Source organism: Amphibalanus amphitrite, unplaced genomic scaffold, assembly GCF_019059575.1.
Source record: "Amphibalanus amphitrite isolate SeventyFive unplaced genomic scaffold, NRLGWU_Aamphi_draft 000694F_arrow, whole genome shotgun sequence".
In the NCBI taxonomy this organism is placed as follows: domain Eukaryota; kingdom Metazoa; phylum Arthropoda; class Thecostraca; order Balanomorpha; family Balanidae; genus Amphibalanus; species Amphibalanus amphitrite.
This window is the reverse complement of record NW_024882188.1, coordinates 26,801-166,464: the sequence shown is the minus strand read 5'-3', so window position 1 is coordinate 166,464 and position 139,664 is coordinate 26,801. Positions and strand designations below refer to the sequence as shown.

Below are 139,664 nucleotides of genomic sequence, written 5' to 3'. Positions count from 1 at the left end.
TAAGGAGCCAATTCAGTTTGGGATTCGGCTGCGACTGCGAGTCCAGTTGCGCCTTTTGAAACATGTACATTGTGTGTGCGAGATTACTGCAAGCTCCTTTCTTTACCCGTAGCCAGTAACTTATCATCCTTTTAACAACCGTGCCTTCATGACTGTATCTCCCGAGTTCGCCATACAACATGCAGTTTGCTGTAGACCTTGGTAGTTTCAGAAGCTGTTTCATAAATCTCCGATGAAAAAGTTCAATCCGGTCAATCATTTTAGTACCCCAGACTTCACACCCGTACATCAGTATAGGTAGAATCATGCGGTCATAAAGTTCGCATTGTGTGTCAATTGACAGGTTGAGAGAGGACGCAATTGTTCGGATTTTAAACAAAGCGCGGTTTGCCTGTGCTATCTGCTTTTCTACGGCGGCCTTCATGGAACCGTTTGATGAGAATGTGGTCCCCAGATACACATATTCATTGACTACTTCTAACTCGTCTCCTCCGAAATTGAGGCTTGGTTTGTTGCGGATTCTGCCCTTTGAAAAGATCATAACTTTAGTTTTTGTGCTGTTAACTGAAAGTCCCCAGTGTTTACAATAGTCATGGGCTGCATCAAGGGCCTTCTGTAGCTGGGTTGCAGATTCTGCTAGAATAACTGTATCATCTGCATAGAGCAGGGTAAAAATTCTGACAAAGTATTCAACGTCATCATCGCTCAGGGTTTCTGCTGCTAGTGACATCTAGCGTGATAATTTTTAACAATGAAACCTTCATGTTTGTGAAGGTTTTCCTCTGCTGTAGCAAAATTACTTTACGTTTTTCTGCAAAATTTGAGACGCCACAAATTGCTGCCAAATCTGCAACCCTTGAGAGCTCTAATAAATATTTGGTTTTGGCGGTTGCCCATGAAAATGTCAAGTGTCCCCGACGGGGAAGATTTGATAAAAGACTCAGTGGTATGTTTTTCGATGATGTCCTGTTGCTTTTATCAAGTGCTTCATATAAAGGCGTGGTATTTCATGCGCCATTATTGTATTTTTGTTGTTTATTTTTATTTCATATTTAAATTATTGACACTTAAAACAAATTTATTTGATTTAATTTGCTAAGTTGATCTACCTAATTGATGTTAATCCAACAATATCTTCTCTTACCTTATCTGATATTTAAGCTGAAAGCTGCATTTGGCATGCAAGATTCCCATCTCGTCAAGCCTTTTTGCAGTGTGATAGTCATATCCTGGACTGGAATGTGGCAGGAGACTAAGAAGGGAGAGCTGACTGGATTGAAATTGGTTACCTTACCTTAGCTTTGTGGTGATCGGGATTAAAAAGGCCACTTGGCCTGGGGATTCCGCTTTCATTGAGCCCATATCGGGATACTGGCTTAAGCTCTCAGGGATAAGGGGTGTCGTACATGATTTCACCCCAATGCTCGTCCAGCCTGGCCTTAAACTGGTTGACAGACTGTGCCATGACCACTGCACTCTGCAGGGAGTTCCAGTTGTTTACCACCCTGTGAAGCTGAATGCTTTTCTGTAGAATCAACCTGTAGGAGATCCTTGTAGGTGATTGTTAGAAGCAGAGTTTGGATATATTGGCAGACAAAAGTTATAAATTTAACTCCTGCTATCAACCCTTGATCAGCTCATATTGCCAAAGCTGCAGGGCACTTTAGCATGTAGCTGGCAACTCTGATATACCTACTTTTTGTCATATGCATCTTTCTGCAAGATAGCTGCACTCTATTGTGAATTTGAACTTTGAAATGCTATGCTTGAATAAAGATATGGGTATTTTAAGTATGTCATTAGATAACCTCTCTTTTGCATTAACAAAGCAGCTGAACAGAAGAAGGGAGTTTGAAATTCAACTGGAAATTCAGGCTCTAGAAAAAGCCTCATTATGCAGTCAGTAGGTTTGGGCACTAACAACATCATTTGTTTATAGTAGGAAACTCACTACCTACCTACTTGGCTATTTAAGATGACCATATTTTCGCAACTTAGAGATTTCACCACCAATTTGTTTCCAGGCATCTGTGGTGGAAGGATGTCAACTACCAGTTCATATGCTGAAGACAGATGAATGGCGTAAGTAGTTTGCTGAACAATCAACTGTCACACTGCTTTGTTGTTGTGTCATGCCATTGAGATATCAACTGAGCTATGCTCATGATCCTCTCCTGTCTCATGGTCCCTCTCATGGTCTTCCTGGCTCATTGTGGGCTCTTTGCGTCTGTTTTTCTATGCCCACTGACTGAATGCTGCCCTTGCCACAGCTCTGGCTGAGATTGTCAGTATCAAGGAGGAAGATGATGGACGACTCATCTTCTATGTCCACTATATTGACTGTGAGTATGGTTAGGTGGGATAGAAGCTGACCACTTCATTGAGTACACTTGCAGATGGCCAGCAACTGTCAGGATGTTACCACCACTGTCACTTTAGAGTTGTTGTGTGAAGGTTGCTTCATAATAATTGACAAATACATGTATTTTTGTGTTAGCAACAATGCTACATTTCTAACTGGCCTAAATTAAGCTTGAATGACGAGTGTCACTTTTAATCAGTTGTTTTGCACAAGCTTGGGATCTTTCCCTAATGGCATGTACATGTTTCAAGTTACTGATGCTTATCAATCAAACCTCAAACTAAGTGTCTGCTGTCTTGTCATTCGATCCGCAGTCCTGTCTCCCGTACCGACCAGCCCCCCCACTCGACACTGCCGGAGTCATATTCCCCGACATCTCTCCGCAGACAACAAACGGCTGGATGAGTGGGTGGGCGAGGAGAGGCTGGACCTGCGGCGCATCCAGTTCCCGCGCAAGGACAAGGATGCGCCCACCACCACCACCCAGTGCACCACGACCGGCCTCAACACGCCGAAAAAGGTGACAGAACGACGACCGGGCGGATCGGTTGACTGTAGAAACGACTGCCCTGTAGGCTTTTTGTTTTGTCATGTTTATAATTTGGAGTAAGTTTCACTGAGTGTGTTTGTGTGGGTTGGGTTCACTAGCTCAGTCTCTGTTCATTTCGTCATTCTCGACTAGGCAGTCTTATACCAACCAATCCACGAACAATGGCGTGCTCCTTTGCGATGGTGCTGGTAATGACATGCTCCCTATGGTTTACCACATCGCCTCCACATCCACGACTGACGCTGATCCTCGCCACCCGTCGGTGAGACCAGCCGCTGACCAGCGTTTCCCGTTACGACCACCAGAAGGAGCCACAGAGCACCAAGCCGTCTCGCTCCGGGTCTCCGATCAACTCACCGGACCCGCTGGCCGCACCGAACGTGCTCTCTGCCGCTCTGCTGCGGAAAAAGACCACGCAGAAACGCAAGATGTCGTCCACCGAGGAGGTAGGTAGATCAGCCGTAGAGATTGCGTGTAAGAGTGTTTTGCTGGGGTCTGGTGGGCATGATTTGAAGGGTAATGGAGGGAGCCGGGTTCTGTCTGTGATTAATTTATTTGATTTGTACCACCCTTGTCGCGCAGTTGGCAAGTGCGCTCACGTTTGGTGTGGAAGGTCCTTGGATCAAAGCTGGCCTCTGGCAGCATTTTCCTCGGCCGGCTCCTACCCAGGAGATGGCAGTAACTGGGGAGTGTTCGCTCGGTCGTGGGGATTATCGCTGTGCCAGCCAGCGCCCCCGGCCGCAGCACACTGGGCCGATCGCCAGGTCTAGCACGACATGGGTAAAAAAATCGAACTTTGTGGATGTGCAATGAAACCAGGGATGCGGAGCCGTGGAAATTTCAGACGGCTCCGGCTCCGGCTCCGGCTCCGGAGAAAAAAATCGGCTCCGGCTCCGGCTCCGGGTGAAATGTCATGGCGGCTCCGGCTCCGGCTCCGGCTCCGAGTAAAATGATCCGGCTCCGGCGGCTCCGGCTCCGGCTCCGGCTTCTACTCAGTACATCCCCTATGCGATCAATTAAATACGGGTGGAAGAAAAAAGGCGATGGGATTGGTACACGTTGCTTCTGTATTTGTATAACAAGGCTATTTTGAATACCACATTTTTTTACGCCTTGTACTGTCAAACCGAACTAGGTAAATAATTGTTTCCTCTTGAGAAAAGGAGCCGGAGTCGCCCCCTTTTTTGACGGCTCCGGCTCCGGCTCCGGCTCCGGGCTATATTGTTTCACGGCTCCGGCTCCGGCTCCGGCTCCGGGCAAAATATGCCGGCTCCGGCGGCTCCGGCTCCGGCTCCGGCTCTGGCTCCGCATCCCTGAATGAAACCTATACAAATTTGTTCAAAAATGATCATACTACATTGCTGTGGTCTTTGTTTTCCAACACAATTGCTATTTCATGGTGAAAACTCAGCTTAAACACGAACTTCGGAATCGTTTGGACCGAACTCGTCCCCCGCACTCTTCGACAACGTATCTTTGATCCACGAAAACAATCACAATTTGAGGAGGAATTCCACATTTATATACATCAAAGGATAGCTCCGGGTCTGCAGAACACACATAACCACATGAAAATGGCGAACTCTTACTTGGTTATGATGTATTGGCACCGCAAAGATTTAAAGACGAAAATATAATTTCACATAATTGATGTCACACACAAATAGACTTTTAAAAAAAGTACCGCAGAGTACCGCTTCGAAAATCTCGCTACATGTCAATGATTCATTGCACTACAAGATCCAACAGTCATTTTTTGCGACTTTTTGCGACTTTGGATGTAGCAGCCAAACATCAACCCGCGCCGGACCGGTGCTCGGCGTCAAACGCGCCGGGCCGGGAGGTGTTGACTGAACACTCCCCTTCTAACTCGGCTCTTGGGCCACATAGCGACACGTAGTAAGTGGCATTCGAAAGAGCGCCCGAAATTCCAGATGGAGTAATTAGTCATTTCTAGTCAGGTCAAAGGTCACGTCACCAGAGGTCATCAAAGGTAAAATGTTGCATATATCAACATTTCTCGAAAACCGGCCCTTACCTCGGGGACCAATAGAGCTACCTACATCGTCGCGGAAAAGTGCATTCAATTGCTCTTTTAGCGGTCTTTCTGAAATAAGCCTTCAGATTTGGCTTAACCCTCGCCCCGTTGGGGGGGGGGGCCATTTTGGCCCCCCCCCCCCTGTGGTTTTTCCTGAATAGCAAGAAAACGGCGGCGCGCAGCGCCGCCAAATTTTCAGTACCTTCCCGGGCATCAATTTGACACCTTCACACCAAATTTCAAGTCTCAGGTCACCTTAGGTCAGGAGTTATTGAGGTCAAACTGAGGTCATGTTCGAGCAAAAATGAGCAAAAAACATGCAATCTTGAAACGCTCACCAAATCTACAGTTATCAAGCAATTTCAAAGTTCTTTATATGGTCTAGTAGACAAAAAGCGGCGCTACAAAACTGCTATCTCGGATTTTCAAAATTTTTGGTTTTTGACCAAAAAAAATTCAAAAAATTGAAATTTTTAGAAAAACTTTGAAAAAATCCAAAAATTTTCCGAATTTCGAAAAAACCGGAATATATGTGATAGTTCCAGCGCTCTTCTATATACATACCAAATTTCAGATCGATATCTCGTTTTTTGGCCAAGTTATAGCGAAAAAACTGTTCAAAAATGATGACGTCAAATTTTTGAACTCAATTTTTAGCAATTCTTGACCACCTACGGCAAAACAAAGACCACCATTGAACTCCCCGTGACGAGCTGCATCGATTCGATACCCATTTTATGCAAAAATATTAACTTTGAAATTTGACCTAATTTGACCTGACCTTGACCTGACCTTGACCTGACCTTGACCAAAACGTGATCTAAGCTGGCCCCAAAGGCTGCCTGACCCATATAATCGCATTTGTCATGTAAAATGGACCATAAAACATGTATCACACGACACTTTCATATTGTGACCCCCCGTGACCTGACCTCTGTGACCTGACCTGGTATCAGTGACCTCAAATAGCAAAGTATGTGTTTGAAGAACATTTCCCCATCGATGATTTTCAATGAAATGCATTTTACTCGATTTTACAAAGCATTTCTTGAAGTGCCTGTAAACGGTGAAAATTGGACCTTTGACCTGACCTGTGACGTCATCGGTTTGACCTAGGTCAATAAAATTGGGTCACAAGGTAGTTCCCCGTTGGGGCTATCCAACGCCGTTTACCGCTTGTCGCTATGTTGCGTGGTTCTCGAGATCTTAGGGGGGGGGGGGCCAAAATGGCCCCCCCCCAACCGGGCGCGTTGCTCGGCAGAGCCCAACGGGGCGCGGGTTAACCCTCGCCCCTAGTGGTGTTTTTCCAGCCGCGAACGTATAGAAGGGGTCCGTTGGACCCCCCGCCGTTTCGCCCCTGATCGAGCTAGAGCTTCGCGGAAAAGACGAGAGTGTTGCCCGTGACAAGAGGAAGCTGATGATGCCCAATTGTAAGGTCCTAGGTCATCGGTTGACCTTCCAGGTCAGTTCAATGACCCAAAAGTCGGGAAAATCGGGTCCTGTTAGATTTTAGAACGTCGTAAAGGGTGGCTGCTATGTTTTTTTTTTTTTTTTTGGTGCTGATCACGAATATAATGTTATTTACGATCATAGATGATGTCTTCATACATTTAGGCCAGGTCAGGTCAGGTCAGGTCAGGTCAACCAGTAAGGGTTTGCCGGGTATTTGCAGTAGGTGGCAACCGCCTCTGACAGCTTTGTAACATGCTATGAAGGCACCAAAGCTACATAGTAAATGTTCAAATGGTAGCTAGATTCGAATTCAGCTCCAAAAACTAGCCGAGAAACATGTAAAACTCGAAAAAGTGAACCAAGGTCATCAAAGGTCAATGACCTTACCTGACCTTCTGGTGACCTTGACACCCACCCTAATGCATGGGAGCAACATAATATCCCATGTTTGAACGCTTTAAACCAAGAAAAGACCGAAAACCCGCGGCTAATGCGAGCCGACATACCCTGAATCGCGATTCCGGCCAAACATGGTCTCGAAAGAAGGTCACAGGTCAAAGATCATTAAGGTCAGGGTCATGAAATTTTCAGGTTAGCTGTAAAAGCAGTTATCGCGAGGGTACTGAAAGTTTGACCTGTCCATCAGAGTGTTTGCGTTTTTTGCGGTGTTTGCGTTTTGTGGCGGACGCGCGTTTTTGCGGCGTTTTTTTTGCGGTTTTCGGCGGACGGGCGATTTTTTTTGCGAAGTTTGCATTTGCGTTTTATGTAGTATGTATTATCAGCGTTTTTTTAAACCGTCAAACAGCCCGCCAAGCTTATGGGTCCCGGTGGACCGTTCACCTACAGCTACCCGCCGCTGACGAGCACCTTCTACGGCGACTTTCCTGCGCTGGAGGTGGGCGGCCTGCTGCCGCCGCCGCTGGACCCGCTGTACTTCATGCCACCCGTCTGCGCGCTGGGGCTCTTCCCGCCGCCCATGGAGTCCGTCCAGCCGCCGGCGGAGCGATACGGCGGGGTGCTGGTGCCTCCGCCGCCGCCGCCGCCGCCGCAGACGGCGCCGTTAACGGTGTACATGCCGACCAGCGCTGACCTCCGTGCCAGCCAGGCGCGGATCCAGGGGGGGGGGGGGGCGGCGGAGGCGGCCGCCCCCCCCCCCATCCGAAAAAGGCGCCCATATCCCGCGGCAGAGAGGGCGCCCCGAGCAGAAGACGGGCGGCACAGCAAAGGTTCAGCAGAAATAGGGCGCCTCCAGCAGAAGTTGGGCTCACCAAGCAGGAGAGCGACGCCCAATTGGCCATTCCCAGCAGATGGGAGTCGTCCCAGCAGCAGATGGGCGCCCCCAGCAAGAGGGGCGTCTCATTACAAGAATGAAAATACCTTCTGTGCCAGAGGGGCGGCCCTGGCAGCGGAAGGGCACTCCCAGCAGGAGAGGTGTCCCTCTGAAGAGGAGCGTCGCCCCAGCAAAAGGAGAGAGAATTCCGAGAAGAAGAGGGGCGCCCTGACAGCAGATGGGCGCCCCCAGCAAAAAAGAGGAGCTCCATAAGAAGAAAATGGGTGCCACTGGCAGAAGAGGGGCGCCCCCGGCAGCAGAAGGGGTCCAGCAGAAGAAAGGGCCTCCAGCGGGAGAGGGGCGCCCCAGCAAAGTCGAGGGGCGCCCCAGCAGAAGAGAGGGGCCTCCAGCAGGAGAGGGGCGCTCCCAGCAGAAGAGGGGCGCCCCAGCAGAAGAGGGGCGCCCAGCAGAAGAGAGGCACCACAGCAAAAGTTAATCAGAAATTAAGGGAGCTCCCAGCAGAGGTTGGGCTCGCCAAGCAGGATAGGGGCGCCCCATTGACAATATCCGGCAGAAGATAGTTGCTCCGGCAGCAGATGGGCGCCCCAGCAGACAGCAGTCGTCGGGTGCCCCTAGTAGAAGAGGGGCGCCCCATTACAAGAAGAAAATGAGTACATTCTACACAAGAGGGGCGCCCCTGACAGCGGAAGGACAACCCCAGCAGAGGGGCGGTGCCCCAGTAAAAGGAGAGGGGTGCCCCGCTACGAGAAGAGGGTCGCCCCAACAACAACAACAACAAAAAAGGAGCCCCATAAGAAGAAAAGGGGTGCCTCTGGCAGAAGAGAGACGTCCCCCGTAGTGGAAGGCGGTGGAAGAGCGCCCCCCAGAAGAGTGGCGTCTCCAGCAAAAGAGGTGTGCCCCCTGCAGGAGAGGGGCACCTCATCAAAAGTTGGGAAGAAGTGGGGCGCCTCCAGCAGAACTTGGCAACGCTGTGAAGATGACTTCAACGTGGGGAATGCGGACGATCATCGAGCTCTGGGCGTCGTGTGGAAGCCCAGCTCTGACATGCTGACCTGGTATGTAGTATGTATTATCAGCATTTTTATTATATAGTATGTATTATTATTATATAGTATGTATTATCAGCTTTTTTTCCAAAGTTTCAGATTTGTGGCGCCCTCGCCACCACCTCGAGAAGTTGCGTGATTGCAAGTAAGCATCACAATAAATTCTAGAACCTTGGCAAACAAGTTGAGTCACGTCACGATTTTTAATTACAGAATGATAACACTTCCTGTTTCTGTCCGATTTTGCGAGAATCCGTGGTTCTAGGGCTCCCAGTGCGTTTTGGTTGTTTTGGGAATATCAATATCAAGACTTTTGAAAGGAGAGCTGCGCCTCTCCTCGGCACTGAACCAGCTGCGCAGCTCACCACTGCTGAATGCCGTGCTGAGACCGGCCAACTGTCGGGCCGTGTTCGCCCCGCCGCCCGCCGAACAGCCGCGTACCGCCCTGCTGCGCTCACTGAACCGTCAGCAGTGGGAGGTGGCGTGCAGTGTGTCAGCGATCGTGCGGAGTGAGTCCAAGTCTCCAAGATGTTTTGACTGGCGCCGCCGGTAGAGAAACTGTGAAATACAGATTCCTCTTGTTTTCGCCACAAAATCGAGACATATATAGTTTGACATACGAACTTAGTTATCTAGTATTGCACACATGTTGGCGAGAACATCGAATGTAATAAACGAATACATATGGTTTTTTAATATACACATAGCCAATGCAATTGTCCAAACAATACAGCAATTTAAGCGAACGGAACATTAAAAGGGGGGGCGCACAATTTAATCGAAGCCTTTAGCAATTTAGAGACTGGTAAAAGCGACACCTATAAGCAAAACTGTAACTAGCTGTTCACAGCATCTAGCGGTGACCGGCAGAAGCAACGGCCGGCAGAAGCACATGGGCCCGGCAGAAGCACATGGGCTCAGGGCTACAGTGTGTGTCATCCACGGTATCCGCGCCTGGCTGACCTCCGTGCCAGCCAGGCGCGGATCCAGGAGGGGGGGGGGCGGCGGGGGCGGCAGCCCCCCATCCGAAAAAGGCGCCCATATCCCGCGGCAGAGAGGGCGCCCCGAGCAGAAGACGGGCGGCACAGCAAAGGTTCAACAGAAATAGGGCGCCTCCAGCAGAAGTTGGGCTCACCAAGCAGGAGAGCGACGCCCAATTGCCCATTCCCAGCAGATGAGAGTCGTCCCAGCAGCAGATGGGCGCCCCCAGCAAGAGGGGCGTCTCATTACAAGAATGAAAATACCTTCTGTGCCAGAGGGGCGCCCCTGGCAGCGGAAGGGCACCCCCAGCAGGAGAGGTGTCCCTCTGAAGAGGAGCGTCGCCCCAGCAAAAGGAGAGAGGCGCCCCATTCCGAGAAGAAGAGGGGCGCCCTGACAGGGCGCCCCTGACAGCGCCCTGACAGGGGCGCCCTGAAAAAACCAAGGGTTCCGTTCGAAGATTCAGGCCCTGTCGCGCTAGAACGGCATATCGGCCCACTGTGCGCAGGTACACGGGCCTAATCCGCCTTTAAAGGGACCCTCCCACCTTAACATTAGTTTTGAGTTGAGATAGCCAAGTTTGCGGCCAGGCTCAGAAACCACCATTTATCCTGGTCGCAACCCCCGCAGCTTTATGGTGTTCAAGAAATTTCTTCCCTTTACTTGCAGGGTGGGACCAGCGTGGTCCCTATCTCTTAAAGGAAATAGTTCACTTTTTAACATGGGTTTTGAACTGGAATAGCAGTTCCGTAGCCTGGGCTGAGACGAGCATAAATCAGGAGCTTTTACAGCCCAACGATCACCCTAGGCAAAGATATTCTATTTCTCGTCCCGAAAAAGGTGTCTTGCGTTGAGGATGTGTGCCTTGCATATATTCGCATCCAGTATGAAAAGAGCATGGGTACCGAAAATTCTTCAGAAACTAGAGAAATTATCTACGAGAACTCTAGAGAAATTCTCGTACTGATCAATAAGGACATTCAGCAGCAGCAGATCACCCAAATGCCGGTGGCCGCGATCATTTCTCTAGTTTCTGAAGAATTTTCGGGACCCATGCTCTTTTCATACTGGATCGCCTGTGCCTTACAGAAACTGAAAAGTCCTTCCTATATCAAAATATAGAAAATAATCTTTTGTTATAAATAGGTTTTATTTTCTTTGCTGATCATTTTGAACATAAAAAATCATAAATCCATTGCAAAAAAAATAATTTCGTGAAAGTGAACTATTTCCTTTAACCATTACGGGAATCTGATGACGTCATCAGGCTTTCGAACGTCAGTTAAATGTTTGACTAAAACGTTTTGTAGCACGCGGTGGTATATGCCGCTTTGAGCGCAACAAATGCCGCACTTTCAAATAAAGTCGCTAGGAACAGCGGAGATCCCAAAAAGTAAACAAAAGTAAAAGTCTAATATCTTGAAAACCGGTGAATATTTTTCGATGAAATTTGGTAGATATTCGTTTTTGCTCTTTCTGAACCGAGCGACATCACTTTCATGCCAATTCATTAACTTTTTTGAAGGTGGGAGGGTCCCTTTAAACAGATCATTCGGTCCGGTGACATGTCCCGAGGGCACGGCCCCGCTTCATGTCCCGGAGCAGCCCTCTGACCTGCCTGGCCCGAGAAATCGGGATAGCCCCAGCGTGCGCACCAGTGCGGTGCCACCTGGGGTGCGTGACAGGAAGCGTGCGGTCAAGTCTGTCCCGCGTAGCGGGTGCCGAAAACGATTCGTACCACTGCCGTGTAGGGGAGAGTGGGGCAAAGCGGCCACCCTAACGTTTCTAACGATGCCGACGCTTGATTTTTAAACTTGGAAAGATTCTTTCTATACCAATGTGATCCCTATTAAATTGTCTTTTATTCCAACTGCGTTTCATTTCCAAAGGCGTTCACATATGGGAGATATTGGCAAAACTTTAAACCTATAGCATATTGGCCACTTTGCCCCATCCCTGAGGCAAAGCGGCCACTGGCGACTTCTCAAGTCCCGATATGAGAAACAGAATAGTTGCCTCATGCAAGGGTATTTGATGGTGACAAGGTTAAAGGGAAGATGGATGTTTACTTTGTTATCTTCCCACCTATTGCTAAACAAAGAAAGAATTTTCTTGGAAAAACATTTAATTGCATAATTTGGTAACTCATGTAACCGAAAAGTGGCCAAGATGAATGCATGACGACACATTCGAATATAAATAATGTTTTTATCCAGATGGAAACAACTTATGGCCAATTGGGGGCTGGGCACTTTGCCCCGGCCGCTTTGCCCCGCGCATACCGTCCGAGACAAAAATATTCCAGCTCAGCTATTAGTGGGGTAAAAAGCATTAAAATTGGTAGAAGGCATGTACGATAACCACGCAATGCATGGACAAAAACGCTTATAAAAATTCCAAACGGTTATGGAATAAAATAACATTTAAAAATTGTAAACATAATTGGTAACCTGGCTAGAAATGCTTTTCCGTGTTTCACAGAACAATGGCGATGGGCCTGAAACCCCGGTCTGGCTCATTCGAACGACCGCAAAGAGAAGTATAATTGGAAATAATAAATTGGAACTGACGCCAGCTGTGGAGGGCTAAAACGATGGATGGCCGCTTTGCCCCGGGTGGCCGCTTTGCCCCACTCTCCCCTATATGTTGCAGGCACTTTAGAAAATCAGTCATTTTGTAAAATGCCTAGGCATTTTACAAAAAGACGGCTGTTTGAAAAATGACTGAACGCAACCAGGCTTTTTTCAAAATGGCTAGCCATTTTACAAAATGACTAGGCATTTTGCAAAATGCCTGACCAGCATGGAACGTAGATCCCACTACAGATACTATGGCCAACAGTTTTATATAATACTGAACGAGGCCGGTGTAAATAAATTTTCAAGACCGAGGTCCTTACTGGATTTTTGAACGAGGCCGAAGGCCGAGTTCAAAAATCAGTAAGGACTGAGGTCTTGAAAATTTATCACCGGCCGAGTTTGGTATGCATTTTACTGTATGCCAACGATAAATTTATTTTCTGGACCGAAGCTCTTAGCCGACTTAGGAACGAGACCATCCCAAAATGTTGGCTTTAGTGCATTCTGGTAATGCATTTTTGACCGTGGTCAATTTGCTTACACCAGTTATTACCACACCCCTCTGGCTAATGTATTTGAATAGGCCAGGCATACAGTAATTGGACGTCTTCCTATACCCTATAGGTACGTGTTCAGCTTGTAGCTGATCGATTTGAAGCTCTGTGATGACGACAATGCTGAGTAACGACCAGGTTGAGTTGCAGACTCGGCTGTAGCATAAAGCATTGTTTAGTTAACGCTGTAAAAACTCCCAAGTACATCAACGCCGTTCATGTTCTGCCTGAACTAGACCTAACAAAACCAGCCGGAGACCGGCCCTAGTCAATAGGCAGGCCCGGTTGATGTACAATTACATGTAAACGAATGAGTGTAGTCTTTGTTTGACAGCTTTGAGTACCTACTTGCATGGTCCCAGTTAAAAATATCAAGCTCCACATCGGGAGAATCATCAGGTCGCTTGGCGTAGGACGAGAGCGTTGGTTTCAGAAGACACTAACGCCTAAGTGTGTGGGATCGAATCCTCGCGACCTCTAATGGTTTTACAGATACAGGTCGGCATAGGGCCAGTCGTTTGTTGACGCTCCAGATCGATCATTTTAAATCCAGCAGCGTCGCTGACGTGGGGGTTGGAAATGTCGCGGGCCTGCACTTCTCAAAATAGAGAGATCAGAGAGGTAGGTATGGACTTCCCACTGCTGGACTCCTCTGGTCATAATGCTGGACTCCTCGGTCCGCCTACACGCTACCAAAACGTATATAATTAGGTACTCGTATCTATACAACACGCTGCTCAGTCATTTTGTAAAATGGCTAGGTATTTTGTAAAATGCCTGGGCATTTTGCAAAATGACTGGAGAGTCAGTCATTTTGTAAAATGCCTAGGCTTTTTGCAAAAAGCCTGGAAAATCAGGCATTTTGCAAAATGCCTAGGCATTTTACAAAATGACTGATTTTCTAAAGTGCCTGCAACATATATAGTGTACTAACCCTGTATGAATGTGTGCTACTAACGACAAAAGCCCGGGTCGGCACCAAAAATATAAAAAAAAGATTATTTGATTTGCGGTAAGTAGTTATGATAGTATGCTCTTTCCACCCGTGTCCTCTGTTCAAACAAGTGTACCCATTCCGAGCCTGTGTTTCCTGCCCGAACCAGAGCGTTCTTTGTCCGCCACCAGCGCGGGCTGTAAGCTCAGCCCCAATGTCTGAGCCTTTGTGTCCTCTCCACCGACAGCTCACCCAGCTGGTGATCAAGTCGAAGTGAGCGCTGTCCGCTGCCAGTGCAGACTGTGAGCTTGATCCCGGTGTCTGAGCCTTTGTTTTCCCTCTCCGCCAGCTGACGCAGCCGGTGGTCAAGTCGGAGCGGCGAGAGAGCACGGCAGCCGCCTCAGACGCCGGCGTCCCCGAGCCCGGAGAGCCGGGGTCCGTGGTGCCTCGCACCGGCAGCATGGCCGTCCACCAGGACGACGTGGTAACGCGCGTCAAAAACGTCCAGATGATCGAGCTGGGCAAGCACCGCATCAAGCCCTGGTACTTCGCGCCCTACCCTCAGGTGGGTCACAGACGCAGGTACGCCGCACGTATTGTGTAATGAAAGCTCTGTGTAGTAGAATGTGCACATTGTTTGATGTTTAAATTTGATGCTTGGTTGTGATCGTGCATTTGTGTCGTTTCAGGAAATGACCAAAATGGGATGTATCTACCTCTGTGAATTCTGCCTCGCGTACAGGAAAAGCTCAAAATGTTTAGAAAGGCACATCGTAAGTACAATGTTTATGGTATTTTGTGGAAGCTTGGATGAACATTGAATTAACGAATTGACGGCTAGACAGTTGGAATGGTTGTCATTTACTTTTTGCTACAACCTTTCTAAGTCTCATGCTTAATTAAATGTTAAATCGTTTGCCCCGCTGAGTCAGCCTCCATTTCCCAATTCCCCTCGCTCACTGGAAAGCTAGACGACCAAATTTTCTTTTTCAACTGTGCTTTCATTAATTCCCTAACTTCGTTCTTCAGAAAAAGTGCAAGCTAAAACATCCACCGGGCGACGAGATCTACCGGAAGAACACCATCTCGTTTTTCGAGGTGGACGGCCGCAAGAACAAAGTGTACGCCCAGAACCTGTGCCTGCTCGCAAAGCTATTTCTCGACCACAAGACACTGTACTACGACACGGACCCGTTCCTGTTCTATGTGATGACCGAGTGCGACAGCAGGGGGAACCACATCGTGGGCTACTTCAGCAAGGAGAAGGAGTCGACAGAGGACTACAACGTGGCCTGCATCCTGGCGCTGCCGCCCTACCAGCGCAAGGGCTACGGCCGGCTGCTCATCGAGTTCAGTGAGTCAGGACCGGAGCTGACAGAGGCGACGAAAAACTGCAACTTGGTGACCACATATGCTTAGCATTTATCAGCCACGTTGATGGAACTGCGAACCGATACATCCTACTAAGTGATACATGGTGATCGTTTCCTTTGTGGCCTCGGCATGACATTCTTGCTCATAGTATTCGGTGTATTTAGCATCGGGCCAACCTGTGAGGTTAATCACGACGAAGCAATTGGTTCCCTCGACGCGTGAATTTGGAATGAAATCATGCCAATCGATGAGCTATGTTCCTGTTTGGGCCCCTCCTTACGCTAACCGCTCACACCCCCGCCAGGTTACGCGCTGTCCAAGTTTGAGGGCAAGACGGGCTCGCCGGAGAAGCCTCTCTCGGACCTGGGTCTTCTGTCGTACCGCAGCTACTGGTCCCAGGCGATTCTCGACCTGCTCATCAACACAAAGCCGCTCGAGGGTCAGGAGACGCCGCAGATCACAATCAGGTGCGGGCGGGATGGAGTGGTGGATGGGCGGGCTGCACGTGCCGTGTGCTGAGAGGGGATGCGATTTGGGTCACATCCCTGAAATACTTGAAATACATGTTCAGTTTTAGGACGAGAAAATATGGCTAGGATCAGCTTTTGATATTCCCGGAATCTCGTATTTTCTTAACTCCAGCTGTTTTGTTCTGAGTTTACGCCCCCCCCCCCTCCCTCACGCTCAGTGTGCTGGATGCTGGATATCTCTGCGCACGACAAATCTGCCGCAAAATGACTCGTATCCTCAATATATCCCTGACGCGCCTGCACGTTTTCCCGACAGCGAGATCTCGGAGCTGACCAGCATCAAGAAGGACGACGTGATCTCAACACTACAGTGGCTGAACCTTATCCACTACTACAAGGGACAGTACATCATCACACTCAACAAAGAACTCATCAAGACACACCTGCGCAGCATGAGCAAACGCTCGCGCACCATCGACGCCAAGGGCCTGCACTGGACGCCGCGAGACTGGTCCAAGCGCGGCAAATGGTGACGCCGGCCGGCGGCGGCGGCGCACGCTGCCGCCCACGCCGCCGCCGCCGCCGCCGCCGCCACTGAGGATGACGATGACGATGATACGGGCGACTGACGACCGATGACGGAGGCGCTCGGAGTGTGCAGGACGTCCGGAGGCTCAGTGATGGGGTGTGAAGGCCCGAGGCTGGACGGCTCAAAGACCAGCGGGCGTGCCAAGTGGTCTGTTTCCTAAAATGGAGTGTACCGAGCGGTGGCGAAGTCGGAGAGCGGTGGGGTATTTGAGGGGGTCACAGGGAGGTGCGTGGGGGCTGGTGAGTGCCAGGCGCCGAGCAAGCAGAGGTCTGTCGACTAACTTACGGCGTTGCCGAGCCCTGGACTGCCGCGTCACAGAGTCTGAGTAACCGCCGCGGACTTGTGACTGCATGTGACGTCAGACATTACTGTAACGTGACGAGACCGACTGGAATCCGACATACGGATTGTGATATCAGACGAGAATTGCTCCGCACGGCGTCGTCGGAGCGACATCTTTGCTGCCAACACTGTGTGATGCTGCGCTGCCGACGTTATTTTCAATACAGCTTTCGCAAGCGTCACTGTAACGTGTCAGGAGGCGTGTGTTGAGTGTCTTCGAGGGAGACAAGTGGCGACTGGTGACCGGGTACGCAGGGAAGCTTCGTGCGAGCTTGAATCATGTTGTCTCTTCCTTTCTCTGTCGTCCTCGTTCCTTACAGATCATGTGTGGGCTCGAATGATAGCGGAAGACAGGATCGCCAAGTCATAATTGTCGTCTACTGGATGGGACAACATTTGCCCAGCAAGTGAATATGACGTGCACGCATCTTTGCGACACGAATCGACAGACTGATATTTCTAAGTCTGGTCCACATAACAAGCATCCGTTAGCGCTCAAGGAACTTGTCCGGAGCGGAAATTGATCCGGTCCAGTTCGATCGTACCGTCTAACTTCTTCCCAAAGTCGATTGATTTCCGACTCCCGGTGCAGTGGCGAGAGCCCTGGCTCGATCCACGCAGGCGCTCCATACTCGACCACTGACTGGGGAAGTCGATGGGTGACTCGGGATCAGTCTCAGCCAAGCTGTGCCAGGGAGTCGAATGACCAGCATACGGCTAGGAGAGAAATTTTAACTTTGTCTTCTGTGTAATAATTGGGACGCGAGAGATTGTTCTCTTCCTATCAGAAATAGGAATCGAAACTATTCGAAGCGGTCAAAAAGCACCCTGGCGCCTCTTATCCTACATGATTCCGCGTTTCATCACCGTCAAAGGCCAGTGTCCCACGACGTCATGGTTTATTGTCAGAGAAGGTGCACAAAAGGTGCATAGATTCCAGTTGTGGCACAAATTGAGACAACGCTTACAAACACACTGCGTACATACTCTGAGAATAAACCAAAATTGAGCGTCTCCAGTAAGGTACGGATAAAATTCGGGTCTAAAAACGACTAACAACACGGACAACGCCTAGCTCGAAATATGCGCCCATAAATTGACGTGGCAACAAAATAATATAGCGAAGTATGCAGGGTGCTCCCGTGTCGGTAAGACGACCTGCTGTATGAGCGCTGTACCGACCGACGGTATCAAAACCTCTCAAAACAAAGGTCCCAAGACGGGCGGTTCCCGTTCCCTGCCCAAAAGAAGCCGCAATTTTACTTGAGCAGAGTAGTAACAAGACAACAATGTGTGGTACCAATACGCGCTAGTGAAATTCTGAAAATAGCTGACGCTCTAAGAGCGGCTAGGGTGCGTACAAACGTTAAACGGCCAGTCAGATGGCGGGTGCGGGCGCAGAAAAGTCACTCGTTGCCTGAAAAAGACAGCACACACAGCCCTTCTCGTGTTTCTCCAGCAGTCATTTTCAACTGGCCAGCCTGGTCGCTGAGTGACCCAACCCGTTTAGCCAGCCCATCTGACATAAAGGTCAGATAGGCTCCATTTTGCACATGGCCGAAATAATATCATAGGACATGGCTGCAGCGACGCTCCGCGGAGCAGATGTTACTCCTACGATGCCGCGCTGTGGTACTGGCCAGTAGATAACTTGGCCACTCACTGGGTAGCTCCCGACGTCTTGGCTCGCTCCTCCTCTCCAGCCATGATGAAGCTGAGAAGGTCGATCTGAGTGACGATTCCGATGATCACCTGTTTGGTCTCCATGCTGTTCTTGCCCACGTCTGTTGGATAGGGACAGAGAGGGAGTCAGCGGATAACGCGGTGGTGTGTAAGGGATCGCCTGCGTTCGCCGGAGCAGTTTGGCCTAGGGAAAAGCTCCTTGCCTCTACATAGATGTAACCATCTGGGCTCACGGAGTTGCCAACGCTTACTTAAATAGAAAGTATTGATAAGACATCCTGACGGCTCAGGCGACTGGAGTTTGGTGGATATGGGACAAGGTGACGGTAATATACTCACATAGCTTCTGGTCGTGCACAATCAGCGCGAAATGGTCCTTCTGCAGAATTCGGGACAGTGTGCCCAGTGTCTTGTCCAGAGGCACCTTATGGAACTGGCTGTACAGCACCTAAAAGTCGAAATACGGGTTTCAAGGACAAGTAGTACCGAGTAACGCTGCTGGTAAACGTATGCATGGAATACCCATGGAACAAGATAGTAGATACCCACCAGGGAAAATTATACTTGGCCATCTGAAAGTTGGTAGAAATTGGTGCAAAACGCATCTGGTAGAATGACAGCAAAGTGAAAATTCATTACATACTAGAGATAACGCTTTGGCACGTTTAGCTATTTGGTTTCGAACATAGTTAAAAGAAAGCCGGCAAGTTGCTGCGACAGATTCGTCTTCTGTGTATTACCTGATCGACGGTGGATGACGGCTCGACGCGCCGACTGACGATATTCGCCATCAGAGATCCCAGTGTCACCATGCCACGCACTTCTCTGTCGGAACACACATCAGATACGTCACTATTATCAGTTCTGACGCTACATCAGTGACGTCGTTACAGAGGCACCCCACCGACTACCGAGACCTCACGATGAACTGACACGGCACATCAATATAAGACACATAAATCAAGTCAGAAGGCTACCTGACGTTCCTATACAGCATTCGACAGGGCAATCCAATATATGAGATCATATCGGCGCAACCTATGTTTACTCCTGACTTAAGAACAGCGGGTAACCGATGGCAGCAGGCAAACACGGGCGCACACCCACCCAACAAGTCTATCACGCTGCCTTGCCCAACGGCCGGTCGAACAAGCGATTTGTCATGCCAGCGCTCGTTGGCAACTTCGAAATAGCGAGGCCCGTCAAGACGACGCAACTTACCCGGCCTGATCCACGACGGGCAGCTGATCGAATCCCTCTCCGTTCATTATGTCGATGGCGTCCTGGCAGCTGACGCTGGGCAGAACCGTCATCGGCGCCGCCACGTCGAGCAGAGAGACCTTCAGGTTCGACCACCTGGCGGGGGTCGGAGGCGGACGTTAGCGGTCAGGGATTGGGGTCGGTGGTTGGCGGTGGGAGGTCAACCATTGGTGACCCGTCGGTGGTGGACTATGGCTCGGGCGCGACCTAGCAATCGGACCACGATCCGGCACAGCCAACAGATCGTAGGCGAGCCGAGGAACGAGTCTTAGAGTAGAGAGAGTAGTCGACACGCCACTTTTGTTTGGTAGGGGCGACGCCACGACTTCGTGTGAAAAGGCCATAGCCAGATTCTTCCGTAAATCGGTAAATGTAGAGTGTAGACGGAAATTACCATGTAGAAAAATCTTTAAACAAAAATGTATATACAAACAAAATAAAAAGCATATATGTATAATAAAAGCATATAACACTATGCAACAGGCATTTTGTTCCTGAGTAACGACTGATTTTTTTGGACTCATTGGGTCCCATTATAACCGAAATGGGCATTTGTTTTGATCTGAAAATGCTTTTCCGGTTTTCAGAGACGATTTTCTATTTTTGGCCCCGAAATTCGGTTTTTGGCCCACTGTGTCCGGTGTAATTCAGTAATCGACTCGCGGTAACTTTCATCGCCCTTCCTATGCCACAAGCTTTCGAATGATATCCGGTTTTGCATATTTGCGTGTAAAAATAACGTCATAAATCTATGTTAAAGTAAGAAAATATTGAAATTTTGTAAAAATTTGTCATTTTTTCGATTACATTTCAAAATAGAGAAAAAACTAAAGGCCCTATCCAAATTTTGAGCCCAGTTCCTTGAAGAGCATTCAATTTCCGTTCGGAAGGTACTATTTTAGTGCATTTTATCGGTTTACTGTGGCGTCCAGATTGAGTCACTTGAAAAACGGGCCCCCAGCCATTTCCATGACAATATGTGTTCAGTGCATGAAGAATCATTCTAACAAATGGAGGTACAGATCAAGATTCTGAGCGAGAGGACTGCTCAAAAGTAAGTTCCTGCGTGTGACCCGAGGTCACAAGGGGTCAACAACATGACCTCAGTTGACCCCTCGTTGATCCTATGGCGTTAACATACGTTATCAGGTTAATGCTATGTGATATGACTTAGGATATGTGTTTAGGTTAACTCAATCTGGACGCCACAGGAATCCGATAAAATGCACTAAAAAGGTACCTTCCGAACGGAAATTGAATGCTCTTCAAGGAACTGGGCTCAGAATTTGGATAGGGCCTTTAGTTTTTCCTCTATTTTGAAATGAAATCGAAAAAAATGTCAAATTTTTACAAAATTTCAACATTTTCTTACTTTAACATAGATTTATGACGTTATTTTTGCAAGCAAATATGCAAAACCAGATATCATTCGAAAGCTTGTGGCATAGGAAAGGCGATGAAAGTTACCGCGAGTCGATTACTCAATTACATCGGACACGGTGGGCCAAAAACCGAATTTTGGAGCCAAAAATTGAAAATCGTCTCTGAAAACCGGAAAAGCATTTTCAGATCAAAACTAATGCCCATTTCGGTTATAATAGGACCCAATGAATAAGAAAAATTCGGTCGCTTTCCAGGAACAGAAAATGTTTCATTTTTTGTTGCATAGTGTAATAAGATAAAGTAAAAGGATTTGGGAGGCATAATCCGTTTCATGAGGCACAGTCCCCAAATAATTTAAACTACAAAAATAAGAAGCATGCGTAGACAACACCGATATGTATTACACACAAAATCCCTAATCTCAGGACTAATCCATGTGCCCTTCCATAATTTATTACATCATTCTCCCAAATTATTACAGCCTGTAAGCCGTGTTCGGGTTGCTATTCACAGCCAGTCTGCTAAGCAGTGCGCTATGCAGCCAGTCTGCCGAGCGTGCATTAATCAAAGCCCCGCTATGTATGTTCGCGCCACCCGGTGGCCGGTATGTGCAAATAAGCCATGGCTGCGGCTGGCAGCGTGGTAACTAGAGGTGCTCAAGGGTGCCCCAAGTCATGACTAGCAGAGCGAAATAAAACTGGCCAAGCTGCGGACAGGCGGGTTGGCGGTGCGACCCAGACTGGCTTACCAGCTAACTCCGCAGCAGGGCGCGGCCGGGCAGACGGGTACGTCAGAGTACAGCACGAACACACTGGGTCAGATGGGGCAAAACGCGGTTCGAGGGTGCAACGCCACATGCTAGTATATTAGATGCAACATCCCGTGAACAGGCGTGGGATAACAGCTGAGATGAAAAGTAAAACGCACGGAAATTGGCGTCGAATGGACTTCATCAAAAAGGCACAAAGTACCATTACAGTACAATTAACGATGATAATACGCCTCTGGTCTGGTTTCATAGCTTTCATAACCCGGCAGGCGGTGGGCCTACCAGCCACCTTCCACGCGGTGGGGGGGGGGGGGCACTTTTTTGCCCCCCCCCCCCCGTATCTCCGAAACTACTGGACGGATCCGGAAAATTCAAACGGCGTTCGATAGCCCTGTCAAATTTGTCGAAGGAAACCAAATTTCATTGACCTCGGGGTCACCGATGACGTCACAGGTCAGGTCAAAGATAAAATGTTTCAACGTTCACAGGGCTTCTAGGGAAAGCGCTATAACACCGAGTAAAACGCATTTTGTCGAAAATCAGCGATAAGGCGTCAGTTGTCTAGTACATATGTTGCTATTAGAGGTCACTGGTCATACCAGTTCAGGTCACAGGTCAGGTCACCAAAGGTCACCAAGGGTCACCACATGAGCCCAACTTTACTAAGGTGATGTGATGCATGTTTTATGGCCAGTTTTTCATTTCCAACTCAATGGTGTTGGTTATAACTGCAGGGCTGCGGAGTCGGAGTCGGAGTCGGAGTCGGAGTCGGTCGGAGTCGACAGTTATGGCCGGAGTCGGAGTCGGAGTCGGAGTCGATTTTAGAAACCCGAGCCGGAGTCGGAGTCGGAGTCACCGAAAATCTGTCGACTCCGCAGCCCTGCTAGGTCTGCGGAGTCGGAGTCGGGAGTTGGAGTCGGTCGGAGTCGGCAATTCTGCCCGGAGTCGGAGTCGGAGTCGGAGCTGGTTTTTGAAAGCCGGAGTCGGAGTCGGAGTCGGAGTCGCCGAAAATCCATCGACTCCGCAGCCCTGGTTATAAGACCATCAGGTACGGTTTAGGTCACTTTCTGGTGGAGGTCAGGTCAAGGTCAGGTCAAAAAAAGGTCAAATTTCAAAGTTGATATTTTTGCATAAAATGGGTATCGATTCGATGCAGCTCGTCACGGGGAGTCTAATGGTGGTCTTTGTTTTGCGCTACGAGGTCTAGAATTGCTAAAAATTGAGTTTGAAAATTTGACGTCATCAATTTTGAACAGTTTTTTCGCTATAACTTGGCCAAAAAACGAGGTATCGATCTCAAATTTGGTATGTAGATAGAAGGCGGTAGGGACTATCACATATATTCCGGTTTTTTCGAAATTCAAAAAACTTTTTGGATTTTTTGGCTATTATATTCAAAAAATCTATTTTTTGATTTTTGGGGTCAAAATCCAAAAAATTCGAAAAACCGAAATAGCAGTTTTGTAGCCCTTTTGATTCCACACCTTTTATGTCTAAAACATTTTTCTGTATCTCTAAAGCTGTAGGCCTGACAGCTCTTCCCGCGAAACCTTTTTTTGGGTCGAAAATGGCAAAAATGACGTCACTCTTACGTCATTAGCGGCCAACCTATCATAGCCTTTGGAAAAATTTTTGGTCACCATGTGCGCTAGCTGCTCCCGGGAGGGTACTGAAAGTTTGGTGACGATCGGCGCAGCGGTTCTCGAGATATATCGAAAAAAGTAAAGGGGGGCAAAAAAATGCCCCCCCCCCACCGCCTGGAAGGATAAGGATGTAGAACTTTAACAAAGGGAAGTAAAAAAAAGAAGACAAAACAACGGAAAAACTGGAGTTGTCAGCTCATTCGAAATAAAAATATGATATTGTCACAAAATGTGATAATTAAGACAATTCAGAGAGACGTATAATTTAGAATGGTCGGGCTTGTGCACGCGTGCGTTTTCGTCACACCAGCAGATGCGTATTGCGTAAACGTACGGTGATACGCTAAACCCGCTCTTTGTTTGAAAGGGTCCCTAAAATGACTTTTTTAGTGAGATACGTGTATGTAGTCAATGTCAAATGCAACAAACACGATTTTACCAGCATTAGCCTACGCGCAGTATCTTACGCTGAAATTATGCGTAATATTGTAGCTCAAAGCTTTCTGACATTTGGAGGCGGATTTGGAACAGACGTTCAATACAAAATCCGTTTGTAATGTGGTTGTTCAGTCATGCACCTGTGACCATTTTCCTCGCATCTGACCGAAATCATTCCGCACTCAAAACAGATTAATCGCATGCCAGCCGTGCTTTATAGAACCAAATCTTACTTAGACATACTTGATTGTCACCCAAATTTAGTGTTAAGTAGTAAATCAGGCGTATCGTCGTTAATATCACCATACTCATTACATAAAAAACTGCATCAAGTTCGGCATAGCGTTTAATATATTTTATTCTTGTTAGACACCTCACGGCTCACACCAATAAAGACCTCCCGGTTAGGTACCACAGAAACGAATGTTAACCACACCACTTTTGTCTCGCCCATTCTCTAGACATACATTAGTCCAGCTAATCCAGCATTCAACCACACTTGACCTAGCAGCCCGAGCCTTCCTTCCCCGCCACCTTTGAGACACCCACAGCGACCCACGCTCTCTCTCTCTCTCTCTCTCTCTCTCTCTCTCTCTCTCTCTCTCTCTCTCTCTCTCTCTCTCTCTCCCTCTCTCTCGCTCCCCCGCTCTCTCACCAGGTATCCTTGTCGGTACTGACTGTGCCGTCAGTGAACTGGCGCTCCGCCATCCAGTCGTCGTCGACGAACTTTGTCATGTAGTTCCGCACGCTGTCGGGTAGAATGACCACCACGCGCGCCGAGGCCGGCAGGTCCTTGGCCAGCTACGTGGGAGGGAGAAATGGTGGGAACTCAGTATCGCTTGAATGGGCAAAACTACAGTGACGGGTGATAGCACACGATACATCAAAGACCAACGAGGAAGAGAAACGTGCATAAAGACTTGCCAGTGATGGTAATGATTCTCCCTCGGTTCGAGCAGAGGTCCCTTGCCTACCTTATAATGAACAGTATATCATGACGCCACAAACCAGCGGTTTGTCCAGATATTGGTTTACCGAGTAGAGTAAATACGCTACTTCACCGCCTCGTCTAGCCTGGTAGTACTGACACCCAAGATTACTTTACTACTCTGACATCCACATTACCCTAGACGGGAATTACGAAAAGGAGAGGGAATGAGGGACCATCCAGTCAGGTACCTGCATTGCTGACCAGACGGCCGAGCCGCTGCTGCCGCCGCACAGCAGCCCCTCCTCCCGGATCAGACGGCGGCACATCAGCAGAGATTCCTTGTCGCCGCACTTGATCCACTTGTCTATCACGGACTTGTCTGAAAAAAAAAAACAGCGGCGATCAGTGGACGGGTGTCGGAAACAAAGCATACTATAGATTCACCGAGTTAAACAGCGAAATAGAAATCCAATGTCAGGATCCGACAAAGTAAAGGAAATATATTATTGCTCCAGTTTCTTAGCCTTGACCCTAAAAGCTGAAATCCTTCCGAAGCAAACGTTAAAGCCAAATACAAAAGACCTTTCACAAAAAGCAAGACATGGTTCAGCGATATCCATCCATGCTTCAAAAACATTGAACCCTGCTTATTACTGAACGATTACTGAGTCAATGAAAGCAAAACCATACTAAATGCCTGCCAGCACTATCATCATAACATCTCCAGAATAGCGTACGGACCTTGACATATCCCTCCCCCCCCCCCCCCCTCAAGTACCTCACTCACCGAGCACCGTTGGGTAGAAGTCGTATCCGATGCCCTCCACCTCGTAGAACTGTCCCTCGACCACCTCGTCCGGCTCGTGCGCCAGGATCGAGCCGTGCGGGTCGACCCCGACCACTGTGCAGTTGACGCCGGCGTCGCGCATCTTACGGCCCACCCCGGATACGGTGCCGCAGGTACCCGCGCCTGGGAATGATACACAGGAGTGTCAGTGGTGCGAGTGTCAGTAGTAGGAGCACGCGAGTACCCCACTTGACAAAAATGGCCAATGGTCGATTGCCGTGTGGAATGAGGAATCCTACAAAAATCGTAAGTTTCTGACAAAGTTGAGGCGAGTCAGCAAAAGAGTAACACAGAGCAATAACTTCGGGAATGCACTTGAACACCAGTATCAGTCTGACAACATATAGCTAATCGCGCCAAGGCGATCAGCGTCCAACGCATGTGGCCTCATTACCAACAAATCTCTCGCCCCCTCCTTACCGAGCACCACCATATCGACACGTCCATCGCACTGGTGCAGAATCTCCTCCGCGGTGGTATCGTAGTGAGCCAGCGGGTTGCCCGGGTTACGGTACTGATCCAGAATAATGGCGTCCGGTATTTCCTTCTGCAGTCGCTGTGCCACCGAGATGTGGCTCTCAGGAGCGTCCCACGAGGCGGATGTGGGCGTGCGCACAATCTCGGCTCCCAGCGCGCGCAGCACTGCCACCTTCTCGTTGGACATCTTCTCCGGCATCACGATGATGGCGCGGTAGCCCTTGACGGCGGCGGCCAGCGCCAGACCGATTCCTGGGGGCGGGGAGGGGTTAAACGTGAAATAAAGCCGTGAGCAGGCAGCTCCGGACAGCTGCGGGTAAAATATCGCATTATGTTGCAAAACTGATTTAAATGGACGGGCATTCTAAACTCTCATTCCGATCAGTTTCGACGCTTGACAGGTGCAAATGACATATATAAAATGAATAATACAGATAAAATGGTAGCAATAAAGCATTGAAGCATTCCGGTACGTTTATTTTATGCTATCCCCTCTAAAACAATCCATAAAATAAGCATATTTCATAAAATCATTACGTTCCATATACAGCAACACTACCAGTTCAAGACTCATCGGTATCACTAAACAGACAGGACAGCGCACACCTGGGCGTACTGCTTGTCAGTCCTGCCGTCATATCCTTTATAGTACCCGTCACGGCAGCTGTCACCGTAGTCCCACGCGCCCACAACCGCCCCCCCCCCTCCCCCGCCCGCACCTGTGTTGCCCGAGGTGGGCTCGATGAGTGTCGAGCCGGCCTTGATGAGGCCGTCCCTCTCGGCATCCTCGACCATTCTCAGGGCGATACGATCCTTGACACTGCCACCGGCGTTGAAGAACTCGCATTTGACCACTGTCGCAATGTGGGATGGAAAAAAGGCCGGGTTACTTTCCGGGGAACGTGCAAGGGATAATACGCAGACGGACGGAAACAAACTACACGGTTTCATCACTCGCTGGGCCAGTCTAGTTGCTGAATACATATTTGGCCTGAAGCGTCAATTACGCTACGGAAAATCCAGCAGCGTTGATATAAGTGTATCTTGAGAAAAGAGCAGAGTGCTCGGTATTAATGCCAACATAAGGCGGCTAAAAATGCAGCCTTTACATAAGAGTTTCTAGCAAAAATCCAGCAAAGCGGCACCATATGTTCTACAATGATAGAACACGACTAAAATGCCACTAAAATCTAAAATCAAGCAGATAACTCACAGACTTCGCACTTGATACCGAGGCTCTGCGGGATTTTGTTCAGCCGCACCATTGGTGTTCGGCCGATCTGGTGTAAGATGTTCGGCATGATCTTAACCTCATCTCGGCTGAAAAACAGATGGTATTCCACATGAATAGAAAGTGACACATCATACGAGTGGTGGGATAAGCTCGGGGCCGTTATCAAAACATGTAAGCGTCAGAGTTACATATTGTTTATGAAGGAGCGTTAACAAATGAACATACTAGCGATTCCAATAAATACCGCTGTCCTACACTGCTCCAACATTTAAACTGCTCAGCAGTGAAAGGTGAGACATTGAGGAAGTCTGGTTTATATTGTATACATTGTGAGTTAGGCAATGACAACCAGCGTATGTGACGTAACGGGGCTTCACGGTGTTGTCGGTGCCAAGTGGTACATTTCCACTGCCAATTGGTCTGGATATGAAAGTAGTTTTCCACTTGGAAAAACCATTACCGATCGGCTGTCCATCGAAAAATAAGCAAATTATATGACAGTATGGCTAGGTCGGCCCAGAAAAGCATAAGTAAATTTCGAAAACTAAGTCAAATTTATGCATGTCTTGGGAACAAAGCGCCCGATAAGTGCGAAAATCCACAACTGAGACCTGTTAAGGATGATGCCAGTGCCACATATTACAATTGGGTCAGTTCTGTATGTATGTACAGCTGCGACTCTACTATCTCGACTGTATAGCACTCAGCTCACGAAACAGCCCCCCCCCCTCCCCCGGGCGCACATTGTACTCACACGGGGCACTTGCTGTGCGGGCTGTCAGAGACGGGCGCTCCCGGCTTCCATTTGCACTTGGACGGCAGGTCGGGACGCACAAAGTCGGCCGGATCCAGCGAGTGGCTCGACAGGGTGCGGCTGCGCCGTCGCAGTCCATTCGGCTCCGACGGCGGCACTGTCGGCGTCGGCGGCATCGGCGCCATCCTCTCTGTAACGGCAGGGGCACAAGAGGCTGCTGAGAGTGGTAGAGGTGGTGGAAGCAGGGGAAGTGGACGGGTGCTCGGCTGTCAGTCAGCTACTGCGGGGAAGACTGCTTTATGATTTCGTAACTGAAGAGGAAGTCAATGGATGGAATTTCATCCATTTCTCTTTGCACAAATGACAAAGTTCATTCTAAACAGTCTCAAAATCGCTTTAGTAGTCACTAGTCGTTATTGGCTACCTGGTTGGAAATTGGGACATTCGAAATCTCCGCACACATTTGAGGCAATGCGACGTCTAACTTCATGAACGTCCAGAAACCGTTTACTGCCCAAACATTTAATAAGGCCTTTCTAAAGACATGATCTTAACTGTCGTGTTTTCATCTGAATATGAGTGATAAATCAACTGACGTTCAGTTCATTATTAAACTCTTCGGTCAGGTAGTCACCTTGATCTAATGTGAAATTTTCGAGATTACCTTTACCTTTAGAGTCGGCAATAAACTCAGCGGCTTACGAGCGTGCCTGCCGAGACCAACAAAATGCTACCTCGCCTGACTTTAGGCACGCCAACGGTACATCCGAGCTAGAATCGGAGCACTAAGGCCCACGGAGTCTGGAATTCAATCACTGCCCGCGGCATTACGGCGCTATGTTATACCCGACTGTACACATGCACGGCCATTGTAAACAGGAGCACCCAGTCTGGAAACCGGACCCTCGGAGTCGATCGGAGCACGGCGGTCCTTACCAACGATGCCTCCCAGCGCGAGCAGAGCCGGCGACTGTCACCGACGACCGCGTGGTGAGCGACTGAGCCGGCGAGCAGAGCCAGAGGCCGCTATCCAAACACAGGCCACTGCACTCAGGGGGCGTGGATACCGTCCAGGAGATAGCCGAACTTTGGTCCGGGACTCAATGGAGGTGCAAAATACAGAGCGTAGGTCGCCATACGAAAACGGCCTATTTATCATTTCACTGACCAAATCAAAATCTTTACTAGGCAAAGGGCAGGAGGAAAAAAGACAGACGACTCAAATGGCCAATTGGTTGGCTCGAGCCTCGAGGATCAGGATTGCCTATGAACAATACTTATTTTGTTCAACGAACAAAAGTTTTCCTCATCGAAGCAAGCCGCCAAAATGCTCATAGCGGAGAGGATGACTATAACGTCCTGTATCTGTCAATTCATTGAGCAGCCATTACTCCATGTGCGGGACATGAGGGAATTACACGTCAGAAGCCGTCACCATGACATCAGAAACCGTAAGCATGACATATGCAAACCTGTAAACACTAGACTCAGCATTCTGAGAACGGTCTCCGACCGCCCCCGACGTCTCGCTAGTCAGCACCTCTGCCTGTGTTTACGATATGCTCGCGAGGAGCCATTCGTCAAGCGGACACGCCTCCCACAGCTGTTCGCATCACGCCACATCCTCTGCTGAGCGCGCCTCACAGGCCGAGACCCCCGTCCTGTCGGTGACGTTTACACACCGGCCGCATGGCACGCGGCGGATCGTCTGTTCTATGTGCAGAGTACAGCTGCACTTGGACGTCCTCATTTAGAGCGGGTCAAAGAGTATGACCATGGATAAACTATTTAATAATTAACGTTACCAGCCAGGCCCCTGGTCCGCAAATACCCCACATGGTCCGCAAATATCCTGCAACCTCTCCAGCCGAGAGATCCTGGTCTGAATGCTTCATTTTGCAATTTTCAGTCCTACCGACGGCCGACACGGGCCAGTCTTCACCGCGCTGCACTGTGCCTTAACCCGCGCCCCGCTGGGCTATTCAGCCATACGCGCCCTGCTGGCGGGGGGGGGGGGGCAGATTCTGCCCCCCCCCCGTCTAACTTCCGAACCGATGGTCGTAGGAAGACGGGGAAAACGGCAATCGAAAGCTCTCAACAAGGCGAATCTTAAGAGCCCAATTTTTTTTTGCTTAAGTAGGTCAGAGGTCAGGTCAGGTCAAGGTCAGGTCAAGGGTACAAAATGTAAGTTTCTACATTATCGGCCTTGCACCGTAGTTGCCAAAGAATGGACTGAGACTGATTGCCCAAAACGTGTTCTTAGGCTACCAAGACACTATTCGTTGCATACAATATCATTCAAAGGTCAAGGTCAAGGTCAGGTCAGGTCAGGTCACCAAAAACAAAATATAGAAAAGGGCATGTGCGACACATGTTTTATGGGTCATTTTATTCATATAATTCAATAGGCAGACTCAATAAGTGATATGGGCCACCTCTGGATGAATTTCAGGTCGAGGTCAGGTCAAGGTCAGGTCAATTGAGGTCAAATTTTGAAGTTGATCGTTAAGGCATAAAAAGGTGTCTATCTGATGTAGTTTTTTTTTGCGGCGAATCGAATGGTGCTATTTTGTTTCCGTGCGAGGTCTAGAACTTAAAAAAATCATATTTCAAAAATTTTGTGTGTCTTGACGTCATACAATTTTGAATAACTCCCACATTTTTGAACCGATTCTTCTGAAAATTGGTATGTAGGTGCACATAGACCACTTCTCTAATATGTTTAGGTTTTTTGATACACTCGAAATTTTGGATTTTATAATTATTTTCCCAAATAGTCAATTAAAAAAAAAAATTGGGCCAAAATCCAAAATTTTCAAAAAACCGAGATAGCCATTTGATAGACAAAGTTGAATCACGTATAACCTCTTTTGTTACGTCTTGATTCCTTTTAAACTGAAGATGTTAGCGGCGTTTGAAATTTTGCCGTTTTTTGGGCGAAAATGGCGAATATGACGTCACTAAAACGTATTTTCTCAAAAAAATTTCCAACCGATTTCGCTCAAATTTTCAGGGAACGTGTCAAATTGATGTATAATAAGGTACTGAAAGTTTCACGTCGCTGGCGTAACGTGTTTAGAAGTTATTGGCGAAAAACGGGAGGGGGGGGGCAGATTCTGCCCCCCCCCCGCGGGGCGCGGGTTTAAGAATACCAAAGGAGGAGAAAAGGACTGCTTTTGTTATACTGACTTTTCATTTGGGAACACTTTCCTGCTGGGTAAAGCTATTTTGGTCAAATGAGATTAGTTCAGAGGTGGAAGGATCCTAGAATTACATAAAGGGGAGGACACTGGTCTGGTCTGGGCAGCCACCATGGTGTGCCCATAGTGAAGGACAGGGCACTCAGGTGTGCTAAGGTCAGCCCATCACATGCATGTGATGCTCACATGTGAGCATGTGAGCATACTCCTGAGGAGGAGCCTGCAGACTGCAAAGCAGGGCTGCGGAGTCGGAGTCGGAGTCGGTCGGAGTCGACAGTTGTGACCGGAGTCGGAGTCGGAGTCGGAGTCGATTCTAGAAACCCGAGCCGGAGTCGGAGTCGGAGTCACCGAAAATCTGTCGACTCCGCAGCCCTGCTAGGTCTGCGGAGTCGGAGTCGGGAGTTGGAGTCGGTCGGAGTCGGCAATTCTGCCCGGAGTCGGAGTCGGAGCTGGTTTTTGAAAGCCGGAGTCGGAGTCGGAGTCGCCGAAAATCCATCGACTCCGCAGCCCTGCTGCAAAGCATGGCAACAGAGTCAACACCCACCAGCTGGTGTGACCAGTCTTCAGCAGACAGCAACCCACACCAGGCAAGGCCTAAAACTAATTCACAAAATTTAGAAATGTTGATTTTTGATGTGTAAAACTGCAATAAAAGGTCAATTTTCCCTGGTCAATTTCTTACAATCATTTTCATGAAAAATGTGCCAGCATAGCAGTCCAGCATGGCACCATGTTAGGAGTTAGGAGTTGGACCCACAAAGCCTCATGAGAAATTGGCACTGCATTCTAGCAATGGATGCTTGTGACCATCAAACCTGGAATGGAATCTGAAGGGATGATGATAAAGTCTAGAGAATAGATCAGAGGGAATTGAGAGGCGAGACACAGGCCTGATCAACCTTTGAATCAATCCTTTCATCTGTCCTTGGGCACAGCCTTGCCTGATATCCTACCCTACCCTAGAGATGCCTTCAGTCTAACTTACAAGCTACAAGGCCCACGGAATTGAAATAGCACCAGCATGCATACAATGGATACTATGTTAGTGACATGCCTAAGGACCCTGTTGCCCACAATTTCTTTTTTCCATCAGGCAGCTGCCAGCCTGCTAGTGTTTCTTGGCTTCTCATTGTTAAAATTAATATGGTCTGTGTGGTTCAAATGATGGTGGAGGCCAAGAAAGGCCAGCAAGGAACACTCATGCATAGCAAAACAGCTGACAGCACATGTCACATGATGAAAAATCAGTAGGTTAGGTAGGTACAGGTCTCGCGGGTTTTAGCGGTAGGTCGCTCGGCGAGCGGGAGGGCAACCAGTTCCGCCTCTGTATCGGTGACCATTTGCTTCGCCCAGTTACTCGCGAGCGCGTACTACGGCACATAGTAAAGTGGGGAGGGAAGGGTCAGAGTGGCAGCCTGCGTAGAGGCTAGAATCGGTTTCTATCGTCTGGGCCGGCAACACGGCATGCGGTCAGGGGACGGGGAAAGGTCAGAGGTCACACACAATGTGCAGTACCGCGTCCCGTCCTCTCTGAGTGCTGACCAGCTAACCAGCGCACGACCTCGGCCGTTGGCCAATCGGCATTGAACGGTCAAGGCCACCCGTAGCCATGGGGCGGGGTGAGCCGGCAGCGTGCCGATTCATACTTCATAGGTAGACGTTCAAAGTTTTAGCCGCTTACCATTGAGGCCGGGAGACGACTGTAATATTATTTCTTGGGAGCAATTCTGTCAACCCGCGCCCCGTTAGGGTCTCCCGAGCATCGGTCCCTTGGGGGGGGGGGGCATTTTGCCCCCCCCCCCAAAGATCTCGAGATCACGCAAAATAACGACAAGCAGCAAACGGTGTTTGATGGCCCCAACGAGGAAATACCTTTTGGCTCAATTTCATTGACATCGGTCAAACCGATGACGTCACAGTTCAGGTCAAATGTCGAATTTTCACCGTTTACAGGTATTTCAAGAAATGTGTTGTAAAATGGAGTAAAATGCATGTCATTCATCGATATGGAGTCGATGAATGACAATTTTCGATTGGGAATTGTTCGTCAAACACATATTTTGCTATTTGGGGTCACTGATACCTACCAGGTCAGGTCACAGAGGTCAGGTCACTGAGGGTCACAATATGAAGATAACTATTATGTGATGCATGTTTTCTGGTCCATTTTACATGACAAATGCGATTATGCGGGTCAGGCAATCCTTGGGGCCAATTTGGGTTATTTTCTGGTGAAGGTCAGGTAAAGGTCAGGTCAAATTAGGTCAAATTTCTAATTTGATATTTTTCATAAAATGGGTATCGATTCGATGCAGCTCGTCACGGGAAGTCTAATGGTGGTCTTTGTTTTGCGCTACGTGGTCTACAGCATTTTAGGCGCAATTTCAAAAAGTCAAAGACCAAATTCAAAACGTTCACGTGCATTTTGAATGTAAACTTTTTGAATTTGGTCTTTAAATTTTTGAAATTGCGCCTAAAAAGGTGTAGATGAATTGTTAAAAATTTAGTTGAAAATTTGACGTCATCAGTTTTGAACAGCCTTTTCACTATAACTTGGCCAAAAAAGGAGGTATCCATCTACAATTTGTTATGTAGATCGAAGAAAGCAGGGACTATCATATATGTTCCGTTTTTTTTTTACTCGGAAAAAAACTTTTTTATTTTATAACAGACCAATTTTTCCATTTCGGGGGTCAAAAGCTCAAAAGTTTGAAAATCCCAGATTGCAGCTTTGTAGCGTCGTCTTTGCTCTACGCGACCAGATAGAGAGCTTTGAAGTTGCTTGTTAACTGAAGCTATTGTGAGCGTTTCAAGATTTATTTTGCTCATTTTTGCTCGAACATGACCTCAGTTTGACCCCAATAACTCCTGACCTAAGTTAAGCTAAGACTTGAAGTTCTGTGTGAAGGTGTCAAATTGATGCCCGGGAAGCAATTGAAAATTTGGGCGGGGCTGCGCGCCGCTGTTTTCTTGCTATTCAGGAAAATACACAGGGGCTATATTGCCCACCCCCAAACGGGGCGAGGGTTAACCGTGACCTGCTGAGGCTGGAGGTCGTTTCACAACAAACTTTTGATTTCTGCCGCACTATATTTCCAAAACGTCACAAAACTGACCAAGAAATATGTTGCATGAATGAAATTGCAGTATTATTATAAAGGAAACTAGGCGTAAAAGTTTAAGTAACATCACTGTATGCTGATTTTTTGCGTTATTTTTAGAACAAAATCGATGTAAGCCACTAAAAAGCAAAACATAACATTGTTTATATAGGAATATGCTATAACTCGCACCCATATCGGCGTTTTCGCAGGCACTTACGTTTGGGCGGGGATGGATCAGGCCCCACAGTTGATCGGCTTTTGATCAAACTAGAGCTTCTTGAAAAGAAGGAGCATGTTGCACGTGACGAGAGGAAGCCGATGATACCCAATTTATAGATCATAGGTCATTCGTTGATCATAGGTCATACGTTGACCTTCCAAGTCAGTTTAATGACCCAATAGTCTGAAGTAGTGACCTCGCCTTTATGCCATGTGACCGGAAACCGGCAGTTAAACAGCAGATATTCTAGGGGCGCGGAAACCTTGAAGATTAGCTGTGCCGCAATGTCATTCCTAGTGGTTTTGAACCAGGGCCCTGTTCGGTCGCTGTTTTTATATCAGCGTGCTGTCGGTGTTCCCCATATAAGGAAGTATTGCTGGCGCGGCTTGGCCTCTCATTGGTCTAACGAATAGACCACTTGAATTCGACCAATGAGGAGCCAAGAAGCAGCAGCATGGTCGCAGCCTGCTGATAAATAAATGGGGTGCGAACAGAGCTCTGGCTATAGATTGGCTCCATGCGCTCCGCAGATCGGCAAATTTGTAGTTAAGCAGCCCTGAAGGCACCGGCCAAGTTCCTGCGCTGGTCCCGGCCAAATAAGACATAAGGGACCAAACACAATTTCACTTGTTGGGACGTTTCTAATCTTAAGTCTAGAAACAAACGGTTAATGAGACCTGACACGCCGAATTCTGGCCTATAATGGGCTCTAGAAACTGGTCACAGATCAAAGATCATTTTGGTCAGGGTCATTAAATTTTCAGGGTAGGTGTAAACTTTCAATTGCAGATGGCCTGGACTTATCCTGACTCCTAGTCCTGACCGCATAGGTATTTATTTACTTATGGTGAAAAAAATAACTTACGACACTGAAAGCTTCGCTGCTATCCGCCACTATTTACGCGAGTTATTCAGGAAAAACCAAGGAGAGGGGTTCATTTTATCACCCCTAATAAGAAGTAGGATTTCCATTAAAAATAAATGGTAACATCGATAAATAACATCTCCTGTATATTTCTCAATTTAATATGATGAGTTCTTCGCAATGTTAATAAATGCTTATTAGGTAAGCAATATTGTAATTTGATCATGGCACGACACTTTCCATTCTATTTTATCCCGTTAGTTCTAGCCCCTCTCGCCTGCCACTCCCCCCCCCCCCCCCACATACACACACACCACAACCACTACCACCAAACCGGCTGAGTTGGCTGAGGCGAGCGCCTCCCCTCCCTTCATGTCAAACAGCGCCTGGCTGTCGTGACCTCTGGCCTCACCGCCCGAAGGCTCGCCCGCTGTCCAAGGACGCCGTGCGCGGGCCGCAGTGATAGCCTCTGCCGAGTCCCGCCTCTATCCACCGTTCACCACGCGCTGGATTCATTCATGCCTCTGTGTTTCAGCGTCCTACCCGTTGGGTGGCACCACTGTAGTCATAGGCGACTGCAGGGAAGCCGCGGTCAGAATGCCCCAAACAGCGAATTTTAAGGTTTTCTTTTAATTTCTCCGAAACTAGCCGGCATAAGATCAAACCTTTTTCCAGGATCTTGGAAGGGAGCTATACGAATAAATCGGTCACATCTTCAAGCCTACAAAGCTGAAGACGAAAAAGATATGGCCGGAAAGGCAAAACCTACGCTTAAAACCCACGGGACCTGTACCTACTGTTACTCACTACTCAGGATTGGTAGAACACAGAACAGGAGCATAGAGAAGCATGGCAAAAGTTTCAAATATGTTACAGTTTTCTTGTAGCTGATATTCTCATGAATTTTGTGTTACCAAAATTCACTTGGTACAATTGGTACTTAGTTATTCTGAACCCTATTTGTCATACTTAAATAAATGAGATTAAAGGGACTATCCCACCTTTAACATGGGGTTTGAGTTGAGATAGCCAAGTTTGCGGCGAGGTTCAGAAACCACTATCTATCTTGGTTGCAACCCCCGCGGCCTATTGGTGTTGAAGAAATTCGTTCCCTTCATTTGAAAATGGGCCTTGTACAAGGCCCTATCTTCAACATGGAGCGACCGTTAGTGTGATGTCACCTCGTTTAGTCATTCTGATTTAAATGGGTTTGTTCGTTGAAAAATCGCTTAAAACTTGGTCTGAACTTTGTTGTGATGCCTACAGAGTAAAAAGAATCAGCTTTATGGCAGTAATGTGGCCTGGGGAAGGAGGTAATTTTGGGCTGTGACGTCACATATTTGAAAGTTTGTGTTTCAGTCGGGCGCACTGTGGTATCTCCGATTCATTTATGGAGACGTTTCTATTATTGGAAACGTTTCCAATTTTGACTACTCTTCTGTTCCAAAAATGGAAACGCTCGTTCCATAAATAGAAACGCTAACATCTCCGCACATATTTTCTTGCCAAGGGTGGCTGGATTCGATGTATAACAACTGTTTCACGTAAAACAAGCTCAGATACACCAAAAGCACTTGTCTTCTTGCATGGAAAGCTGTCGTATGCATTAAAATTCACGTCTTTAAAATACTCCTGAATCGTATCCATTTATGGAGACTTAGTTTCCAAAAATGGAAACGCCGATGTTCCAAAAAGAGAAACGCTGAAGTTCAAATGTGTGCAAACTTAGCTTAAATGTGTTTTTAAAATTCACATGCAACTAAAAATTTGATGTTTTGGGACTGGTTTAGCATCTCGGCTCTCGGCAGTTACCTTGGACGTCGGGTTCGATAATAATACCTTACGTGCCGCAACTTGAGCACATTCAAAAGTCAACTAAAACTAAGATTTCCCAGAAACTACTGGACAGATGTGGTCCAAAGTGGGCAATACATAAAGCATAGATATCATTTCAATATATAAAATTAATATCAATGTTACACATGAGCTAGAATGAATAAATTCATCGTCAGAATACAACGGTATTTGGTGTGACGACGGTGCAGACCTTATTTCCATCCTGCTTTTTACGTATTTGCACGGAGATTTACGTTGATCCGAGCCTACGATCATATTCAGCACATTTGAAATATCATAAAATGCCCACTTAAGTCTCCAAATAGGGCTTTGCAACAACTTTCATGCGATTTAATCAAAGATTGACGACCACCAGGCCGCTGGTACACCGGAAAACGCAGCGTGAAAATGAATGAAAAACTGAAGTTCCCGGTGATGTGGTTGTTCCAATCAATGGGTCAGTCTTTCAGTAGTCTGTTAAAAACGTTATTTTTTGTTCAAAACATTCATAAATGTTATTATTTTCGATTAGAAAAACGTGTGAATTTTTTATCACGTCAACATGTTATAAGCATCGCCTCGTTCGTCAACTTTCGGTTTTCTGATCGGAAAGTCGGAGAACAGTAACATAAACTAGAATGCTGGCTGTCGATTGGTGGCATCCTGCGCATGCCAAATTGCACCAATCAATGCCCAGTTTGCTTTAAAGGTAGCGATGCTTACAGCGTCTCCATTTATGGAACAGATCGTTTCTATTTTTGGAAACGGCGTATCCATTTTTGGAACATTGTTCCAAAAATGGAAACGTTTCCATAAATGGATCGGAAATACCACAGTGTGCCCGACTGGTTTGGAATATGGGAAGCCTAAGATGTTTAATGAAAAATAAATGCCAGAACCGTGTTCCTGGTCATCCAATCTATAAAGTCGGGCACAATTTAACTGGTTTTAACAACATTTTAGAAGGTGGGATAGTCCCTTTAAGCTAAAATAATTTCAAAAAAGAAGCAGGAAGATGAAACATCTTACTGAATTCAACCTTAATTTGAACTCAAACTATCACAAAAAACTGTCCTGCCATTCTGCAGCAAAATCCCCCGCTCCGACATCATGTTTGGAAAGCTCCGTCCCTTCCTCCGGCCAATGATGCCCACTGCACATGTGTCATGGAATAATATCCCATAATATTTTATGGTGAACCAGGCGCCTTATAACCAGTTAAGCTTACCAGAAATTCTACTTTGAGGCAGGCAGGGCCAAGGGGCAGGGCAGTCGATGCTGACTGGAGCAATTGCAACTTAATTGTAATGGGAGGAACACATGCTTCCCTGGTTCTCCCTATCCTACATCTCTATAGTACTTTTCAACTACAAAACCCTCTACTAAATGGAGCAAACTTACCCTCTTCAATAGGTAGATACTTGCTCAAAAATTCAGCCTCAGCACAAACAGTCAAAAGATCAAACTGCAAGCCGGCCGCGTTCAGTAATTTTACCAGACGTGAGCCTGTTCTTTACCCGCACGCACTACTGCGAGCAGGACCATCCGTACATCAGCACCAATCACGACCCGTTATTAGCGTTTTTAAGGCGATCTCCCGAGAGAAATGTGCTGCTCGAGGTCTGCTTGAGTTCTATAGCCCCGGGTTTAGTGTGTCACGTGGTCTTTAAAGTCTAGTGCAAGTTTATGCAAAACTCACGCATTTGAATGTAATACAACTGATGCATTTAGCGTCAGACATTAAATAAATACTGTTTGTAAACAACACGATTAGTGATTTGTTTACGACCTCTTCACCCATTAGCTCCACCATAACCCCAAAGTCACATGGTTCAATTCACGTGGCCTACCTGCTATTGAGCAGGGGGATGTCGTCCCGGTTCTCCCCATGTATTATTCGCCAATCAGCTTAACACTACCAGTGACGTCACTGGTGGACTGCCAATCGGGGCCGGCCGGCCGGCCGGGCCCGTGGAAGGCCAAACGCAGACGTTTTCAGAAAAGCGTAAGCCGTATAGATACAGTCGTGGATGGAGTTTTGCTGTAATTCGGCTATCCAAGAGTGCGTCAGGGTACCAGGACCCGGATAAAGGTCATAGTGAACCGCCATCTGATAAAACCCGCTCACGGCTTAGCAGCCGACTTCGACCCTTCGCCCTCGTAAAGCACAAAGGCTTGCCGGTCATCAATCCACCTGCATCTCCTCATCTGCTTACTACCTATATCGACCAGTTACTGCAGCCGTTTTGGAGCGGCTCACACCATTGAGTGCGCGTGGCCGACTGCGGCCCCGATGGCGCTGGCCCCCGGCACCGACACCGGCGCGGCGCCGCTGACCCATGAGAGGGGGGGGGGGGCTGCTAATTAGTTGAGCCGGAATTGGGATAGAAGCCGGTATGGGATTGGGATAGCAACTCAGCGAGACTAAGGGATTGTGTTGTGCCTTCGGTAGGCCCCCAAAATCACCGGTGTAGTGCCCTCAGGGCCGCCGGTTATGAAGCCTTTGGAGGCACTGGTGTGGGCACTCACAGGTTGAGGTACCGGTGTGAGGCCCTCAGAGGCATTGGTGCGGGGCCCCCGAGGTGCCGCTGTAGGCCCTCTGAGGTGCTAGTGGGTGGCCCTCAGAGGTGCCGGTGAGGGTCCTCACAGTTGCCATTGTGGGCCCTCAGAGACACTGCAGTGTGGGGTTATTACAATCGGGTGTGGGACCCTTAGAGCTGCTTGCTCGAACCCTTTATAAGCCGACAGGGGCTCTCAGAGACCGACAAGGGGCCCTCAAGAGGTCTGCGGTGTCTTCAGTAGCCCTGTGGAGACTGGAGTCCTCAGAGACCAGCAAGATACTCTCAGACGCCGGTGGGGGCCCTCAGAGTCGTCGGTGTGGGGCCCTCAAAAGCAGGGCTGCGGAGTCGATGGATTTTCGGCGACTCCGACTCCGACTCCGACTCCGGCTTTCAAAAACCAGCTCCGACTCCGACTCCGACTCCGGGCAGAATTGTCGACTCCGACCGACTCCAACTCCCGACTCCGACTCCGCAGACCCAGCAGGGCTGCGGAGTCGACAGATTTTCGGTGACTCCGACTCCGACTCCGGCTCGGGTTTCTAAAATCGACTCCGACTCCGACTCCGACTCCGGTCACAACTGTCGACTCCGACCGACTCCGACTCCGACTCCGACTCCGACTCCGCAGCCCTGCTCAAAAGTCACCGGTGAGTGGCCACTGGCCGTCCGATGCGAAGGTCCCGTCTGGGCCCGTCAGAGGCTCCGGCGTTGAGCCCTCAGAGCCGCCGATATATGGCCTTAAGAAGCACTGGTTTGGGCCTTTAGGACTTCATTCAGGGGTGCCGGTTGAACTCAGAGGTGGCAGTGTGGGGCCCTCAGCTGGGCACCGGTTTGGGGCTTTCACAGCCGCCGGTGAGGGCCCTCGCAGGCGCCGTTGTGGGGGCCTTCAACCATTGGTTTATGGGGTCATCACAGGCGTGTGTGGAACCCTTAGAGCTGCTGGTCCCTGATAGGCCGGTAAGGGCCCTCAGAGGTCGCCAATGGGCCCTGAGAGGCCGGCAAGGGGCCCTCAAATGCCGACAAGGGACAATAAAAAGCCGGTTCGTGACTCTTATGGAGAGAAGTGTGGCTATTCGGAGCACATAAGGTGTTCTTTCGAGCCCTGTGGGGCCCTTCTGAGTCGAAAATGCCAGCGTGGACCCTCAGCCGCCAATTGGCGTCGCAGGGCCCCTCGGGCCCGAGAGGCCCCCTGATCCGATGGGGCACGTGCCCCCTGCTCCCCCCCCTCCGGGTGCAGATAGAGAATGCAATCGGCGGTGCGGGACACAACAACTGCAATCGTTCCTTCTCCCGTCGCGAGGTCGCCCATCCGACCCATATCCCCAGATTCAGGCACGTAGCTAGGATTTGGCCAAGGGAGGGGCGGAGGAATCCCGGGGGCCTCCTTTCTACAGAGGGCCTCCTCCCTAAAGGGGCCTCCTTTCTACAGAGGGTCTCATGCCTACATAATTACATATACAACATAATGCATTCACTTTTGTTCAGCTTTCATATGGCCAGCGCACTGGTATGTTTCTTTACTCTTACCGTTGCAGCGGTAAGAAACATACGCATATCACAAAACTCGGGCGCCGCCGGCGGCGGCGGCGGCGGCCGAACCGCAGCAGGAGGGGGAGGATCTGCGAGGAATGGGTGGATACTGGATGACGGTCAGAGTAACACTTGGGCTGGGGGGATCCGTGCTATCGTAAGTTATATCGGACGTGGCTGCGAAACTTCTCTCGGTACGAAACTTCTCTTGATCGGAAGAAAATCGGAGGGATGAAAAAGAAAGAGGGGCAAATCGGAGCTACGTTGTACGTAAGTTGTTTCGCAGCGTTTAAATGCCAGTTTTACTACGATTTAAATGCCAAGCAGATCAGCTGACCTCGTAGTACCATGTCGATAAGGTCGAATTCCCCATACGTCTATAGTGTAAAAGTGACCCCTATTGCAAAGGGGCTGTCAGGGACATCTCCTCCTCTGTAAATTTGGAGGGATCATGTGTCGGCATTCCCGCGTTCGTTTCGGAGTCCATCTGTTCCATTTGGAGCCCGTCAGTTGTCGTCGAGAGTTGGCGCAGCGAGCGCCCCGAAGACTGCGTCTGCGCACGAGGCTTCGCGATGGAGGAGTATTTTGACGAAATCGCCCTCGCTGCAGAAGAAATAGAGGGACTTGTTGAGAAAGAGGAGGCCGCAGTGTGCCGACGACTTTAAACTGTACGCCAACGCCAAGACCAAGGCAATCAGGGGGCGCTCAGATGATCGGGAGGTTTCAATTGATCAGGGACCCACCAGGTGACCAGGGAACCCTCTGATAACCAGGGGTCCTTCCAATAACCAGGGACTCCTTCAATAACCAGGGGCCCCTCAGTAAACGTGGGCCACTCAGGTTACTGCAAGAGACAGGAGTCCCTTATAACCAGGGACCGGCAAGGTCTCTCAGGTCCGTTTTTGACAAAGCTGTTATTGATGTCATATGCGAGCCCTTTGCCACCAGCAGAGGGCCCTTTCAAGCCTTTTTAGGGCCGTTTAACGTCTCTTGAGTTTCCTTTGAGGCTAAGGGCCTCTTCAGCAGCCGAGGGGTCTTTGAGGCCTTTTTGAGGGCCTCTTAACGTCAGCTGAGGACCGTTGGACGCCATCTGAGGACCGTTTGGGGCCTTCTGATGGCCAGTAGATGCCAACTGAGGGCTCTCTGACACCAGCTGAGGGCACGCTGACACCAACTGGGGGCCTCCTGACACCAACTAAGGGCGCTTTTATATTTGACACGAGCTCAGGGTCCTTTGACGCCCTTTGAGACCTTCTGAGGTCCGTTTGACGCCAGCAGAGGACCCTTGGGGGCATATGAGGGCCCTTTGCTGCCTTCTAAGCGGCCTTTGAAGCTTTTTGAGGGCCGCTTGACGGCACCTGAGGACCGTTGCGGTTGGACTCCAGTTACGGACCGTTTGAGGCCTTCTGATGGCCAAATTGCGCCAACTGAGGGCCGGGGGGCCCTCTGACACTAGCTGGGGGCCCTCTGACACCAGATAAGGGCCCTTTAAGGCCTTCTGAAGTCCGGTTAACGCTAGGTTAGGCCTCATTTGGCCTTTTGAGGCCAAATGAGGGCCCTTTGAGACCTTATAAGGGCTCCTTGAGGCTTTTGAGGGCCGCGTGACGGCATCTGAGGACCGTTGTACTCCAGCTGACGACCGTTTGAGGCCTTCAGATGGACTTTTGGCGCCAGCTGAGGAGGGCTCACTGACACCAGCTGGGGGCCCTCTGACACAAGCTAAGGACTCTTTAAGGCCTTCGGAGGGTCGTTTGACGCGAGCTCAGGGCCCTCTGACGCAGGTTTAGGGCCCTTTGACGCCCTTTACGGTCTTCTGAGGTAGGTTTAACGTTGGCTGAGAGCCCTTTGAACCCATCTGCGGGCCCTTTGAGGCCATCTTGTGGCCCTTCATTTGGCCATCTGAGGGCCCTTTGACACCAGATGAGGGCCATTTGACGCTAACCGAGGGCCCTTCGAGACCACCTGAGGACCCGGACCCCATCTGTGGGCCCTTTGAGGTCTTTTGAGGGCCATTGAAATTTCACCACAATACCCCTGGCTGCGCTACTGGGCATTTATGGACTCGTATGGGCCTGCTGGGGAACGAGATGGGCCCTCCCGGTCTTTTTAATCATTATTTCAGTTCATTTTACATGGTCTTCGGCGGTCTAAAGATTAGGGGCCCCAACTCGAATGGGGGGGGGGGAGGCCCGTGTGCCCTCTCCTGTGTGCGGCCTTGCCGACACTACACCGCTTCCCCTCCCTCCGCCATAAACGCACCGCTGCACTGCTAGGCGCCGACAAATACGGACCGGCGCCGCAACCGGCTCCCCCGCGGCCTGCCTCGCGTTGACATAGCCCTTCCCGAACACCAGTGTAACCCCCACGCGGCCTAGGTATCGCCGCGCCCACCTGTCCGCGGCGCGGCCTCTGATGGCGTATCGGATCATTGATGGTGCGATACATGTTTTGGTCAGATTTTCGCAATTAACGCGAAAAATTGCCCAAAACACTTTTTAAACTTCAAAATTGAAAAAAATAATTACAAAAATGACGTGAAAGTGACCGTTTTCAACGTGTAAATTTAAAACGCTCTAGCGCAGCCATTTTTGAAGAAATCGACTTCAAATTTTGCACACGTGTTCATCAACCATATTTGTTTAACATATATTTCGGTTTTGTGAAAATTTTGAAAATTTCTTATATTTTTCTCTTGAGAAAGAGGTAAAGCTTCGCTGCGATCGGCCTTCCGATCGACCGAGAAGATTCGTAAAGTTAGTTCGTATCTTCACCATTTGCGATACAACTTGCGTATCTACTTAGCCTACGATGTGATGGATCCCTCCAATATCTGTTCCGATTCAACTTACGTTTGATCGCAACTGCGAGGTGCCTTGCGATCACATGGATCCCCCCAGCCTTGGTGTATTATCGTATATCGTTCAACCGCTTAATCGTATTCCGGGCGGGCTCTTAAAGACTCTGAATCGGGCGGGGGCCTTTTTGGCCCCCGTCAGAACTCGAAAAACACGAATCGTAGCGACAAACGGCAATGGCATTTGATAGTTCGTTGAACGACTTACAACTTTTGTAAACAACTTTTTTGGGTCAGGTCAATATTGAGGTCGCCAGAGGTCATAAGAAATAACATGGTTTATAGCGACCTAGGCACATAGATAGGTCAACTTCAAAATCTGACCTTAGAAGGTCACGCTGTGTACCAATCGACGCGTCATGACCAGGCGAACGGTTTGGTACACTAACAACTATTTAGCCCCATCATGTCGTGATTTATTGGCTAAAAACTGTTGATGACCTCACCTCACCTCAGATGATCCTTCCCGGTGCCCCTGTCAGTAAATGCCACCTGGGTGCTTACAGATCAGATAATCTGACGTAATTCAGAAAGAATTGGGTGGTTTTGACTCGTTTTCTCGAAGCAGGACACAGTTCATTATATTTTCCAATAGGCTTGTCACGATTCTGACCTGACTGACGTCTGCAAGATTGAAACTATACGGTTATCAATTATTTCTGTGTGAATGATGCCACGTTTACTTGCTGTGAGTAAAACATGGTTTCGTTAGTAAATTTTCCTAGGTCTAGGTGATTTGCTTCATTTACGCCGTAGATGAAACAAACAATCGATGGATAGGTATATATTAATTTCCCGGTCAAATAAATTATTATGAATTGTGCGAAGCATGGCTATGGGAATATCACCACGGTCTGATAAATGGTTTGGGTAACTGCATCCATCGTAAAAATACCAACACAGCCACAGGTATATATTACAGAAATGGGCTGCTGTGTTCATGCATTAACCCGCGTCCTGCCGGGGGGTGTTAAACACCCCCTGCAGTTTTCCGTGAATATCTCAAAAACGGCGGCGCGGCACACTTTATCCTACATCATTTCTACATATGTTGTGAAAATTTCAGACCCTGGTCACTCAAGGTCAGGTCACCAGGTCAGGTCAAATGACCTCACTACATAAAAAGTTTCAATGTCTGCCAAAGCTACACGGAGTGACCAAACGCTTTGAAACTTTCAGAGATGCAAATGCACAAGAGCGACAAAATGCAAAAAAAAAAATGTATGTCTTGGAATTTTGATATCGATGACATAAGGTCAGGTCAATTTTGCGACCTTAAATTGAAAGTCGCCTTTTTAGACGGAAGTCATTATAAACACTCTAAAACACTGAATTACTAGTATCTTTGACACACTGAACATGAAATTGGCACCCGTGACCCCTTTTTATAACCCTGAGGTCATCTCAGGTCACCAATGGCATCTGACTGTTTTTCGCGAATAACTTTTGATAGAGGCATGCTAGAGCGATGTGTTTGGCTCGACGATACGGATGGAGTGATATGGAACTTAGCCCTTATCGGTCAGGTCATAACCTTGACCTGAGGCCAAATTTTCAAGTTGACCTTTCAAGGTCAATTGATAGTTCATTCCACACGTCTTGACGAGAGGAACACGATGCTGGTAAAGGGAAGTTCGTTCAAATTTTGAGACGAAAGTTATTGCCGAAAACTGGTTTCCGAAAATATCGGCTATTTTGGCAGTTTTTGCGGCCACTGCAGACCGTTGACGGCAAAACCGTTGACGGCACCCGGCATGACTTCTCTGAGCGCATTTATACAAATAATTTGTCTACATAGGATAGGGCCTTCTGTTTACAGAGGACCTCCTCCCCTGTCCCTTCCTACAGTGGGCGGCGACGTGGTTGGGAGTCTATTCTGTACAGTTTCCTGAGTTCTCAGTTCTCACTATAGTGAGAACTGAGAACTCTCTATAGAGAGTAGCAGGGACCAGAAGCCAGAAGGTAATTTGCTTACAGTGGGCCTCCACTCTATGTACTTAATATACGACGCTGTCTTTGACTACCGGGGGCCTCCTGCCCACAGAGGGCCTCTTATCTACAGAGGGCTTCCTCTCTACAGATTGCCTCTTATCTACAGAGGGCCTCCTCTCTGCTGAGGGTGTCTTTCTCTCCAGAGGGCCTCCTTTACAGAGGGCATCCTCTCTACAGAGGGCCTCCTCTCTAGTCTCTACAGGGACCTCCTCTCTACAGAGAGCTTCCTATCTATGTAGGGCCTCCTCTCTTCAGAGTCTCGTCTCTACACAGGACCTCCTCTATACAGAGGACTTCATCTCTGCAAAGGGCCTCCTCTCTTCAGAGAGCCTTCACTCTACAGAGGGCCTCCTACCTACAGAGGACCTCCTTTCCACTGAGGGAGTCCTCCTCTACAGAGGGCCTCCTCTATTCAGACGATCTCCTCTCTTCAAGGGCCTTCTGATTTCAGACGGTTTCCTCTTTACAGAGGGCCTGCTCTCTACAGAGGGCCTCCTTTTTACAGAGGGCCTCTTTTTTACAGAGGGCCTCCTCTCTACAGGGGGTCTCCTCTCTAAGGGGGCCTCCTCTCTACAGAGGGCCTCCTACCCACAGAGGGCCTCCTACCCACAGAGGGCCTCCTACCCACAGAGGGCCTCCTACCCACAGAGGGCCTCCTACCCACAGAGGGCCTCCTACCCACAGAGGGCCTCCTCTCTACTGAGGAGTCAGAGGGGCCCTAGCGGTCAGACACAGACACTAGTGGTTATTCACAGGAGATGAGAAGGGCCCTAGCTGTCACTTGTCAGGCTGGTCAGAGGGCCCTGATTGTTCTGACGTCATTTTTTAGATTCCCGCGTGAATTTCGTTCGCCTCCGACGTGATTTTGGCCAACGTGGGCCTTCGGCCCACGTTGGATTCAGGCCGAAAGGATTCAGGCCAACGTGGGCCTTCGGCCCACGTTGGCCTGAATCCTTTCGGGGGGCCTCCTGAAAACCCCAAGGGAGGGGCGGGCGCCCCCTCCGCCCCCCCCCTTGGCTACGTCCCTGCCCAGATTGTCAACCCTGGGGCTCGGGTCGGCAATGTATCGGCAAGGAAATCAGCTTTAGGTGGGTAAAAAAGTTATTAAGAGTCATTAGTTGTCGTTACGTTCAATAATAACAACGATAAAGTGCCAAATGTACCCGACATACGGCTTGGAGCCGGGCGCCGTGCGGTCTCCACCAGTGACGTCACGCTAATGCTTAGCGACCGGTCCATTGGAAATTGCGGGATGATTCTACCTCTCTTATACGGCCTTGGTATTGAGGTCCAGTCTGATCCGTGGCCACGTCTGCTTGCGCAGGGGTGAAAAGTTGTATCGTTTTGTCGTTGTCGACGACAACCGATAAGACGATCTTATGGCGACCACGCGCAGCGCGTGAACTGATTAACTCCTTCCGCTTAATGCGGTTAGAAGCGCACAATCCATCCACCTCTGCCCACGCAACCCAATCGCCTCTGCCCACGCAAACCATTCTCTGTCCCTCCCCATCACATCTACTCACGCAGTTCTCGAGTCCGTTACTTCCCGTACGCGGCGGCATCCCAGTGGAAAATTTCCTGGTAGCTACAGACATATTCCAACTCCCCGTAGCTATTTAGTATATACTGCGTCGTTCGACCATCGTTCGGACGGCCGATCGGCGACCCTCATAAAGACGACCAATGGCATACCAAGTGGTCGCCGTGGTTGTCCGCTGGCAACACGTGTCTGGCAAATCTAGTACATTCCAGGACTCGGCCGGCCCCTGCCCGCACCCTTCAGCGCCGCCCCCGGCCGGCGGCCAGTTAGCGTCCCCTCCATTCCGCCGGGGCTCCTTTTGTGACGTCAAAACCCACCCCGGTGGCGCCTGGGGGTAGGTCCGCGGCGGGACATCTTGAGTGGGACCAAGGCCCTAAATACAAGGTTGCACGGACTAATTTCTACTAAATCTACCAGAATATAATTTCACGGTTGGGTATTTTAATAACTATTCAATCAAAACTTCTTTATTATTTTCTCGTTATCATTTATAAGCAATTTTATAAATTGACTTTCAATTAGCATGCCTTTTACTGGCAAAATAACTTTCTAGTATTGGGTCAACATAGTTGTGTAGCAGTAGGAACCATATCTGGCAAAACCCCAATGCCTACATACAGCAGAAAAGCAGCCACCAGGTGTCGCCACAGTCGCCACTTGGTCGCCACACAGATGTCGCGCGCGTCGCCAATCGCCACACTACCGATTTCCATAAGGACGCATATGTACGGATATGTATTGGAAAGTCGCCCTTAAGGATTACGCTTACATCCTTTGCTTATGAGGTCGGTGGTTGGAAATTGGGAGGGGCTCAGCTATTTTCGACCACGGATATGGCTTTATCACATGATGAGGAACATGCTGATAAGCGTTTTATGTGTCATAACAGCACATAAGTATTTTTAATCATTTTTCAAAAATAGCCGTTCTGCCGTATCTTTCAGTGCAAGGTGCCGTCGGTCATCCCCGACGTGACGTCACGCCGGGGATTTCCAGATTTTCCTACTAGACTTCGACGCCCCCTGAGTGGGACCGTGTCAGTGCCGGTAATGTTTTGATGAGGCCGAGGGGAGGGCACGCCATGTCATGCCCACGAAGATAAAGGACTTCCGAGGTCGAGGGACACGGATCGTCGGGCATTTAAGCCTGACGGCTAAGCGCCCTGCGCTAACAAAAAGGAGCGGAATTATAACCCGGCAGTTGCTGGGGTATTTCGCCACCCACCGTTTGCTGGGGGGGGGGGGGGGGCGTTAAACGCCCCCAGCCGATAACTCGAGAACCAATAGGCGCAGCGAAACGCACGAGGCGGCAAACGAAAGAACGCGACGAGACGCTTCAGATGAGTACTTTTAAGTTGAATTTTGAGGTCACAGGTCGGGTCAAGGTCAGGTCAAACACCTGAAATCGGGCTTTCAGTAGCAGATGGACTTCAGGACTTCGCAAAGGGCGCCTCTCGTCATAAACTCTGTCAAAACGGTGCACAATCCATCATATAAGGCCTACAAGTGTCAGCTCCATGTAGGGGTCAGTCAAGCATAGGTCAGGGTCAAGGTCAGGTCAACCGGGTAGGCACATATCCCCGAAAATCAAAACTGATATTCGCAGCCCATGACACATGTTTTATGGGTAATTTGGGGGCGTAGAACACGATGGTGATATTCATTTTATCATATGTGTACGTGTTTGGCTCAAAAAGTTCAATTTAAGAAATGTATGTATCATGGTCGTGAAGTAGGTAGTCACGAGAAATTGCCAAGATTCAGTTCAAGATTTTGGAAAATGCGGAACGATAATCAATCATCGAAGATACACTGAAAACAATTTAACCCAAGGCTGGCGAGTAAACCGATGTTTCACGGGTACCCCTATCCGCAACCATTTTTAACCACCCTCCCAGGAGTAGTGCTAGGTTCCATTGCGGTGTAGTCGTACCTGCTCTGAGCGGACATAACCGCTGTCAGCGAACATGTCCGCTGAGGCAGATACGACTACACTGCAATGGGACCTTACTGTACTCCTGGGAGGGTGGTTAAAAATGGTTGCGGATAGGGGTACCCGCGAAACACCGGTTTACTCGCCGGCCTTGGGTTAAATTGTTTTCAGTGTAGCCATTTGATTGTTCATGGTATTGGCAGTCTAATGGCGTTTACTGCATGTCTGTATGTCTGTTCTGTGATTTTATATGATTTTTTGAACATATGCCGTTTTTGGTCGAAAACTCAGAAATCATGACGTCACTAAAACCTCGCTATCTCAAAATTTTTCGGACCGATTTTTTTTTTTGAAACTTTGTCACAATAAACTTCAATCAATTCCCTACAGGTACCCAAAATTTGGCGCGCCTGCGGCGCGCCGTTTTTATGCTATGGCCCGGCGAAAAAAGTGGGGGCGTTTAACGCCCCCCCCCCCAGCAACTCGCGGGATGACATATTCGCACGCAGGGTCTGTGGCGTCTGCACGACTAAAGTGTACCAACCTGAGCACGTTTTGTTCAAAGGTGAGTGAAGTCGACCAGTCGCACCATCGAAGGGTCACCGAAACCCAGTAAACATGCCGACGTCGGCCCGACGTCGGTCCAACCTCGGCACGACGTCGGCTGGATGTCGGATATGCCCGCATGTTCCGACGTCCAGCCGAGGCCCAGCCGACGTCGGGCCGACGTCGGACCGAGATAAATTGCCGAGGTCCAGCCGACGTCGGGCCGACGTCGGGGCGACGTCGGACCGACATCGGCCGCTGTTTTGACCGTTAAAATAATATAAAATACATGTTTCATGTTTCAAAAAGAGCTTTTGTATTCAAAATATCCTCAGGATATACATGTCCCATCAGTATACTTTCATCGTTATCTAAAGTCTTCGAAAAAATTGTCTTCAAGGGTATATATTCCCATTTACTGAATCATTCTCTTTTGACCGACAAGCAGAGTGGGTACCGGCGTAGCCACAGTACAGAACAACAGCTTTTATACCTGACTCACAACTTGTACAAATCACTGGACATGGGACGAGACTTTACTGCTATCTACCTCGACATTTCTAAATACTTTGACAAGATCTGGCATGACGGACTGTTGTACAAGAGTAAGCACGACTTCGGAATTACTGACTCACTTTTCGACTGGTTAAAATCATATCTTTGTGACAGGACACACCGAGTACGGATCAACAGCACATTCTCGGCCACTAAAACAATAAATGCGGGCTGCCCGCAGGGATCCGTACTCGGGCCTTTGCTGGCACTTATGTATCTCGACGGACTTTCAAGACGAATAAAGAATGACATTCTCTTTTTCGCTGACGACACATCTATCTACGCCTCGCACACGACAGCAGACATTGACGCCGTACAGCTATCACTACAACAAGACCTCAACGAAATCCACAAATATGGTCGAGAATGGGCAATTACATTCAACGCTACGAAGACCATCCAACAAACATTTTCACACAGACATCAGTACACACCACCAAAGCTCACTTTCGAGGGCGCAAACGTACCCATTCATGAAACTCATACTCACCTTGGCTTGACACTTTCTAAGGACCTACGCTTCCACCAACACGTCAATGCAATATGCAACAAGGTACACAAATCACTCAGTCCACTCTACTCCATTGCACGTTACATACCAAGGCCCATTCTCGACCAAATTTACAAGACGTATATAAGACCTTACTTTGACTACTGTGACACAATATATGACGGACACATAACAATACAAGACGCTGCCCGACTTGACACGCTACAAAACAGAGCAGGGAGACTTGTGACGGGGGCTATGTTCAGGACGTCAACCGAAAAACTTCTACAAGACTTGGGCTGGGACAAACTGACTGTAAGACGACAAATACACAAACTCACTTTATATCATACATTCACTAATCCAAGACACCAAACGCCAAATTATATCACGATGATCATGCCAGAAACACGTGCAGAAAACACCGGCAGAACACTACCTACGTAACTCCAACACACACACCATGCCTCCCAACCGAACCACATCCTTCCAGAAGTCCTTTTTCCCCTCAACAGGCAAATCCTGGAACCAGCTTCCCGAATCCATCCGATCCCTTCCTCCTCGTTCCTTTCAACGAGAGATCTCGAGGCGACTGGGGGTGCCTGGGCCTTCTCCCTTTTACAAAATTGGCACTAAAATGGGCAATATTTTCCATTCTAGGCTACGAATGCAAATGTCACAACTAAATTCACATTTATTTCAAATACAAAGGCACGATACACCTGAATGTGCTTGTGGCTTTGAAACAGAAAATATTCATCATTTCATTCTCGCGTGTCCCAACTATAATTTGCAGAGAGAGGAACTTTACCGGGACATGTTGCAAATTTTTGGCGAAAATTTTGGTCAAATGTCAACTACACGGTTATTACGTGTTCTTTTGCATGGCGACGATCTTGGCGGCGGGGGCTGTCGTGCGGTGGCTCAGCATTTCCAAAATTTCTTGCTTCGTTCGCACAGATTTACCCACGGTCATAGAATACTAAGGTAACACGGAGCCGAAGCTTCAAGCCAGGGGACACGGGAGGCATGCCGTCAGCTGTCCTTTTATAAACAATCGGTTTCTTTGGCTTAATTTCTTATGTTTTTCTGATGTTTTGCATCAATGAGGTACATCAAAAATTAAGTTTTATTTTTTATGAGGTGGGAAATATTTTTCTGTCCAAACCATTCCCGTTTAAAGAAAATAGACAAAGGGAGAGTTTACCCAGGACCCTATGGAGGTTGTTTACATGAGTTTACCCAGGGCCCTATGGGAGAGAATTAACACGTGCTTCTATGGGGCGAATTCGTTGCAATAAATGGCGCAGTAGCGACATTACTTTTGTTCGATGTCTCTCGGACGACAAAGATTCTACGCCGTTTGGCCAATCACATTCCATAATCGCAGCCGAGCCCGTTGACCTAGAACGGGATTCGCCGGACGACGTACAATCTTCGTCGTCCGAGAGACATCGAACGAGGGGTACATCCAAGGCTATATAAACCGGTACATCGACTGAATATACATTGCGATTCAATATTCAGTAGGTATTTTATGACCGTGATTGCAATTTGCATTTGAGCTCAGCAGTCGAGTAAGTTGTGCCAAAAATACCAGAAGTGTTGCATGCCCTGGATGCAGAAAAACAAGATTAAGATGAGTGGATCAAGATGTAGGTATCTTTCGTGCAGATCAAGATGTATCAAGATGTAGGTACCTTTCACTTAAGATCCATGCAGGTGAGGTTCCAGTGAAATTTGAATTCGATAGGTAGCCATTTTTGCTTTGGCTTTGATACCTACTTGTGGTAAGGAAACATGATTATTGTTGCATGAACTGCCCACTGCCCATTGCTGTCTTGTCTCGCGTTCAATATCCGATCACCATTCTTAAATAGCTCACCTTACCATATGGAAATCAGGTTTTAGGAGGCCACTAGGCCTGTGGGGCCTGGTCTCAATGAGCTCCCAGTGCTTAGGACAGTCAAGCTCATATGTTGGGTAAGATCAGGTTCAGGTAGGCCAGTATGCACTCTGCAAAGCATGGCAATTTCGACAAGATCTTGTCTGTGCTGGCTTGTCCGGCTGGTGAGGCTTTGGTGTGGCGTGGATTTAGCTTGGTGCAGTGCGGATTTTGTGTAGCGCGGTGCGGATTTGGCCTGGTGTGGTCAGGTGGTGGGGGATGTAGTGTAGTGCATTTCAAATGTGGCTTGGTGATGGACATGATGGACCCAACAAAATTGATGGCCAAAATTGAAAAAAAGCATTAATGGAGCTTTAACATGCAATTTAGTGTGCTCTCGGGCTGATAGGTGTGCCGTGGTCAGAACGGATTGTGCCAGTGCTGGTGCCTGGTGGTCCCACCAATCACGGGTGCCATCTCCTGTTGTGACCCAGGGGGTCTAGTCAAAACCTTACCTATTTCTGCTAACCTAAACCTATTTCTTACAAATTAGGCAAAAATGTGATTATGGTATAATGATAAAATGATTCAAAAGTCTTCATTTCACTCAAATATTAAACCTGGCCCTTTTTTCAGGCGCAAGCTCTGGATGAACTTCTGCGGTGACGTCGGCATTCTTACAGGAGAACCCAAGATTCGCTGTACCTGTATGCATTTCAAAACTGAATAATTGATAGCAGCAAGTAAATATTTGAAGTTGCAGCCAAATGCTGTGCCTTCTCTGCTGCAAGAACTACATGTCACCATTGAAGCAAGGTAAGTGTTTAAAGAAATTGTTCACCTTCTGTGAATAATTTGATGAATAAAATTTAAAAAGATGTGTTAAAAATGTGATGAATAAAATTTAAATGCATTCTGACTTGGAATTACACACTTCTTCTAAAGGGATTTCATTATTTTAATGATTAAAGTTATGAACACGAACAGCTGAACAACCTATCAGCTGCAAGGGATTCTGCTCCTGTAAGTGCTCTCATCGCTGATTGGCCACTGTGTGTTGAAGAGGTTTCTGCTAGCTGTAAATGAGCACTAGGTAGAACATGAATTTAAGCACCAATATTCACTGATAAAAGGTGAATATCTCAAACGATTCAAATATAAGGCATACGCAAATCTGCTGTATCAGACTGCTATCTCAGTTTAAAATCCCATGTTAAAGGTGAACTATTTCCTTGACAGGACCAGCTCGACTCCTGCAGTAGGAGTCCAGCCTCGTCCAGTCGTCCCCGCTCGCCAAGACCAGCCGGGCTCCTGCAATAGGGGTCCAGGCTGACCCGTTCGTCCAGTAACCGCCGCTCGTCAGCACCAGCTGGGCTCCTGTAGTAGGGGTCCAGCCTCGTCCAGTCGCCGCCGCTCGCCAAGACCAGCTGGGCTCCTGTAGTATGGGGCTAGGATGGCCCGTTCATCAACCGGTCCCGAAGTCACATCGCTGTCAGCCAGCCGAACTCAGTACATAAGTCACCAACCCTGAATGTTGCCAGCCAAAGTCGGCAGTTTCCTTCGGACAGTCATCTCACCAGTGTTGTACAGTGTACATGTACAAGGTTAGTGACGCAGTTAAATGCGTCAATTAAATGCGAGGACGTGCGCTTGTATGCAGCGTTTTGTCATGTTGAGCTGCATGGGTGTCGATTTTCACCGAATTGAGGGTGCCCAGTGCCCACTGCCCGGGCGCAGCAAATTCGCCGCCGCCTTAGCGGTGACCTTGACCTGCACCGTCTGTTGGGGCTCCAAAGCCAAGCCAGCCGAGCCGGCGGGAAATTTAGACAGCTTGAGCACCCCCAACCCGGCGGAAATTGACACCTATGTTGAGCTGTATGGATGCGTTTTAGCCTTCCGCCGTGGTGGTAGATAGCAGCCTACATGCAGAATTAGCCAGGCTTATTGGCGGACTCATTATTGGATTCATTGTGTCACGTTTGTCGGCACGTGTAAGATGTGCTTAACTGCCATTGGCTCTCGGCCTGGCGACTTCTGGGGACCACGTAATGGGGATGACAATTGGGATCCTGTGCCTTAAGCCGGCCATTTACGTCCATGGCTATATACCCCCGTACTAGGGCCAGTTATGACGTATATAGGGATCCACGAGATCTTTTTTGATGAATGGGTTGTGCAGTGTTGAGATCCGCGTGTAACGTCACTGTTTGGCCAGTCTGCCCTCAAACGCGTCATCTTTACTCGTATTTTATTTGCATGAACGCCTTGCATGGTCCAGTGGTTTATATAGATATCTTCCTTGCACTAGCTAGTTTTATGTGGCCAGGTTGATTGCCTGTCAGCGCGGTCACGCTGTCGTCTTTCGATTGTTGCGCTTAAATGCGGCGAGATGAATATAGGATTTCCTTTGATGCTATTTAGTACCTGCGCCCAGCTCAACTGGAGCCTTCGGACGGCGCACCTCTTGGCCGGCGTCGTTATCTGAAACTTATTTTCCCGGGCGTATGTTGCAACTTGTTGATTGCCAGCGTCGTTGTATTACGTACGCGAAAGCAGTAGCGGCGGAACACCTTCAATTAAGGGGAAGGGGGGGGGGGGCACTGCCGACTTTTGGTCCCATTCTTTCCATGTAACCATAGAGCCCATGTTAAAATGCCAAAATCAAAGGGGTCACGGTGCCCCGGTGCCCTCCCCGTTCCGCCGCCTCTGCGCGAAAGTACCAACAGTTTCCAGTTGTTTGTGTCCCAATGTTTTTTATGAGTTGGACGATTGGGCTTTTCCCATCGCTGATAGGTTATGAAATTATTTTGTTAAGCGCTCTAAAATTGTTTCTCTACAAGTCATTAGAAGCAACAAATCCAAATCCAAATCCAACAAATAGATATTGATGGATACGATCTCAAGGGGGCCGATAAGAAGGAAGAGCGCGCGGCGCAATGATTGTGGAGCACAGCACACGATTAATGTGAGGCGCATTTAAGCGAGAAATAACTTAATTAAACAGAAATGAGCAGAGTACCAGCATTGAAACTGCACCAGTACCAGCATTGAAACTAAATATAAAATATCTCAGAAGGTTGCGCTTTTGGAGTGAATTGTGGTGCTTTACGCCGTACATCATGCTTAATGAATGTGACCGTCGTGTTTGTGGGATCCCCGTCGGTACTAGTCAGCCCCACGAATCGTGGTAGATCATAAAATAGGCATTGATTTTAAAAGCGATTTTCCACGGCCTCTCAGCAGTAGCGGCAGAACACCTTCAATTAAAGGGGGGGGGGGGGGGACACTGCCGACTTTTGGTCCCATTCTTTCCGTGCAACGCCCATACGGCTAATGTTAAAATGCCAAAATTAAAGGGGGCACGGTGCCCCGGTGCCCGCCGCCCGGCCCGTTCCGCCGCCTATGCCTCTCAGGGTTGGTTCGAAAATGGGCACGGCCGAGGATAATCTTTGCCTCCGGTTATCATTTTGATATATCTACGAAACGGGTGCTGGGTGGTACACGAAAGCAGCTTTTTCAGGTGAGTTGAAAGGGGAAGAGGTTCTTTGAATTACCATTTCGGACCATGGCTCTAAAAAGCGCTAGGTTAAAACTATTGTTATAATTCCTATCGTAAACCATCGGACGCTCGACGCTCCATTGGCATTGGTACGATGTGCCGGTAATCGCTCGCCGAGAATGATAACGTGGCAGCTTTACTGATATGTAGGATTATCAATTAAATGTAATAGAAACGATATCAACCCCGCGTTCGATGTCTCTCGGACGGCGAAGATTCTACGTCGTCCGGCCAATCACGTTTCATGACCGCAGCCGAGCCCCCGTTGACCTTGAACGGGATTGGCCGGACGACGTAGAATCTTCGCCGTCCGAGAGACATCGAACGCGGGGTAAATCCACTACCTCTTTAGAAGCTCTTGAAATAAACCTGGCTATCTGGTTGTCGAAGCCAGGCAAATTATATGCTTGGAATGACTAAATGTCCATTGTCCATGACATCATTAAATTGAATTATTTTCCTTCTTAGCACTTAAAATACATTCCAGCGACACAAAACTCCCAAAAGTCTGATATCTTGCCCGTGGTATCGTGGTACGATCGGCGAGTACCTTCATACGCAATGTCCATGGCTATGCGAAGTCTAAGGTTGGCCTACATAGCCTTGGGTTGGCCTATGGTATTGCCTGTTTATCCTATTTCATATCGTATCTATGAAAATAAAGTGTTCACGATCGCATAGCCAAACTGAGAGCAAAATATTTATTTGCAAAACTCCAGCAATACCCCCCGCTTGATACTATAAAAAATATTGCACACGATCATGCAAAGCCGTGAATCTTACCGCCTTTATTTAGCGCCGGCGTTCCCGCGTTAATAATTTCTCCTGAATCGGAGGACCAATAATCAGCTGACGCACCGTTGTTTTGATGTCGGCGGACCGTGCCAGCCTGGATTTACCTATTAATTTACCTACCTCATTCAGTTTTGTGGGCGGCGTCCCCGGTGGGCTGAGTGACGTCAGCGCGGGTTGGGTCGGTGGCCTGTCGTGGCGGCGGCAGTGGTAGTTTTGTTTCATTACGCTACGTTACCTTCATTACGTTGTATGTTTATGTTATATTCGACGTTGATCTGAAGGCTATGTTCATGTTGTTTTATGTTTATGATGTCTATCTGATTATGTTACAAGAGGTGGTGCCTAGAGTCAAGCACAATGTGCTTTTGCACCACTCTTATATTATTTTGCTTTATCTCTGTTATTCATGTTCATTTTCCGATCGTTTTACTTATAGGTTGTCGATGCGCAATAAACATTCTGGAATGGAATGGAATGGAAGGAAACTCAAATCTTCCTCCACGCCGCAACCCCCTGATCCGGACTGGACGGGAAACTTTATCCCATTTGGGATTGCCCGTAAGCCGAGCTCGCCCGTAGCCGGGTGCGGTGAGTGCTTGGGGGCTGCTCGGCCTATCCTTTGGTCAGGCTCAGCCCCGGCAACTCACCAGGGCCGGGCCCAGTTCATATAGAAAGGCCAGTCGGCAAGTGTCACTTTGCCAAAGTGCCACTTATCAAAGGGACACTTTGGGAAACGTTGGTGCAGGTGTGTAAGAGTGGCTATATGAATCCATTGTGGGGTCGCCCTTTCCAATAAGTGTCACGTAACAGCAATGGGACCAGGGACTCTATATGAACTGGACCTAGGGTGCTCGCGAAGAAGACCAATGTCTCCATCCTATGATCCTTCCGGCTCTGACATGGTCTTGTCAGACCGAAAGGGCATAACCCAACAAAACAAACCAATCCCGTTAGCTGGCTGCGTGGTGTAGTGGTTAGCGCACTAACCTCGCTTTCGAATGACACCGGGTTCGAATGCCATCGCCGGCTGATGCTTTTGACGTGTTGTCCCAGTAAACATGCCGACGTCGGCGACTGGGGGCTCGAATCCCGCCGCCGGTTGATACTTTTGGCGCGTTGTCCCAATAAACATGCCGACGTCGGCCCCGTCGGTCCAACGACAAACGATCTCGTCAACCTCGGCACTAACGATCTCGGCCCGACGTCGGCTCGACGTCGGCTGGACTTCGGCTGGACGTCGGAACATGCGGGCATATCCGACGTCCAGCCGATGTCGGGCCGAGGTTGGACCGACGTTTGGCCGACGTCGGGCCGAGCCTCGGCCCGACGTCGGGCCGACGTCGTCATGTTTACTGGGAAGGGTCAAAAGGGCTATCTAATCTTTTCCGCGGCGCTGTATAGCTCTATGTAGGTATATGGTTGGCTCCCGAGTTGTGCGTCCGGTGTTAAAAAAAAAACAAAACTGAAAGGCAATATCTTTCATTGAATGACCTCTGGTGAACTGACTTTTGACTTAGCCTAAAAAAACAAATGTCATATTTTCGCCCTTATTTTGGACGTTCTTTCGAATGCCGTTTACTGCTTGTCACTACGTGACCCAATTTCCGAGTTAAAAGGGCGGATGTTCGACCCCCCCCCCTCCCTCCCGAGCAGGGCGTGGAAATCAAGGACCCTCAGCGGAGCGCGGGTTAGACATCTTGAGTTGACAACCAAATAAGCCCGTTTGCCTTTGGACGACAACCACCGAAACACTTTTTTCAGCCCTGTGCTTGCGAAATTTTTCGTCATCCCGGCCTTGGTCATCCCGCCAGCAGACAGCTGCAGCGATAGTGTGTGGTTGGATTGGAAATGCTCCAACTATGTACTGTGGTTTATCTTATTTGGTGGGAAACGCTAACAAGATAAATAATTTGTTCTATATAAAAAACTCTGGTGCACTGCCAGTTCAAGGGGAATGCGGACAAATGAAATGACCGAAAATTGAATTGCTCCTAAACTATAAAGTGTAGGTATCAAATTTCAGTTCTAGAGGGCAGCGGAAAGTAGGGTGGGATAGAATATTGGGTGAGACGAACATGTACAATACAACACTCAATAAGCTCCTGGCTGCTGGCTGATTGCCTTTGGGCGACTCCAACCTAGCGCTCGATCACTGATCAGCCGCTAAGACCAAAGGGCACCGTCGGCCCCAGACGGGGTCTGAAATGGGGGAAGCCGAAAAGCGGGACCCAAACGCCAGTGGCTTGGCCAACTGAGCGAGATGGTTCATGATGGTTCATGGGTGCCGCACCCATGAACCATCATGAACCATCTCGCTGTCCATTGCTGGCCATGCGCTCAGGTCCGTACACATACAAATCGGGGCGTGACATGGCGGTCACTGCACCCTTCCCCGAGACCGCCAGTGGCAAGGAATTTCGGGCGGTAGGCGCCCGTCGCTGAGACGAACTTCTGATGGAGCTTAGTAACTGTGCACATGACACACAGTGACCGTTTTGTGGCAGCACAACGCGGATGCAACCATCATCCTGGATGCTGCTGGGGCTGCAGTGATCCAATGCTGCTGAAAACCTTAATCACTCAAAAATCACGTAAAACGCATGCGCAATGCCTTCATATCACCACCAAACATTTACCTCTGTCAGCAATGAAAAACGTGTATTCAGTATTTACACAGAAATAAATTGTGTGAAGCCTGTACACTTGTACGAGAAGTGGTTAGGTGAGTTGACCCGCACAAATGTAGGAATGTGACAGTGAAACGGTAAACGGCATTGATGTACGGAAAGGTGGCCTATGCGTGTCTTTTCATCGAACTATCACGCGACTTTTGCCTGGTGAACCAAATGGAGGAGCATCCGTCAGCGACAGGTCTCAGGTCATTGGCGAATCCAGAGAGGTTGCCTTTCAGGTGCTGCGTTTGGGGACACTCCGAACAATTACTAAATTCAAAATTGCTTGGACTTTGGCTTTCACATGGATTTCAATTGTTCTTTTGCACTCAACTAGCGGATTCCTGAAACACAACTTGTTACAGTTATCGTATGATAATACTCATTTTCATACTATTGTAGACACGGCCAGGGCCAGCATCCAACGCAGCTGCGCCCTTGGATTCGCCAGAGCTATCAAAAGACATCGACTTTTGACATGCACGTTATTGTACATTTCCGTTCCTCGACTGAGATCGTCCTTGCAGCGCTGCAACATGTATTTCAATCCATAAATCAGCACTCAGACAGAAACGAAAAAAAAAACATTCGAGTAGTGCAATGTTGAAGTGACTAGAAATGTATCACGAAAATCGACACAAGCATGACCAGTCGTTACTCACTGTAGGAATAGTATTTCAACTGTTGATACGCCATTCATATGCATTAATGCAGCATTTCGCATCAGTTCACGTCTCGCGAAGCGAACTATCACTCATTTGCAATGGACGGACTCGTCAGCTTACTGATATCGACAATTGTAGAGGCAGTCTTCGTGACCCAGAGAGACCGGGCTGTTCCGGATTCCCACAACAGATCCAAGGCGTCTCACTGAAACGAGTTTCAGTTACAGGGTTCATGCCCCAGCCAAGTCACACAAAAATCGGCAGACTTCGGTACTCGGTAGTCTTTCCACTGTACACCATTCAGCTGCTCCAGCACACCGGCTGCAAGCACCGGACTCTGGAAAGCAGACCTCGGGACACATCCGTTCGGAAGCAGCGGAGGATAAGCCGGCAGGGGCGGCCGTCACGTGGGGACGAACCGAAGGAGCGGCTTGGCCAGCACACGCTCGTTGAAATGGAGGAGCAGGACGGCAGCGCCCCCACCGGCAGCGGCCAGGAACAGTAGTACGACCAGCACCAGCCGCCACACGTAGAGCGGATCGACAATCTGCCAGCGAGACGGCGGCACAAACGGTCTGAGGCAGACAACACAAAATAATGGAAGGGGGCAATGAGGGGGTAAATGGGGCCAATGACGGCTTTCGTATCGTCACGTAAGCTATGATATTGAACGCAACTGAAGTCTTACGTGTTCCAATTGCTTGCGACAGCAATACAATTTTTTTCAAGCAAAAGGATCCAAATATTAACCAGACAACACTGCAATGTCACATCAATGCCTGCTCACGAATATCGCTGTTTCCATATATATCAGCACCCTGAATCCTGTGCGATAGCGGAGCCCAAACATTCCAAAACATAATCTCCTTTACTCACCCGTCCATCATCGGTATCCACGTGGCCTGCCGCCTTGATGGGCATCCGACTCAGGAGAAACGTGAAGATGGCCGCTGCCGCCACGGACGACAGCGCGAGCGTGCGGCGTGCGCGCATGAACACCAGGCAGACGAGGATGACCAGCGACCAGAGAAGGACGAGTGTGAACAGGCCAGGCCCAAGGCCCAGCACAGTCGTCATTTTGGTCAGCCTGCAAGAAGCATGGGGAAAATTTTGTCAACATTGTGCTTTTGGAGAATGTAGAAATGGTAATCTGATTTGTTCACATGATAAAACCCATCTTTCACAAACATGTTTTGACATTTCCTTTTGAGTCCCAATTTGAGCATGAAAAGCAGAAGATGGCTAATTAATCAGAGTCACGTTTTCCATGTTAGGCCTTGAAACTTGCAAGATTGCTTCAAGAAAGATAGAAAACTTAGATACCTTTCTAATATGAACTATATGATCACAGATCAATATATCGACTTCAAAAGAAATGCCATTGTCCATTGTTACAGATGGAGTCAGAGTTGATTATTGAAAACAGGAGTCATAGTCAGTCACAAAAATCCAGTGACTATGCAGCATTGCATCTAAGACATCTGGCACAGCGGACCTTGAAACTTCTAAGCAAACTTTGTATTAAGCTCTCAAACATTATGAATGCTAGCTGCAGGATAGATCATACTATATACAACTAGCTTGTACTTGTTCATACTGTTATGAAATATTAATGAAATACAAGGAAATAAAACATACAAATATCAATTTCTAGTTGTACATTTTCCATCTTCATTTTCAATTTGCAGAGAAAACAGTGAAAACCAAAACAAGTAAGAAGCATTAAGAATTATCATGTTTTATGCATCTTGATCAAAGCAATACTTTTATGCCTTTTAGGGGAGAGTGGGGCTAGCTGTTACAGGGGTAAGTTGTTACAAAGGAAATATCTTTAAAAATACTCTTGATATGGCGCCAATATTTACGCTAGCAGAAAGGTTACGCACATTTTACATGTCACTGCAGGCTCAGACCTGGTGGAACGCCATGTCGCCCTGTAGGCGCACTGGGGTAAGTTGTGACAGCAAAAGTATTTTTTGCTGTCCAACACTTTGGGTCGTTTTTTGTCAAGGTTATTTGTGTAAGAATGTTGAATGCATGTTCACAAAATTAAGCGATGATTTCTTTTGTAAGATCACCAAGAAAAACGCACTAGCCTCTTCATGTAAACAAACATTTGAGTTCAGTCTTGAGAAATTCGGCCGCCGCAGGGCCGGGGCATGTTTAAAGATGGCTACCCAAGACTGCTTATAGCGTGCTCCATTTCACCTGGGCGTAAATTTTGTGCAGAAAATCAAACTCCGGTCAGTATGGCAATGCATGGTGCCCTTGGCGTCGCAGTAAAGGCAAATCAGAGATTGAGCCATGTTTGATGAGCCTTTTCATGCGTGTGGAGTACAGTAATGGTTTATGCTTTATTGTTCTTGCCTTTCAATGAGAAAGGAAAGCATGTTTAGTATTATCCATTAGGGAGGCTCACGATCGGTTCCGATAGGACGGGCAATGACCGTTATAATGATGAAGAAACTACGAAAAAAGAAGTGTAACATGTTACCCCATATCGTGTATCAAGTTGCCCCATAATTTTTCAACTTACCCCAAAAATATTGCTTTGGTTTTCTGAATTTCACACAAAAGTGAATAGTCGTAAAGAAGTGAAAGTTTGCATGTGCTTTCCAAATTGATTCAGCTAGCATGTGACCAAATTTGGTGCAATTTCATTGAATAGCTTGGCCACTAAGTGCAGAAGACCAAAAAGTGTAACGCATCGCCCCAGTCTCCCCTATCTATCCATCTGACAACTTAACTATTGAAATATTGAAATTATTGTTATCATTGCCTGTGCTGAAAACAAAGACTGCCCAATGCACCATGTCACTTTCCAAAATTTAGTGGTAAGGCCAATGGTCTATTTTTGGATACCGAAGTCACTCTTACCATCTGCCGTGCAAAGGCAAAAACGCATAACTAACAATTTTGGCAAAATTTGTTTTTTTATACCATTCGATTCCTCTCTATGAGCTACACATGCTCATATCGATATTAAAGTCTATACGTCATTTAATAACTAAATATTTCATATATAAGTTTGGAAAAAGCACACACAACACAATTAGGCAGGCACCCACAGAGGCAAAAACACATAACTTTTACATATCTGCTCCCTGCTGGTAATCGTCTGGATTAAATAATCCTCCTTCCAAAACAAAAACGCATATCTGTTGCAGATACAGGCACGTATCCAGGATTTCGCTCAGGGGGGGGGGGGGGGGGGGCGACAGCCGAGAAGGGCCCGGAGGTCAGCCAAAAGGGGCCCCACAGCGACTGCCTATCCTGGCGTGTAAAAATTCGAGAATGTCGAAAAAAACAGCAAATTTACGATAGAATTTGGCATTGTAAATGAAAATGCATTGTCTTGCGTTTCTCGACCTTGATAACATGTTTGCAGTTAGCTTCCGTTGAAGTTCGTTTTTGCAGTTCACTTCCGTTGAAGTTCGTTAACCCGCGCCCGGCCGGGGGGGGGGGGGGGGGGGCTGTTTGAACACCTCCTCCTTGCGGTTTTGCGTGGATATAAAAAAGAGGGATGAATCTTATCTACAGATATGAAAATTTTACACCCAGGTCGCTCAAGGTCAGGTCACCAGACCACGTCAAGTGACCTCACCTCAGAAAAGGTTAGAATGCTCTCCATAGCAACACCGACTGAACGATCGGCTTGAAACTTTTAGCGATTGATAAGAGTAACAGTATGTGTAAAATGATTATCTCGAAATTTGCATACCGGTGGTGACATAAGGTCAAGTCAATTTTTGCGCCCTCTCCATTAGGTTTTATAAATGGGAGAAAATCGAAAGGTGCCTCTTTTAGGCAAACGTCATCCTAGGCACCCTCAATCACCTGGTTACATAAAAAATGACAACCTAAATCGGAAATTTGTACCCGTGACCCCTCCTTATGTCTATGGGGTCATCTCAGGTCACGAAACGTCTCCACAGCTTTTGACAATAGCATTTGTTAGAGACACGCTAGAGCGTTGAAAACACCTTAGATGTGTTCAGGCCTTATCGACGATACGGTTTGACGGATGTGCAACATGACCTTTCAGGTCAGGTCACCTTGAATTTAGTTCAAATTTTCTAAATGACCTGATAAGGTCAAATTATATGTAGTTCATTCGACGCGTCTCGACGAGAGTAACACGATGCTGACAAAAGAAATGTCGTGCCTTTTCCTGAGTCGAAAATTGTTAAAGAAAAAAAGTGTTTCATAAAAACGACTATTTTAAAAGTTTTTTCTCTCAAGAGGCTAAACCGTTAACCCGAGCACCGACGGGGGGGCTGTTATCCGCCCCCCCCCCTTGAGGTTATCGTGAATAGCGGGAAAACCGCGGCGCTACGCGCCGCGAAATTTGGCATGACTATTTTCTCATTAATTTTACACATGGTGTGCAAGTTTGAACCTCCCAACTTTTAAGGTCAGATCACCAGGTTACTTCGAATGACCCAACCTCAAATCACTTTTTTGCAACTTTGTCACGTCGTGTCAGAGCTACAGTAGATAACGGAGTATGATTCGATGCGGATTGACGAGAGGATCACGATGGTGCCCTTAGTTTGTTCCTAGCTTGGCATATTCGAAAGTTATTCGAGAAAAACTCTTCATATCTAGCGCCGCCATTTTGACTTTTTTACCCCTGTGACGTCATCTTTGACCTGATCTGGAAATGACCTAATTAAAAATTGTAGACCTTGTCCGTGCGTACCCCATGCCGTTTACCGCTTGTCGCTATCTTGCTTCGTTCTTGAGATCTCAGGGGGCGGGCGGTCATCCGCCCTCCCCGTCGGTTCTAAGTTGGCGCGGACCCCCGTCGGTGCGCGGGTTAATCGCAGGTCAATTCTGAGAACAGTTTACGGAAAGAACGTTAAAAGAACTATTGAATGCGTTTTTTTTGTGGCGCTGCTGCAGCTCTGTTTGTACCCGGGTTATGCGCCGGAGTTGTCAAACAATGTTGAAATAGGCAAAATGTGACCTTTGCTGACTTATGGTGACCTGACCTTTGACCTGACCTAGAAAATGACCGAGTTACTTTCGGCATGATTTTTTACGCTCTTCCGAATGCCACGTACGCTTACGTGTCGCTACGTGGCCCAGGAGCCGAGTTAGAGAGAGAGAGGGTGTTCAAACGCCTCCCCCACCGCCTGTCCCAAACGCCATCCGTGGCGCAACTATGGAGCTCATTTTGTTCGGAGAACTGTAAACAGGAGCAGCCCCATGAGGTCAGTCGAAAGGGTCCCATCATCGGCTGTTGCCTGTTCCTCGGGCCCCATGGCCTGGGCAGGGCCTTCTCAGCGGGCCCTTCCGTTTCTGGGGCCCGGCCAGGACAAGCTGTTTCTGAGACTGGGCACGGAAGTGTATATCTGGGCTCGCTTTCTTGATACGTTGTCGAGGCCGAGGGACCAATACTTAAGCTCAAAAGCCTGCTTCAAGGCTTTCTGAGCGGGCCCTTCCGCTTTTGTAGACCTCCCGGGCCCCCGTTTGTCATTGGCTTGGCCCGGTCCGCTTGTGGGGCCCGGCTAGGGACCCATATGAGCACCGGCAAGACCCTATGGGCCCTTTTTGGACCCGAAAGCCTGGGCAAGATCTTCTCAGCGGGCCCTTCCACATCTAGGGCACAGACAGGCCCTGTGACTGGGCACGGAAGAGGATTTTTTCGGATCCGCTAACCATAACTTCTCCGGGGCCAATTAGCTCAAAAGCGATACCTTTGGGCCCGATAAGGGACCCGTTTGGAGTCCGGCAGGGCGGGGCCCTTCCTCAAGCTCGAAGGCTCGAGCATATCCTTCTGAACGGGTCTTTCCGCTTTTGGGGCCCTGCCGGGCTCCAAATTGCCCTCGCTCTGCCCAAAAGTGGGCCGAAGGGCCCAGTTACGGACCTGTTTGTGGCCCGGCAGGGCCCCAGGGGCCCATCCGCGAACCAAAAAATTCGAACAAATCCTTCTGAACATGCCCTTCCGCTTTTTGGCCCAGCCGACCCCAAATTGTTCCTGACTAGGCCCCAAAGCGGGCCCTTCGGGCCCGCTTTCTTGCTGCCTAGCGGGCCCTGCTGGGCCCGCTTTTGGGGCCCGGCAGGGCCCAGGGGGGGGGGGGCGACCGCCCCCGTCGCCCCCCCCCCCCTTGGATACGTCCCTGTGCAGATATGCGTATTGTTGGTCTCCGTGTGCTATAATGTCTTTGCATTCCAAGACAAAAACGCATATCTGTGCAGATACGCGTTTTTGGCTTGGTAAACAGTGAACGAGCAACGTAGATGAGCGTTTTTGTCGTGGTGGAGCGCAGGGTTGTATACGACTCAATCAATAGCAATCAATTCAATCACGACAAATTTGGGAAACCAATCAAATCAATCAAGTCAGAGCAGTTTTCGGGAATTGATTCAATCGACTCAAACGCGACAATGAAAGGAATCAATCAACTCAATCAAACGACTCAAACCAAGATATACATTAGGTTTTTTGCCCCACCAACTTGGAAAAGTGTCCATAGCAGTCTGGTGTACCTACCTACCTACCTACCTACAGAAGAAACAAAAATATTGTCATTTAGAATTATAAATTACCATGCCATTCAAAGTTTCTATGTAATAAGGAAGGATACCTAGTGATGGACAGGTGGATCATGATATTGAGGTTCAATGGGTAGAATTGGAGCAGAAGTTTCATTTAATGGGTGCAAAATAACCCAGTAGTTGACTTCAATAAACGCCCCTTAACCCAAATCACCACCTTTCACCTAAAAGTTGTCAATTTAATTTTGGCCATATTCCAGCTAAGTCATCAGGCCATCTACCCCATGTAAAGCCCCCGTCTGTCTCTTATGTGAGTTATGCGGAGCTCTTCTGAATTGAACCCTGAACATAATGAACCTAGCTAGGTTACATGCCACACTGACACCATATTGATATGAAAGTGTTGAAAATGTGCTATAAATTTGACAACTTCATTAGGTATGCTTTATGAAGACAGCAGGAAAGCAGGTAGGAACCTACTTACCTGCCTAGATGTGTCACTGGCTACCAACAGTACCAACGAAGGTAGATAGGTTATATGTGAAGAATTCAAAACATTTTATTGCAATACAATTTGAAACTGTTAGGACTTGGGGATAGGGATGAGCATTAAAAATATATTTAAAAGGAAATAGAGAGGACAGGGACTCTGGAACCACAGGATAAGTTAAGGACAAAGGAAGAAGAACAAGGAAAATTAAATGCCGTTGGTGCGACTGCGAAAAAACAAAGAAAACGTTTTGCCAAGAAGTATGCTAAGCTTTTATAAATCCTTATTCTTCGTCTTTTGATTTTTTGGTAAGATGACGTCATTGATTATCATGTAGTATGGTAGATCATCATAAAATAAATCGGTTTTACAACGCCAATTTCGTTTTAATTATTATTTCAATTGAAATAAAACCACTTAATAATATTCGGTAAAATATTTTAAGGAAAATGAAATATATTAAATATGTTATGCCTAGGCTCTCAGGAGAAAAGGATCAACAAACGTTCTGCTGCAAATTAAACAATGCAGCAAATTAGCTATTGTAAACGTAATTAGCGAGACGAAAACGGCGCTTTTGTTTCAGTTATTTTTGTAGGGGTTTCAGATATTTATAGAGTTCAGTGGGTTGCTTCTGAGGAGATGTGGAGATGTGAATTAGTAATTAATCACACTTTATTATATAGGGCCTTGCACTTTATCATCTGGATTAAAAAAAAATTCCTGCTGAGTGCAGAAAGGTAGGTAGGTGCATCGCCAGGTTCTATCACAGGATTGGAGCAGTTATTGCAGTTGAAAGTCAAAGTTGGCTGTTCATGTTTAGGCCCTGTTCTTTATTTGGCCATCTACTCCATATTGCAGTTGTGATGACAAGCAGTTTTCAGTGTAGTTTTGTGATCTTTGATGTCATCAATTGGTGTCATTATTTTTCGTCAACTAAAACTTATTTCAACTTTCCATTCAATCGACTCAATCATACGAGTCACTCTAATTCAGTCGGTGACACACCAGGGAAATAAGCTAAAATTAGAGCGCTCTATTTATTGCTTCCGCTACTTCACCGTCTCCCATAGGGTCCTGTGTTGAGCTGGTGTCGAGGCTCTAAAAATGACGCCGATTTTTGCACCCTTCTCACGAAAACCGCTCGGACCGCCTGGAAAGTAATTGTTCCGCTCTAAAAATTTCATGATCGACGGGAAAATGAACGAGGAAAAGATTGGTCCTGAAATAATTCTGAACTCCCTGTAGAACTTATCGAAATATGGCTGCAAACTAGGAGCATGTCAAAATCGACAAAACAATACAAATAAACTTACCGGGATTTTTTTATTTTCCATGCATCTGTGTATTAAATCAGTCGCTTTTTCGGAAAGATCATCTTCTGTTTAATAAATAATTTCACAATTGCAATCGAGAAAAAAAAACATTTCTGCTGTGACAGCAGTTTTGGCATTGTGCCAGTTGTGTGGCGTGCGCGGTGCTGCGTGGTCGTTGGGTCGGAGTTGTGAGTATTTTCGGTGTATTAAATGGTTGATGGCCATTTGAACCAGCTTTATATTATTTCCTACCAAATTTTGCATCAAATTATTGCTTTGAAAGACCATTGAAACCACTTATCTCTTCATGAAACACGATCATATTCATCGTCGACGAGAATGGCGCGGGACTCCATGTGCGTTTCGTTCGAAATAAATCGTAAATTAAATAATATTCGATGATAAGTATCATATTCTAGTGACACATTTTCATAAAATAAGGCATAAACTTTGCAAGGAAGTCAACATTGGATAGTTGGATGCTTGTTTTGCTCACATATCCTTGTAGTAGTCAAATGGCTTAATTGTTAGATAAATGTAAATATATGTTTTGGCTTGATGTTTGCTGTGAAACCACCCAGCCACTTGCTGGTTGAGTGGTTTTCTGATAATTACCTGATAATCATTTCTCCTTTTCCTTAAAAGAAACTAAAATTCTTTTCAAAGTAACCCATTTTTAGGAAAGGCGGCTTGCTCATTGACATTTCATGTTCTTGTTTTGTTATTGCTGGCAGTATTTTGATACAATAATGCAATATGATTTTTTTGCAATAATAAAACCTAAGACAAACTTAGTTAATGCGTCAATCAAACACCCAACAGAAAGATTGTGAGTCCTTGTGACGTGAAGTAGAATATTCTATGAATGTGTTCTATAGAATATGCCAAATTTTAAATTAATTTATTATTTGATACTGATAGCTGAGCATGTGAATTATGCCACAATATAATTTCATTTTCTGGTTTTGAAATAGCTGGCAGTGTTTTACTTCAACAAATGTAATATACATGGAATACGTGTTATGTTATGTTAAAAGTTTAATAACAGCCAACAGAAGGGGCTGTTTCATCAGATAATGTTTGTACCTTATGCATTACCTTTCTTTTCTGCAGGACCATGCTTCCGCTGGGTGGTCGACATTTGCCTCCTGAAGAAGTTGAGCAACATGAAGACCACCAGATCCAGATGAGGTGTCTGCAGTTCATTTGGAACTCTGCAGACTACAAGTGGTATGCCAACCACAACCAAAGTGCTGTGATCATGGAGGCATGAACCTCATGACAACACTTCAGATTTGCAGTTTTACCAAAGTGTGATTCAAACCACCTGTGGCATCTCACTCAGTGCGTGAACAGTGTGATGATTGTGCAGTGTTCAGCTGCAACTAAGACATTTATTAGTGACTTGTTTTGCAATTAGCCACCAAAAGCATTTTTGGGCTGGCTGCTGTAATTTGTTGTGCACTGCGCAATAGTGGTAGTGTTATGTCACTTGTCAAGTTGTCAGTTGTGCATGTTGCATGTTTCTCTCCCCTCGGCCCTCATTATCAGTTAAGTGGTGAATTGGCATCACTCAGTCTCCCCAGATCTCCATTGACTGTCTGTCAACCACCTAACTTGAGATGGTATTTGCTAATAGTGTCAGAAAAGAAGTGTTTGTAGACATTTTTAGGAATATGAGCTCCGTTTCATGCGTGTTCCAGTGGTCATTTTGTCACATGTCCCATAGTGTAATAAATGGAAACTGTTGTTCCCTTTTGAAGGTACTCGCGGATGCAGAAAGCGTTGGGCCTAATTAATAAACGCACCCTCCTGTCAGCGACGCACGAAATCGACAAATATCATCCTTTTTAGAACAGGAGGAAACGAAAACTTGTGAACATAGCTGTACCTACAACAGTGCACAAGGAATTGAAAATCTGGGCGTTTTTGAAATTCGGAGGAACTCAAGTTGTCGACAGGTATGCCCCCTTGTACGTCAAAGACCGCCTAAAAAACAAACGTCTACAAAAGAAGGCAGTATTCGTATTTTCGTTGTAATTGCAACAGCCTAGCAACATGCATTGCGGTCCGATGGCGAATTACACTCGTGCTCAAAAACTATGCCGGCAACTGCCAATGCGCTTAGGTCATAGGTGAGGAGAGGAAGGGTTATGTCAGATGTCAACATCATAGAAATGGCTTCATCTATTGAGCTGTGCCTATTGTACATAATTCAACCAATCTATGCATTTCGTTTCTTGCTATCTACTCATGCTTTCACTCCAGCTTCAGAGTAATCATCCCATATTGTACGTCTTAAGATATTGATTTCTATGACGGTTTGCAATTGCTAGCCACGACTTATCTCAGTTTGGTGGCCCCGCATCGGTCCACTCGGCCGCTCTAAAATTGACTTACGGAGGAGGATGGTGACTTTTATTTTAGCTTCTCCGCTGACTGCGGGGAGCGCCGTCGCCGAGGTAGGAGCAATAATTAGCTTATGTTTGGGACTAATTTCCACGCTTAATTAACATTTTAATGTTATTTTAATTAATTCATGTTAATCTTTGACGCATTCTCTTTCTATTGATACCATCCACCGGTCTGAGAAGTACTGCCTTGCTGCGTAAGGGCCGATAAAAGATCACGCTTTTAGGGGTATCTCTTCAACATGGGGCAGGAGCAATAAATAGAGTGCTCTAATTTTAGCTTATTTCCCTGGTATGTCACCAACTGAATTTTCGGGAATCAAATCAGTCAACCAGTCGCTAAAGTCAAACGAGTCAGTCAACCAGTCATCTCGAAAAGTCAATCGACTCAATCCAATCAACTCAAAATACCCGCTGAATCAAATCAATCAATTCAATCGACTTGATTGGTATACAACCCTGGTGGAGCGATTCTCAATCATGTTCATTCGACAATTTTTGCAGATATGCGTTTTTGACCGCTTCTCCTGAGCGGAGGTATCGTAGTGAAACACGTGATTCTTTTTTCGATGAGTGAATCTGCCGTGAGAAGGGAAAGGCTCGTAACCGATATTATCTGCGAATGTAAGTTCTTGAATCCTCTTATACGGCCTTGCTTGAATCATTGGATTCCACTATATCACAATGAGGACAATGAGATGATCCATTCCATTCAAGTCGGGGGCCCCCTAATCATTGGACCGCCGAAGACCGTGTTAAAATGAGATGAAATAAAGATTGAAAAGACCGGGAGGGCCCATCTCGTTCCCCAGCAGTCTCATATGAGTCCATAAAATGCCTAGTATGTAGCGCAGCCAGGGTGATTGTGGTGAAATTGCAATGACACTCAAAAGGCCTCAAAGGATCCTCGGATGGCGTGACAGGGTCCTCGGATGGTCTCGAGGGCCATCAGTTAGCGTCAAATGGCCCTCATCTGGTGTCAAAGGGCCCTCAGATGGCCTCAAAGGGCCCTCAATTAGCGTCAAAGGGCCCTCAGATGGTGTCAAGGGGCACTCAGATGGCCTCAAAGGGCCCCAGATGACCTAAAAGGGCTTTCAAATGGCCTCAAAGGGCCTTCACCAACGTCAAACGGACTTCAGAAGGCCTTCAAGGGCGTCAAAGGGCCCTGAGCTGGCGTCAGAGGGCCCTGAGCTCGCGTCAAACGGCTCTCCGAAGGCCTTAAAGGGTCCTTAGCTGATGTCAGAGGACCCCCAGCTGGTGTCGGAGGGCCCTCAGCTGGCGCCAAATGGCCATCAGAAGGCCTCAAACGGTCCTCAGCTGAAGTCCAACCTTTTAAAAGGCCGGCAACCTTTTTAGCCCCGCCTTTTTAGGCTCAGCCCCGGCAACTCACCAGGGCCGGGCTCAGTTCATATAGAAAGGCCAGTCGGCAAGTGTCACTTTGCCAAAGTGCCACTTATCAAAGGGACACTTTGGGAAACGTTGGTTCAGGTGTGTAAGAGTGGCTATTTGAATCCATTGTGGGGTCGCCCTTTCCAATAAGTGTCACGTAACAGCAATGGGACCAGGGACTCTATATGAACTGGACCCAGGGTGCTCGCCAAGAAGACCAATGTCTCCATCCTATCATCCTTCCGGCTCTGAAATGGTCTTGTCAGACCGAAAGGGCATAACCCAACAAAACAAACTATATTCACTATCTGGTTGCGTGGTGTAGTGGTTAGCGCACTAATCTCGCGTTCAAATGACACGGGGTTCGAGTCCGTCGCCGGCTGATGCTTTTGGCGTGTTGTCCCAGTAAACATGCCGACGTCGGCGACTGGGGGGGGGGGGGGCTCGAATCCCGCCGCCGGTTGATATTTTTGGCGCGTTGTCCCAATAAACATGCCGACGTCGGCCCCGTCGGTCCAACAACAAACGATCTCGTCAACCTCGGCAAACGACCTCGGCCCGACGTCGGCTCGACGTCGGCTGGACTTCGGCTGGACGTCGGAACATGCGGGCATATCCGACGTCCAGCCGATGTCGGGCCGAGGTTGAACCGACGTTGGGCCGACGTCGGGCCGAGCCTCGGCCCGACGTCGGGCCGACGTCGGCATGTTTACTGGGTAGTGACGTGTGCATATGTGTTTACGGGCATAAGTTTTGTATGCACGAGCCACGAAACAACAAGCGTATCATCCAATATGTTAGTTGTCTAGTCCGATAGGACGATTGTGGCAATTATGCACATCTTACTATACGTCTCTTTTCCAGCTAGCTGGTGGCGTCTGTGTCCAATGGCACGTGCGCATATCTCCCAATACGCATATTTGCCATAGTGCTACCGCCTTGTGGCGAGTGGCAAATACGCATATCTACCGTTGTGTGGATTTGCCCAGATACGCGTTTGTCGTTGGCATGGGTCACCCCCGCAAAGAAAATATTGCAATGGCAGAAAAACTTTTATGTAATTATATGAATATTTATTACTTTTGGACTATGATACGCATGTACATAGGTAGAGCGCGTTATTCTGTTTCAAATGATATATACATTGCTGCGCTTCTGGTCAATGGAAGACCACAATGACCAAAAAACACAAAACTCGCCCCTGTGTAAAATTTTGTGCTGACAGAAAAATGTTAGATATGCGTTTTTGCCTTTGCACGGCAGCCATGCACTGCCATGATAGAGTTTATGTTAAAAATCTTAACAACTGGTAGGGCTGGGGCACTGAGCTTTATATTGAGCATTGTGGTATTTGTAAATCTAAATGATTTTACAGCACTTGCCACATCTTAGGTACACTCGGGGGCAGAGTGATGTTCCGCCACTCCCTATACCTATCGGGCTCCCATGGCTCAGCACTGGCTGCTGCCAGTGGCAGCACTGGCAGCACTGGCACTGGCAGGCAGTGCTGATCAGTGCTGAGGGCAGGCAACACTGGCAGCAGCCAGTGCTGAGCCATGGGAGCCCGATGGGTAGGGAGTGGTGGAACATCAATCTGCCCCCGAGTGTACCATAAACTTCCACCCATGGTAACGCCGTAATCAATATGAAGTAAAAAAAACTCACCTCTACTGAAGTTCACAACCTGTATAAAATCTCAATGCCGTAAATGTGAAATGACTATCTCTTGTGAAATGACTATCAACATATATGATATAATCATATGCAACACACAGTCCTGATGCAACACACGCACATTTTGATTTTCATTTCAAGTTACGAATTTATCGTTTATGGCAAGGTTTATGGTCATACAGCAGCTTTTTGTACGGGAAAAAATAAATACTTAACGTATGGGGCGCGCCATGTCTGTCGCTTCAAAGTTCTTTAATAACTACTAAAAAACACAAACATTGACAATTGTTCTACACTATTCTACACCTACTTCCCAAGTGTTCTCATGGGATGAGTAAGAGTTTGCATGATGATAGAAATACTTAACAGGATTGGGACCTTAGTCTGTCTGTATCTCAAGTCCAGAAAGTGGGGTCAATGACGCCCATGGGCCATGTTTGTTTTGTAAGTTGATAAAAAGGTTTGTAAATCCTACAGTTTGTGCGACAGTGCGAGGCATAGGTACCCATGTTTTTAACAGTCCCATTGCCGAACCTGTGCCAGAATGCGCCGGGTTTGTGCGCCGCGCCTGCCGCCGCTGATGCATCTCGTTAGGGTATGCTCCAATTCGCGCCCAGCCATAGGCGGCGGAACGGGGGGGGGGGGCACCGTGCCCCCTTGAATTCTGCAAGGGGGGAACCAATAGCAAGGTGCCCCCCTTAAATTTGATGTATTAGTACCACGGGCGGGTTCGGGAAAACTCCAAGGGCATGGTGTGTCGTTTGGGGAACTAGCGACCCGCGGCCGGGCGCCGCGGAGAGGCGCCCACCATAGGGTTTTGGAGCTATTTTTCACGTTTCGGTCTGAATCGTGAGAAGTACTGGTCGTAGCAAATATGTTCCCTGGTTTCTGAATTTTCAGCTCACGTGGAATGCGATAGGGCAAGAGTCATTTTCGTACAGACAAAACTGTGCCCGCGTTTTTTGGTCAAAGTAAATATGTTCAGCAGCTTTTAACACGTGGGCGGCCGCAAAACAGGGTACACCGGAGGACTTAAGATTCAATATCTCCTAAGCCATCATAGATAGCAAATATGTTCCCTGGATCTATGTAGATAATACTTTAGAGAACACTTCAGGCCAAAAATTGTTTCTGGACAACTTACACCCAGCCCGCGTTTTTGGCTTAAATGCAATGCAACACGGCAGCCGACCTTCAGGGCTCAGTTAGCGAGTTTATTTTTTAGCGAGCACTTCGAGCATTTCAGCGTTCGATGAAATGACATATTTTTTCAACGCAGTCGTTTCTTCATTTGCATCTTAACGCGACCTATATGATAATGTGACGGTATCGTCACACTAGAAATTAGAATGTGTAATTCATCGTAATTTATAGGGCTAATTCTCGGCGCACAGCAGCAGACGGACACCGACTGACCCACCATCTAAAGGCAGTTTGGCGAAGCAGTATCGTGAATCACAGCCGCGAGATGTCCCTAGCGTAGAACACCATCTGTTTGCCCAGTTTAAAGGGACCCTCCCACCTTCAAAAAAGTTAATGAATTGGCACAAAAGTGGTGTCGCTCGGTTCAGAAAGAGCGAAAACGAATATCTACCAAATTTCATCGAAAAATATTCACCGGTTTTCAAGATATTAGACTTTTACTTTTGTTTACTTTTTGGGATCTCCGCTGTTCCTAGCGACTTTATTTGAAAGTGCGGCATTTGTTGCGCGCAAAGCAGCATATACCACCGCGTGCTACAAAACGTTTTAGTAAAAGATTTAAAAATCGTTAGATCTCCGCTGACGTCACAAATTCTAAGGGGGCATACCAATGCACTAGCCCCTTAGAATCCGAAAACTGCAAGTTTGAAATTCCATATCTCCGAATTAAAGCATTTGTCGATGTTGTGAGTGCCCAAACCGGTATTTGCAGGCCATGGCCACCAATTTGGCTATCTCAACTCAAAACTAATGTTAAGGTGGGAGTGTCCCTTTAAATACGTGATGTTTGCCCTCTGTCAACCCCTCAGTCACGGGGCTGGGGTCGCGGATGAATGGGCGACCGCCCGCCGCGCGGGGAGGGGCTGCTCCCCTGACCCGAACCGCCACGGCGTGGGGACGGTCCCGCACTCGCGTGCCTCACGTCGCCGCCTCACACCGGTCAATTACGCTGGTTTTGAGGAACCGCTCATTGTGGTGGTGGGTGATCCAACGCAGACCATGCCAGAACCCCACTGAAGGGGTGTCACCCGTGTCAGCTGGCTCAGACCCATGATATCCCCTGTCCCCATACCGAAAGCGACGTTCCAAAGAGCAATATGCGTAGGGGAAAGTGGGTGTATTGCGCCCTCCTAACCAATTGCGCCCGCCCACATTCCCACGAATTCAATGGCATGTTAAGCATTTTGTTTTCGAAAACATTATTTTCACCACTGGATAGTTCCTTTTATGGCCCAAGCTCTCCGATGAAGCCAATCAGCAAGGCTCATTACGCCATCAAAGATATTACGGCGTTTTCTTAACTTTTTTGCAGCATTTTGAACCGTTGGCTATAAAAATAGGCGATACATGTGTGATTTTGAGAGTGATATTTGGCAAGAAAAATCCTTTTTTCATTATATTTCACTGAAACAGTAAACATCCTTCAGCATCTTTATGGTAACTTCTACGCTTTTATTAAAAAATACCTCAATTTTAATTGCGCCCATGGCAATTGCGCCAGGGGGGCGCAAATAGAATAATGGTGTAGCTATTGTATTACGACAGTATGAATGCATCATTAACTGATTGCAATAAAGAAGGAGTTTTGTGTCAGGCAGGGGAGCAACCCACCATCGTCAGTCCAAAAATTATTTCTCTCATCGAACTTATAATGTAGCTGCCATTTGGGCTATGAACTTGCGATGTAATTGACAAAATATGGCATTTTTAACATGGACACAGGCGTGAGAGGTGACAGATATGATACAAAGTAAAAACTGATGTCAAAAAAGTTGTAGAAGCAATAAAAAATATTAATTTTGAGAGAAACGATTAAAAATATAACCGTCTAGGCGCATACGTTCATATATCTAGTCGGTTACATCAAACGTTTTCGTTCCACTTCAAAAGCATACCGGACACAAATAAAGTTATTTACCTTCGCAAAAAAACATCGCAATTTATATCTACATTTATTATGTATCGAGCTTGATTCACATAACACATGTTCAAGTAAGCCACAATGACATAGAATGCCGAAGTGTATGCATTCCGTCTCCTTTGCTTAGCCATGCTAAAGGATAGGGCGCAATTGGATTCAAATTGCGCCATCCCCCGGGCGCAATTTACAGCAGTTGTTGGTAAATGCGCCCTTTTGCATGTTTCTGAAAAAGCAACTGTCAGAAGCAAACGAAACATTCTTAATTGATCGGGAGGCTCTTAAATCGTAGCTAATGAGTTCCTCTTTAAAATGGTCACCAGTGCATGCTTACATCTCCAGTGGTTTTCTTACGATTAGCCTTTTTCCATAAGGTGGCGCAATTCACCCTCCTTCCCCTATAGTAGGTAGGTATTATTGATGTTTAATTCGAGAATGTAGGTATGCATGTAAGTACATACCTAGAGGAGACCCGGGACCGGGAGGTATGGGCCATCGCAGTTTTGAAGAAGTGTTGCGTATTTTTACACATTTGATCGCGTAAACTACAACCCACGTGATTTCCAAAATTTTCCTCAGTCTTCTTTTGCAATGAGCGGTGATAAAGCGTTTTTTGCCAAGGCCATATATAGTGTTTTTGCCCTCTTCGAGTAAAATACGGTACATTCCTATAGAAAATTCGTGATAAATTTGAACCAGGCTCGTTTTATGATGTCAGACCATCGGTAATATAAAGTTTAAAGCATGCAAATTAAGACTGGATAGACAATATGAAGCTTTCTTGCAAGATTATGAGCTGAGATGCTACGCACATTCTGGCGTCCTAACCGAGAGGTTCGGGCCACCCACCCCCGTTGATCCTAAATCAATAAAATGATGCCTTCATTGAATGCCCTCTTCATTTTCAATTAGTTTTATTGTTGTCGCGTAAGGTCGAAAATTTAACTACAAATTTCATTCGAACAGAAAAATATTATTTATCTTATTTCATGGAGCATGATTGAGTTTACCAAAATACATATGTGCCCACGTGACCCCCATGAAGTAAGCTGTTGGGTGTTGGCCGCTTGTGCGGTTCCTGGGCTCTAAGAGAGACCAAGGTAGATACCAGCTACGAGTATGTTCTCATTATCGAGAAAAGAATATGAAACATGGCACCGGCCCATACCTCCCGGGCCATGGCCCGTACCTCCCGGTGTATTTTGATGGATCGAAAAAGCGCATGATTTATTGAAAGTTATCTCGAGACAAAATTGTTGACCCCAGATGCCTAATATCAGGCAAACTTTGCAGGCGAAGGGCAATTTCACGTACACAGAGTGAAAAACCGGGTCTAGCCACTTCCCACTGGAAGAAAATTGCATTTTCACAAAACCGGCCCATACCTCCCTGGTCTTTCCTACATGATGTGCTTAAGTACCCCAACTATACAACTTTGCCCTCTCAGCCCGAGGCATAACCTTTTTTTTACTTTAAAGACAGATTGTTAGTGACTTAGCACTCGCACTTATAGCGGGGTCGAACGGACCCCCCTCCCGGTTTTTCGCGAATAATTCGCGCAAAAAGCGGCCGATCGCGACGAAACTTTCAGTACCCTCAAGTTAATCAATTTTACACATATTTTTAAAATCATTGACCCTGACCCCAATGACCTTTGACCCGTGGTCTGATTCTCGAGACCATGTTCAACCGGAATCGCGAATTGGCGTATGTCGGCTTACATTATCCGCGTAATTTCCAATCTTTTTGTGGTGTGGGTTTCAAGGTCAGGTCAAGGTCATTGACCTTTGATGACCTTGCTTCACTTTTTCGAGTCTTACATATTTCTAGGGTAGTTTCTGGAGCTGATTTCGAATTCCCATTTGAAGATTTATGAAGTAGCTTTGGTGCCATCGTAACACGCTACGAAGCTGTCAGTGGTGGTCAACACCTGCTATGGATGGCCGGCAGGTCTCCTACTGGTTGACCTGACCTGACCTGACCCGACCTGGCCTAAATACATTAAGACATCATAAGTATGTGATCAAAACTAACATGAACTACGTGTTCAGCACCCCGCAAAATCCCTTTTTCAACCTCACTTTACGAACATCCAGCAAGTCCCGATTTTTCCGATTTTTTGGGTTATTGACCTGACTTGGAAGGTCAACCAATGACATAAATAAGACCATAAAATTGGGTATCATCGGCTTACTATCGTCGCGGGCAACACGCTCGTTTTTTCTGCGAAGCTCTAGCTCCATCAGAGGCCAAACGGCAAGGAGGGTCCAACGGACCCCCCCCCCCCATACGTTAGACGCTGGCAAACACGAATACGGGTGAGGGTTAAAACGCAGGAGAAATATTATTACGAGCGAACGGACCGCGCAAGCGAACGGCGAAATATTTTTAAGATAACGGAAAGTTATCAGCATTTACATATACCTAACGGCCCGGCCCAGCCTGTAACGCTTTTGAGAGGCATATATTTCATGCCTCAGTAGTCAGTATCCGTTGCAGTGGTTGGGCTGATCGACCTGCCACCCTTTTTGTTGGGAAGCCTGTTTCTTCTACCCCGTGATTAATTGCTTTTAATACATCTACATACATATAGGTGATCGTCGTGGCACGCAGGGGCGGAGCTTCCTGTACATACAGTTGGTGGGACGGCTGCCCCACCAACTTGCCATTTTGCCCCACCAATGCGTGTTTTGCCCCACCGAATTAAGCTGATTTGCAGGACTTTGTTGCTTTTCAAATCAATCATTGAGGAGCTTTGGAATGTCTGTGCTATGCAAAATGCTACATTTGCAACGACAGGAATTGATTCAGTGTTCATTTTTAATCAACTTCACAGTCGGACAGTGTAGACTGTAGGTTTGCTGCCTTTTTGCCCCACCAACTTCCTCTGAAAAGCTCCACCCATGGTGGCACGTGTCACGCGAAAGCTGTTTTGTTGAAGTAACACTTTTGAAAGACCTAAACCTTTCTAGTAGAGGTTTTAGCCAACGGGTCTGCAGTGCAGGGATATTTCTATCTTGCACTCCTCTGAGAGGTAGAGTTTCGCGGAAAAAAACGAGCCCGTCACGATGCTGCCCGTCACGAGAGGAAGCCGATGATGCCCAATGTTAAGGTCCTAGGTCATCGATTGACCTTCTAGGTCAGGTCAATGACCCAGAAGTCGGAAAAATCGGGACCTGTTAGAAAGTCGTGAAGTGTGGCTGCTATGGGGTTTTCCCGGGTGCCGATCACGAATATCGTGTTAGTTTTGATCACAGATGATGTCATTGAGCATTTAGACCAGGTCAGGTCAGGTCAGGTCAGGTCAATCTGTAGGGGTCGTGACGGGTATTCGTAATACGTGTCAACCGCCTCTAACAGCTTTGTAACGTGTTACGAAGGCACTAACACTACTTCGTAAATGTTCAAATGGTTGCTAAATTCGAATTCAGCTCCAAAACTAGCCTAGAAACATGTGAAACTCGAAAAAGTGGACCGAGGTTACCAAAGGTAAATGACCTGACCTGACCTTGAGGCGACCTTCACATCCACCCAAATGCATGGGAGCAACATCAAATCACATTTTTGAACGTTTGAAACCACAAAAAGCTTGCAAACGCGCGGCTAATGCGAGCCGACATAGGCCGAATCGCGATTCCGGCCAAACATGGTCTCGGAAAGTAGGTCACAGGTCAAAGGTCATTTGGGTCAAGGTCATGAAATTTTCAGGGCAGGTGTAAAATTGATCAATGCGAGGGACTGAAAGTTTCGTCGCGATCGGCCGCTTTTTACGCGAGTTATTCGCGAAAAACCTTAGGGGATGGTTGGATACCCCCCCCCCCTCCCCCGTGCCGGCGAAGGTTAACCCGGCAGTTGCTGGGGTATTTCGCCACCCAGGGGCGGATCCAAGGGGGGGGGTCACATGGGTCATGGCCCCCCCCCCTTGAGGCCCGGGGGCCCAAAGACCTGCCAGGGGCACCACCGGCCTATCAGGGGTATCACAGTCCTGACAGGGGCACCACAGGACCGCCAGGGGCACCACAGGCCTAGCAGGGACACCACGGGCCTGGTGCCCCTGGGCCCTGACAGGACTGTAACGCCCCTGACAAGCCTGAAGTGTCCCCGGCAGGCACGTGGTGCCCCTGACAGGCCTGTGGTGCCCTTGCTAGGCCTCTGGTGCCCCTGGCAGGCCTGTGGTGTCCATGGCAGGCCTGTGGTGCCCTTGCTAGGCCTCTGGTGCCCCTGACAGGCTTGTAATGCCCCTGGAAGGACTGTGGTGCCCCTGGGCCCTGACAAGCCTGAGGTGCCCCTGACAGGCCAGTGGTGCCCTTGCTAGGCCTGTGGTGCCCCTGGCAGGCCTCTGGTGCCCCTGACAGGCTTGCGGTGCCCTTGGAAGGACTGTGGTGTCCGTGGGCCCTGACAAGCCTGAGGTACCCCTGACAGGCCCGTGGTGCCCTTGTTAGGCCTGTGGTGCCCCTGGCAGGCCTCTGGTGCCCTTGCTAGGCCGCTGGTGCCCCTGGCAGGCCTCTGGTGCCCTTGCTAGGCCGCTGGTACCCCTGCGCCCGGAAAGGACTGGTGCCCCTGAAAAGTCTGAAGTGCCCCTCGGCAGGCCCGTGGTGCCCCTGACAGGCCCAAGGTGCCCCTGCGAGGCCGGTGGTGCCCCTGGCAGACCTCTGGTGCCCCTGGCAGGTCTGTGGTGCCCCTGGCAGGTCTGTGGTGCCCCTGGCAGGTCTGTGGTGCCCCTGGCAGGTCTGTGGTGCCCCTGGCAGGTCTGTGGCGCCCCTGGCAGACCTGTGTTGACTGGTGCTAGGTCGCTGGTGCCCCTCACAGACCTGTGGTGCCCCTGGGCCTTGACAAGCCTGAGATGCCTGGCTATGACAGGCTCGTGGTGCCCCTGATAGACCAGTGGTGCCCTTGCTAGGCCTGTAGTGCCCCTGGCAGGCCTCTGGTGCCCCTGCTACCCCTGCGCAAGGAGAGGACTATGGTGCCCCTGAAAAGCCTGAAGTGCCTCTCGACAGGCCCGTGGTGCCCCTGGGCCCTGACAGGCCCAAGTTACCCCTGCGAGGTCGGTGGTGCTCCTGGCAGGCCTCTGGTGCCCCTGGCAGGTCTGTGGTGCCCCTGGCAGGCCTGTGTTGACTGGTGCCCCTGCTAGGCCGCTGGTGCCCCTCACAGGCCTGCGGTGCCCCTGGAAGGACTGTGGTGCCCCTGCCCCTAGGGGTGCTCATGGGCCCAACAGGCCCGTTGTGCCCCTGACAGGCCTGTCGTGTATACTTGCTAGACCTGTGGTGCCCCTGCTTCCTGGCAGGCCTGTGGTGCCCCTGGCGGGCCTGTGGCGCCCCTACAAGGCCGTAGGTGCCCCTGACAGGTTTGTGGTGTCCCTGGAAGGACTTTGGTGCCCCTGACAAGCCTGAAGTGTCAAGGACAGACCCTTTAGACGCCAGGGGTTCGTCGGACTGACAACGATTTGCTTACCTGATAACGTTCCTGGTAAGTACTCACTACTCAGCGTCCACAACATATATACACATAGCACATTCATATATACTTGCTTACAATTGGTAAATGTTGTGGCTAAGAGTTAAGATACTGACTAAAAATAAAAAATAAAAAGAAAAAACTGAAAATGGGGGCACCACCAAAATGAAGTGGACGAAATCCGTTGAGTTTTTAATTTTGGGTATAGGTAGGGGCACCACTTCGATTCATGACCCTCCCCTTGGAGTTTTCCTGGATCCGCCCCTGTCGCCACCCACCGTTTGCTGGGGGGGGGGGGGGCGTTAAACGCCCCCAGCCGATAATTCGAGAACCAATAGGCGCAGCGAAACGCACGAGGCGGCAAACGAAAGAACGCGACGAGACGCTTCAGATGAGCATTTTAAAGTTGAATTTTGAGGTCACAGGTCGGGTCAAGGTCAGGTCAAACACCTGAAATCGGGCTTTCAGTAGCATGGACTTCAGGACTTCGCAATGGGCGCCTCTCGTCATAAACTCTGTCAAAATGGTGCACAATCCATCATATAAGGCCTACAAGAGTGTCAGCTCCATGTAGGGGTCAGTCAAGCATAGGTCAAGGTCAAGGTCAGGTCAACCCGGTAGGCACATATCCTCGAAAATCAAAACTGATATTCGCAGCCTGTGACACATGTTTTATGGGTAATTTGGGGCGTAGAACACGATGGTGACATTCATTTTATCATATGTGTACGTGTTTGGCTAAAAAAGTTCAATTTAAGAAATGCATGTATCATGATCGTGAAGTAGTCACGAGAAATTGCCAAGATTCAGTTCAAGATTTTGGAAAATGCGGAACGATAATCAATAATCGAAGATAGCCATTAAATTGTTCATGGTATTGGCAGTCTAATGTCGTTTACGGAATGTCTGTATGTCTATTTTGTGATTTTATATGATTTTTTGAACATATGCCGTTTTTGGCCGAAAAGTCAGAAATCATGACGTCACTAAAACCTCGACATCTCAAAAATTTTCCGACCGATTTTTTTTGAAACTTTGTCACAATAAACTTCAATCAATTTCCTACAGGTACCCAAAAGCGCCGTTTTTATGCTATGGCCCGGCGAAAAAGTGGGGGCGTTTAACGCCCCCCCCCCCCCCCCCCAGCAACTCGCGGGTTAAGCAGTCGAAAAAAACATTTTTGGACAATTGACATGTGATGGAGACGTGGAAGAGCAGTAAAAACAGCTGCAATGCGTTCAGTTTTACAATAGGCAATCGATTGGGATGCAACATGAGTTTTACCGGTCAGGTCATGAGCTCGACCTTAAAAAATGTTCATCTTTGGAGGTCAAATTACACACCATTCTACACCATTGGACGAGAGAGACATGATGCTAGCAGAACTGATTGTTTTTAATGCCTATGTACCCACAACAATGACAACAATGCACCGCTCGCGCTGGGCTACGCTTCGCTAAGCTTGCGTTCCAGGACCATAGTGACGTCACAGGAAGGGACGCGGGCGGACCGCTGATGACCCGTCCGCTGTCAAAGGGCGGGCTGGGTTTGACGGGCGCACAATAGCGGCCGAGCGCGTGTTCCTGGAAGCGATAGCGAAGACACAGGCGCCGGAAGGGTTGGACGCTTTGACCCTCTCCCAGACCTCCCGCTGTTACTGCCAAGGTTACTGCTACTGAGAAGGGAAAGTGACGGTGGTACTATTCACACAGGCTTTTCCACTAATTTCTGACGTTTCGCACTTGTCGTCAACAATCCGTCCCCTAGAGATACTTGCGCGAACACTAAGGTAACCGGACTGTTAGCTTGAAACGCCGTCGGGGAAAAACATACTGCTCCATGATATAATTTCTTCCGCGTGTGACCGGTCTGGAGCCTTTTCGCATTAGATCGATGCGTGTTTTTATCGATATAGGATCTCCATCGATCTTAGAATTTGCGATCTGAATGATGGGGTGGAGCAAGATTAGAATGGGTCTGAGCCAGGACAGTAGAATCGGAGTTGGACCCAGAGTCACCAAAACCTTACTAACTCCGACTCCAGAGTAGAATCGACATCGCTAACTGAATGGCTCAAAATCATACCCGAGGCGGAAGCCAGTCTGCCGAAAAATAGCCGTTTTCACGACGGGCTTTTGGGCGAGTGGACTTACATGGCAGTGTTCGCCATGGGCCGGGCCAGCCCAATGGGTCATGGGCTGGGCTGGGTCACGGGCTGGGCTGGGCCCTCAAATATAAATAATCGATGGGCTGTGGATGGGCTGAGCCAAGGACTGTAAAGGGACTCAGAGGTTCGCGACTGAGCTTAAAACCACAACTAGCTTATTACTGTGCAAGATTAAAAAAAAAAAAACGAATGAAAGCATATATATGCAATGTGCATTGTGCATGCTGCTCCCAAAAGATTGTTTCTTTGCACCTATGGGTGACATATGTAATACCTGTTTGGTGTCCATGACTTTTAATCCATTCATTTTTGACGGGCTGGTCCGGGCTGGACGGGCTAGACCGGGCTGAGCTTTAACAATTTTACTATGCATGTGTTCGCGCTGGGCCGGGCTGTCAGACTCAACCCATGGGCCTGTGCCGGGCTGGACTGGGATTTTGCGGCCCGTGGCGAACACTGTTATATGGACTAAATCTACAAAAAATCTCTTTTACAGCAAACATGTTCATATCATGACTTTATTTTAGTGCTTTAACCCTCGCATGTGTAGGGGGGGTCGGATGGACCCCCCCCCATGGTTTTTCGCGAATAACTCGCGTAAAAAGCGGCCGATCGCGACGAAACTTTCAGTACCCTCGCATCGATCAATTTGACACCTACCCTGAAAATTTCATGACCCTGACCCAAATGACCTTTGACCTGTGACCTCTTTTCCGAGACCATGTTTGGCCGGAATCGCGATTTCGCGTATGTCGGCTCGCACTAGCCGCGTGTTTGCAAGCTTTTCGTGGTTTCAAACGTTCCAACATGTGAGTTGATGTTACTGCCGTGTGTGTCAAGGTCACCTGAAGGTCAGGTCAGGTCATTGACCTTTGGTGACCTCGGGTGACCTCGGGTCACTTTTTCGAGTTTTACATGTTTCTAGGTTAGTTTTTGGAGCTGAATTCGAATTTAGCAACCATTTGAACATTTACGAAGTAGTTTTGGTGACTTCGTAACATGTTACGAAGCTGTCAGAGGCGGTTGACACGTAGGTACTACGAATACCCGTCACGACGCCTACTGGTTGACCTGACCTGACCTGACCCGACCTGGTCTAAATGCTTCAAGACATCATCTGTGATCAAAACTAACACGATATTCGTGATCAGCACCCCGAAAAACCCCTTAGCAGCCACACTTTACGACTTTCTAACAGGTCCCGATTTTCCCGACTTTGGGTCATTGACCTGACCTGGAAGGTCAATCAATGACCTAGGACCTTAAAATTGGGTATCATCGGCTTCCTCTCGTCACGGGCAACACGCTCGTTTTTTCCGCGAAGCTCTAGCTCGATCAGGGGCCAAACGGCAAGGGGGGGTCCAACCGACCCCCCCCCCCTACACATTAGAAGCTGGCAAACGCCGCACACATGCGAGGGTTAACCCTCGCATGTGTAGGGGTGGTTGGATGGACCCCGGACCCGCCCCTTCGGTTTTTCGCGAATGATCTCGCTCAAAAAGCGGACGATCGCGACGAAACTTTCGGTACCCCAGAGTTGATCAATTTTACACATACTCTTTTTCTTTCATGACCTTGACCCAAATGACCTTTGACCCCTGGCCTTTTTCTCGAGACCATGTTTGACCGAAATCGCGATTCAGCGTATGTCTGATCATATTATCCACGCGTTTCCAGTTTTTTTTTTTTGTGTTGTAAACGTCCAAACATGTCAAATGATGTTCGTCCCATGCATTATGGTGGGTGCCAAGGTCACGTAAAGGTCAGGTCAAGGTCATTGACCTTTGAGGATCTTGATTCGATTTTTCGAGTTTTACATGTTACTGGCATCCGTTTGAACATTTACCAAGTAGTTTTAGAGCCTTCGTAACATGTTACGACGCCGTCAGTGGTAGTTGACACCTACTATGGATAGCCGACAGGACGCCTACTGGTTGACTTGACCTGAACTGACCCGAGCTAGCCTAAATGCATGAACTCATAATCTGTGATCAAAACTAACATGAAATACGTGATCGGCACCCCAAAAACTCCATAACAGCTTAACTTTATGAATTTCTAGCAGGTCCCGAATTTATGCTTTTGCACCAATTTAGTTTACTACAATCTGTTTTATTTATTTATTCATTTATTCATTTGTTCACTTATTTATTTGCATAATCGCCAACAAAGCTAATCTCCACTTAGGTACAGGCGAAGTCAGGCTTAAAATCAGTAGGTAATTGGAGAAACAGCGTAACATAAAATAAAATTGTATTTCAGTTGAGACAAGTACCTATAGTAACACGGAACAAAAATGATAGACGAACGCATTTCGGCTAAATCGCTGTCATCAGGGTCTAAAAGGAGAACAAGGGGCACACATACCCTGGGGGCACACATCGAGCAAATATCACAGTTCAATCGTTTTGATTTTTACATTGCTTTTAAACAAGCATGTGACAATGTGGTTACATTTCCTTTGGTTAAGACAAAACATCCTAAAAGAATAGCCACATTGTATACAGTTTACACAGGTGTTGCACAAATCACATGCAATCAGAACTCAAATCATCTCCCATACTGGGACGGGGCAAGGGTACTCACGTCATGCAGCAATCGCGACAACAAAAAAGCGACAACAGAAAAGCTACTGAAGCGGCGTTTATTGCTACGAGTGATACCATTAATGTAAGGGTTGGTTTCATGAAGTGGGCAAAAGCAGCGGCGTCGTTTGGCATTTTAAACTTCCGCATATATGATTTGTGCAACACCTGTGTAAACTGTACAATGTGGCTATTCGTTTAGGATGCTTTGTCTTTACCAAAGGAAATGTAGCCACATTGTCACATGCTTGTTTAAAAGCGTATGTAAAAATCAAAACGATTGAACTGTGATATTTGCTTGATGTGTGCCTCTTGTTCTCCTTTAAGACGCTGATGACGGCGATTTAGCCGAAACGCGTTCGTCTATCATTTTTGTTCCGTATTATTATAAAATAAAATACTGAGTAGGGGAGAATGGGGTAATTTGGCTGGTGGTGTAAATTGGCCGCCCCCAACTGGATATCTGATAAAAGTGAATGAAATAACTCTAGTCTGTATTCATTCGTCACGGGTAGAATTAACTCGAGGACAAATGTCAAAATTTTCCCCGTCGTAGCTTTATTCACTATTAACCCGCGCCCGGGTGGGCCTCTCATGCCAACTTTGCCATGGTGGGGGTGGGGGTGGGGGGGGGGGCTTTTTGGCCGCACCAGATTACCTCGAAAGCAAGCAAGCTAGAAAGAAACAGTAAAAGCAATAAATAGCTCGCTACAAGATCTTTCAGAATCACTTAGGTCATTTTTTGATCAGGTTATCGCTGAAGTCACTGGAGGTCACTAAAGATAAAATTTTCACGATTGTTGCACCCGATCTTGACAACTTCTCACAAATCGGCGCATAAGTCGGGAACTAATAGAGCTACAGCGCTATGGAAGAACGCATTAGATGGCTCTTTCAAAAGCCGTTCTGCTTAATCCATCGGATTTGGCCTAAGGTCAACGGTTTTGCCTCCAGAGAGCAAAAACTATCAAAATAGGACGTTTTTCGGAAAAGGTTTTCGTGTCATAACTTTTAACTCCAAGCTTGCATGACGCTGATTTTACCGGCATCGCGTTTTTTTCTCGTCGAGACGCGTCGAATGAACTATAACTTGACCTGAAAAGGTCAACTTGAAAATTTGATCTCAGGTCAAATCACTGAGAAGGTCATGTTTGCATGTCATTCGACTCCTATTGCTGAACTGAACACATTTATGGTGTTTTCAGCGCTCTAGCATGCTTCTATCTAAAGTTATTGTCAAAAAGCTGTTAGTAACGTTTCATTGTGATCTGAGATGACCTCACGGGCATAAAAGTGGTCACAGGTACAATGTTCCGGTTCAGTGTGTCATGCTTACCTATGTCACGATGTTAGAGGTTGTTTTCGGCCAAACAAAGAGCATTTCAATTTTCCCCATGACTTATAATGGAGAGGTCTCAAAATTTAGCTGACCTTAGGTCACCGATATGAAACTTCCGAGATATACGAATTGTTCATACTGCAAAGGTTTGCAAAGGTTTGAAAGTTTGAAACGAGTTTCAAACTTCTGGGATGTACACTGTAGGAATGACAGAACCACGAAGCTTTTTAGAGGTATACGGTTACTTAAGTTGACCTGGTGACCTGACCTTACGTGACTTGGGGTCAACATCTTCACACACGATGAGGTATTGATGTATGATAAGCTATACAAAGTTTCGTTGCACGCGCAAAAAAACTGGCAGGTGTGGCCAAAACGCCTCCTCCCTCCGCCCCGCCACTCGGGCAAAGGTTAATAAAACGTGGCCGGATTTCATTAGAAAATGGTAAACTTTATTTCCGTTTAAAAAGTTGTATTTCATGTAGTAGTTGGGCTGTAAACGAATTCCGACATTATAGCGCCATTCCTGGGCCCAATCTTATAAACGCCGTGAAATGGATATGGCAGCACTCTAAGGCTGGATATATAGTACGCAATCTTATAAAGCTCTGTGAAATCGAAAACACGGCACGCTCTTTACGGTTTTGGTAACCGCCAGTTTTGGATGTGCCGTAGAATGATTTCAGCCGTGAGCAGCTGTGCACATATCAAAACACAAACAATAATCAGCTGATTGCGGCATCGTCGGCACCTATTTTACGCCAGAATTTGTGGCGTACTCTGACGAGTTCTCAGACAGTTTAATTCATTTAAGATAAATTCAATGTTTTTATGATATAAATATGCAATATTTTACGCTATGATATCTTTAAGATTAATACATCCTCCACATATTAACTCAGGTTCATTATAATGATGCTTATTATACAGACAACGATCAATTTCAAAATACGTATTTTCAGGAACTAAATGCACACTAAAACACATAAAAACGAGTGTTCATCGTTATATGGATTTATTTTTCAAATTAAAAGGGGATTTTTAAGAGGATTTTAGAACCAGTAACCATCATAGATTTTCGGCAGCCACTGCATTATAGAATCGGTATGGGTCTTTAGCTTATTCTCACGTCTCACGTATGACACAAATAACGGGCACTTCATGGCTTCTGATTAGATATTTAAATTAATGATGATATACCTTAGTTTGTCAAAAAATTGTTAATTCCTACTCACTATTCGTATCTCCTCACTTTCTGTCTGGCACAGTTACGGATCAATGTGTTGTTTCTTCTCTTCCTGCATCTCGATCTGACTTCTGAGCCGAGTATTTTTCTTGATATGCTTTGATATGTAGACTGGGTTCTTCAATCTTTTGAGGAATTGCTTTTTAGGTTTAGGTTAGGTAACAGGTACCTATGCTTGAATAAGAAGGAAAATAAGCTGTAACTTGACCTAATTCAGTTCATGTACGTAGTCTTCGAATTTTAGTAGTTTATCTTCAAGAAGGAAAATGTCAAGAGCTTATGACAAGAAGGAAAATAAGCTATATCTTGAATTGATCCAGTTAATGTACGATATCCTGATGCTCAAATTGTAGGAGCTTCATTGTCAACGGCATTACTTAAATTACTGAAACAGTAGCCGAGCTATAATTAAATGACTATTTAAATAATTCTTTAACAAATTTATTGCAATGCCTTAACAGCAAATAAATGCAAATGATCAAGGCCCGCAAATGATAAGTAGAAGAAACACTTTATTCACTCGAATTTCTGAGCGCGAGAATACCCTCGCTGAAATTTATTTGGTCGGCAATCCACTTTTCAGGAGAATTCTTCAAGCATGTTTGTGTTTTCCATAGTTTGCTATCACGTTTTCCATAAATAACTTATTCATTACACATATGTGTGTCTCTAAAAGAAATAAATGCCCCATAAAGATTAAAACACATAACTTTTGCTGTTCGCAAACAGTACGCATAATTTCCAATAGCGACGGCGACAAGACATTGACCAATCACGTTGCGTGTTTCCTGCTGGCGTTGATTTGTACTGTGGGCAAAATGGCGTGAATAGAATTACCATACTATTCTCTTTATAAGATTGCGTGAATAGGGTGCCGTAAATAGAGTGGGGTGGAATGATAGTACGCCATTTGGTAGCACAACCTTTATAAGATTGGGCCCTGGGGGTGATCAGCGGTTCCAAGAGCAATATTATCTAGTTCCGTACAACCCAAACAAAAAGTATACCATTCGACGCGCCTGAGCGAGGCAAACACGATGCTGCTAAGTGCCAACATCGCGGCTCTGCGGCCCTTTTTTGCGAAGTTATTCGCCAAAAAGGGAACCGTACCTTGGGGTACTTGACGGTTTCTCATCAATATATTATTCATTCTGAGGGATTACATATTTTTGTTAGTCCATGACAACTGCCAATAGCAATCCGCGCGTCTGAATCTTTGGTCATTTTTCTTCTGAGCGTCGACATATTTATCGATATTTATCAGCGTGTTGGGGTGGGCCATCACCGGCAATGTAATAAAATGAATACCGTGTGGGAAGGGGTAATAATAAAAACATTGCCCTCTGTGACGCCACTGTAGCTCTCGGGCGAACAGTACAGTATGGCCACAGAGAAAGTCACTCAAATCCCCTGCCAGACCAACACCATCCATATAATATTCAGGTCGGCGGCGAAATAAAATTGACCCGGTACATCGTTGATGTCCTCGATAGCATGCAACTTGGCATCAATCTGCCTCAGGGGCCATGGCAGCCACCAGGTCCGGGGTCTCGGCGTCCTCAGCTCCCCTGACGTAGGCTTAAACAGTGGATGAGCGTTTGGCTAGAAGGGGGCGGATAAGCTCAACTGTCAAGTTAACCTGCGCCGTGCTGATGGTCATAGTTTCCCGTGTCGTGCTGAGGGGGAGGGGGCGTTTTCACACGTCTAACTCGGCTCCTGGGCCACGTGGTGACACGCGGTAAGTGGCATTCAAAACAGCGTCAAAATAATGAAGAAAATAGTTAATCGTTTTTTAAGTCAAGTGAAAGGTCAGGCCGCCAAAGGTCAAATTTTGCCTAGGTCAACGTTTTTTCTTCAAAAAGCGGCGCACAACTCGGGAACCAATACAGCTACCCAGCCGATAACTCAAGAACCAATAGACGCAGCAAAACGGACGAGAGGCAAACGAAGAACGCGACGAGACACTTCCGATGAGTACCTGAAAGTTGAATTTCAAGGTCACAGGTCGGGTCAAGGTCAGGTCAAACACATGAAATTGGGCTTTCAGCAGCATAGGTCCAAAACACCTCTGGTGACCAGGGTGACCTGACCTTTGACCTGACCGAAAAGTGACCTAAGTAATTTCGCCATTATTACTTACGCTTTTTCGAACGTCGCTTTCCCCGTATCGCTACATGGCCCAGGAGCCGAGTTCAAAGGGGGGTGCTCAAACACCCCCGCCCACCAGCAGGGCGTGTAATTCCAGGACCCCCAGCGGGGTGCAGGTTATGAAATGCATGCATTATGGTCGTGAACTCGTGAAGTAGTCACGAGAAATTGCCAAGATTCCGTTCAATAGTTCGGAAACCGTAGAGCGATAGGTAATCAGAAATCGAAGATGGCAATTTGATTGTTCATGGTACCAATTGGCAGTCCAATGACGTTTACGGCATGTCTGTATGTCTATTCTGTGATTTTACACCTATGATTTTTTAAACGTGTCGTTTTTTTGTCGAAAACTCAAATCATGACGTCACTAAAACCTCGATATCTAAAAAAAAATTGGACCGATTTTTTTTTGTAAACTTTGTCACAATAAACTTCTATCAATTCCCTACATGTACCTATACCTACACAAAATTTGGCACAAAAAAACGTGCCTATGCTACTGCACCAGCAATATTCCAAGTGTTCGTGCTTACAAACGGGCCAATTGTCTATATGGACTCTCAGCTGCTCCCGGGTCATGCGCAGCGCCTCGCCGGCTGAGCGTAGCCAGGCGACAAGCCAGCCCGTCACCGCAAGAACGGCGCTGCTTCCCCCCCCCTCCCCTCCTCCCGACCCCGTCCCCCGACCGGTGCGGCATTCCTCAGGCCACAATAGTGACTCCCCTCCCTCAGCTGACCCATCCTCAGGTGCGGTGTACACTGGACAAATACCTCTGCCGGGGCTGACGGGGTCCATGTTTGAACAAAGGATTAAGGGAAGCCTTCAAACATCTCAGGCGGAGTTTTCGCCGAAACTACCAGCTAGCGCCATCCACCGGTGAACGGCGGTACTAAACTTCATTCGCTAGTTCCCGAAACGACACACCATGGGAGGGTCATGAATCGAAGTGGTGCCCCTACCTATACCCAAAATTAAAACCTCAACGGATTAATTTTGGTGGTGCCCTATTTTCAGTTTTTTTTTCTTTATTTTTGGTTGGACATGTGATGACTGGTGCCCCTGCTAGGCCGCTGGTGCCCTGGAAAGACTGTGGTACCTACCTACCTACCCTGCCCCCTGACAAGCCTACGTTGGGCCCTGACATAACTTAGGTGCCCAGGCCCGTGGTGCCCCTGACAGGCCTGTGGTTTCCTTGCTAGGCCTGTGATGTCCCTGGCCTTGGCAGGTCTGTGGTGCCCCTGGCCAGCCTGTGGTGCCCCTGTTAGAACGCAGGTGCCCTTGACAGGTTTGTGGTGCCCCTGACAATCCTAAAGTGCCAACAACAGGCTTGTGGTGCCCTTGACAGGCCCCGCCCATGGTGCCCTTGCGAGGCCGGTGGTTCCCCTGCGAAGCCGATAGTGCCCCTGGCAGGCCTCTGGTGCCCCTGGCAGGTCTGTGGTGCCCCTGGAAGACCTGTATAGTGCTTTTGCTAGGCCGATGCATCGGCCATCGCGATGGTGCTCCTGACAGGCCTGTGGTGCCACTGACAGGCCCGTGGTGCCCCTGCTAGGCCTGTGGTACCCCTGACGGGCCTGTGGTGCCCCTGTCGGCTGTCAGGCCTGTGGTGCTCCTGACAGGCATGTGGTGACCCCAGGCCCTAAGTCATGACCCATGTGACCTCCCCCCTGGGATTCGCCACTGATTAGTACTGCGATGGCTTCTTGGGAATTTGATGCATGTAGGATAAATGGAATTTATCAAACGACAATAGGGAAGAGACAAACACATAGGTACTTGAGGATCAGTTTAAAGGGACCCTCCCACCTTCAAAAAAGTTTATGAATTGGCATGAAAGTGATGTCGCTCGGTTCAGAAAGAGCGAAAACGAATATCTACCAAATTTCACCGAAAAATATTCACCGGTTTTCAAAATATTAGACTTTTACTTTTGTTTACTTTTTTGGGATCTCCGCTGTTTCTAGCGACTTTATTTTAGAAGTGCGGCGTTTGCGGCAGATGTTGCGCGCAAATAGCATATACCACCGCGTGCTACAAAACGTTTTAGTCAAACATTTAAAAATCGTTAGATATCTGCGCTGACGTCACACATTCAGAGGGGTATCCCTAAGCATTAGCCCCTCTGAATCAAAATGCTGCAATTTTGAAATTCAATATTTCCGATTTAAGGCATTTCTCGATGTTGTGAGTGCCGAAACCGGTAATTGTGAGCCATGGACCCCATTTTGGCTATCTCAACTCAAATCTAATGTTAAGGTGGGAGGGTCCCTTTAAAGTTAACCGCACTTACGGGGGTGAACTGCCATTTTCGTTTAGAAAAAAATAATAAAGAATCATCGTGTCAGGGCTGTGACGAAAAATAAGTGGCCTAAATCCGATGAGAAAACGGGATTTGGGGGGTACCCTAGGTTTGGGTCCTTGAGCTGGTGCCCCCCCCTTTTCTCAAATCGTTCCGCCGCCTATGCGCCCAGCGAGCGTTATTTGGCGCGAATGTCAGGCCGCAGGCGTGTACCGCCGGGACCGGGGCGGATCGACGAACGGCGGGCTAATTAACCGCCGGGTACTGGGCTGAGCGTCTGCGTCATACGACAGTCGGGCAGGGGTCAGAGGCACTGCGATCAGTCGGGGACGGCCGGCCCGACCCGGCCAGTCGATTGGTAGGTACTGAGAGTGGTAACATGGTGGTAACCGACGGCTTGGAACGAATGAAGGAACTGATGGCAATTGCATGAGGAGCGTAAAATCAGGCTGTTGGCATTACTCATTAGGATTAAGGCATGTTAAATCCGCATTATCTGCCTATGGCGAAAGGGACCTGGCTCATTTTTCGACGATGATTTCAAAGATGCAATAGAAATACATATCATATATATTTTAATTCCTCTTGCAAGGCGTATCAAAGCTGTCGGAAGTCGTTAACCAACAGTTCTCCTTTCAAGCAGCGTGGAAAAATTCCAACATTGGCAGAGACAATGTTCAGACCTTAGCCATTTAGACCAACGAGCGAGCGTAAAACGAGGATAAAGTTTCTGGCATTGATTGCCTGAGCGCTGGGAACTCTGGAGCGGTGCGACCGGGCGGTATTTGTACTACCTGAAACTCGTTCGGACCCCGGACTGGCGGCCAACTGGCGCGATGATTCGCTCAAACATCTGCAGCTGGCTGGTACCCGGATACCCCTGCAGCGACAGACCCGCTCGTGTGTGTGACTGTGAGTTAGGGGGAAGGGGGACTCGACCTGTAGGCAGCCTTGACTTCAGAAGGTGACCCAGCGCCCGGTAATTCAATGTACAGCACCAGCACGAACTCTACTGTCCTCGTGGGCTGGTTCCAGGTGTCATGGTCACGCAATGAAAGCTCGGTGATAATGAGTTCGACTGTAAACGGTGCCTCGGAAATGGCACTGTCAGCTATCACATCGCGTCTTTAATGGATGGGCCAGAGCTCGCGGCTAATTGTTTCGGTGGGTTTAAAATGTTTTCATTGTGGTCATTAAAGGCGAATTCCGACTTAGAAAAGAGATAAATGAAAGTTTAGAGGAACATCGTTTGGCTTTATGTGCCGTCTAAATAGTTTATGTGCGGAGCAGAATGGTTTACCAGAGTTGTGAGTGAACGAAAGATATCAAATCAAAGTATATGACTCTTACAAGATATTGATTAGACGCATGCAGGCCACGGCCAACGATAATCCACTACTACCGGGTTCGGAATCAGTACTCAAGTAATCTCTCGCTTCGCAAAGTTTGTGCCATGTACCTATCTGTCAAGATTAAATTATTTATCCCTGGCCTTTGGTCTTACTACTCTTTGGAAGGCGAGTAACTTTTCTTTTCATCAAAGTTTGTTCTTTGAAGAGCTAACTTTTAGCATCGAAGATGTGTTAGAACTTAGAAGCATGCATGTTGAATTGGTATACATTGATAATGTGCTTGTAACTTTATTTCGCTGCGAGTTCGATAGCCGATCTCCACAGCTTCATTATTTATCACTGCAAATCCCCAACTTTACTGAAGTTCTCAGGTAAGTTCATGAGACCCGTCCAACTGAGTTAGTTGGCTCAGGCCTTGACTCACCCTTGGGCATGCATCTAGCTTAACTCACCTTCTGCCCACATCGCTAACGCCAGCGGTAGACCATTTCAGTTTGAGCGAGAGCTCTTCACGGAAGTTAACGTGAATGCAAGCGTCCACGGGAGACTCCCCGGACACTTCAGCGCGCATTTGGCGACTATGGCAGGTGATTCGGTCCTGAGCTGTTCCTCCACAGCCACTGTCTGCCGGAGGTAGACGGTTCGGAGCTATCGCCGTAACGTGCTCCAGAGAGCGCCGGCGACGGCATGGCCGGCCGCTCAGGAGGGAAATGCAGGCAAATTGCTATTTGCTCGCCCGTGTCCGGAGATGCCCAATCAGCGTTAGTTTAACAAACCTGGGGTGGAATCACACTAACGTGACTAAGCGGCTAAATGACCTTAGTAAGTGGAGTTTTGAATATGCATTATATCTGCATTCATAGTCATCCAATTTGGTGCGAAAAGCGTGCTTGCAGTTTATAATATCATTCGACAAAAAATTACGCCACTTCCGGAATTAGGTATGCGTTGCTGAACTTTGTAGGTAGATAAAGGTATGGTGACATTGAAAGGGTTAAATTGGACAAAAACATATTTGTAGAGGAAGAAATTAAATTCAAATGATGTATATTATATTAGAAATGTATTAGCCGATCAATCATCAGTTAATACAGAATATCATGTTTATTGAGCTGTTTGCTTTTTGAATAAAGCATAAAAGCATGCTTTAAGTTTTTGTTTTCTTGAACATGCTGTCGGTTATGAGTCAATTCATCATAATACTCAACGCCAATATACATCACTGTGTTGCCAAGTTTATCGTCTTTCCTTTCTGCACGCTTCACCCACATATAATAGGCAAAGGCACATCAGCTAGTCGGTGCGGCGGTTGAGGAAGGTAGGCTGTACCGCAACACATCCCTGTCGGGCGGCACAGCCTACCTACATAGGCGGTCGCCGGACGGAGCTCAGCCATAGGATAAACCAGCACAGCACGTTCATCTGCGGTGGACGGTGGTAGGTATTCGTGGCTCGCGCTTTTGGCCCGTCTCATTGTCAGCGCATTTGATCCACATCTCTTGACTGAACGCACTGCTTTGATATCTCACCCTGCTCTTGACGCACGACATTATGGCGTTTGGAATTGAAAGACGCATAATTTTACTCAAGTTGTGAAATGTGAAATAATAGGCAGATATTCTTTAACTTGATGATCCACAACAATAGGAGAACTATGCAACAAAAAGACGAACAACAATTCGCCAATTGGCAATCGCCATCCTTATTCGGGCCCTACCCTCGCAGTGGTCAGCACCTGCCCATTCCACCAATCAACACGAAGGTGATTCAGGAGTCGTTGTTTATGAGTCTCAGCAAAATACATTGTCGCCGTCTCTTACCGACTATCGCATTGCCTGCACATTGCACAAAGAGCCGAGTCTCAAACTGAAGAATAACGAGTGAAAGTCTCTTGTCGCCTCAATGCTGAGCCTCTGGTGGAGCCATGCAACTGAATAGATTGACGAGGGAAAATCTCTTGTTGCCTCACTGCTAAGCCTCTGCTGGAGCCATGCAGCGTCCTCCCGCTGCCGTCCCTTCATGATCGTCCCACACGCTACTCGGATTCAAATCAATACGAGCCCCGACTTCCTGGTCGGACTTCCTGGTGACGTATACAGGCCGTCATCCAGCCCGCGTAAATTCGCACTTCATGGTGCTCCGCTGACGATGTGAATCCGGGTCTGTTGGGAACTGAAGGCCTGAGTATAGAGCGTTGGCTGTTTAAATCCGGGTCTTAGTCCATCTGAGTCCGGGTCTGTTGGCCGTCTGAGTCCGAGTCTGTTGGCCGGTCGAGTCCGGGTCTGTTGGCCGCCTGAGCCCGGTACTATAGGGCGTCTGGGTCCGGGTCTGTTGGGAATTGCAGCATGAATCCGGCTCCGGGTCTGTTGCGAAACTGGCCGTTTCAGGCCGGGTCTGTTGTGGCCCCAGTGGCAGACGAATAGGCTTCTCCCGACTCCCCCGCGGCTGGCGGAGCGGATGCTGATATTCTGAATAGTGGGAACGACTGGGCGGGAGGCGAGTCCCCTGGGGTGGAACGACCATGGCGCAATCAACAAAGGGGAGCTGGTGGGAGGAGATTAGGGTCGTACTGCAAGGAAGACATTCCTGAATGCCCCCCGCACACACGTTCATACTGCGGCCGCTGCTCAGTCAGACGTCCGACTCTGACACCTGTATCAAACCGTCATACTCTCTGACACACGTATCGAGCCGTCAGACTCCCGGACTCATGCATCGCCAGCCGTCAGACTCTCTGACTCGTATCGAACCGTCAGACTCCCGGACTCGTGTATCGAGCCGTCAGACTCCCTGACTCGCGTATCGAGCCGTCACGCTGCCTGACTCGCGTATCGGCCGTCCTCAGAGCCGTCCGACTGGGTGCCACACAATCTGTCGCTGCGGTGCATAGCAATGACGTCGCCTGACGCCCCAGGATCCTATCGTCAACGCCGACAAGACGCGGCGGCGACGGGACCGTCGTCTCCAGCCCCAGAGGCGACGGCGACGATAGGTGCACCGCCGGCCGTGGTAATGCGTCTCGGCGGAGCGGCTGTTGATTCCCGGATTGATTGCGACTGAAAATGCCCGGACTTTGCCTACACCTGCTGATGTAATTTCTCTGATTCGATTCACTATAATATGTTAAACAATTGTTAATAAAAACTGACTTTGTATTTAATGACATGATCTAGAATTTGTACGTTACTCCGATAGCTATATTATTTGCGCTGGTGCCAAATAACAATTATAATTAGACATTGATATCGATCAATTTGTTTTTTTGTCAATTTTTTTAGGTGTTTTTTTCCCGCAGCGCCTGCTTGGAAAATGGACTCTGCAAGTTTGTCTCCTTTAGCTCAGCCTGCTCCCATAAGTGCCTCCAGTGACAACCTTTGTTTTTAGGCTACATCGATTATGGGAAACTTTGGAGCACTCCGGAGGGACTCCAGGTCCAGGTCTGTTGTTTTCACCCAATAACGTTCATCAGCACACTTTTATCTCGGATCTGTTGGCCGTTGGGGTAGGGTCTGGGCAGCCACGAGCAAGCGTTCGAGCAGCGCATTTTCGCGGTTTCATCAAGCAGTGTAATCATGACAGGCATATGGTGGTCATGAAGCAGTGCTGTGAAGGACGTTTTGCATGAATTATTCATTTAGGGCAAGTATGTATTTGTTTAACAAGATACCCCCGGGTATGCAGGCTCAAAACTTATTCTCCAGATGGAGACGGAGGGCGTACGTTCTCTTGTTGGACGCCTTTCCAAATGGCAGGACTAACCGGGGTAAAAGTTCTAAATATTGACTACATACTACATTTATGTAGGTATGATATGTACGAAGCATGGCTTCCCGGTTCCGTTGTGATCGCCTGGCTTCACAGGATCACCGTCTGGGTGAACCGGGCTGTGGCAGGCAGATCATGCATACCAGTCACCGTTGTGCTCACGGTTTGCAATATTTACGAATGTAATTCACCGAAGTAAAATACTTAAAGACGTCTCGTAGCAGGTATCTTGGAAGTTGGACGTAGTAGCCACTAGTTTTTAGTATCCAGAGCCGGATGTCGGACGGATAGCAGGCGACGTATGCGTGTCCAGTGTATCCAGTGTATCCACTGTGTCCACTGCCCAGTGTACCCGCTCTGTCCACTGTATCCACTGTGTCCACTGCCCAGTGTACCCGCTCTGTCCACTGTATCCACTGTGTCCACTGCCCAGTCTACCCGCGCTGTCCACTGTGTCCGGTCAGTCAGTATTCAGCTCCCGCCAGAGGCGGCGGACGGCTCTCGACTCTGAACGGCCGTCCGTCCGCGCAGTTCGATCATCTCATCGGAGGTCTCGTCGAGCCGCACCAATTCCGCGAGATAAGTTAGTGCGGCGAGTTAGAAGAGTTGCCCGCTCTTGAGTGGAAACGTGACCTTCTCGGCGGCCGCCCCCGTCCGTCGGTCTATCCCTCCGACGGTCGGTCGGCGGCTCTGCCGATCGAGTATACGACACCGACCGATCGACTCACGCACCGGACATCGGACCGGACGAACCGATCGGGTTAGAGCGTGGCGCAACACGTGGTGGTGGGGTTGTCAGGCATCCTAGCAGCACTTCGACAAAACGGCAAAAACTAGTGGTATTTTCAATAATGTGAGACCAAGCGAGGACAAACTTTTACTGAATATGTAGTGTTACATTGGTTCTACGATCTGATTTTGTATATAGCCATATGATCAATTTGGAATGTCTCAGCAACACTCTTAACTCTGGCTGCAGTATAGTATCATTTTCGAGCAGCCCAGCAACTATCCAATCAGGTACCTACACTTTTTATACACTCTGATCAGCTTATGAACTCTAATCTAACAAAGTTCGAAAGTCAATTTACTCCAAGTAACTCTGGTAATGCGAATCCTTGAGAATGCCAATATGTAATCTTAAAGATGAGTATGTGTCTGATTTGATTTCATCACTCAATGTATAGTGAGTCAAAAAGTTAGATCGTAGGGGAGAGTGGGGCAAAGCGGCCACCCGGGGCAAAGCGCGGCCCAGGGGCGTCGCCACGGTTCCCCAACTTGTACGGACACATTCTGTCAGCCGTAACACTTGTCAGAAGCGTTAACCCACGCGGGTCCGGGGGGGGGGGGTGTTTTTCGTCCTCCCTCCCCCCTCCTCTCCCCACCCCGGACGAATAGTTGCGATAACCCCCGAACGCCTAGAGGTTTCGGAAAAAAATACAAAGACATTTTTTATTCCTAGTACCTACATTAGGTCAGAGGGCAGGTCAGCGATCCCGACCTCCGAGGTTTTTTTTATTTTTGCAGATGTCTTCAACAAAAAAGGTCCTAGACCTAAAGCAGTGGCACCAACGCATTAGTCATATCAAGACGCGTCGAATGACATATATGATATAGGTTGTTTGAAAAGGTCAACTTTTGTTGACCTCATGTGATCTCGAATGGCCTTTGGTTGACTTTCACATATGATCAGTCTCACTTGCTGTACTTGAAGTCACTGCTCACGATTTCGTCAATCCTTTTCCTCTAAGCAAGCATTCATTTAGGGCCTCAGTATAACAAAAGTGACATAATTATTATGGCTGACGTATCAGTGAAATAGCCTATGCATAGAAGGATACAGGCACAGGGTGTAACGACATTATCTGTACACCTTTCTTCCTGCTGTAATTAAGAAACAAGACAATATTAGGTGAGGTTTTTCCTGTTGATGATGATATAGTACACACCTTTCATAACATCATATTTAGAAATGCCTGGAGCATTCCAGCCACTGGGTTTTCAAGCACAGTGGGTTTGATGTGGACTGACGCCGTATTGTGCCTACATACCTACAGTTGGAAGGTGCTGGAGGCGGGTGTTCCTTTATTCACCTCCTGCTGGACTAAAATCCATAAGATCTCGATGGAATTAGGATGACAACTATATTTCCAAGCCGTAGACCGTTAGTCCAGAAGGAAAGGAGCTTCTCTCGTCGTCACTTCTCATTCTCCTACGGACTTCAATGTAGCGCTCCGGCCTGCACGAAGGCAGCATGGCTTAAATCAAACCCTTTTAGAAACCGAGCCCTCCCGTGCCGTCCGGTTGAGCGGCTCCAACTACTTGCTTGCCAGGATATTGCTCCGGTAATACTCGTTACTGATGGTGGTCTTCTGCGACACAATGCACAGTTGGAACATCCCACAGCAGTTGAATATGTTCCAGACCTGGATCTTGGTCGGATGTTTGACGCCGGTGACGGCCGGCACGTTTGAGTTACTGGCAGCCAACACAAGGCCGCTTTGACAGTTCAAAGGGTATAATACAGCGCGAATAGCTATTCATTCCACCAGGCCACCTTGCTCATGTCTTCCTTCGACCAGTGGATGCGTCATGGCATGAGGCCAAAGCGGGCGCACTGGCTATTTTCCCGTCGACTTCGTTGTCTTTTTTCAGTTTAATGGGTAGAAGAACAAAGTTAAGGAGCGGAGAGCGATGGGTCATGATGTGGGCCCGCTTATTATCTGCCTTGCCAAGAATTCAAGTCAATGTGCGGATTGATTGTTGCCGTTTCCTTGTCGCTTTCTTGACAACTCTCCTAACCAGGGCTGCGGAGTCGGAGTCGGAGTTGGAGTCGGTCGGAGTCGACAGCTCTGCCCGGAGTCGGAGTCGGAGTCGGAGTCGCCAAAATCTTACCGACTCCGACTCCGGAGTCGGAGTTAACGCTGCATGGCTCAACGTCATGCACTACACCTGTTTGATTGACGATACTGCGCTCGAAATTAGATTTTGTCAAAAAAGGTCATTTTGCTGTTTTGGACGAACGTTTTCAGCGAAAGAAGCAGAAGACGATGAATTCCCCAGAACCTGCTTTTAAATTCTGCATGTTATTTTTAATGCATATTTGCAACGCAAAGTCTTGGAACGCACAAAGGATCGTTTCAGGCAAGATAAAAACATCTCCATTATGAACTTCAATATCATGATATGGATTTCAAATTTCAATAGAACCGTCCGGAGTCGGAGTCGGAGTTGGAGTCGGAGTCGGAGTCGATTTTTGAAGCCAGAGACGGAGTCGGAGTCGGAGTCACCCTAAAATCCATCGACTCCGCAGCCCTGCTCCTAACCACTTGGCAAAGGGGAGCTTTTGCGATCGCGGCCGGGCTGAGTTCACCAATGAAGTCCCAGCTTATTGCGCCCCAGGTAGATGTGCAGCTGGCTGCTGCTGATGTCCAGTCCAGCTGCTGGCAGACCAGCTCCAGGCTCATAATCATTGCCGTCATGCGACAAGCAGTTTCTTTAAAGGGACTATCCCACCTTCTAAAAGGTTGTTAAAACCAGTTAAATTGTGCCCGACTTTATAGATTGGCTGACCAGGAACACGGTTCTGGCATTTATTTTTCATTAAACATCTTAGGCTTCCCATATTCCAAACACAAACTTTCAAATATGTGACGTCACAGCCCAAAATTACCTCCTTCCCCAGGCTACATTACTGTCATAAAGCTGATTCTTTTTACTCTGTAGGCACCACAAAAAAGTTCAGACCAAGTTTTAAGCGATTTTTCAACGAACAAACCCATTTAAATCAGAATGACAAAACGAGGTGACGTCACACTAACGGTCGCTCCATGTTGAAGATAGGGCCTTGTACAAGGCCCATTTTCAAATGAAGGGAACGAATTTCTTCAACACCAAGAGGCCGCGGGGGTTGCAACCTAGATAGATAGTGGTTTCTGAACCTCGCCGCAAACTTGGCTATCTCAACTCAAACCCCATGTTAAAGGTGGGATAGTCCCTTTAATACGAAAGGAGAGACTGTGCTCCTTTCTCTCCATTACGTTAGGCGAAAACTATCAAATGAATCCGTCGGTGACTCGACTGTTACTCGGAGCAAGAGTCATCTGGTAAAGGTCAGGTCACCACTGAGTTGAGAGTCGATACTAGAGGCACTTAGTTATTCATCCAGCATCCCCGTTTCTAACATCAGAAAAGAAACTGTGCGAACAGATATGGCGAAAAATAGATGTCCGGCTAATCTCGTTACACCCTTTATACCTACTCTTGCGTGACATTGACTTTGGGGCGGCCTTGGATCGTAGCTGTAACCACAAATAGGAGCTGATAAGCTTTAAGCTACTTCAAAACATGTGCAAAGACTCTATTTGCAGTCTTCGAAACTTGTACGGACATTCCGTACAAGTTTTCGGGCCTTCCAAAACTTGTACGGACACTGTCCGTAGTGTCCGTAGTGGTGGCGACGCCCATGGCGCGGCCACCCATCGTTTTAGCCCTTCATAACTGGCGTCAGTTCCAATTTATGGTTTCCAATTATACTTCTCTTCGCGGTCGTTCGAATGAGCCAGACCGGGGTTTTAGGCCCATCACCATTGTTCTGTGAAACACGGAAAAGCATTTCTTGCCAGGCTACCAACTATGTTTGCAATTTTTAAATGTTATGTTTTTCCATAACCGTTTGGAATTTTTATAAGCGTTCTTGTTCATGCACTGCATGGTTATCGTACATGTATTCTACCAATTTTAATGTTTTTTACCCCACTAATAGCTAAGCTGGAATATTTTTGTATCGGACGGTATGCGCGGGGCAAAGTGGCCGGGGCAAAGTGGCCACCCCCCAATTGGTCATAAGTTGTTTCCATCTGGATAAAAAACATTATTTATATTCAAATGTGTCGTCATGCATTCATCTTTGCCACTTTTCAGTTGCATGAGTATATAATAATGCAATTAAATGCATTTTTTCATAAAAGTCCTTTCTTTGTTTACCTACAGGTGGAAGATGATAAAGTAAACATCCATCCTCGCTTAACCTTGTCACCATCAAATACCCTAGTCGTACACGAGGCAACTATTTTGTTTCTCATATCGGGACTTGAGAAGACGCCGGTGGCCGCTTTGCCCCAGGGTATGGGGCAAAGTGGCCAATATGCATAGGTTTAAAGTTTTGTCAATATCTTTCATATGTGAACGGCGAACGCCTTTGGAAATAAAACGCAGTTGAAATAAAAGGCAACTTAATAGGGATCACATTGGTATAGAAAGAATCTTTCCAAGTTTAAAAATCAAGCGTTGGCATCGTGAGAAACGTTAGGGTGACCGCTTTGCCCCACTCTCCCCTATTGTTTGAAATGTGACAATACCTATTTGGTAGCATATTTCTACTTATGCCGTATTTTTAACACTTTTCCCTCTTAGTGCTATGTTCACTTTCAGCAGCTGAGGCTGCATGTGCTGTCATGAATTACTGAAGATTGTCAGCGCGGCTGTTTCACCTCGAACGGAATTGCTATCAATACAAACACATTCGCCAGCCTGCTATACCACGCCAACTCTCCCAACACGATGTCCTGAAGTACACTTTCCACTTCCCTAGGCGAGCAAGCCTTCCTAACGGAGCGCCGTGCAGCGTTATCTTCATTTTATCGGCGGCAATAAAGGCGGACCGTGGCGGCGGGCGCGGACACTGGGGTGACCTATAACTGTCAGTGGAGGGTACACAGCTCGCCGTAACGTGCATCTTTGGTCGGCACCGGCGGCGACAGACGCCCTAATGGCGGAGTCGCTCTCACTGCTCTCGGTGATTGGGGAGGGCAGGGGAGGGAGACCCACCTCTGAGAAACTTGGAGTCTATCTGGCAGGAACTCTGCCAGTGTCTCGTGGAAACTCACCGTCCATGACGCAGTGGTTCTACGAAGGTCAGCGTCTTAAAAAATGAACTGGTAATGCTGCTAGCAGATAAGGCCCTTGAGGGTCACGAGGAAGAAATATTGTGACATAACTACTAACTAGTGGATGTAAGAAGCTGTTATTCATGCAAGTCATCGGTAGCTTCTTTGGAGCAAGGCCCTAGAAGCCAAGGCAAAAGCGCCCTGGTCCATTGCAAGGGAAGATCTTTTTCACCCAATATTGGTTGAGCGGTTATCCTCTATTGGTGGACGTTGTTAGCCCTTTTTGTGCTCATACATATATCTGTTTGGCCGACCATCGATGGCACTCAGGAAGAGCAACGTGAAACTAAGCAAAAAGAAACAGAATCCAAGCCATACTTTCGCTATATATTGCGTCCATTTAGGTACAGGGTTCGTCTTACTGCGTGGTGGATATTCGTTCTTTTTTGACAAAACCGAGAAGAACTTGAAGGCAATGTTATCGGGCACTTAAAAAGCTTAACACCGAAACGCGTGAGTCTCCACACCTTAGATTGGGCTCATCAATGTACAGTCGCCAGCCTATAGCTATTTTCCACCCAGCTTGGGAGCAATACACAAAAGTTTATATTTTTATTGCCACACCTGAAGTAGGCTCAATTTATCAGGAGTATGAAAAATAACCTCTTGCTCATATCTGAAGGAATTAAAAAATTAAAGACCAATTTTTTAATTCCTTCAGATATGAGCAAGAGGTTATTTTTCATACTCCTGATAATCTTATCAACAATGCTCAACTCAACGTTTCAATACCTAGGTTCAATTTGTTTAATGATAGTAAGAGTGAAACATTATGCATCTCTGTACTAGGAGTTCCGACCACTGCTAAGATAGCCTCTAAATTATCCTCGGGTTTGTCGGAAAAATAATACCCAGCACGCAATGAGACGAGGGCCGTACCTGGTAGGTTTTATGTTATATCGCAAGAAGATCATAGACAATATCCATACAGCTGTAGGTCGCAATGAATGGCGCTGTTGAATGGAAATGGAATACCCACCATTTACCATTCACCTTTATCGAATCATTCACCCAGCTGCCATTCACCATTCACTATCCGTTGCCATTGCCTATAGAATGTAACGACTTATGATCACGACACAGCCAGATCATACTCCCTTCCCTATACTCCCGAGCCAACCTCCAGCGGTCCTCCCGGGATGTCTGTTTGTCTGTATGTGTGTGTGTGGTGAGCGGACCCACTGATTGCACTGTACACAATCTGCGGAACGTGGGAGCGCCGTTCATTAGCACCTGTTTGTCTTGTCGGCGTGTTACCGTCGCCGCCGCAATGTTGGCTGATGAAAACACACCGCTCCCAAGAGTGCCACGACTTGGCCGACGCGCAGCGGCCAATGTTGGACAGTCTGTATTGTGAAATTGGCAGGATGGTGACAGCTGACAGGCAAAATGTAACTACTTATCTTCAAGAACACAATAAGGTGTGTTTGTGTATCATGAAGGGGAATGGTAGCATTTATGCTAAGCATAACATACCAAATATACAATTTGACATACATGTATGACAGCATAGGTGTCATCGATCGATGATAAATCTCTCATTAACTAGAGTGCTTTACCTAAATGTATGTGAAATAATCGCATTTACGAGATGTCTCAACAGCGTTTGATGCGAATTGTTATCACCTGTCCACTCTCTGCTTTTGATGAACAAGCTTAGAACACAAGCTCAGTGACACGACACTTAACTTTAAAACAGCACCTTCTGCTTAATACCAGAGGCGTTTGATTTGTGTGATATGAATAAAAGAAAATGAAAGAGGGAACAGGCGGGAGCAATACATACATCAAAGCTGCACGCTAAAGGCTGTGTTTTACGGTAGTTTTAGCTTCAGTGAAAAGACGTTACACGGTTGGCTGTGGTGTTATATAATACTGAACGAGGCCGGTGTAAATAAATTTTCAAGACCGAGGTCCTTACTGGATTTTTGAACGAGGCCGAAGGCCGAGTTCAAAAATCAGTAAGGACTGAGGTCTTGAAAATTTATCACCGGCCGAGTTTGGTATGTATTTTACTGTATGCCAACGATAAATTTATTTTCTGGACCGAAGCTCTTAGCCGACTTAGGAACGAGACCATCCCAAAATGTTGGCTTAAGTGCATTCTGGTAATACATTTTTGACCGTGGTCAATTTGCTTACACCAGTTATTACCACACCCCTCTGGCTAATGTATTTGAATAGGCCAGGCATACAGTAAATTATGATCCAAAGCTGTGCCGACAGTCGTATTTGTCATTTAACGCATTATAAATCAACCAAAATAATAGAAAATGCTATAAGGGTTGGCACCAGGCACGAAGCAACCGGCTGAAAAAATAATATGCATGAGAAGTTGGGAAACGTTCGTTATTCGCATAACATTGCCGTGAAACACTTTAAAGAAACATATGCTTTATCTGTTTACGTGCTTTCATGAATCATGATACAAAATGAGCAAACAGCCAAACAGACAACAACAAAATAATAGATAACTACTAAAAAGACAGATGGATGCATTCTATGATGATTCAAACGTTATGATGTTACGGCTGTCATTATAAGCATCTCGCACTGAATCATTTATAATTTATTTGCAGAAGTTCCATGCTGATTTTGGCGCAGTTCTGTTTTCGATATAAGGCGCTTTCTACTGAGACCATTGATTCTCACATTCTCAATACCTACTGGAAAATAATTGTTCAATTAACTCTGAAAGGCTGTCGCTAGACTCCAAGCTAAAGTGAATAGAACTGTTGAAATGTCTATTTCGCCATTGCAATAATTGGTTTCAATGCATCAAATACGTAATGATTGATTACCTGATGGAAAGCAATTATAAATATATCTATTAAGAAACAAATCATATATTAGTAATTAATTTGATAAAAAGAAACTGAAGGACAAGCGACCAGCGGGTACCATTCAAAAGGTCAGCTTGTGACGGAAAAATGCTCTATTAGTCTTCCATATCAATGAACAATGACCTCGTGATTATTTCATAGTGTGACGCCTACATCAATTTCATGCGCATCCTCCACGCTGCGTCACTGCATTTAGCAGCTTACCTAACACTAGCTTTTGCCAGCGATTCTGGCAGTGATTTAAATTCATAGGCGGTCCCAGGGGGGGGGGGGCACGGGGGCCATGGCCCCCCCTTTGGTGCTGAAAGGTGGGGCCATACTATCTTTTGGCCCCACCTTTCAGATCGAACAAAAGTCCTAGAAAGCTTTTTGTATGTTTCATTTTCCTTCTTGCGCCATCAAAGGACGTAAATTTTACTCATGAGTGGGCTCAGCATCGTATTCCATGTCAATTTGGCGGACAGCGTCGCTGGCACCGGTTCACGAGTAAGGCCGGATCTTATATGGAATATCAGCGTGGGTTTACTTGAGGCTCTCGTAGGCCCAGCAATGGCTGGCATGAGACCCTCTTCGGCAGTGGTGGGTGGGCCCTGCCAAATGAGCGTGGCTCTACGACACTAAAGTAAGACCTCATGGGTTGGTGCGGTGCACCTCAGAAGCCCGGTGGTGACGCCGTATGCCGGCTTGGTTTCTTAAGGATTAGCGTGGGACCTCCGGGGCCTGCATAGAGTTTGCATGAGCTAGTATGCAATCTCAGAGGCCTGTGTGTAGTGTGTACGCAGTGGCGGTCGCGTAGGGGGGGGGGGCATCAGGGCCATGCCCCCCAAAGGCCAATAAAGGGGGCCATCATATCATTTGCCCCCCCCCCGCAAACAACCGATGGGCCTCCATAGGTGTATGGGGCCCTGGCCCTTATTCGATCGTCACGAGGCTCAAAAAACCCACTCCAAGCTATTAATATAGCTCCCACACCGGTCTTCGAGCGTCCTACACTGACCTCTGAGGGAACTTCAGTGGCGGTCAAGCGCCCACGTTGGCCGCTAAGAGCCCACATCGACCTCTTAAGCCCCACATCTGGCCTATGAGGGCCCCTAACCGGCCTCAGGGGCCCCAACCGGCGTCTGAGCGTCTCACACCGGTCTCTGGTGGCCAGGGGCGCGGGAACTACTTTCCGACTGGGGGGGGGGGGGGGGGGCACACCATAATAGAGATCAACCTAGGGTACCCCCAAATCTAGTTTTCTCACCGGTTTTAGGCCACTTATTTTTCACCCCTCGGCTTTTTCAACAAAAAAAGAAAACATTTGCAAAAAAAGTGTGCTATTCCGTCTCAAAGCTGTGGGGGCACCGCCCCCACGGCTCCAGAGTTGGGGGGGGGGGCAAGCTGCCCCCACTGCCCCCCCGGCTCCCGCGCCTATGCTGGTGGCCTTATTTCTGTCTCTGGTGTCCTAAGACGAACCTTTAGGTGCCAATGAGGCGAATCAACTTGCGGAGCATTACTATCTTTGATGCTGTGATACCCGTCAAAAGTACATTGGTGAGTCTAGGCGTGACAATAGACAGTTGTTTCACCTGGAGCAGTCATATTGACAGCGTCGTAGGCCGATGTATAGGCATGTTAATCCGCCTAAGTCACCTTCGTCATGTGTTACCTCCCAAAACCATCGTATTATTGATAAATGCTCTAGTTCTTCCTCATCTTCGCTTCTGTGTGTCTCTTTGGGGCACATGTGGTCTGGCTCAGAGGAAGAGAATATCAAAAATTGTCAAATTTGCGCGGCGCATCGCAGGTAGAGAACATCAAAGTATTGCATGGCGCGGTGACCTCGAGTTGGAATGCAACATTGCTGTCCTTACCGTTGTTCGCCAGTGCCTACTCTATCCAGAAACCATGTCGCCGTTACTTTCATCCCTCTTTAGGACCAGGAAATCGGAACGTAATACGAGACAGGCTTGTAACCTTGATCTTATTGCTCCTAAAACTGACTTCTTAAAACGCTCCTTATCATACCAGGGTTCAAAATTGTGGAACAGTTTGCCGACACAGATAAGAAGTGCATCTAAAAAGGAATTGATTAAATATCTTCAAACAAAGGAGCACACAGTTTAATTGTCATACATGGGACACATGGTTATTTATATCTTCGCGTATGGATTGCTTCACACTGCGCCGGATATTGTGTTAGTCGATTAAGTGTTCATATATGAATATGTGTGTAATTGTATGCATGTGTGCGTCTGTTTGTGCTATGCCACCATAATGCCCACTGTTCTGTGGTTGGTGGATGTTTGACATAATAATAATAATAATAATAATAATAATAATAATGAGGGCCCCGCACTGGCTGCTAAAGACCCGATGCCGGCCTCTAAGGGCCTACATTGGCCTCTGAGGAGGGCCCATCTTGGCCTTTGAGGGCCCTCTGCTGGCCTCTGGGGTCCAACGACGGCTCATGCCGGTCTTTTAGAGCCCCACGCTGACATCTGAGGGCCCTGTGTTGGCCTGTAATGAGTAAGGACCCACATTAGCCTCTGAGAGCCCAACTCGGTCTCTGATGGTCTCAAACTACTGGCCTTTGCAGTTTGCAGGCCCTGTACTGGTCTCTGAGGGCCCTAATCTGGCCTCTAAGTGAAAACATACATGGGTGGGCTTCTGAAGATCAGAGGGCTTACGCAGACTCCTGTACAGCCTTACGTTGGTCCTGATCGAGATCACTTTACGTCCTGATGGTCCCGCGTAGATTCCCTCATATTTCGACATCGGGACCCCATGAGCCGTTGTGGGTCTTGGGGCTGGCAGAGACTGATGAACTCCTCAGGGCTCAGGGCCAGTCTTTTCAGCATGAGGACTAGGCAGGTTGAGTGAGCCCCAATAGAGCCGTTACGAAGCCCGCAGGAGTCGCGCGCGGCCCTCAGATGCCAATTTTGAAAGCCAGGAACCTTTGGTCTCCAGAGGTCGGTGTACCTACTCTCTCCCGCCGCCACACAACTATATGGGTAAATGTCATAGTCTGAAAATGCTGTCTGGGTTTCACATGCTTGTTCAAAGCAAGAGGTAGGTATCTGTACTTTTCCGAATTGTTTTATAGTGGTAAGGTCATAAATCCGCGTGCCCGACCTTCCAGTATATGTTACACCGACCCGTCGCCATGGTGCAGTGGCCCGACCGGTGGAAACACCGTGGGACGGGAAATGGAACTGGTGATTTTGCCTTTCCACGCAAGAATGACATGGATGAAGCATAATTAGTGCCAACTGCGCGGCGCATCTTGGACGTAAAAATTAGCCGATCACCCCCCCCCCCCCTCCGGTGACGGATAAATGTTATGTCCCGCGAGTGTGAGTTTGGCCCCCCTTTTGCTAGCGGCTGCGACCGCCAGTGTTTAAATTGGCCAGTTATCGCCCTGACCCAATTTAACCCGACACCATCCAATACCATCATCATGTATCGGAGCGAACTAGTCATGCCTCGTTTTAATAGAAAAGCTCGCATCTCTATTCAGCCATGCTTTTATCGAATCTCTCTGATTCGTGATTCAGAGTAACAGTGTTCAATTGGATTTTCTTTAAACGCACGCAACGGTTAGATGCCAAAGAATGAAGATGGGGTGCCATAATTCATGGGCATACTCTCAAGGTGAAGTACCAGTTCTGGCTCTTTCCTTCGAATGACAGACAGACAGACAGTAAGTTATGAAGATCAATCGACATTTTCCGGGTGGCATTGTATTTAAACGACCAGTGGCGGCGGATTCGATTTTGGCATGGGGGGGCAAGATCCCAGTCGAGATGATGTCATAGGCGGATCCAGAAAGGCGTTTTCGACGCTGTAGGGGACATACCCCCAAAAAAGTGTCCAAAATCCAAAAATTCCTCGGATTTCGATTCCCTACGGATCTACTGCTGAACAGTATAAAGCAAAAAAAAAATCCTGATAAAAGTGTTATTGTTAGGAAACATAAGGTACGTTTTGTCTATTTCGGGCGATGCAGGGGCCAGGGGAGGGAGAGTAAATATTTGCTTTAAATGCCCGCTCCCTGGATCCGCCAGTGGACGATGTAACGCTTTTCGTATGAAAAAAGCTCCAATGGGAAAAGTTGTGCCTATAACCCGATCGCATACCTATTAGATGTTGAAGAACGGTTCCAAACCTTTTGAAGGAGGCGAGCGCTATTCTTCAATGAGATAACTCGTTACCATTTCCTCTGTTCATTTTACGTTCGATTTCCGTTTAATCTTCATTTAAAAAGTATTTTGAGACAGATATCAACTGAAATTAGCTCACAGCGGGAGGAGACCGCTCAAACATTCAGAGACAGTCGGTCGCATCTAAACCTATTGGGACAGCGATCCGCCAGAAACCCTCCCCAAGGCGCCAACAAGCTCACCGAGACGGGCTGTCTCGATGGGTTTATACAGTCAGCCTACAGCAAGGTTAACTATAAGGCCCAAACGCTCGTCAAGCTGGGAACGGAGGGCTGAGGTGAGGGAGCGTGGCGGTGGGCTGGGGTGAAGGAACGGTGGACTGGAACGAGAATACAGAAGCTCTGGGTAGGGCGTTTCTTCATTAGGGCTTTAGGGTGCGCTGGCTGCGGTAAGGTCCAAATTATCACACCAAATTTTGCCACGACATCTACCGGTTCAGGCACTCGAGAATCAGCGGCCAGTGACATCTGCAAAGACGAAGCATTTCCAACCCAGCTTCAGCCTGGTGTCAGAGTGCCTCAGGTGGCTTTAATTACAGTTGCACATACCAAACGACCTCAGTGCAGCCAGTCTGTGGCCGAAACCATTCGGAACAGACTTCAACAAAAAGTGAGACAAGGTTAGTGCTATCGTTAAGTGCCATTATAGACTTGAGTCCCGTTGGCTTGACCCACTGGAAGGTGGTAGTTATCGGACGCTGCGGGGCATACTCATTTTTCCAAAATGCCTCAGATTTTGCTTTCGTGTTCATGGGCGGCGGAACGGAGAGGGCATCGGGGCACCGTGCCTCCCTTTGATTTTGGCATTTTAACGTTAGCCCTATGGGCGTTGCATGGAAAGAATGGGACCAAAAGTCGGCAGTGCCCCCCCCCCCCCTTAATTGAAGGTGTTCCGCCGCTACTGTTCGTGTTTGATGCTCTTTATTCTATAGTCAGCCTTTAGACAGAGGGGGCCCACTAATGATCAGTGCCCTAACCCTCAAAAGTTTCTAACATCAATTTTTACTTTTTTAATAGTGAAAACTGAAATAAAGCGGATACTGAACTGTGAAAATCCAGTTTTTACACTGGCCCCACACAAGCCTCCGAAATTCGAATGCCCAAAGCAGATCTCTGATGACTGGCCTTTGGGTGTCATACTATACCGTGCATTGGTCAATGTCGTCAATGTGTACGACCACGGCGTTTACCATTTTATGCGCTGGAAACTGTTGCGCTCGAAAAATCAGGGGAGTGGCTTATTATGAGCGCTCATCAGTCCTAACTACCCGCAAGCGAATGGCTAGCCCTTCCGTCTCCGCTCGCTTGCGTTTTGGCATTTATGTAGGTACAAAATAGAGGCAAACGACCACTGAAGGTATGAGTTGCGTCTCTTGCACACATCTATAAATATGTAGAATCTGAAAAGACAAAAAAAATGATATAAAGTGGAAATGGTTAGCATTTACACATAAAGGCACTGTTGGACAAACTGTAGGAGCGCATAGCTGCAATATCAGGTTATGGAAATTTTCCTCATGTTTAGGGCACAAATTATGGAGGGGCAAGAATATACGTTTGCCCCTCCTCCAAAAGTTTCTTAGGGGACGATGCCTCCTCTGCCACCCCGTATCCGTCGCCCCTGTAAGCGGTTACTGAAGGCCTGGGTTGCCGCTGCGTCACGTTGATGCTTATAATGCCTCCAAAACTAGGTTGAAGAGAGGAAAACTTCAATGGAACGTGAACGCTTACCATTTAAAAGGCAACGTATGATAAAGTATATGGGCATATGGTTACATCTTCAGATGATCGAACAGAATAACCAGGTACATGGTTTCTTGTCTAAGCTTTGTCACAAATTATGGGGGGGCAAAAAGATACTTTTGCCCCCCCACGAGTTTGCCAGGGGGGGCAGCTGCCCCCCCTGCCCCCCCGAATCCGCCGCCCCTGTAAACGACAGCAGTCAATTGCCGGGAGGCATCGAAAATGAAGGCAATGTATTTCACTGTCATTGCAGGGGCGGATCCAAGGGGGGGGTCACATGGGTCATGGCCCCCCCTTGAGGCCCGGGGGCCCAAAGACCTGCCAGGGGCACCACCGGCCTATCAGGGGTATCACAGTCCTGACAGGGGCACCACAGGACCGCCAGGGGCACCACAGGCCTAGCAGGGACACCACGGGCCTGGTGCCCCTGGGCCCTGACAGGACTGTAACGCCCCTGACAAGCCTGAAGTGTCCCCGGCAGGCACGTGGTGCCCCTGACAGGCCTGTGGTGCCCTTGCTAGGCCTCTGGTGCCCCTGGCAGGCCTGTGGTGTCCATGGCAGGCCTGTGGTGCCCTTGCTAGGCCTCTGGTGCCCCTGACAGGCTTGTAATGCCCCTGGAAGGACTGTGGTGCCCCTGGGCCCTGACAAGCCTGAGGTGCCCCTGACAGGCCAGTGGTGCCCTTGCTAGGCCTGTGGTGCCCCTGGCAGGCCTCTGGTGCCCCTGACAGGCTTGCGGTGCCCTTGGAAGGACTGTGGTGTCCGTGGGCCCTGACAAGCCTGAGGTACCCCTGACAGGCCCGTGGTGCCCTTGTTAGGCCTGTGGTGCCCCTGGCAGGCCTCTGGTGCCCTTGCTAGGCCGCTGGTGCCCCTGGCAGGCCTCTGGTGCCCTTGCTAGGCCGCTGGTACCCCTGCGCCCGGAAAGGACTGGTGCCCCTGAAAAGTCTGAAGTGCCCCTCGGCAGGCCCGTGGTGCCCCTGACAGGCCCAAGGTGCCCCTGCGAGGCCGGTGGTGCCCCTGGCAGACCTCTGGTGCCCCTGGCAGGTCTGTGGTGCCCCTGGCAGGTCTGTGGTGCCCCTGGCAGGTCTGTGGTGCCCCTGGCAGGTCTGTGGTGCCCCTGGCAGGTCTGTGGCGCCCCTGGCAGACCTGTGTTGACTGGTGCTAGGTCGCTGGTGCCCCTCACAGACCTGTGGTGCCCCTGGGCCTTGACAAGCCTGAGATGCCTGGCTATGACAGGCTCGTGGTGCCCCTGATAGACCAGTGGTGCCCTTGCTAGGCCTGTAGTGCCCCTGGCAGGCCTCTGGTGCCCCTGCTACCCCTGCGCAAGGAGAGGACTATGGTGCCCCTGAAAAGCCTGAAGTGCCTCTCGACAGGCCCGTGGTGCCCCTGGGCCCTGACAGGCCCAAGTTACCCCTGCGAGGTCGGTGGTGCTCCTGGCAGGCCTCTGGTGCCCCTGGCAGGTCTGTGGTGCCCCTGGCAGGCCTGTGTTGACTGGTGCCCCTGCTAGGCCGCTGGTGCCCCTCACAGGCCTGCGGTGCCCCTGGAAGGACTGTGGTGCCCCTGCCCCTAGGGGTGCTCATGGGCCCAACAGGCCCGTTGTGCCCCTGACAGGCCTGTCGTGTATACTTGCTAGACCTGTGGTGCCCCTGCTTCCTGGCAGGCCTGTGGTGCCCCTGGCGGGCCTGTGGCGCCCCTACAAGGCCGTAGGTGCCCCTGACAGGTTTGTGGTGTCCCTGGAAGGACTTTGGTGCCCCTGACAAGCCTGAAGTGTCAAGGACAGACCCTTTAGACGCCAGGGGTTCGTCGGACTGACAACGATTTGCTTACCTGATAACGTTCCTGGTAAGTACTCACTACTCAGCGTCCACAACATATATACACATAGCACATTCATATATACTTGCTTACAATTGGTAAATGTTGTGGCTAAGAGTTAAGATACTGACTAAAAATAAAAAATAAAAAGAAAAAACTGAAAATGGGGGCACCACCAAAATGAAGTGGACGAAATCCGTTGAGTTTTTAATTTTGGGTATAGGTAGGGGCACCACTTCGATTCATGACCCTCCCCTTGGAGTTTTCCTGGATCCGCCCCTGTGTCATTGTTCGCTAAAATATGACCGGGATAATCATCAACGGCTCAGCTTGGCCGCTTCTATCTAATGTCCTTAGCCAATTTCACGCCGTCGATCAACGCAGTAAAACATGGCCGCATTCAGGGTCACTATTGCAGTACATCCTTTGCATGAGATCCTCGGGGCGCTGGCATTTGTCTGCCGGCTCGTTTATTGGAGCGCGGAGCGAATTTCCCTAGTCTCCTGTGCGCTTCGCATACACGGCGTTTGATTTGCATTTGAGATCGGCCCACTCGGGAGCAGGCGTCGAAACAAAGCGCGAGCTGCCCTGATGAAATTATGACAGCCGGAGTCGGTCGGGGCCGGTCGAAGCGGCGCGTCCCCGAGCACCGCTGACGGGGCTGGCGGTATAGAGCGCGGGCTCATGGGACGCGACTATCGCGCCGCTGCTGCCTACTTGCCAGGCAGCAGTTGGCGCTGCGAGAATGGACAGACCTTCATGAGATATGCTCAAAGCGATTGCTGTGTCCATGTCAAATCAGAACACTGTATTTCTGATTAGATTCAGGTCGAGCTTCGATTGTTCTATGCGTTACTGGAAAGGTATGTGCTTGACATTCATTGAAGTGCAATAGTAATGTGAATCCATCATTTCAAGTAGATAAAGGCATGCTTCTTTTAAAAAAGACCCGTCTTTAAGGCTCGTTTAGGGCATACTTGTAATGTATCTACATAGTACCTATATGTGGTTGGAGATGGAAAAATTTCGACTAATTACATGAAGTTCGCTACGGAGCTCAATTGGATTTATATAGTCACATTTAAAGCAAGCATTGCGTTTATTTATCAAAAGTATGATTGTGTATCATATTTCTGCGATTCCGATAAAAGCCTCGCATCAAATGCCTGCTGGGCTCCGTCCGGCGCGGCGACCGCCTGCGTGGGTAGACCATGCCGCCGGACACGGATGTGTTGCGGCACAGTATACCTACCTCCAAAGCCGCTGGTGTGCGCTGTGAGGCAAGACGTTGCGCTTGCATCATACAAATATGGCAAGTGTTTGCAACTCTGAGCTACTGTTGTGGGACCGAATGCATGTATGTATCCGTCATTCGTGTACGACTGGATCAGCACGGAGTTCCCGGTTGTGCAAATTGACGTCGATAGCTAAAGCAGTCATAGACCTCTGAATACGATACATCAGTGGTCTATGCATCAGCTAATGTCGATACGACGTTATGATCTGCATAACATGACACGCAGCGATGTAAGGGTCGCATTGGCCGTGAACTAAGAATTAGCGGTGATTGTAGCTTGAAATATGAATTCAGAAGGACAATAACTTCCAAGCAAGGATGTAGGATTGCTAAAAGCCGTGCACCCTTATCACCGTCAGGACAAATTAAAGGGACCCTCCCACCTTCAAAAAAGTTTATGAATTGGCATGAAAGTGATGTCGCTCGGTTCAGAAAGAGTGAAAACGAATGTCTACCAAATTTCACCGAAAAATATTCACCGGTTTTCAAGATATTAGACTTTTACTTTTGTTTACTTTTTGCCTGGGATCTCCGCTGTTCCTAGCGACTTTATTTGGAAGCAATAGTTTGGCAGCTGAAAGTGCGGCACTTGTTGCGGGCAAAGCAGCATATACCACCGCGTGCTACAAAACGTTTTAGTCAAACATTTAAACATCGTTAGATATCTGCGCTGACGTCACACATTCAGAGGGGTATTCCTATGCATTAGCCCCTCTGAATCAAAATGCTGCAATTTTGAAATTCAATATTTCCGATTTAAGGCATTTCTCGATGTTGTGAGTGCCGAAACCGGTAATTGTGAGCCAGGGACCCCATTTTGGCTATCTCAACTCAAATCTAATGTTAAGGTGGGAGGGTCCCTTAAATGTCGACACACTTGATCAAATGAAATGTGTGAGTTAAATGGAAAGATAACAGAAGCTTCGCCGCGACTGATATCGTCAATCGGTGGTAGTTGATTGCCCTGCATACTCCCGAAGCGGTGACCTTTCTGCCTTGCTGGGAAGATGTCATTTCCGGCCGATCCAAATAGATGAAACTGGCGCTGCGTGAAACTTCGCTATTGTCTGACCTTTACAGAATGCGCATGGAAGAATCAGCGGAAAGGAAAGCGTTCCAATGGATTGTCTGCCTCTGATATGTCTCATGGGGACGTAGGAATAAAAACAATTTTTAAAGTCAAATATATAACAATTTGTACGCTTGCTTATTCTTTACCCTGCGATGGGACACACACATGCATGGCCGTAACATACTGAAGGTAAGTACGAAGTCCTTCAGCCTTCGATAGCGCTGGCACTTCACAGGCGACTCCAAGTGACCAATGAAAGGTTACGCGACCGCAATACACGCCGCGGTGAGCAACACCCACCATTCACACAGCTTTTGGTCAGTGGTCTGTTTACATCAATGGTATAATTCAGTTCGCATTCTTCCGTCTCACTTTTGCCTCTGAGCTGGTCTTTGAGTCCCTTGTCAGCTCTCCATCATCCATCTCCGTCTCCACCCACCAACATAACGCCTTATGTCTGCTTGGTCGCTCGACAGCGCAGATCCGGAGCGGAACGTCTCGGCTCAATCCACGGCTGATTTCTGCCGTTGTGAATGCTTCCGATTCCGTCTCGGATGCCGTTGCATCCGTTGACGCTATCTGAGGACGCCGAATCCTTTGGTGTGCGGTGCGCCGCCGCCGCCGCCGCCGCCGCCGCCGCCGCCGCAGCCTCCCGGTCGGTCGGTCGGTCGGTCGGGCCTGGGAGGGCCCCCCTCAGTCGCTGATCTGTGGTGATAGAGAGAGGCCGCCGCTGCTGCAGCCTCTGCGGGAGCTTCTGCAGCCGCCGCGAGAGCTTGCATAGGGCTGAGACAGCTCATCGACCCGGGGTGTCCATCAACGCCCGTGGTGGATCGAGTCCAACCCGCCGCGAGTGGAGAGCCAGGCTGAGTGCCCGTGAAGTGGTGGTTCGAGTGCCATCAGTGATGCTTCGGAATTGTGTGTAATGGTTAGGGTTTAGGCGACTGAGTGTGGACATAGAGCCGGGAAACACTAGGTTCCCAGCCCAGTGGACCTAGTAGAGGTAAAGAGCTCTCGGTATCGTGGTGGTTAGCGGATTCTCGCAAACTAGAGACCGTTTGCGGAATTTATTGGACAGACGAGCTCTCGTGCTGAATACATCCGATCATATTTACGACTGGAAGCTTCGCAGTGGTGAGGCTTTCATACTGGACTGGAGTGGACGGGACTGGACTGCGCAGGGACTGGTGTGCTGGAGATCGAGTACCATCGAGTACCGTGGTGTTTAGGCTCGTCATGGGGAGGCCTCTGACGCTGCTGCTACTGCTGTCGGCCGGATGTATCTACGGGCTGTCGGACGGCGATAGGGGCAGTAAGTACCCACACTTTTACGCCACATTCAGTCGGAATTAGTTTGGTCGGAACATTACATTGAAGATCGAGGTCAGGCTAGGACTGAGAAGGACCAAGAAATGCGTGCATGATATTATTTATTTGATTATGATAGTTTATTATTTAACAACGCTGGCACCAGGCTCTATCGCGTCCGTGGTTTATGAGACAGTGAATGCTTATATGTTTGAACAATTGAAATGAATATTAATATCGATGGCTAAGCAACCAATCCAAATAATTATTTATTGCAATAAAATATCGACAACAGGGTGACATGGGACCCTGTTCATCATGGGACATCATGAGGACAAGCTCATTTCAACTTGTACTGAACGAACTCCATTCCGGCTTAGAATGTACAAAACTCATTACAAATTTCCAAAGTTCGGTGCAATTTTTACCATGCTGTATGGCTGGGCGTACAGCACAGTTTCACACCTTTAATATCCCTTTGCCTAGACGCATGCATTTAAAAGCTGCCATAGGCTAGGTCGGTGGCGCGTCACAGCATTGACACTGGAACCGTCTCATGCATACGGTGGTCGTGCGCAAACCATCTAGCCGCCACAAATGCGACACTGCATAGACTCACATTCAGCTTCAAAGCATCCACTCTCAAATTCAAAGTGACATTTTCCTCCCTAGTCAGCACTCGCATTTCAGCAAAGCCTCTGTCGTGAAATTCAAGCTGACATTTTCTACTTCATTCGCCTTTGAGCAGTTGGGTCAGCGGCATCCTTCGGGCCCCGCCATTCAACATATTCATGCCTTCCAGACAGCAGTCTACTCGCTATGATAATGCTCAGCGATAAAGGAGCATATTATTTCAGATGGTTGTTAATCGCCCAAGGCCAGTTGGTACAAGAATGGCGAAATGCAATGAGGTACCATCTCTCTGCGGCCTCATAAATGTCAGCTTGTGAACTATTGAGTGGCCGCAGACTACTCTGCAGATGGCATCAAATGGATGTTTTGCCTATGTGATGAGATGTGAATGAATAGGTCCAACGGTGGTGATAAATAAGAAAATAAATGTGTAAATGAAAACGAAATTGCAGTAAAGCAGCTTAGTATGAAAATACGTAAATTATGTCAAACGACGTTCTAATATTTAGCGATCACATTTGTAACTAATTTTTTTTTGTGGTCTGTATGACTACCGACCACTAATCTCATCAATAATCATGTCCGATGACCGATCGTTACCAATACTGGTGACATGGCCCAATATATCGTTAGCTCTGTCCGTACACGGACTGAATATCTCGTCTTGGCCATTAGCGACGTTAGACGAGGGACATTTTAGATGCAGCACGACCTTCCCGGCCGTCAATACAGCTGCACAATCACTGGACGAATTACGGTGTAATTGCACGTGAAATGTCTCTGGAGCCGTTCATCCTTGCAATGTCTTTTCCTCAGCGCCTTTTCAGCCTCGCCGATTCTGTTCAAATTTTAGCGCACATTCGATAGCGCGGATTTTAGTAGTCCAGCATGCCACATAAAACAGCCACAATTTCTTATGACGGGATTTTGAAGACGATGCATGAACTAGTGAATACCTAGCAGTTGCGATATTGGTGTACTATGTGCCATCTTAGCTCACGCTAACTTTTTAACTTGTTTAATTAGAAGTACATGGAAAACTAGATCACAGCCCGAGTGTCATGTCATGCCGGCCCCGTGTTCATTAGCAATGAGCGCTATCATGTCAGCACGCCAGCTCTAGCAAGCAGCTGTTGCCTACTTTAGAACAACGTATGACGCTGCTAGTGAAAATGCTGTCGCTTCTGGCGATACATGAAAAGCAGATTCATGTTTCATTGGGTAGGAGTCCAGGAGAGAACATCTGAACATAGTTATTCCGGATGCAGGTGCACATAAATCAGAATAACAAGCACATTTTTCCTTTCTTTTAGTTTATCATTAAGCCTGCCATCTTTCACCTCATATTGACCGAGTGACTTTGGAACACAGTAGAACTCATCCGTCCTGTGGCAGCTGACCGATGCGGCCGAGCTCTGTCATTTTTGTGCTGCGGTTGCTAGCTAGGACCGCCGCAGCGGGCCGAGAACAGCCGCGCGGCCCCACGATTGGTGGATATAGGACGGGCGCTCATAACCGTAATGTCCGAGGGATATTGGCACTTCTCTACAGCAGTCTCGGGCCTGAGCCTGAAATATTCGCCGGCTCTGTTAGCTAAAATATTGAAATCATTTTGCGCCGACCAGAATGGCTTTTGTAATGGAATGTTTGAGCTTTGTGTCATGGAAGCATTACAGGTGAAAGGAAGGTGATCAAGTCCGGCGAGTTATTACTGTCGTCAACTCATTTATAAAGATTTAGCATGACCGCCAATTTCTGGACTCCATGGCGGTGTTCCGTTGTGGAAAAGGCCCAGATATACCGTGATGTCAGACGTTGACAGCTGTCGGATATCATGACTTTTAGTGTGCCTTATGAGCGTAAAACAGACGTGACGTCAGTCCTAAATGGGTGCATCAGACATTGGACATAAGTCTTGATGATGCTGGGGGCATATTTCAACAATCGATGTTGAAAGTTTCTGAATGGACAGTATTCTCCCGGCGATGCACCATAACTTCTTCTTTCATTGGACATAAAAGAGGCGAATGCGCCATCCGCCGTAACTGCTGCCACCGGGTCAAATCATATTTATCGGCCATGGAACGCCTTTAGCGCAGGTAGCTGACATTAAGTTTATTTTTATTTGTGATTAATGGCTTTGATAGGATTGGTTATGCATTGATGGATTGGGAAATGATTATTGAACCTGGATGTATCAGTAATATTTAATGACCACTTAATTAAGAGGGAAATCCGCACCATGTCAGTTACATACCATGCATGATGATTGAAAACAGAAGTGTTGAGTCCAATAATTTTTCAATTTTCCAATTTTCTCCAAAAAATCAACGTTACGCAACCAAGGGTACCTACAAATATCGAGCTTGAAATGTAGTTGTCAACCAAAAAGAGAAAAAGACGATGGATGATGCGCACAAAATTGGTGTATTGTGCTCTTCCTATTATGACGAAAGAGTTATACAGAAGAGAGGTAATTGTACTCGTGTCATAAAATTTACTTAGCAAAAATCAGAAGTCTCATAGAAACGAGCGAAATAACTACTGTATTGGGGATTACGCATATGCGTTATGCATATCCAGCTAGTAGATTCAGGAGATATATAGTGCTGGCAAGAGACGTCAGCTACTTTCCTTGACGTCCCTGTCACGCTCTCTGTCCCGGTGACAGGGAAGGGGGCATTATTCCGACGACCCCGGTCCGACCACCCCGATCAGAGCCAAAACCCCACCGGCCATCTATCATAATCAGAGTAATTTATGCAGCGCGGTGCCACGGGATAGAGCCATCACATGTGCATTAGAAGCACGTCCCTGTCGCCGAGGTCGCTGAGTGCCGGGCGACGTCTTCTAAGCGCGCTCCAGGCCGCGGAACGGCAACCTCTGAACCAAAAACTTCAATATTTGAGGAGGAGACCATCTGAGTTATATCATAAGTGACACCCACCAGACATATGCGGTATCTCAGGAAAAGTTGACTTGAGGTTAGAATTGTAGCAGGCATTGGGGGCAATTGCTATCAAAAGTGAAAATGTTGTTTTGAACGCATCATTTTTTTTTTCGCAAAAAAAGAGAGAAAAAATGACAGAGAGTAAAAGAGTTAAATTTCCAGGAAGGTGTACCTCTATGGCTTTTGCTCTTAACTATTGCTATTGTCATGCGATATGATAATAAAAGTTGCTTTACTTTGCACGATGCATTTGGTTTGTCTTTTATTTTGCCATCTATCGACGTCCTATTTCTTGACGCGATACGATCAGACGAATATAAACTATCTGATATTCATGCATAACATTTCTAAAACAATAAAGTCGTTTTATAGAAATACTTTTCGAGTAAAAAGAAATTAAAAAAGTTGAATAACTAAATAGGCGGTATACAGAGTCAGAGGCCTATGGAGAACTACTAATTAAATAGTTGATTTCCAGCTCTCACACAAAGAAAATCTGTTTAGCGACCACGGTCAGTAACATTATCACCGATTCCGAGGAACTTCTTCGACTCCGTATCTCGTGAACTCGGCTGCTTTCACTGGGGAACAATTGTGAACTTCATATCATTTCATTTACCGCCACCATTGTTTGTCCGCGATGAAGATGTAGCTCGTTCAATTAATCATGCCGGCGCTCGCGAGCTCCGCACGAGTCGGCACTATGTAGAAGGGTCGAATAAACAGGTGCAGGGGAATAAATTCTCGGCCGGCAGGAGAGGCCGTCGACACCGGTCGTACATCACCCGCAGTCTGGCCCGCTCGCTAATATCCGGACCGTAAATCATCGAAATATTAATGTGGAACAGGTGTGAGAGGCAAGACTTGCGGGCGGTTTCAGATTTCAACATTTTATGTTTTACGTAAGATCGGAGTAAACCGGTACTGAAGTTGCCGCAGACCATCACACTCGTTCTCATATAAAATGCTATCAGTCTCGGATCGCTGTTCCTAGCCATTATAGATTGTTTGTTCGCCCCGTGTTTTACGGGCTCACTGTAGATGCATTCGACGCCGGTGGAAGGAACGCAGGCAATTAAACCTTGCCAAAAGTTATTATCGCTCGAGCCCAAGTTAGCCAGATTGAAAGACGAATAGCATACAGCACGGTCATTTAATGCTAACTGAGATCGAGGCGTCGCAAAGTTCCGCAGAAATAACTGGGACCGATGATTTTTTTTTTTTTAAAGGCGAAACGAGATCTTCTGAAAAACCAATAATCCATTTTATTTTAATAACTAAGTTAACTTCATTAGGTACACTCTCGGTTATTGGATTGCATGCTGCTGTTTTAAACCAGCGTTCCATTAGGATATAGGTATGTACGGGGACCCGCAGTTGCATCTGTACACGAGCCCCAACTCTAGCCGTCTGATCTGTCCAATAACAACCGATAACATTGATATCGACTGCCGGTCCCTGTACAAGAGCAGCTGAGGTTTTCTGTGCGTGCCCTCTGACAGCTCATCGTTGTTCCCTGTGAGAGTGCTGGGACAATTTACTCAGGGTCGCTGTACAGTAGCAACTGCGGGTCCCCGTACGTTACAATTTTTTTACTTACAACACTACCGAGCAGAGAAAGAACAAACTTCTATCGTAAAATCACGTTGTGTTGATGGCCAGGGCTATAATGTTCTTTTACTGATCTATGCTGCCTTCGGAGTCGAAAAGGTGATCGGGACCTGCAGCTGGTAGGATTTGGTTCGTCATATATTTTCATAAGGTTAAAGAAGTCACCTTTCCAAAAAAAAAAAACAATATCCCCAAGCCTTTCCTAAGGCTCTTTTCACATATCATTTTCTTCAACACTGACGCACACGACTTTTGCAGGCCTTTATGGGAAGAAGAAAAAAGGTGAGCGCCATTTTTGTTTCATCTGAACTTGCCGTTGCTAACATTTCTTGTCCCGTTGTATCGATATAGCTATCTTTATAAGTTTGTGCCGCCCCTGCTCTAATGTGTGTGACTCTGGCGTTCGGTGAGGTCATATGTAGGTGTCTGTAAAGTTTCTGACGCCATGTACGGCCGTGAGTAAACGGGTATGTCTGTACAGTTTCTCACGCCCAGTGCCGAAATAGGGGCACTGGGCTCTCACACCCCGATGCCACCCTGAGTTCGTCTCTCACATTCCTGGCCGCGGTTAGTGCTTTCCCCACACCCCTGGCCGCTGTCAAAGCATCTCTGACACTCGTGTCCCGCTGCGGATACCTCTTTCACACCCCGTCGTCACCGACAGACCGGCTGGTGCACGTCGCCGCCGTCGAGGGCCAGGCTGCAGAGCTGCCGTGCGATGTCAGTGCTCCAGTGGCTGGGGACGCGGTGCGGCTCGTCCTCTGGTACTACGGCACCGAGGGAACCATCTACACGTGAGTGACGGTGCCGTTTTTATGTTCCCGTGTAGGAGAGACTTATCTTACCGAATTCGATATATGTGTCCATCTCGCCTAATGCTCCGTCCGGCTACTCTAGCCAGCTTTTCTTAGACAGATGACGCACTCCGACTATCGCTCTCGCTGTTGTGACCAGCTTTTCGTGTCGTGTATCTATTTCGGTGTTCTTGCTCCGCAGGATGGACACGGCCTGTTATGTTCGCTTTTCCGCCGCGTCCCTGCCGAAAGCACTCGGACCTGAAACATCTTGTGACGGCCCTGACACTCGTATAAAGCAGCCGAGCGCGAGGAGGGGCGACGGCGCGCCGCGCGCTGGCCAAAATACTCGAGTGGCCGAGGCTCTTACCAATCAGGGTCTCCCAGTAACGTCGTTTCTGCGGATCCTCCGTTTGCTTTAAGTTTGAATCTGATTGTATCGATGTGACACGTCTGGCACTCAGAGAGCTCCATAAACTTGAACGAGACCAGATAAGCCGTTTCAGAGGGCTCCACAGGTCCTAATAACAGCGATCGGTTGGCGGTTGGACGGTGCAGGCACCGCAATCCACATATTTTCGGAGATAAAAGGACGTAGATTGAACGTTCAATGACGTCGAGCGCGCCTCATCCCTACACATTCGACTGCGGTGATATATGGTGTGCGCTGATTCCTATGGAAGGCGTGCTAAATTGGACTTGTTCAAAATGTTTCCGAGAACGCAAAGCCCTCCTGAACATCTCCGGGAAATGTTCATTGTTAGGATACCATAGACTTGTTCCGTATATTCATTCAATACCTATTTTGATTACTAATGTTGTGTGCTAAAAAGCTAGTTATAATAGGTGCCCAAATCGCAATTTTATTTAATATGCAACAACACACGGTTTTCAGGTAGACTTATATATAGATTTGAAAAAAATATTCGTACCATGTACATTTCATGATTTGTGCATAAAACCATTTATACCATCCATGTAGAAATCGGCCGTCATCAGTATCTGAGTTGCAATCAGATGCACTCAGATCGGCAGCTGATTTGTGACCTGTGGCCTGTGACCTGTGACCTGTGACCTGTGACCTCTGACCACTGACCTCTGACCTCATTCCTACCTGTGACCTGTGACTTATGACCTCTGACCTGCAACCTGTAACTACTTACCTGAGAGCTCTGACCTGCGACTTGTGACCCGTGACCTCTGACCTGCGACTTGTGACCCGTGACCTCTGACACCTGACCTGTGTCCTGCGGTCAGGTACGACGCGCGCGGCCGCAGCGGCGGCGCGTCCGGCTCCCACTGGGCGAGCGGGGCGCTGGGCGGAGACCGCCTGCATTTCCATGTGGACGGGACCACAGCCAGCCTACGGATCAGCGCAGTCAGTCGCGCCGACGGCGGCGTCTACCGGTGCCGAGTGGACTTCGTCGAGTCGCCCACGCAAAACTCGCGCGTCAACCTCAGCGTCATCGGTGAGCTCAACAGACGCGCCGGGTTGCGATAGAAATGACTTTCGTCTTCTTTGAGCACATTATGGTCACTCACATTATTGTGTGCTTGGTAGCTCTCATATCGCGTTACACCTAGGTAGTTGAGTTTTCGTCACGCTGATTCAAGGCAGGCAGAGAAACTTACTTTATACAGCACTGCGCTAATCGCGCTGAAGCATCACCACTGCACGTCTGGCCTGAGATCGGGTTCATTACCTTAGACGACCGGAGAATCTCCCGTCTCGATTGAATGCAGTATACTGGTTTGGATTTAGCATTAATTCCCCGCAGATCCAATGAAATTTATGAAGGTGGCGAAGGGAGCTTCCGACCCCGCCTATTTAAGGTCTTAGCGGCCGTAAGTGGGGCGCTCGAGAGATTGGACAGATGCTTTGTGTGCGTCCGGGGGGATTAGCGCTGACAGTGGTGATTGTGCCTCGGTGCCGCTGGTGCAGTGGCAGGACCACGCCTCCGTCTCCCGAGTATCACAGATGGCTAAGGCTATAAACTTACGGTAGTACTATCTGTTCAATTGTCCCATTTCTTTTATTTGGTTTTATAAAAAGACAGCAAGCTTATACCTCATAGCATCTAGCTCGCAATAGCCATCATTGTTGCAAAATTCGTTCGTTTCTATGCTTGGTTGCGTGTTCATAGTGGTTTTGTTATAGATTTTGTTATGTGTCAAACTCGAAAGTCGAAATACATGCTCTTATTCACTTAAATGTCCGCCTCTCTAAAACAAAGTTGCTGGAAAACCTGTTAGAAATCCTTACGTCAACACTCAAATAACCCAATTCATGCTCATGCATTCATGTTCATGCCTCTACAATGCCGCGAAAGTTCAGACTACGCGGCGATGGATGAGCCGCGAGCTCGCCTGAAATTTAGACTTTCCCTGACAACAGCATTGCGGGGCCGCCTGGAATTTAGACTGCGCCGGATGACATCGCTGCGTATGGGGTTTTGGTATGGGGGTCGCCCGAAATTTAGGCCCCTCTAGCGCTATACGTATAGTTGGGTATAGCTACTGAGACTTTGTTGAGCACCATAATTCTGCCAACAAATGTATTCTTTAATTCGCTTTTGTCTTTTATCGCTTCCAGTAATGCCGAACAACCTCTTTCGGCCCCGATTTTCTTCCAGCGAACAGAGGAATATTTGCGTAAAATATTGCCTCTAATTAAATGAAGAGCTCGGAGATTTACACTGCAAAAAAGGAAGAGAACGCGATACCTCTCTTTTCAGGAAACGTTGCAATTTGCATGCATTAAAGTCCGAGCGGGCTTCTCTCTTTTTATGCAGGACCCGGGCGTAGAGGGGCAATTGGCCTGGTCCGCTGCGCTGTTTGTAGTAATACCCGAGAAAGGGCCGGAGGAAGGCTAAGGAAGTCTCCAACCCCTGCGAATCTCATTGTGGTGTTGCACCTTCAGTGGTCTGTCCCTGTTAGTCTGTTGGTCTCTGGTGGTCTGGTTTGCGCTGCAGCGCCCTGCCTTTACCCCGATGTTGGTCGTGGTGTCCCGTACCGGGCTCCATCTTCCCGTCTAATGGTGCGTCGGCGACCGTCAGCGATACATCATCTAGCCCCATGGCCCGGCGTCCCTGCGTCCCCATGTCCCCTCCCCACCTCTGACACACCCGGCGACCAATCTTGGTAGAGCGACCCCCTCCCGCTGCCGGCCGGGCTGGAACGTCGCCAGGGCACCGACCGATCCGTCACCAGTGCCTCCATGAGCGCAATACAGCCCGTCCGGGGACGGGGACCGTGCCAGGGGGCGGGCCCCAAAGAAAGGGGACACAAGCGGAGCGTAAAATGCTCTTGTTGATGTGGGTGTTTGGTGACAATGTTCCCAGGTCAGGGAAGTTAGCGGATATTTCTTGGATAATGCCTATAATTCAACTCTGTTTTTCCTCTGGTTATGATTTGTGGCTGTGTTGCGCTTTTGTGAGGCCTAGTCCGAATGAAATCTGCAGCAGAGTAAACGCCGGCTTCCGCGTCTTGCCGGATGGTCGTTATAAATCAAATGCATGATTAATTGCTAAGTGAAATTTTCAACGTGGTGCAGAAGCTGTTGCTCAGCGACTGTAATAGGGCAGTTCCAGCATACAGACACGTAGGGGAGAGTGGGGTAATTTGGCCGGTGGTGTAAATTGGCCGCCCCCACCTGTACGAAAGCTGATAAAAGTGAATGAAATAACTTTAGTCTCTATTCATTTGCCGTCGGCAGAACTAACTCGAGAACAAATGTCAAAACTTTCCCCCTCTTAGTTTTTTCAAAATTAATAAAAGGTGAATTTCGTTAGAAAATGGTAACTTTTACTTCCGTTTAAAAATTGGTATAACATGTAGTATTTGGGCTGTAAACGAATTCCAACATTATAGCGCCATTTTTGATGGTGTTCAGCGGTTCCAAGAGCAATTTCATCTAGTTCTGTACAGCCATGACGACTTTATAGACAAACATTTTCAGAATGGCAATGTGGGGTTATTTGGCCGGGACTAGCGGGGCAACTTGGCCGGTGCGCTCAGTGTCACTATGCTGGGACGGCCGAGTTGTCATGGTCAATTATACCATAAAGGACATAATTCATGACCAACTTTGACTACATTGATGCCATATTTCCTATTGGACAGCTGTAATGGCATGTGACGTCATCAAAGGTTACCTAACGCTTTTTTGCTAATAAATACTTACAGAAAAAAGATACAGCCGCGCAAATTGTATCATTGTGTTCAGCTCGTCAAGGCGCATCGAATGATATACATGATGACCTTGAACTCACGTAACCTTGAGGTCAAGCGACCTGAGGTAACGTGACCTGAAGTCAACCTTTGACCTTGATCTCTTGAGGTCAACACATACATGTTTCGATGCGGAATAACGAGAGAGTTACGATGGTACTTTTAGTTTTGGCCTAGCTTGATTACTTCAAAAGCTATTCGTAAAAAAGTGTCATCGCATCTATATAGAGCCGCCATTTTGACTATTTTCGACCCCTGTGACGGCTGAGTCAACCTCCAAAATGCTTCAAATGCGTCGTAGGACAGGCGTCATTGCTGAATGTGAAGCTGACTCGCCTATAACAAAAATCATGGCCTCAAACTAACACCGGCCAAATTGCCCCACACCCCCGGCCAAATAACCCTGCTAGTGGGGCAAATTGGCCGCTTTGCAGACCTTTGTAATACGTCACAATTTCAATATAAGTAGTTGCTCTATCATTTCAAGTTTACTGTCCAAGAAAGAAAATGTATGCCACACCTGTCAGCGTTGAGAAAATGCAGAAATGTGTTGTCGATTTTTAGTTACATCGTTTTCTAAAAAAAGCGGCCAAATTACCCCACTCTCCCCTAGATCTGTCAAGTGTTTTAGTCGCCCGCTGATCAGCTAGTATGACGGAATTCTGATCATAAATGCACATTTATTTTGGCCGCCTGTTGACCATCTGGTGTCTGTGCTCCCTCAGTTCCCCCTCAGCGGCTAGAGGTGCTGGACAGCTCGGACAACCGTCTCAAGGAGGCCACCATCGGACCACACCGGCTGGGCAGCTCCGTCAACATCACGTGCGCCGCCTTCGACGGTGAGATGACCTCCACCCCGCCACCGGCGCCGACGGCGACTCTCTGAGGTCCGATATTGGTCCGGGTCCGACCACTGAGCTTTCCGGAGCGGCTGGCAACCGGACGTCGCCCGAGCCCTCTGATGCTCAGCGCGCCCTCCGGGAAAAATCAAACACGTCTAGAAAACTGTTGTTTTCATTCGATCTTATAAGGCGCTGCCGTTTTTGGGCCCTTGGTTGCACTAGGAATTGTCGGAAAATGGCCGAATCTTTTATATAGGGGATCAAAACGGGCACCGCCTTGTGACCAAGGCGTGCAAGGTGGCGATAGCTGGATTTGGAGCCTATCGCGCGGGGATCGGACCGAATCGTGCCTAAGTGGCTCCATCATATGAAACGGCCCTTTTGTCGCCCATACTAACACCCAACTTCCAGAGCATTGGTCCGTTCTATTTATGTATTCACCACTTTTTGGCTTCCAAAATGACTTTAGCGTAAGTTTTAACTGCTAACCGAGTAAGTTCTAGCCAATTACGGCACACATTGTGATTGGTAATTACATAAGCATAGCAAGTGTAATGTTTACATTACAGCCTAGTTCGACTGTATATTTCTTTCGAGAAGAGGAGGGCAAACGGCAGTGAAAATATAGCCGGTGCCCTATGTTGGGAAACATGCAACACATAGTCTTTTACATTATACATAAGTAATAACGTCTCAATGCATGATTTTGCAGGTAAATTAATGTTTCAATACCCATAAACCCGCCCATGTGACTGCTCTCTGACCTCTGTCTGGTATCGGGCCCGGTGTCGGCAGGCTCGCCCCCACCGAACGTCACGTGGTGGCGGGGCGGTACCCGGCTGGGCGGTCCGACCCACTCTGCCTCGGACGGCTCCGTGCGCTCTCCCCTCCGGCTGGGACCTCTCAGCCGCGCCGACCACGGTGCCAGGCTCACCTGCATGGCCGCATTCCACCCGTTCAGCTCGGCACTGACGACATCGGCCGTCATCAGACTGTTCCGTGAGTATCGCTGAAGGGTGGGGGGAGGGGGAGGGGTCGGTCAGGGGAGGGACTACGACTTCATCAGACTGATCCGTGAGCATCATTAAGTGGAGGGGGAAGGGCCATGGGGGGCGACCGTGAGGTCAAGTCAATAGAGCTGTGGAGCCGCGACCAGTACCCACCCAGACGTGCTCAAACAGTTACCGTCCCTAGAGCATAGCTGCCAGCAAAGTGAAGGTCACAGTTCTAGAAGACACGGCGTTAGCAAAAGGCCAGCGTGTTGTCGGAATTAAACGCCCGAGTAATACAAATCAACTGAGACAAACATCGGAGTCGTTGTCCGCATTATCCCTAGCCTTATTGTGCTCGCCAATGGCATTAGCGTCTGTACTGTAATTCCAACGAAGACCCTCGGAATTCCCTGGATAGGGGAAAACCCACCTCGCCCACACAACACGTGCTGACTACTGACCCCACAGACACGTGAACACACGGTGCCCACTGCCCATGCCTCACAAGCACCCGTCGTTGCTCTGAAATGCGACACCCAGACCCAGGCCTCTCAATGCGGCACCTGAGTCCTGACACTCGTAAATGCATACCGGCCGACCCTGCCTTAGCTGCGGTAGGTATAGGGGAAGTTGGGGCAATGCCGGAGTTGGGGCAAAGCCGAAATTCGAGATATTTCGAAAACCGTACGACATGGATGCCACCTGTCAGTGATGCTCTGAAGCTTAAGTGACTACCAATTATCGCATGTTTGTTACCAGTCGTCATTCGGAATACTTCGGCTGTGAGGGCGCCAAGAGCGTTTTCAAGGTACGTTTCCTTTGTACTACATGCGTCTTCGAAGCTGCATTTCCTACTCATTATGCTACCGTTTGTCTGGCCAATTCGGTCAAGTAATCTTCAGCACGTCTTTGCATAAGTGTGCTGCCTATTTGAAATTTATACAACACGTTGAAAAGTTATGGGCCTGCAACTGAAAGTATGGCTGGCTGGGGTAATGCCGAAAACGTGCAATTACGCGCGTTAAAGCACGCTACGTGAACTTTACCGCTGTAGAATAGCAGCGCGTATTTTTAGTCACACAAATTACACTTTTAACCGACACAACGGCCTGTTACCATAAGGAATGATTTACCTGGCCTTTTCTTATTATATCACACAATTATAACTTCCAGTGTGCATCAAGCGTCCTCAAGCTCTTAAAACGCGTGTCAGCTTTGACGAATTCTGGATAAAATTTGAGATAAAATAGCAAAACATCAATTTCGGCATTCCCGTAGATCATTTCTCCCATTTTCGGCTTTCCCCGCAGTCCGGGGCAACGCCGAAAAAGTCACTTCTTTGATATTTTTAGTTTGTGCGCTTAACGGTATGCGAATTCATCAAATGCGCCTGGTATGTTTGAAAGGCAAAAGACTGGCCTCTCGAATGACGCCGACAAGAATAGCTTATGTTCTCTACCTTGCGTGCTACGGGCGTCAGAAAAAAAGTATTCGGCGTTCCCCCAACTTCCCCTACACTTTGTCAGCCGTGGCTGAGCTGCAATATACGGTTCCGTTTATCAGTTTACTGTTATGGACGTTAATCGTCGTTCACATACCTGCTAGTTGATAGTTCCGTTGTGGTTCCGTCACGCCTGTGGCACACGTGCTCGCCCGAAGTCAACTATTTCCTCAGCCTCCCGGCTAGTAATTGGCCACAAACGCCGCAAAGCCCTCGCGCTGGTAGTGAGTCAGGCGGCACAGTCTACCGGCCAGGCGCGCCGGCCAGGCAGCACAGTCTACCAATCAGGCGGCGGCACAGCCTACCAATCAGGCGGCGCCCGACTGTCTGCGCGGCGGTGATTTGCTACGCAGGCTGTCGGCCCCGCTGGACAAATTGCACCAGTGATAGACATGATATTCGGGTGCACAATTATGGGTTTTTATTGTTGAAGCATTGAATAATGAGTGGATATAGAATATGTTATTAGATCTAATAACAAATAAGGAATATGTAGTCGGGAGGCAAGGCAGTCGAACACAAAACGGCGAATTGAAGAAAAAAAAATGACATCGCTGTTAATTTTTGTTGCTGTTTCTCTGATTGTCTGATGTTTCTCTGATTTCTCTGATTGATGTTCTGATGATTGATGAACCTCACACTCGCAGTTTTATAACTGCATCACGAAAGCTTCCACCTGAGCCAATGCTTTGTAGTCGCAAGTTCTCAGTACCTCACGAATATTTAACTCCGCTCACTCCACAGATACGCGCTTCGGTGGCCTGCAGTTAAAGTTTCTCGCTACGCATATTGTAAATGCATTGGATTTCAGCGCGGTCGTGTCAGTTGCCACAATGTTACCCATCAGACCAAAGTTATTCGCGTGAGTTTTACATCGTTTCAGGACGTAAGTTGTTAAATGACGTCGCAGTACCAGAGTCCATATCAGCGTAGTCTGCGTTTGAGCTGCACTTTTCTACATCATGTCAGCTCAAACGGTTTGACTTCAGGCTGAACTGCAACACGAATTGTGAATGACCCTCGCGACACGTGGCATGCGAAGGAAAACCACTTAAGTGAGAAATGATTGTCTGTACCTACCGCAATTACTCTTTGCGCGAGAGTTGGCACAGGCTCGTACGAACCCAATTGGGTGCAAGCTTTTCCACTTTGGCAAAAACGTTCAGCTGCCCGAGCGGCGAGCAGCCGGCGCGTGTGCGACAAAGAGCAGCCGGGCGGACCGCCGAGCAGATCTCATTAGGGACCTTTGGGAGATGAGGCGTCCCAGTTGGACGGGGAGCGTTTTAGTGCCGCGAGTCGAGTCGGATGGAGGAATCGCTCTCTGACAGAAACGGCAATTTGGACCGGGCGTAAAAGTAATGAACATATGCATACATGCACATTATCTGTCTGACTTAAATATTACTCAGCTCAGGTTGAACTCGGGAAGGCGGCTGTCAACTTTGAGGCATTTCAATAAAAGAGACCTAGGTAGATAAACTAACTAAACACCCAGCTGTGGTGCGCATCGCTGAACTTGCCTCTGCCTCATTTGAAAGTGTCAGCAGCGGACTTACATATGTAGTTACACGACTACCGAATTGGCATCCGGTGGTCGTCTAAATGTCACCGCCGTCTGTCACCGCCATCCGGGGCCGATTCGAGAGTGGCTCATACATTCACGAGCGTGTGTACAGTGCATGGGAAGCCGGCGGTGTCCACGCCCGCCGGTCTCGTGTGGCCGGGCTGGAGCCGGAAATAGACGCGCGCCGCTCGACCGGCCGGCGGCACATACATTTGAACAGCTGCCGACCGATCGGGGCTGCCGACGCAGGCCTCCTCCAGTGGCCGAAGACCAGGCGGTGGGGGCCAGAGCGGCGCAAAGGCGCACACGAGGCGGCCGCGGCCGTACATCAGCGGCCAGCGCCCAGGCCACGCCACGGGAACAGATGCCGCGCGGTCGGCTCCGTTATCAACTGCCGGAACGAAATGGCCGCACTGGGAGGAGGCTCAGACTTTTTATTGGCGTAGCCATGCGAGTTTATAAACAGGGCACAGCTCGTACACCGCAGGGCATAATGCGATATCTTGATGTGATTGAAGAACTGCTTATTATGGACGACTTTTAGAAACAATTGCCTTCATTTATATAATTTCTGGCCTAATCAGACGAGCTGAATGTCCGTCCCACTTGTAGATTTTAAGTTAAACTTAAATTTTATTGACATTAGCTCCGCTTCTGCAATAAAAACCGGAAACTCTCCTCAATATCAGGTACACATTGAACATTAGTTGTAACTTTTGTGACATTGTGTTGTGTCGTAATTTTTGTTCTTTGTGTTCCATTCAAAGCAAAAACAATTCAAATGGAATTTAAGGAAAATTCATATGTTCTCAACAGAAATATGCTAAGTGCACGACGCTTGGATAAAAGCGTTTCGAGTGTCTCAACCCGTTTCGAGAGTATATTGTGGTCAGTCGTCCTGCACCCTCGTGTCAGCCAGCAGATATGCGAAATGAAGCGCACATAACCTTATATAGGGATGACTAGGGTTACCCGCGTGCTCCGCAACGCGAAGGGGGGATTTTTTGACCCGTGGGTATTGGGTTGGTCTGTGTCGATTTGGTTGGTAGATATCCATTTCGTTCGATTGCTTTTTGACGGCCAAGCATTTTGTAAGAAACAAAAAGATACATCGCATCGAGGTGCCCGTGTCGTATTATCATGCGTTCTACTTTAGAATGATTCGAAAACTGGCGTGAAGTCTTTTGAGGGCCATCGATGAATTTCGCTAAAAATGACGATGCAATGGTTTGGAAAATTTACGTTTTTAAGAATACTGTTGCTCATCATGCAAAAATGAGGACTTAACCTTGGTCAGAATTGAATGCTCTTTCCAACGGTGCCATTTTTGATTGCCAGATACATCAGATCATGGAGCAAAGCCATTTTGATGAACAAAGTGACACAAAATTGACAAACACCATTTTCTCCCGTGATTTGTACCACCTTGATTTGGATCAATCAGCTTTTCACAATTTTTATATGATAGGCGGTACATTTCCTTGCCCACAGGCGTTGTTTCAACTCGCTCTGTTTAACGGTCACCTAAAAATAAAATCAATTCCAAAATCCGTCAAAAAACGCATTTTTTCAACAAAAGTGCCCTCACGGGTGCACGTGGCACGTGCCTTCCTCTGCATCGTACACCATTCGACAGCCCGCTCAATTATCTACACGATGCTGTTTTCCCCGTGCCGATCGGGCCCCTGGTCACCAAGATATTGCACGGGGACCGGACCCGTGTCGGCCAAAATTAGCCGTTTTCGCCTGATTTCGCACGCCGATTTATACATGTAAAGTCTATGACGCGAATTTGCACTTTTTGAGCACGCGCCTCGCGCTCCCTATCAATCCGATCGAGCTGAGACCCCTCAAAGGCACGTCGCGCATCCTTGATCTATAAGTTGTGCAAGTTTCACCGCGCTAGGTGCAACGGTCTGGTCTGTAGTCCACGCAAAGCACCACCAAGTCGGGACCTCGGTAACGGACAGACGCACCCTCCTCAAATAGTAATATAGATAAGTATACCGATGCTTGCATATATAGGCAATAGGCATACATGCTAATGCGTATATATGCCAGCATATGTGGAAGCATATACTATATATCCGTGTATACGAATACTCACTGATGGACTGTGCGATCTACATTGCGCCGGTTCGTCTGACCGCCTTTTTCGGCCACTAATGGATCCACTGCCCGGATACCTTGTCTGCGTTAATTGCTCGTCTGGGAGCCGTCCGTCATCCAGTACGAGGGAGAGGGAGAGGGAGAGGGAGAGCAGCTCTCACCGACTGTCCGCGACCCCTCTCCCTCGTTCCTGTGACCCGGATAGGACCGCTGCCGCGCCATTGGACGGCGCGCCGAGGCGAACCAGCCATACATCTGCGCCGAGACAAAGGCCCGCACCGCACCAACTCAATGCCCGAGTTCGGCTAACTTTTACCCGAAACATTGTTTTGCAGGACCATTTGCCGACGCCTTCCAAAGTTAGAAGTCCTAAACAGGGACCGGGTAGACGACAAAAATGGAGACGAATACTGATGGAGAGACAGCAATTGATAACATGACTAAAAAGTGGACGGACGACCGACGATGAGAGAAAGATAGAGAAGAGAGAGAGAGAGAGAGAGAGAGAGAGAGAGAGAGAGAGAGAGAGAGAGAGAGAGAGAGAGAGAGAGAGAGAGAGAGAGAGAGAGAGAGAGAGAGAGAGAGAGAGAGAGAGAGAGAGAGAGGAGAAGAGACAGACAAACGGATGCTCGATTATCGTCGTCTGCCGTGCTGCTCTTCATCTTCGTTTGAACATCGCTGGCGATAGTTGACAGCGGCATTGTATCAACCTTTTTGTGGGCTGTCCTTCGACCATTTGACCTCCGACGGCAGTCTTTTGAGCTCCCGACGACCCTTTGACCTTCCCTGAGCGGCTCTCTGACCTTTCTCGATGCGTTGCTTCTCTGACCTCCCCGATAGCCGGCTGACCCCCTCCTGTCACTCCTCTGACTGATCCAGTCTGACCCGTGACCTCAGTTGGTCCAGCAGAGCTGGTCCTCTGACCTTCCGCTGTCGGTCCTCTGACTATCCCAATCTGACCCGTGACCTCTGTTGCACCGGCGCTGGTCCTCCTCTGACCTCCCCCTGTCGGTCCTCTGACCTCTCCTGTCTGACCCGTGACCTCTGTCGGCCCCTCAGCGCTGGTCCTCTGACTTCTCCCTGTTAGCCCACTGACCTCCCTGAGTCCCTTGTCTGACCCGGGACCTCTGTCGGCCCCTCAGCGCTGGTCCTCTGACCTCTCGTCGGCCCTCTGACCCGTGACCGCTGCCAGCCCCGCGGCACTGGTCTGGTCTGGCTCTGGCAGATATGGTCGCCGACTGTACACGGCTCTGCGCTCGACAGAGGCCATCAGTGTGCGGCTGCCGGCCGCTGGCACGCTGATGGCAGCCATCGGGCGCTGCTGGGAGCCAGACGGAGCTGCCAGCCAGATGGACACCATAGCTGACTGGGCAGACAGACGGCATATATGGAACGGCAGTCGGCAGTCGCCTTATAGAACTGCCGGACGGTCAGCTCAGAAAGACTGATGAGCGGTTGAACGGACGGCGTCCTCTTGTGTAGAACTGCCGGGTGGACTTTTTATTTACAAAATGCAAAACCGAAAAGGAAAAGGAAACTAACGAACGGACAGGATATAAGCTGGGCTGTTGGTCAGACAATGCATTGTCTGTGCACACATGCACTGCAATGCATGACAAAGCACTACAACGTCGCTCCAAATGATAGGGGAAGTTGGGGGAACGCCGAAGACTTTTTTTCTGACGCCCGTAGCACGCAAGGTAGACAACATACGCTATTCTTGTTGGCGTCATTCGAGAGGCCAGTCTTTTGCCTTTCAAACATACCAGGCGCATTTGATGAATTCGCATACCGTTAAGCGCACAAACTAAAAATATCAAAGAAGTGACTTTTTCGGCGTTGCCCCGGACTGCGGGGAAAGCCGAAAATGGGAGAAATGATCTACGGGGAATGCCGACATTGATGTTTTGCCATTTTATCTCAAACTTTATCCAGAATTCATCAAAGCTGACACACGTTTCAAGAGCTTGAGGACGCGGTGCACACTGGAAGTTATAATTGTGTGATATAATAAGAAAATGCCAAGTAAATCATTCCTTATAGGTAACAGGCCGTTGTGTCGGTTGAAAGTGTAATTTGTGTGACTAAAAATACGCGTTGCTATTCTACATCAGTAAAGTCCACGTAGCGTGCTTTTAACACGTGCGTAATCGCACGTTTTCGGCATTACCCCAG

At 48.1% G+C, this 139,664-nt stretch overlaps 3 protein-coding genes and 1 long non-coding RNA gene across 15 annotated transcripts; 2 read left to right on the top strand and 2 right to left on the bottom strand.

Annotated features, from left to right (window-relative positions):
• The first annotated feature begins 772 nt into the window (after positions 1–772).
• LOC122364725 (histone acetyltransferase Tip60-like) lies at positions 773–16,741 on the top strand. The gene is made up of 10 exons (XM_043335400.1): positions 773–946; positions 2,025–2,082; positions 2,271–2,342; positions 2,749–2,882; positions 3,218–3,358; positions 14,134–14,349; positions 14,474–14,557; positions 14,814–15,138; positions 15,463–15,625; positions 15,945–16,741. Exons 1-10 carry the CDS (start codon positions 896–898, stop codon positions 16,159–16,161), a joined length of 1,461 nt encoding a protein of 486 aa, XP_043191335.1. The 5' UTR covers positions 773–895; the 3' UTR covers positions 16,162–16,741.
• Positions 16,742–17,441: 700 nt separating this feature from the next.
• Positions 17,442–39,055, bottom strand: LOC122364727 (cystathionine beta-synthase-like). 8 transcript variants are annotated; one of them, XM_043335402.1, is made up of 13 exons: positions 38,605–38,727; positions 27,979–28,168; positions 27,204–27,310; positions 26,710–26,844; positions 25,934–26,242; positions 25,454–25,636; positions 24,915–25,045; positions 24,391–24,536; positions 21,634–21,636; positions 19,464–19,598; positions 18,983–19,067; positions 18,582–18,690; positions 17,442–18,343 (listed from the first exon to the last, which is right to left on the bottom strand). In XM_043335402.1, exons 2-13 carry the CDS (start codon positions 28,161–28,163, stop codon positions 18,219–18,221), a joined length of 1,653 nt encoding a protein of 550 aa, XP_043191337.1. In that variant the 5' UTR covers positions 28,164–28,168; positions 38,605–38,727; the 3' UTR covers positions 17,442–18,218. The 8 variants fall into 8 exon arrangements, with proteins under 8 accessions (XP_043191337.1, XP_043191340.1, XP_043191339.1 ...); XM_043335405.1 differs by having other exon boundaries at positions 27,979–28,192; positions 38,605–38,651; XM_043335404.1 differs by lacking the exon at positions 38,605–38,727 and adding an exon at positions 38,432–38,485.
• A 13,470-nt stretch (positions 39,056–52,525) lies between these two features.
• Positions 52,526–55,153, top strand: LOC122364719. 2 transcript variants are annotated; one of them, XR_006253623.1, is made up of 3 exons: positions 52,526–52,928; positions 53,728–53,907; positions 54,331–55,153. It is a non-coding gene; the product is annotated as an uncharacterized LOC122364719 (long non-coding RNA). The 2 variants fall into 2 exon arrangements; XR_006253624.1 differs by lacking the exon at positions 52,526–52,928 and having other exon boundaries at positions 52,940–53,907.
• A 5,676-nt stretch (positions 55,154–60,829) lies between these two features.
• LOC122364731 (transmembrane protein 218-like) lies at positions 60,830–132,761 on the bottom strand. Of its 4 annotated transcripts, none has more exons than XM_043335412.1 (4): positions 132,746–132,761; positions 132,258–132,332; positions 61,659–61,869; positions 60,830–61,329 (listed from the first exon to the last, which is right to left on the bottom strand). In XM_043335412.1, the coding sequence occupies exons 2-4, from the start codon at positions 132,269–132,271 to the stop codon at positions 61,186–61,188; spliced, it is 369 nt and encodes a 122-aa protein (XP_043191347.1). In that variant the 5' UTR covers positions 132,272–132,332; positions 132,746–132,761; the 3' UTR covers positions 60,830–61,185. The 4 variants fall into 4 exon arrangements, with proteins under 4 accessions (XP_043191347.1, XP_043191349.1, XP_043191350.1 ...); XM_043335414.1 differs by lacking the exons at positions 132,258–132,332; positions 132,746–132,761 and adding exons at positions 71,092–71,100; positions 74,561–74,707 and having other exon boundaries at positions 61,659–61,872; XM_043335415.1 differs by lacking the exons at positions 132,258–132,332; positions 132,746–132,761 and adding an exon at positions 74,558–74,722.
• Between the last annotated feature and the right edge of the window lie 6,903 nt (positions 132,762–139,664).

Bases quoted from the DNA above. Each gene is read 5' to 3' on its own strand.
- LOC122364725 (XM_043335400.1), top strand. From the start codon at position 896: ATGAAAATGTCAAGTGTCCCCGACGGGGAAGATTTGATAAAAGACTCA. The intron at 3,359-14,133 runs GTAGGTAGATCA...CCTCTCCGCCAG, and splicing joins AGATGTCGTCCACCGAGGAG to CTGACGCAGCCGGTGGTCAA. The intron at 14,350-14,473 runs GTGGGTCACAGA...GTGTCGTTTCAG, and splicing joins ACTTCGCGCCCTACCCTCAG to GAAATGACCAAAATGGGATG.
- LOC122364727 (XM_043335402.1), bottom strand. From the start codon at position 28,163: ATGGCGCCGATGCCGCCGACGCCGACAGTGCCGCCGTCGGAGCCGAAT. The intron at 26,243-26,709 runs GTGCGGGCGGGG...CCCCGCCCCCAG, and splicing joins GCCCACCTCGGGCAACACAG to GAATCGGTCTGGCGCTGGCC. The intron at 19,068-19,463 runs GTAAGTTGCGTC...GTGTTCCGACAG, and splicing joins CCCGTCGTGGATCAGGCCGG to AGAAGTGCGTGGCATGGTGA.
- LOC122364731 (XM_043335412.1), bottom strand. The intron at 61,330-61,658 runs GTGAGTAAAGGA...TCTCGCTGGCAG, and splicing joins TGGATACCGATGATGGACGG to ATTGTCGATCCGCTCTACGT.